This window comes from Syngnathus typhle, linkage group LG5 (genome assembly GCF_033458585.1).
Source record: "Syngnathus typhle isolate RoL2023-S1 ecotype Sweden linkage group LG5, RoL_Styp_1.0, whole genome shotgun sequence".
Lineage (NCBI taxonomy): Eukaryota > Metazoa > Chordata > Actinopteri > Syngnathiformes > Syngnathidae > Syngnathus > Syngnathus typhle.
In genome coordinates, this window is record NC_083742.1 from 16703710 (window position 1) to 16824789 (window position 121080).

Below are 121080 nucleotides of genomic sequence, written 5' to 3' on the forward strand. Positions count from 1 at the left end.
CCAATATGTTTTCCAAGTTACCCTCGTTAAGCGCACCTGCGTGAAAAGTTTTAGCTCCTTTCACGTTCTGCAGGAGCTAAAACTTTTCACGCAGGTGCACTTAACGAGGGAATCACACGGACACTCCATTAGGTACACTGCCATTTTCAAGTGTACCTAATAGCAGGCCGCTTTATTAGGGAAATATCATGGTCAAAGGTCACAGGTGTCAAGCTCTAGTCCTCGGGGCCGCATTCCAACATTTTTCCATGATTCCCTCGTTAAGCGCACCTGCGTGAAAAGTTTTTGGTCACTTTCACGTTCCGCAGGAGCTAAAACTTTTCACGCAGGTGCACTTAACGAGGGAATCACACAGACACTCCATTAGGTACACCATCGTTTTCAAGTGTACCTAATAACAGGTCACTTTATTGGGGAAATATCATGGTCAAAGGTCACAGGTGTCAAGCTCTAGTCCTCGGGGCCGCATTCCAACATTTTTCCATGATTCCCTCGTTAAGTTCACCTGCGTGAAAAGTTTTAGCTCCTGCAAAACTGAAAATGACCAAAAACTTTTCACGCAGGTGTGTTTAACGAGGGTAACTTGGAAAACGTATTGGAACGCGGCCCCTCGAGGACTGGAGGTCGACAGCCCTGGTTTAAGTGAAAAGTGCCACACCCGCCCTCACCCCCACTTTCTGATTGGCTGGTTGATCTGTGACATCACTCGGACACTCCATTAGGTACACCGCCATTTTTAGGTGTACATAATAACAGGCCAGTTCATTAGGGAAAAATCATGGCCAAAGCTTAACTGAAAGTGAAAAGTGCCACACCCGCCCTCACCCCCACCTCCTGATTGGCTGGTTGATCTGTGACGTCACACGGACACTCCATTAGGTACACCACCCTTTTCAGGTGTACCTCATAACTTTATGCATTTTTTGTACGTGTCAAGAATGTGTATTTGACTACTTGCTCTTTATTTTGGGGGACACCAACACATATTACACAACATAAAACACATACACATATAAAGCAGTTAACCAAATGTCAGATTTTTGTTTTCATGCCCAAAAAAACTAACAAAACACCAGACAAGTTTTAACAGGTTTTAATGTTAATTAAAATAATAATAATAATATAAGTACATTTCAAACCAGCAATCTAATGTGAAATTGTAGTAGATATTGCGTGACAAAAAAAAAAAAGCACAGTATACACTTTGATTTCTTTATTTTTTGTTTCTTTGTGAAAGTGCGAAAGTTTGTACAAGTCATCTTGTGTATACGTGAACAGCAAAAAGCTATCAACTCATTTACCAGTAAATACAATTAAATCAAAGTATGAAAGTGGGGATTAAATGAGGTGTAATTGAATTTATGATCAAGTATAGATGAGAATGCAGAAACTTTTACGTCCTTGCTTCTCAGAATTCGTGTTGATTTTCACAGAAGACTAATGCAAAAAAATACATTTAGTAGACATGCTCGTGAATGAAACGCGCTTCTCGCCAACAACGAGACGATGAACAAATGATATTAGAGGAATGAGGAAAAACAACAATTAAATGTTTTACTATAAAAGGAGCAATGAAAACAAATTCTCCAGTATGCATTCTCAAGTGTACGGCAAGACTTGATTTATGAAAGAACATTTTCCTTCATGTGGAGCAACTGAAGGGTTTTTCTTTTGTGTGTGATGTCATATGTACCACAAGGTATCTTTTGCAAGCGAAAGCTTTACCACAAATTAGGCAACCAAATGCTTTTTCTCTCGTGTGCGTTCTCATGTGTATGGCTCGATATATTTCACGAGAGAAAGTTTTGCCACAAGTAGAGCAACCAAATGTTTTTCCACTTGTGTGGGTTTTCATGTGTTTTACCAATTTTGACTTTTGAGGGAAGGTTTTTTCACAAACTGAGCAACAAAAAGGTTTGAAATCTGTATGATTTGTCATATGCAATGACATTTGGTCCTTTCGGGAGTATGTTTTTCCACAAATTGAGCAACGAAAAGGTTTTTCTCCCGTGTGTGATCTCATGTGGTTTATGACGTTTGCCTTCCGAGTGAAGGTTTTAGCACAAATTACGCAACAAAACGGTTTTTCTCCAGTGTGACTTCTCATGTGTACTCGGAGGCTTAATTTGCGGGCGAATGTTTTACCACAAGTTGCACACGCAAAGTTTTTTTCTTTACTATGTACAATCATGTGTTTGGCCATGTCTGCCTTTTGCGAGCACGCTTTCCCGCAAACTGAGCAACAATAAGGTTTTTCTCCTGTGTGTGTTCGCATGTGCGATACCATGTGGGACCGATGAGTGAATGTTTTACCGCAAACAGAGCAACAATGTGGTTTTACTCCCGTATGGGTTTTCATGTGTAATGACACATAATCCTTCCGGGAAAACATTTTCCCACAAACTCCGCAGGAGAAGGGCTTTTCTCCTGTGTGTGTTTGCATGTGGTTTTCCATATTTGCCTTCCGTGAGAATCTTCTACCGCAAGTTGAACAACAAAAAGGTTTTTCTTCTGCGTTTCCAGTAGGAAGTCGTTTTTCAGCAATGCTTTCAACGCAACTTTCCGTTTCGTTCGACGTTTGTGAAGTTTCTTTATTGCTGAGAATTGTCACCTCCTGAGAGCATTTTGATTTTGTGTGGTCACCTTCACAGTCTGTGCCGCTCAACAAAGATCCCTCCGGGTCATTGTTGTTTGAAAGCCAAGTTAAAAGGCCGTCTGATACCGGTCCTCCATCGTGGTCTCCATGATGAAGCGCTGACCCTTCGGGTGTTTCTTCGTCCTCATCTTCGCTTTTCACAATGACAGCAAGAAGTGGCAACATACTCATGTCAACCTCCTCCCCTTCCTCCTTAACAGGACTGGACAGTGTATCCTTGCCTTCCTCTTTCATTTGGAGGCCCTCTTGCTCCAAACTGGCGCTCACGAGTCCACAAATACACTGTTGGACGCCTGCAAGACACAAGCCAGTCAGTTATGTTCCTCCAAGACACACACCAGTCAGACATGTTCCTATAAGACTGCAATACAGTTGACAATTTGTTTTTTCTAACAAAACAAGTATCCCTTCTCTGAGTGATGCCTTCTCTACCTTTCGGATAAAATAATGCAATCCCAGTAATCATTTAAAAGTATTTAAAAGTAATCAAGTTACGTTACATCAAACGTTGGGGGTGAAACAAATCCTCAAGCCGCCACCAACATCATTACATCGGCATTCTGAAATATTTATTTTAAAAAGTTTAGGAAGAAGGAGGAAAAAAAGAGACCAGTGGCCATACCTCCGATATGATTCTGGCCAACAGCTTCCGAATGTTTTTGATGCCACTTGCACGACGCCATTTTTTCTGCAGAAGAATTTGAACATGAGTCGCAAACGCATCAACTACTTCAACGCTGGTGATGTTTTCCAGTGGATTTCACACCTGATCGCCGTCGTTCTTTTCCTCTATTTTTTTTTCTTGTATGGCCACGTTGTAGTCACACTAACTTCCGCCTTTTTCTTCTTTGATGGTGTCGTTGTGGTAGTGTAACCAATAGAAGAAGAAAAGTCGGGTTAGGGTTAGCCGTTTACTATATCCAATAATTCAAAATTTTGAATGGACTGAAGTGCAGAATCGCCTCAACACTGTAATAATCATTAATAATCATTATATTTAATAATAATTAGTAATTAGTGAAAAAGATGGCAGGCCTGCGCTCGCCTGCATGTTAACTTACCTCAAAGCTACCACCGAAGAAGAAGTCGGAGCGGCTTCAGACAACGCAAAATCGACGCGACTTTAAACCAGGTGAAATCGAGACTTTGAAAACATCAATAAAGTGGTTGCGGGAGCGACTAATGTCACATTCGGACTATTCAACAGAATAATGGCGTCGTACGAGGAGAGCGAACTAGAACGTAAACAACACGAAGCTAATGGCAAGAATCACATCGCGATGCACATCCAAGGTCAGGTTACTCGTCTTCTACTTTTTGCATTTTCAATCAACAATAAAAAAAAAAACACACACGATCCTGTGATTAGAGCAATATCAATAAATGCAAGTGGATACGCCTATTTGCAGTCCATCCATCTTTAAAAGACGATATTGTTTACATAAGCAATCTGTTCCAACAATTTGAAGAACACACATCCAAAGAGCCACAGTAATTTTAGCATATTTTTTGAAAATGAAATAAAAGCTGCTCACCTTCTATTTCTCCGTAGCAAATGGCACGAGCAGCCAACGGCCAAACTGTGTCTGTCTCTTTGCTTGGGCCAATATATCTGAAAGTTTGCTGCTCCATCCAGGCGTCCAACAATTGATCGATCATCAGGATGGGAGATCGAGTTTGGACCAAGAGGGTTCACAGGTCCCGCATGTTAAACAAGAAGAGGAGGAGACTGACGTCAGCAAGTTGCCACTGACTGTCGTTATTGTGAAGGGTGAAGACGACAAAGACGAACCGGCCGAGCGGTCACGGCTTCATCGTAGCAGTCCAAGTGGAAGACCCCCACCGGAAGACCTCTTAGCTCCACTTTCGGGCAGCGGCGACACAGAAGAACCTTTGAGGAGCTGCTCAGACTGTCAAAATGACAACAAAGAGTGCTGTGAAAAGGAAACAACTCTGGGCAACGTTTGTGTTAAACGTTCCGCTAAGAAACAACACGCCAAGACGCCCGCAGGAGAAAAACCTTTTAGTTGCCCATTTTGTGGTAAAACGTTTGCTCGAAAGGAGCATGTGCAGGCACACGTGAGAATACACACTGGAGAGAAACCCTTCAGCTGCTCGACCTGTGGTAAAGCATTCCCTCATAAGGAAACCATGATTGCACACCTGAGATCACACACGGGAGAAAATCCCTTTGGTTGTTCAATTTGCGGTAAAACGTATTCTCGTAAGACACACGTGGAATCACACATGAGAACACACACGGGAGAAAAACCCTTCCCTTGCTCAGTTTGTGGTAAAATGTTCTCGCAAAAGCCAAACATGGTTAAACACATGAGAATACACACGGGAGAAAGGCCATTTGGTTGCTTATTTTGCGATAAAGCGTTCCTTCATAAGTCGCACGTAGAGTCGCACATGAAAATACACACGGGAGAAAAACCCTTTCGTTGTTCAGTTTGTGAGCAAACATTCTCCCAGAAGCAAAATCTGGTGTCACACATGAGAACGCACACAGGAGAAAAGCCTTATAGTTGCTCAGTTTGTGGGGAAAGCTACGCTCAGAGTAAGACTTTGACTGCACACATGATGCGGAGACACAACAAAGACGGGGAAATGTGCAGGAATCCCCCGCAATAGCGCCGCACAAATGAATTTGCCCGAGTTTCCAGTATGTAAACGAATATTTGGAGCGATACTACATTGTCCTAAAGCAGTGCTTCTCAAATAGTGGGGCGCGCCCCCCTTGGGGGGCGCGATGCTATTCCTGGGGGAGCGCGTGTGACCCTGGGGAACAGGCTTTTTTTTTGGCAGTACTAGAATAAAGTGTAATTGCGCGTTTACTACAGCAGGGGACAATGGCGCTCTCATTGTTACTTCTGTGACGTTTGCGACAGTGCAACATTTTACGACTTACAAGACAAGTTAGGATAGTCACGGTGGGGAGGGGGGGCGCGAATAGTTTTCTTCTTGCTAGGGGGGGGCGTAACAGAAAATAATTGAGAAGCACTGTCCTAAAGGTTAGACACATGTTTCCTCAATTTGGAAGTTTTATATTGATTTTTAAATGTTTTTCTTAATTTGGGGGGAAAAAATCCGCGATGTAGTGAAGCCGCGACAAACGAAACGCGAAGTAGTGAGGGATCACTGTATTACGCGCCCATCCGGTCAACAAAATAGTTCAGTACTCGAAAAAACTCGAGCTGCAGCGGCAGCACTGAACACTCAGTGAAGACTCATTATTTAGCAACATGAAAAAAGGCGGGACGAGACTGGCGTCACTATTTTGGATATCTTTTTGCCCGCGGGATCTTTAAAATAAAAGTGTCCTAATACGGCAAGTAATTGGTTCATTGCAAGTATTTACAATAAAAGGCATTAAAGCGAATTGAGTCCCCCGTCAGTTATTTTCATCACAGAGTTATTCTACGTATGAGGACATTGTAACGTAAAATCCCGTACAGTAGTTCACGGTGATGCTTTAACTTTGAAAGGCATAACTTTCTCACTTCCGCGGTGCTTCCGCTGTTAGCGTCGCAAGCTTGGTGAAGCGTTGAACAACGCTGGCGGAGAAAAAGCGGATCAATTGGTACGCGGAGGTCGACTGCGATTGTAGCGCGACGCCGAACGTCGAGTCGGTAAGGAAACGGACACGTTGGCCGGCCGGCCGGCCGCGCGCTCCTTGCTGCGCGTTTGCGCCAAAATCAAAGCTCCTTTGGCACCGCAGTGTCAGCTCGCCACCTCCTCCTTTGTTCGTTACACACAATGCGCATTTTCGTCAAAAATGTTTGTGTACGCAAGTCACCCTCCATCACACATGCGCCTGACACACGTTAGCATCCTTAGCTTTCTAATATTCTCGTGGCCGCTGAGGGGAAGAACAAAAACATGTTCAGCCTCGGTTGTATGCTTACCAGTAGCACATTCCGAACCTCGGTGTGCGTGCGGGGGGGGGGGGGGGGGGGGGGGCGGTCGTGACGTAATTTGTAGTCTAAAACGTCTTGAATGGCGCAGGGAATTGACGTTGCTGCACGTTTAGTAATTGTACACTAATGCATCAAAGTATCAACGGTGGTGGATTGGCCCAAGTATTTGTATATTGGGTCTTTTAAACATGTATATATATATACACACATACACACTCTGGTTTGGGTGGGAGTGGTTTAGGTGTGCTTTTATTCAGGTTTTCCATGCAAAGCGTGTTGTGGTTCTAGACTGGGTTTGGTTAGTGTCTATGCACGAAACACTCTTGAGCTGCAGCACTCACTGAAATCAAAGTCCGGTTTAGTTTAAGCTGGCCCAAGTGTTCCTGGCTAACAATGTTTTTGAACTGGACTGAATCTGGTATTGATGCAGGCAGGATTTGGAACTCAACATGGTTTGAAACAGGGGCAGAGTACAAAGAAATAAAATAGGCGGATGCAAGTTCTTTTTTTTTTTTGTCTTCAGGTTGGACCGAAGCTGGAACTCGGTCTTTCCCTCCAGGAGTTCGGCTGCACCCCCCCCAGTGTGAATGCTTCAGGGGCGACTCTAATTCCTGGTGTTGCTCCTCCCCCTCCTTCCCCCTCCCCATCCCTCCAGTGACCCCATCCCCCACCCCCCACCCAGGTGGATGAATGAAGACCCCCTTCAAGAGCCCAGAGGCCCCGCGGCCCCGAGCGGACGGAGGTGAGTGTCCGCCATCCTGCCGCGAGTGTCTCCGAGTTCCCCACTGAGCAAACCGGCGTAACTTTGTACTGCAGGACATTCTGGTGTGTCAGTCAACATGATGAAGCGGAAGAATCTTCACAAGTAAGCCCAAAATAAAAATCACAAAGACGCCAAAGAGGTTCTGAAATGTCTCCTCTTCTCTGACAGGAAACATAAGAGCGACGTGGGGCCCAGCAGAACTTTGTCCCCAGTCAAGACAAACATTGTGGGCTGCAGGATCCAGCACATTTGGAAGGAAGGCAGTAAGTCGTCCCAGTGGAAGGGGACAGTTCTGGACCAGGTCCCCGTCAACCCGTCCCTCTACCTGATCAAGTACGACGGCTTCGACTGCATCTACGGCCTGGAACTGCACAGCGATCAGCGCGTCATCGGACTCCAGGTGCTGCCCGACCGAGTGGGTAAGGTGGTGCCGACCTGACCAACCAAGCAAAATGTCTGTGAGCTAGAAATTGCCATCAGCAGAGGTTCCGTGTCAAACGCCGTTTGACTTTTTTCGGGCAGTCACCCTGGGCCTTTGTGTACAAGGAAGGCCAAGTAACCACAACGTCCAACTATTAATATGTATAATACTATCTATTAATATAGAGCAACTCCAAACTAAAAACAAAGTGACTGAGCGATGATTTAACTTTTGTGGCGGTCACCATTTACCTTCAGCGCCGGCTCGTGTGACGGACGCGCTGCTGGCCGACGCCATGATCGGCAAGGCGGTGGAGCACATGTTCGAGACGGAGGACGGGCCCAAGGAGGAGTGGCGGGGGATGGTGCTGGCCCGCGCGCCCATCATGACGTCTTGGTTCTTCATCACCTACGAGAAGGACCCCGTGCTCTACATGTACCAGCTGCTGGATGACTACAAAGAGGGAGATCTGCGCATCATGCCCGACGCCAGTGAGTCCGACCTGAACCAGAATCTTGAATAAGATCAGCTCATAAATATATATATATATATATATTTCTTTTATGGAGGATTAGCTGGAAAGCTCCAAATTGAAAATGGAATTTATTTTCCCTTGTTGGTTCCGCAGGCGAAAGCGCGCCATCGGACCGCGAGCCGGGCGAGGTGGTGGACAGTCTGGTGGGCAAGCAGGTGGAGTACGCCAAAGAGGACGGAGGCAAGCGTTCGGGGATGGTCATCCATCAGGTGGAGGCCAAGCCCTCCGTCTACTTCATCAAGTTTGACGATGACTTCCACATCTATGTCTATGACTTGGTCAAGACCACTTAAGGCCTGCCTGGCCCTTCAAAAGACCACCGCCGACACCCCTCTTAAGACACACGGACACGCTCGTTGTTCTTTTCAGAACATGCCAGTCACTGTAAGCCCGCCCCCTTGGATGACGCAACCCAGGTTGTCAGCAAAGCTTGAGTGGACCTCTCCGGACTGTTACCATTATCAGCTATGATTCAAGTTGGAGTCAAACTTAATGGGAAATCATCATTAGCAAGCTAACCGGATGCCGTTGATGACATCACATTTAAGGCTCTCTCTGGACTTGAAGCGCCATTAGCTAGCACTGAAGTTGTTTTCCAAATTCATGGTAATTTGTTGGCGAGCTAATTGGGCACCATCTTATTTCAAATCCGTCTGCATCGGTAGCATCTTCAGCCTGTGTCGCTAGCACCCAAGTTCCAGTTGATGTTCATGGAAACGCATCGTTAGCAACATTGAATGATCTGAGGATCTCCGGACTGCTAGCTCCATTAGTATCGTTAGCTAGCACTCGTGTTGTTACCCAAATTTATGATAATTTGTCCACAAGCTAATCGGACTCCACCGAGATGGCTTTTGGGATCCGTCTTGCCCGTTAGCGTCATTAGCTTGCGGGTCGATATCACTCAGTTAAAATTAAGCGAATTGGCCGCCATTGGTGACACAGAAGTTCAACGCCTGCGCCTCACAGTTCGGAGGGTGCGGGTTCGAGTCCACCTCCGGCCCTCCCTGTGTTCTAAAGAGCTCGCCTGACCACTAGCACCGTTAGCTTTCGCAACTCATGGTGACCCATCCATGGCGAGCTAACCGTAGATGGTTGACTGAACAATTTCTTGCTCGGCTGCTTGCACCGTTAGCTCACACAGCTTGCACTCCAGGTGTGGGCGAAACTCACGGAGCTTGTTTGCACGCTAATCAGATGGTGGGCAAAACATTGAGCGACCTCGGAATGGTCGGCACAACTTTCTGCACTCGACTTGCTGACCTTGTAGCATTCCAGAACATTCCCAGCAACACAACAACGTCACCTGGCCTTGATTTGATGAGTGGCTCTTCAGTGTGGTGTTTATGAACGTCATTCTGGAAACTTCAGTTTTGTTGTTGTTGTGCTTTAATCGTTTAACTGTTGGACAAGATAAAATCTCTCCGTTTGCTGTTCTTGGATGTCATTCTAGAATGTTTTGTTTTTGTGCTTTTACAATCATTTGACGTTCTGCGATCAGACCGCAGAACAAGATACTGCCGTTGAGTTGGTGATTGGTCTTCTAGAATGTGCTCGAGCTTGATGTTCTGAGCATGCTTTGGGTGGTCATTTTTGAATGTTTGACATTCTAGACATTCCAAGCACTGAAGAACAAGGTGAAAATAGATTGTCAAATGGTCTTCTCAGACATACTTTAGTTTGATTTTGGGGAATCATTCCTGGATGTTCCTCATGATGACTGGTCTTCTCCAATGTGGGTTTGATATTCTCACCAAGTCCTTTTGGTTGTAGGACTTTCTAGAACAACATTCTCTGATGTCTGAAAAGCAAGATGTGGATCTGGTGAAGTCTTCTACAGTGAGTGATGTCATATTGCTGCTTTTTGTACAAACAAAAATCAATTCTTTTGCTGCTGGACATTCTGAAACGTCGTTAGCTCCGTCTGAAGGACAAGATGTGATCTGGTGTTGATCAGGCTTTGAGAATATGCACTTGGTTCTTGGACCTCATGTTGTTTGAGAACATTTTTGTGCTTCTTATGCTGTAACAATCCAATCCTGCTATCGCATCAGCAAACTGGGAAAACTTCATTTCATCCTTGAACATTTCTTTGATTTCTTGTTGTGCTTCAACAATCCTTTTGGACCTTCTCGAACTTGCGAGGAGCAAGCTAATGTTTTCAACTGGAGTAGATGTTTAGTCTTGTTGCAGAGAATTGACTCAATTGCGTCACCATGAAAACAACTGCAGGGGTTGCTGGAACATGCGTGTTAAGGGTGCATGTGCCATGCGTGTCACATGATTTACGTACGTTGTATAAGTTGTTGCATGTTTGTATCTTTTGTGCCTTTTTATTTTATTCAATTGTCGGGGACTAAAAGTGGTAAGTTTGTTTTGGGCGTACTGTCCCTTTAAAAGTGTGCCAACGTCGTGTTCAAGCTGACTAAGGAGATGAAAATTATTAAAACAATTCTCTTTTTCAAACCTTAAGAGTCTTCATTGCCACCAGGTGATTGCAAGCACAAGTAAACAGGAAGTGGATAACACGTTTATAAAAAATAAAAAAAAGGAAGCAAATGTAAGTAAAATGTTTTTGGTACTATCAGGGAGAACCCTGATTTTAAAAAAAATGAAAAGAGAGGGTGACAATTTGTAAAAAAGATTCATGACTAGGTCAACCAGTAAGTGGATGACAAAATGGAATTAAAAAAAATGAGGATTGACAAAGTGAAGAACAAAAATGATCTTTATTGATCCCGAGGGCAGAAAAAGTTGTGCACTTTGAAGTGTTTTGCAAAATACTGAAGTTATCTTGAAATGTTTCACACTTCCTGGTAGGAATGGAAAACGGAAGCGACACAAGCACCTGAGTCCTGGCCAAAAGTCTTTGGAATGATACAGTCCACATGTCACAGTGCAGCTTTGCCATTTCAGTACCTTCTATATCGAAAGTCGGCCGTGGGTGTAAGGCGGCGGAGTCCGGTGTCATTTCACAACTTCTCCCACAAGGAGGCAGCAGAGTTGGGAATGATTCACTCCATTCCCAAAATCATAAATCAGAATTCTGATAAGTAGATCCAAGATAGATCCAAAAAAGCTCATGCAAAAAAGAAAAAGGGGGTGGGTGATTAGGAAATGAGGAGTGCTTTCAAACAAAGGTTTTAGGTCATTAAAAAACTAGAGGGAACGAGCAACTTTGGAGAGAGGGGTGGCTAAACTGGAACAAAGTCAGATGGCTTGTCAGCGCCTCTGCTGGCTGTAGACGGGGAATGCGAGCGTGACGTTGAGCGAGTCGTTGTGCTGCACCAGCGACGTGTGCTGGTAGTGCAGCACCAGCTCCTTCAGAGACGCGTACAGGTTGTACGGTTCGGCAAAGCCGAAGCCCGTACTCGTCTTGTTGATTACGCAGTGCTTCACTTCACCCTCCACCCTGGAAGCATGCAAACACACATCACCCTTGTTAAACTGTACATCCGCATACACTCATCACATAAAGGAGAATCATGCAATCTGCGCAACAAGCACACACAAACCGCGTAGATAAACACAATATTTTGTAACGCATACATGACAGAGCAGGCGTAGCATCCTGGCTTGCTGCTGTCTCGGACCAGGAAGGTTCCGTCCTTCTTGCCCCGTAGCAGCGACTCGGCTTGACCGCGGTTGATGTTGCCCAAACGCCAGAGACGCTCATCGTGGTGAGGGAGGTCCTCCTCATCCTCCACCGTGCTGTACTCGCTAGAGGCCGCCAACCACCACCGCAGACGGTTAGCGAGCAATTCAAATCGGAGAGGCGCGGATTCCTGATGTGACTTACTCCACTGTGGTCTCGTTCTTGAGTCCCAGCCACTCGTTTAGTTTCCTCTGCCGGACCCCCTTCTGTGTCAACCACCTGCATACATGTATAAGAAAAGACACACGCGGTTTAGCTTGAGCATCCATCGCATCGCATAGCATAGCAGCAGCATCCTCGGTTTTGGTGTCGGTGACCTACATGAGGTACAGGTCTCTGGTCTTGCGCAGCTGGATGAGGTCCGGCTTGATGCTGTTCATCTTCTTGTCGATCTCGCGGTAGTCGGCGGCCTGCTTCTTGAGGTCCACCTCCAGGTGGCGCTTGCTGTCCACGATCTCACTGATGCGGGAGCGTAACTTGTCGTAGTTCTCCATGATTCTGACGGGACGGCAGCAAGAGACAATGAAGAGCAGGTGGACACCACGGAACAGTTGCAAACCTACGTGCACGTTTTGAATAAATGAGCGGACACAAAGCATCGGACGCATGCAGCCGCTAGATTCGATCTGGGTCGCTCTTCCAACGGGTACCATCCCTCAGGAGCTCCGCTGGGGGGGGGTTGACCTGGCCAACAGTTTACCTCTGGATTTCTTTGTCGTTGCCCTCGCGGCGGAACTTGTCAATGTACTCCTTGCTGAAGCGATCCTGGGTCTGACACTGCTCCTCGAAGATCTTGATGGTCTCGTTGAAAGCCTCGATGGCGGTGCGCTTCATCTGAATCTCCTGCGAACGGCACGGCAGCGTCACGACCCAGACCGCCGCCAAACAGGAAGTCCCATTGGCGCACATGTTTGCGTTGCGAGTACCTGAGAAGTTCTGGTGTACTCCTCGTACAGTCTGTCGTACTCGCGGTTCTTCTCCTGGTACTGTAGGTGGTATTCGTGGAGCTTTTTGCCCACCGCCTCAATGCTGTCCTCCTTCACAACCTGGTCCTGAAAGAAGACACAAGAAGGACGTACGTCAAGACTTGTGACCGACTTGTGCCTTTGCACAGCACGTGTGGCAAATGTACCTGCTGGTGCTTGGAGACCGGGTAGAGCAACTTGACGTCCAGCTTGGGGTTGTATTGTGCCAGGGACTCGTGCCGGTAGTGATTGATGAGCTCCACCACCGAGCTGAACGTCAGTGGGTCCGAGAAGCCGTACTTGCCCTCGCGGTGGAAGATCTTGATCAGCTTGTTGTTACCTCCCTTCCTGCGCACGCACACACACACACACGCACGCCTCCAGTCAAACTACAGCTCATCACCTCAGCGGCGATGGTGATGACGTCGCTCACCTGAGCGTGAGCGTGTAATCTCCGTGCATCTTGGTGGAGGCGTCACGCACGAGGAAGGTGCCGTCGGCTGTGTCTCGCAGCTTCTCGTTCACTTCCTCCCTGAAAAGGGAGGCGGCGGAATGACGGTGGAATGGCGGCAAGACTTTTTGGAGTGTATGTGCGCGTGGACATGCCTTACCTGGATATGTCGCCCCAGTACCACTCGGCATCATGTAGCGCCATGCTGTTGTTGAAGGTGCACGCCGTGGCGGACGCTGGGGCCGGGGTGGAGGGTTTGGCAGGTTTGGGAGGTAGAGCTGAAACAAAGAAAGGAGAAATGACGGCCAAGGTGTTTTGTGGCAGTGAGCCAAAGCAATTTATCCAAGGCAGCGTTTTGTCTTGATCACAAAACACAAATATCTGAGGAACACTGCATATCAACAATCACATATTAAGAATTTCAAACCCAAGAAAGGTGGAAATGAGTGCCCCAGAATATCCTGCTCTGATCTTTGCTCCCGGTGGACCAGGTAGCCCCCTACCTGGACCGTTCATGTTGATGTAACATAGTATCAAGTTGTGCCCCCCGCAAGCCTCCCGGTGCTCCATGCGTGTGCGCCTTCAGCAAACTTGCACCCCCACCGCCGCTGGTGCCGTTTTTGGCGGCGACCGTCCGCACGCTTTGGTCACGCGTTCCCGTCTGCCACTTCCAGTCGGCGCGACCGAGGCGGCCGAAAGGAGAGAGGCTTGGAGATGTGTGACGTCACCGCTCGGGCTTCACCAATCGCCGGGTAGCGGTCATATCGCCACGGCAACATCAGTCCCCCTTCGCTAACCTCCCATCGCTGCTGCCTCCCGTTGAAGCGATGATGTAACCGTTGTAGAAGCAGCCAATTATAAGCTTGCTATTACACGGCGCCACTCTAGCTTCCTGCTGACTGATGGGTGGATTGAGAAGTGAAATCAGACTGTTAGACTGCCAGACTGACACCTGTCAATCACATGACTGACATAACAGCGCATCTATGATCCCAAGGGCTCTGAGTGACGCTTTCAGCTGAGCAATAAGTTCATAAGTACGTACATTGGAGTGTTTGCAAGTTAGCGTGTTACCTGGAGCAGCCTGGTTCACGTTGAGCTCGCTGGTGATCAGAACTTCAAGAACCTGGATCAGAGGGTCTGAACCTGACTCACACCTGATAGGACAATAAGAAAAGACAAATGTGATTATTTTGTCAAAATAAACCCAGCAGAAAAATACCAAAACATTTATAGTCGTATGCAACAATTTTAGAAAACCTTAAAACAAACACTTGAACCCCCAAACACTGAACTGAAAGCCAGAACTCATTCAGAGCAAAAGTGTGTGTGTGTGTGTGTGTGTGTGTGTAGACTAACCCTGCAGCGGTCTGTCTGAAAAGTAGCGGACCAAAAATCTCAGCGAGGCCTCGGACGCTAAGCTGATTGCGGGCAGCGTGCACGCAGAGTCTCGCCAGGTGTCGCACCACGCTGAGCAAGGTCAGGCCGTATTGGGCGGGGCATGTGGGAGAACTGGCCACGCCCAGCAGCACCCGGGCGCACGCCTCGGGGTCTCGGACTTCTGCGGGTGGAAAACACCAGCAGGGTGAGCGTACGGGCTGACACATGACAAGAACCACATCATCAAAAAAGACAAATCTAAAGGTCCCAAAGTTACAAAAATAAATAAATAAACTAGCTATACAAGTGAAGGACCATTTACCAAAACAAAAAAGTCTACACCTTATAAACCTCATCAACGGAAAGAGTCAAAAAGGAAGTAAAGTTCAGACCTTGCACGGCGTGGATCATGTCAGCCTGCAGCAAAGACGGCACAACGGGCCCAGGAAGCTCCTGCAGGAAGCGGACCACGCCTTCACACAGGGATGACACCTCCATTTGCTCCAAGTCTGACAAGTAAAAAAGCCCCAAGGTTACCAAAGGGAAGCCCAGCGGCGTCCAAGCTCCCGACCGGCGCTCGCACGACGTTCTCACCGGCTTCGGCCAATTGCCTCGTGTCCAAACTTCCGGCGCTGACACCGCGGTATATGCCAGGATTGTCCACGCCTGCACACGAGAACACACTCTCATTTGTTTCAACATTCACTCCTCTCTTCCGGTCCAATGACTTCACATTTCACCACTTAAAAAACATTTGAGGAGGTCAGTTTACAAGCGGTTCAAATCTCATTGTATCGTATTATGTATGAATAATGTAAGAATAATTGTAGCTATTATTGTTTCAAGTGTGAATTGATTTTAATCGCAAAATAATTCATTGCGATCGCATGTTTCCCACCATCATGGAATGTTCCTTGCGTACCTTTACTCTCGATGGCTTCCATCAGTCTGCCGAGGAGGGGCGGGGCCGTATCGGGCGGTCCAAAGTGTTCCGGAAGATCAGGCAGTGTGACGCCTGCGAGCGGACACCCAAACATGAGTCAGTGCGGACGGATGGCATCGCCTCCAACGCTCGCTCACTCACGCACCCTCGGACTCTGAGTCTGTTCTCATTGACGCGGCCGACGGTGGCCTGGGTGGTCGGGGCTTGGGCGTGGGGGGTGACATCCTTTTCCTGCCCACAAATTCCACGTAGGTGCCCGGGAAATCGCCCTTTACCTGCGTTCGACATCAATGATTAATATTGATCAATTGAATTAAAACGGAACATTTGAAGTATAGGCAGTATAGGTTCTTCAACACAGCAGTAGCAACAAACCGCACTGAGCTCCACGGAGAAAGGAACAAACTCATGGCAAGAGGAGACCAAAGGGACTACTGGTGAGTTCACACCTGTGTGGTTTCGTTGAAGCCGGGCAGCCATCCGATCTCTGAGGGTCGCTCCTCAGCGCCCGCACCGCAGCCGAGCGCCAACAGCGCCCCCTTGCTGACCAGCAGCATGTCGCCCACGTGCAGGTCAATGTCCTCCTCGCGCTCTTTCTTGTAGTCGTACAGTGCACGGTACTGAAAGCCCTCCGACGCCATGTTGGCAGCGGGTGGCTATGGCTTGGCGACTGGAGAAACAATTTGGTGTGTAGTCCCTGACTGCAAATATAAAAATAGTTTTTGCCTGAGGAAGAGTTTAGCGCGGAGAACGACGTGGGAGAAAATATGGCGTCTCCCCCGTCTCCATGTCCGCTAGTGTCGCGTCATCCGTTAAGTGCCAGATGGCGAGCTACGCCTCCGTTCATGAACAGGAGTCTCAACTGAGGTGGAGGAGACATCGGGCGACAGCAGCTACACCTGTGACAAGAGAGGAAATCAGTAAATGGCAGAGGTGTAATGTGGGCTTGGACACGGCCCATGTTTTTAGGCTGATGCCAATGGTGATACTTGATGGACTAAAATTTGCATTGCCTTATATTCTTAAAGTTAAAGCATTTTGGAAGACGAACACACAATGTGTCATAATTTATAACGGTCCAGTTTGCAGCATCTTCAAAATAGATAAAAATACAATTGTACAAATGCATCATGTAATGTCACCATTTATTTTAATTTTGAATACAGGGTTGTAAATCACCAGATGACATTTTCAGGATAGTTCTCTCCCTACTGTAACACACTTGACTTGGCTGACAAACTGATCATTTGAATCAAGTGTGTTCAAGTAGGAATGCACCTAAAATAGGCTGTATAGGACCGCCTTTAGAAGCAATAAAATTTGCTGATTTCTTATACCTCAGTTATACCTGCCGTTCCGATTCTCTGTATTATATTTAATAGACTATTTCGATTGTTGGCTAAAAAGGCGTAATGTACGATCAAGAAAAAAAAACGTAAGGAGTTGAGCTACAAAAATCATTTAAATTTTTTATTTCACTACAGATTTACTTGTAATTATGCCACTTGTTATCACTATCGCTATTCTGGTCGTAGTGTGACGTCACTTGTCAGCTGACCTACTTTGACGTGCACTTCATCGAACAAATGATTTACTTTTTCTGACTGCTACACGTCAAGCACTTCAGCGAGTGTGAGTTCAATTAACATTTTGTAAGAAAACGACGCAAAAGTGCAACAAGGGACGAGAACGAACACTAAATGGGGAAACAGGAAACCACAATGCGTGCCTCTGTTAGCTTAGCCTGTTAGCTACTACCACTGTTCTCCTCACCTTTTAGTGCGCCAGCGAACGAGGAGCAGAACACAAATTCGACTTCATGACACGACGACGAACGTTGAACACATCAGAAAGTGATCCAAACGATGGAAAATAATCAGCAACTCTGTTTATTTGCACTTAAAAATTGCTCGCTCGTGGTCGTCCCCACTAAATTTGGTAGACAGCTAGTAGACTAGTCAAGTAAATGCAAGTACGAACCACATCCGGCTGGGACTATCACAATGCACCTACGATCTAACGTAAACGAAATATGTGTGAAAACGTTCCACGTTGCATGCATTCAACAAACATATTACACAGGCAACTTTCAAAATCAGTCATTATGAAATACGCCAACATCTATTATTTATCAACAATTTGTTGCGTATTCGTTCCATTTTTAACGACGAATGTGCCTTGCGTGACGTCACACCAGCTGTGGGAGGCTGGGCTCTACGTCACTTCCGCTAACCCAGATTTCTCGAGTCAAGTTTGAGGCTGCGTAGCAACAAAGGAACGCGTGGGAGATGTCACAAAGACACTACGATCATGAGACAATGCTGCAAGACTCCTTTCCTTGAACAAAATGTACTTTTGAATAAACCTTTATTTACACATACACAAGTGAAAAATATTACGATAAAATGAATTCATGTGAATACTTCTGAAAATGTCCGAATGAGCCACCGTGGCGATGAACGGCTCGCTACAAGCTAAAGATTTCTCCGAGCTTGTGCACACACAGCCTGATGCTGCCCGACAGCTGCAGATGCTTCTTCAGGAAGTGGCCCACCTGTTCCGAGTAGGCCACGTCGCAGAACACCCAGATCTCAGCCCGCTCACGCTGGATGTTGGCGTTGCACGTGGGCAAGCCGGCATGCCGGGCGGCACTACTCAGAGCCCGCCACATCTGCGGGAGGGAGTGAGATGTAAGATTTGTAGAAATCCACGTGAATACATGGAAAGCATGTTTGGTATCGGTTGAAATTAAAATAATCCCTCGTGAGGGGGGGGGGGGGGGGGGGTAGTATGACTTTGTTTTTCTAGAATCCCTCTGACACGCTGATATCACACTTGGCTGCCATGATTGTACCTGTTCGATGTCTCGTGTGGCTCCGCAGTTGTGACGACTGATGACCCACTTGGACCTCTGACGCGGGTGGAGCGCATGCACGGACACGGTGCATCGGAAGCGCTTCGAGAGCGAAGGCGACACCTGATGCACGTCTTTAGAAGTCAACACACTCCAGGACCGTTTGACTGCCGCTGCAGCGATGGACACACTCTTGTCAGCAGACGGCAAGTTTGCGGTTCCGCAGACTCCTTCGTTTAAAGCCTCTTGGCGACACTTTACACGTGCCGCATTGATGACGGGGGCACGTTTGGCCGGTCTGATGGGCAGGGGGCATTGAGCTGACGAGTGCAAGAACCACGGGGTGAAGACAGAAGGAGGACGGCAGGGGAAAGGTTCCAGGAGCTTTTCTGTGGTTGCAATCAAATCATTCAGCCCATCAGAACCTTTGAGACGATGGTGAAGAATCTCATCCTGCATCATCTCGCCTCATCTTCATCACGTTCATGCTGAAACATCAAAATGTTTAAATGTAAAGCTTGCAGGGACAGGCCGTTCTTTTGGTACATGGGACTTTAGTAAGGAGTTTATTCACCACTTAATACCACCATTATAACGTGCCAATTATAGAAACTGTCAGTACACAATGTAACAAATGATGCATCACAAATATCGTATAGAACCGCTTAGAAAAATGAGTGTAATATATTCGAATTTTAAATACAATGATGATAAGGCTATGTAGCTAAACTTAAAAGACCCAGTTAAGTGTACCTGTGGATGGTAGCCGATTAAAGTTTACAAGCTAAACGTCGAATAGACATGATCAGTACGCGAACGGCAGAAGCTGACCACCGTAGCTAACAGTTAAATACGGGCAGACATTTAACCGGATTAACCGAATGGTTTAGAAATGTAAACAATTAAAATTCAAGTACATACATACGTTCACATCGGCCATTGTGAAATTGACTGTTGCTAGCTCGCAAAGATCTCGGATCGTCTCGCGATACTTTAATTAAATCAAATGATATTTGTAGTCTTAAAAGATTGTTATTCTTGTTATCTTGCTATTTTAAGGTTTAGTTGAATGAATAAATATATATTTGGAATGAATGTCAGCTTCACGCTTGGGGAGGTGTAGGGTCCAATAGGAGCCGCATTCTGCAATACTTACACCTGATTTATATGATCAGGATCCTTTTAGATTTCTACTAAGCTTGCTGATCATTTAAATTAGGTGTTGCAGCACTGAGATAAATGTCAATTTGGTGAACAAAGACGCAGAGACTGATGGGTTAGGTCAACAGGACATTTTATTATTTGATAGCTTTGTGGTCTTGAATGACAGTAATATAGTTGCTGACTTGATGAGCAGCGCTGTATCTAAAACTCACAGCTGGACTACTTAAAGCAAATGGTACTTTTCTTTTAGGCATCCTCTTCTTGTTCCAAACAGAAAAAAAGCACAAACGTGGCAACATGTGATGAGATGTGATCAAATGGGCAGGGATTTAAAAACCAAATAAATTAAAACAAATTGCAGGGGAAAGGATCAGAATATGGCACATTTGGTCCACCTTGGAAGTTTTATTATGTCTTAAAAACATTTCAGAAACAGAAAAGAAAGAAGTAATATCTTATTTGCACGTGTAGCACAGCGTTAACGACAGCAGAGTGGAAACACATTTGTGGTGGGTTTGAGAATAGGGCGAGGGGGCGCTAACTTTAACTCGGGAACAGGATTCAGCCAATCGCTTTTTTTCTCCTCGGTACAGTAATGAGGGTGTGGAGAGGAACTGGGCGACCAACGGGGACGGCGCCGAACATTCACAGGAAGTAGTCGGGAGTGCGTCTGGTCACGTGGGGCTCGCCACGGCGAGGGGCCGGGTCAAACTGAAGGCTGGGAAGGAAGCGACAAAGATGCGTTACTGACTGATCAAAAGGGTTGGTTGATTGACTGCCAGACCAGCGGCGTCACGTGACGGACTTACAAAGAGTACTTGAGGGTGTCGTCCAGTTCCATGATGGCCGCCTGGTTCCCGCAGCGGTAGCAGTAGTTTGGCGCGCTGAAGATGGTCACCACGTTCTTGTCGTGACCCCAGTTGTAGCCCTGCACGCACAACACAAACTTAGCACGCAACATAGGCCACACTTGGTTGTCTAGCAACAGAGGCACTTGAGCGCTCACAGCGCTCCGTCGCCATGGAAACTGCACTTCAAGTGAACACGCAGGCACGAAAATAGCGGTTTCATGCGAGGTGGGAGGGTTACCTCCATGACCAGCTGATGGGCGCGTGACACCAGCGTCAGGCCGTTAGCGTGGTTGAAGGTTTCCGAGATGTCCTGGCCGAAGGTGTAGCCTGCACCTCTGGGTGAGATGCCCCAGCCGCCGCGGTCGTCGGGGTCCGACCACAGCAGGTCACACATGGGGCCCTGCGAACGAGGGCGAATCCATTACAAACACCAATTCATTTCTGACATTCACATCGATTTGGACAGCAAGCCCACCTCATGAGGGACCTCCTGCAGGCGGTCCAGAGCTCGTATGTGGTCCAGGGTGTCTATGGAGGGCGACAAGCCTCCATGGAGACAGAAGATCTAGAGAGGGGCGGGGGGGGGGGGGGAGAGAACAACCATGAAGTCCCTTGAGATGCAGGAGATGGAAGGCCAATGGCCACGCCCACCTGTCCGTCGACCAGCGCGGTGAGCGGCAGGTAGTCAAACAGGTCTGTGAAGTACTTCCACACATTGGCGTTGCCGTACTTCCTCAGGCACTCATCATAGAAGCCGTACACTTGCGTGATCTGCCGGGACTCGTGGTTCCCTCGCAGGATGGTGATCCGCTCCTGGAAACGCACCTGAGCGCACCACATACACACCCTACTTAGACTCGAGCGCACAATTACGCAAGCGGTATAAACTCTTCAAGTGAACTGTATTTAATTATTTACCTCTCTCAATTTGTACTCGTCGCACAAACATGACTTTCTTTGTGCCACCGGCAATAATCAATTTCCCCACTTTTCACAAATCACCAGGCAAAAACCAAACTCAACAATGTTAAATATTTTGCCACCTTCAACGTAACCTATAACCTTTACAACTCTTTTTTTTTTTTCCCTTTTCTTTAAAGGGAAGCAGAAAGCAATGCTTGCACAAGTGTGCGCGCACACACTCCAGAGGATGTGGGTGTGCTCAGAGTTACGCAATCACATTCAGGTGCATGTTAAATGGGACACACGGCACACATTCCATCATTAAAATTGCTTCTGTACAATTTAATCTATGAAGGCAAAGTCTGGTGACGGACCTTTAGCGTCACAAGCAGTGTGACCGTCTCCACCGAGTAGTAGCCTCTGTCCACGTAGTCGCCCATGAATAGGTAGTTGGTGTCAGGGGACTTGCCGCCGATCTTAAAGAGTTCCATCAGGTCGTGGAACTGGCCGTGCACGTCGCCGCACACAGTCACCGGGCATCGCACCTGAAGGCGGCGCACACGCCGGTCAATTAAGTCAAGTTCACATTTCGTGCCAGCATGTATACTGATTGGCTACAAAGGTAAACCTAATGCATCCCAGAAGTCTCACCTCCTGGACGTTGGACTCCTTGGTCAAGATCTCCTTGGCCTGAAGAAAAAAAAAAAAAAAGTCAAACCACGCGGCACGTTGTACGAAAAAAGAGAAGTGTGTGCTGTAAAGTACTAAATAGACGGGCCGCCATGTGAGTGGTCATGCGATCTCCAAACCGCACACAAATGCTGTGCAACTGTTCTGTTGGAACTTTTCTATGACCTTTCTTGTAATTTCACAAATTGTTATCTGTTAAATGTTATTTGCTGTGAAAAGTACCATGATTGCATCGAGAACAGTTTTTTTTCCTGGGGGGGAATGAAAGTGTACAGTAGACACACACACATATATATATATATAAATACATATATGTATGTATGTATGCGTGTGTGTGCGTGCGTGTATATGACTATATACACACACACACATATCAAAGTCAGCTTTATTGTCAATCTCTTCACATGTCAAGACACACAAAGAAACCGAAATTACACGATAGACATACAAGCAAGCGACACAATATAAAAACAAGAAGGCACAAACAATAAATAATAAGAGTGATGGATAAATAATAAATAAACAGATAACACAATAAGGCAACGTGTTAACAGGAATAACGTGAGCACCTGAAAATAAACGAATGTAACGAGGATGTATTAATTCAGCAACACTTGTCGCACCATTGCCATTATACACGACACTTCACATTTCAACGAATCTAGTCTGACGATTGTTTGTACCATCTTAACGTTCATTTTGTGAATCTATAGAAGCCGTAGTAACGTTTAAAGAGCCTTGTCAGCTTCATGCAATAAAACAGATGATCGATAAAGGCAGGGCGCGGTACGCAGCACCAAAATGTACTCACACAGACCCACGGTGTTTGTAATGGTTACATTTTAGACCAGACACACACACACATACAACAGATTTAAAACACATATAAAACATTTGCTTTGTCAGGGCGTATAAGCGTAATGCGACGAGCAGTAAACCCGGCTCCGTCTACAGAGTGGGGAGAAGGGAAATCATGCCAATTTGAGAGCCTTTGATATCCCGAGGTTACAATTAATCAGAGAACCGACAGTTAACCTTCATTTTTAAAGCAAAAAGTCTGTGAACATGTTCGACTACGATTAGGAGTCGAGAACTGATCGGAGCACTGCGAAAATTAGCCGCGAGTATCCGAGGCACTCCAGAAATTAGACAGAGCCAATTCCGCAATGTAGGCCAAACGCGAGGCTGGCGGAATGTTAAACTGAAACTGACGGAATGCTCCGGCCAATCTTACCTTCTCACAGAGTGACCTCACTTGGTTTTCCGAAAGCTGCTTGCACTCGTTTAGCTGTTCGATCCATTGGTCCAACTCCTTTGTAAAAGATTTGTCTTCCATGACAGCCGCAGTAGCTCCGCTAAACTAGCCGCGTTAGCTACCTTGAAAAAAAGAGGCCTGTTTCGACGCTAGCTGCGTTAGCGTTTAGCTCACCGTATTGTTAACCTGACCCAGTCCCGCCAAACCCGTCACAAATTCAACGATTCTACCGACAGCTAACGAGCCGTTCGGTCAAAACTGATCATGATAAACTACCGAGGATGAATTACAGAAGGACTGAGATGGATTTAATCGGCCGGGGGTTGTGAAGAGGTCAGAAAGTCCCCGTTGCGGCAGACCGGAGCGGCAGAAGACAGCGGCTAGCCGATGTGCTAAAAAGGCTAGCTACAATAACATCCGGGCTTTTCAGCAGCAGCCGCTGAAGGCGTACAAGCGACATCGCGTGGAGGGACGGTGAATTGCATGGCCTCGCGTATTTTATGACGTCAATTATGACGTCTCCCAGTGATTGAAAGCGATACAAAAAAAAGACTGAAAGCAATACTTCAGTGAAAGTGCAAATATCTTAATAGAAAATGCATTCGGTCGAATTTATAATCACCTTAATTAAAGTTATTTGCTCATATTGAATGAATTGAACTAAAGTATTAGTATTAAATTACGGTAAAGATTTCTCCAAACAAGCATTAATCAACCAGCTGATTTAACTGGGTATGTACATCCGACTGCAAAGACATAATTTTGCAAACAGCAAAATTTAAAAAGAAAAAAAATAAAGAAAAATGTGCATAAAAAGAATGACTTGGTCCCACCGGAACTGGATGGGCGGTGCTTAAAACGAAGCACACGCTCTTTACACTCGGTGAAAAGACTGTGCGTAAAGAAAGACGTTTTCCAGTGTGTCTTTCACCTTATTGATGATTTATGCATGTAGAAGATATCCAGGACTGCGAAGGGGGCAACGCGATTTCCAAACATGGCACATTTAACGGAAAACCCCGCAGACAAGGAACGGTGCGTTGTTGCTTCAGCAAGCTAAGCTAAAGCTAATTGTGTTAGACTCGACATAACTTTAACGCTTTCAAATGATTATATCAAAATTGCACGCGTGTCGCTGAATTAATTTCACTAACGTTCTTATAGAGTCAGTCAATCAGCTGTCACGCGAGATTGTAAAGGTCGAATTGAATTAGCGTTGCAATGAAATTTGTACCTACTTATTTCCCGTACACAGTCTAGCATGACGTGGTCAAGAAGCTCCCTATAAAAATTATATTATGAGCTACTCTACGAATTCAAACGCAGTGAAGTAAACTATAAATTATTTTCCATTAATTCTATCCGAGCAAGCGGGATAAAGTTATCCGTTACATAGAATGACCTCGCTGGAGATTTGGGTTGGATGTCTTGGATGTTGACAAAAATGGCTTCCCACCACTAATATTTAATCCACACTTATGTCATTTTTGTTCTATTTAGTGTTTAACGGGTTGGAATGCATTTTGTGTATTTTTCCCAGATTCATCTGCGTTTATCCCATCTACATCAATAGTAAAAAAACTCTGGCTGAAGGACGACGAATCCCTGCTGTGAAGGTGACCGACTTACCATTCATACATTGAAAATGAGCTAACATCTCAAAAGTGTCCTAGTTCATTGTATGTAGCAAAATCGACGTTTGTATGCAGGCAGTGGAGAACCCTTCGTGTACAGAGATCCGTGATGTGCTGACAGCCGCCGGCGTGAATGTCCTGGTCGAGGTGATAACTTGGCTGGACCTCCGTCTTGTGTTCTTTGAACAGGAAGTCCCATGTTGGTTGTTAATTCTTTTGTCGTTTGGTGTCCAGAACAAAATGCATCCCAGAGAGTGGAACCGCGACGTACAATTTAAAGGGCGAGTCAGAGTTCAGTTGAAGCAAGCGGACGGCAGCTTGTGTCACAATAAGTTCTCCTCACGTAAGTGGGCCATACGAGTAGTGTGTATCAACATGGATATGAGCGGCACTAATCGCAACCAAAATCAGGTTTAGAAACAGAATCCTGAAGCTAGCATGGACATTACGGCTAACAAAGACACGTGTTCGATGTTTGTGGTTGTTTCAGGTAAAGATGTAATGTTGTACGTCTCCGAGATGATCCCCAAGCTGAAGAGTCGCACGCAGAAGGGCGGCGGAGCCGAGAGCAGCTCACAGCAGAGTGATGGTGGGAAAAAGACCAAGAAGAAGAAGAAGTGAAGCCTCTTCACCTTTTTATTCTTTAGGTCTATTTTGAGTGTCGAAAGGCGTTGATGCTCTCCTTTTCTTTCTTTTTTTTTGGAAACTTTTACGTGGCCTGCAAAAGCATTCCATCCTGCCTCAGAACTTTGGTTTAGTTTAAAAGAGAAGACGTGAGACTGTCTTCAGATTTTTGATGAGAGGAAAAGATGAATGTTTATGTGGCTCAGTTTTAAAATGATGAAAATACAAAGTCTTCACAAGCTGCCTGAATGCATTGCTTGCAACATGTGTACATCACTTGCACAAAACATTGCAACTTTAAGGGCTATTCCCACTTTGGAACCATTTTGTCTGGACCATGGAAACTATTCAAAACCAGAATATCCAAACCCTCATCCAGAACCCCATTTAAAACAGAAGAGTTAAACCACGCCCAGATTCAAAACCAGAAGTCAGGGAAACAACTAAAAAAATCAATTAACTCTGAATCATGCCTCAACATACGATTGCTTAAACATCCGAATTTTTTAACATACGATGTGAAATTTGATTAAATATTTGACTCAACATCCGAAGTAATTCCCAAGATACGACGTCATCATAGTTAGCCCGCTAGACGGCGCCACGTCAGAATGACGTCAGTTAGCGTCCCACGAAGGCTAACGCAAATGGTGGTGGTGAAAAAAGGAAGATTATTTCCTTACAATTAAAAAAAAAAAAATAGAAAACATGAGCGCAAAGTGCATGTGAGTGATTTTGCGAAACATGGCCGTAAAAGCGTGTCAACAATGATGTATTTATAAGACTACCCCAGGACAGTAAAAATGCTTTCATTTCATTTAAGAAAGTGGATTGTGTCGGTCTTTGTGGAATGTTTACACTCGTTCCTACGGCAACCGTGACAACAATTCACTCGAACGCCAACAGAGTGACGTCACCGATCCAGCGCAAAAGAACCCGTTGAACGATTCCATCTCTGGATCAAATGACGGGTGTTCACATAGACCCGAACCGGGCTCCGGTCGCTTTTGGGCGGTTGGCCATCCCGGAGTTGTTCGCCATGCTGGAGGAGCCCGACGCCACCAGGAGGCTGCAGGCCCTCGCGTCCCTCTGTGACCTCACCCACGACCCGGAGCGACTTTACCAAGTAGTCAGTGAAGGTAAATCAAATGTGCCATCTCGAGCGTGCTTGCGTCCGCTAGGTTGGATGTGGAAGATGTGCGTGTAAACTTAAACCACAATGGATTTAGGCATTCGCCAAATTACACACCAATATTTAGGGTAATAATAAAGGCACAAAACGCCTTTTAATTTGGTGATTCTTTATTCCTCATATGCTTAGAACATCCTAACCAATAGCTATACCATTTAAAACAGTGTTACTGTCTGTGCAATACTAACAGGTTTTCTGGATCAGTTGGAGGTTCTATTGAAGGACGAAGATCCTGCAGTCAGGACCAGAACCTGCGAGCTGCTGCATCTTACCACCAGCCACAACATCGCGAGGTAAACATTAAGTTAAATATCTGCAAAGAAAAAAAAACATTTGGAATAGCGTTCTATTGTGCGTTGTGACAATTCCACCCATTTTCAACATCTTGGCAACAGATGACGATGTAAAAGTTTTAGTTAAGGATGCGTTTTAGATATGCCCGCTGCTCAAGTTAAAAAAAGAGAGGAATTTAAAGTTCGGCAATGCATATTCAGCCCTTCACTGAATTAGCAATGTCTAAAAGTTGCCGCAAGATGGCAGCAAAGTAGGTCTTTGTGTAAAGGAAGCGCCTCAACTCGCTTCACTTTGGTAATTAAAATAATTTCTTTACTATTTCTATTATTACGTTTCTATATATTGCAATGCTTTTTTTTTTTTCTTGACAGAAGCGCTAATGTTAGCATGCTAATAAGCTAGCTAATATGCGTTCCTCCTCAGACAAGCCCTTCTGTCCTCGCCCCTTCTGGCCCGTCTGTCTCAGCTGCTGGATGACCCGTCCCCACTCTGCAGGACACGTGCCCACCGCGTAATAAATAGCCTGGCGCTGCTGCCTGCAGGTAGGCAGGGGCACCTTGATGACATCACAGAGTCACAGACAACGTTATTTGACGCTTTTTTGGCAGGCGCTAAAGAGTTGCAGGCTCTGGTTCCCAAGTTGATGCTGAAGCTGCAGGAGGAGCAGGAGGAAAAGCAGGAGGAGGTGCAAGCCCTGCTGCTGTCCACGCTCAGCTGCTGCTCTCGGCTGGACGCCGGCCCAGCCCTGTCACACCGCGGCGTCACGCTCATCGGCAAAAAGCTGTCGCATGCCTGTTCCAACATCCGGAGGGAGGCGGCTGCAGCCATGATGGCGCTCAGGTTGGGATCCCTGCATCTCTTTCTTTGAAATGCCTCATGGGAGTTGGAGTGACAACCATGTTTCTGTATGGGTGTGCGCTGATGCAGTGTTCCAGTGGAGGGCAAACGTCAGGTGTGCGAGGCGGCAGTTCTTCCCGTCCTGGCAGACCTTCTACGGGACCAGGATGTGAATGTGCAGGCCAACGCCGCTGGTGCTATCATGAACACGGTGGTCATCACCACAGGTGATGTTATGCACAACCATGTGACCCCCTTCCAGCCAATCAACAGCCTCTTGCTTTGTCCCGTAGGTAAGCATCAATGTTTGGAACTAGATGTCCTCCCAGTCCTGCTGCAACTTCTCTCAGAGCGCAGAGGGGATGTAGAAGAGGAGCAAAGCAGGAAGGCATTGGTCCTTTACTCCCTAAGAGCTCTCACCTCATTGGCTGAGGCTCCAGAGGGGCGTCGCCGCCTGCTACTGCAGCTTCCCCTGCTGGTGGGGAGGAGCGAGCTCCCTGAGGAGGATCCCGACATTCGTCGTGCTGCTCGGACCGCGATCAACGTTGTCACTTGGACGCCCTGATCAAGTGTGGCTAACCACTTTCCAAAAGGAAACACCAATCACATTTTGATCATTGCTATTGCTAACGTAGCTTATGCCACTAAGCTGATTTTAGCGACTGCTTAAGTGTCCTTCATATTGCCATGGAAACAGTTCATCATGAGCCATGAAACAACAACGTCACATGATCATACACGCCGTTAATTGCTTATGCTAAAATGCCAAGATAGTGTTAGCTTATTTATAGTACCGTGACCTTCCTCAAGTTGCTATGGAAACAATATTTATCACGAAGATCATTTGAGGTCAACTTGTGAACTGAAACCAAGTTACTAACGCACATCCACATATTTTAGCTCAGGTGTAGCAAACCCTGGTCTTACGAGACTCATCCTCTCGCAGGACCAGGGTTCCCGACTCCATCTGCTTTAGGTGAATCACCACATATGGACAATTTTCTTTGCATCCAATAAAAGTATTTCTTTGCCATCTTTTGTTGATGATGCCATGTAGCACTTTGAGATTCCTCCGAATGTAAAGTGCGCTACAAATATAATTTATTATTATTATTATTATTGTATATAAATAAAAGGAGTCTTCTGATTGGCTGTGATGATCCAAGGACTGTCCGAGTCTGAATAGACTTTGAATGGCTGACCTGTTGACCTCAATGGACGCCCATTAAGGTCAGTGCACTTAGTCAATTATATCTGTAGTTCCTTATTTCAGTCTGGAAGACAAAAATGAGACGAGATTAAAGATTTAGCATGTAAATGTTATTGATTAAAAAATCCTCCAGAAATTATATCATTTACGCTGTTATTCATACCAATGTTTTGTAAAATAAACGTGTGTGTATTTCATCATGTTTTAAACTTAGGCACTCTTACACACCTCGACACCCCCCAGGCTGCAGCTAATGGACTGCTCCATGCACACGCACGTACGCGTACATGAAGAGGCGGGAGCGAGTGCGGAGGTTCACTCGCTCGTTCGCTCGCCCGCTGGATGCAGCTCACACGCGCAGGACGCGTGGAACGCGCACGCACAGACGCGCGCACGCAGGTAAGGAGAGTCTCATTTATTTGATGACTTCACGTTATTAGCATCAATGGAATACGATGAACGTGTGAGGGGGATATATTTACGTGTTGGATATTTGGGGCTACGTATCGCGACTTGCGCGGGTGCGTTCGGGCAGGATGTCGCGCGAAGTGAACTTGCTCATAGATGCGCGTGTACGTGTGTCGGCGCGCGGCCACCCCCAAAAAGTCGTGAGCGTCTATATCTGAAGGCCGGCTTGGGAGTGGAAGTTTGTGCCGCCGTGAACGCTCTTCATCATCGTCATCGTTGCTTGCGATGGTTGATTTCTGTATGATGAGAATACACTGACGTCAGAATATGGTGTAGGGGGAGCGGGGAAGAAGAGGAGGGATTAAGGCGGGATGATTTTATGTAACACACTCAGGCCCACTGACTCACAGGTACAGTGAAACGCCATTCGTCACGTAGGTATACGTTTCATACCCGTAATAGTAAAAAAAATAAAAAATAAAATAAGGGATATAGAGAGATATTTAAAAAAAAACCATCAAAACTGTAGATTTTGAAGTAGCTTTACTCCTCCATTTTAAAAATTTATTGACACCGCTTGTTCTCACCCTTGCCGTGAAGAATTGTGAGACATGCATCATATATCAGCACTTTGACAAAATGAAAAGTTTTATAACGAGCCCATGTATACTTGAATTGAGCCCCCCCGCCCCCCCTTCAATTAGTAAAGTGAATGTTTACTCTAAACCCCAACAACAAGAAATGAAATCTGTGATATTGCACAGGTACAAACGATAAGCCACAAAATAGCAGAAGTAGCTTAGCATCAAGGCGGCCATCAGAGTGAGTGCGATGACAAATTGCTGATTGGTTGACTCCACATCACGATGAGAGCCTGCTAGCGTCACACCGTTTGGAGCAGAGCCTTGAATGGCCTGTACATGCAGGAGCTCCATGTTAGGTAGCCATATTGTGACATAACCAACAAATAAAGTCACGATGACGACATGATACACCTGCGTTATAATGCAAAACTGAATGTGTGTTTGTGTTGTGTTGTCATTGCGTCGGCGCTGCTTATCTATGAAAGCAGCAGGGGGGCTGAGGTGGGGGTTGTGATGCAGGAATGAGGCTACGAGTACAGCCTGTGTGTGTGTGAGTGTGTGTGTGTGTGTTTAAATTGACAACAGACACAAAATGATTCAAGTGCTGAAATGTTAAATCTGACTAAACTGACAGATGGACAACACACTGTTGTTATGGCAACAGCATCACGAATAATCATGTGTTTCTCTCTCAAGTGGCATCTTTTTTTAAATTTATTTTTGGAACAAAGCTAAAAGTTGAAGGTAAAGAACATTCCAGCAAATTACGCCACTTTTCCATCCTGTCAATCACAACGCGACCCAACTAGTGACGCCTTGGCCAATGACGGCGTCCGTTACAGGCCAATCTCATGTGGGTGTGGTCGTGCGTGTGTGCGGCTGAGATAAGCTACAAGGGGCCGGCGGGACAAAATTCACGATCCCCTGAAATGCTCTTGTGAACTCGACTCAAGCGCTCTCACACGTTTCACTCAAACGCTTCCACGCACACTGATCTAATGCTCTCTCACACTCTACTGAAACACACAAATGCACCCACTTCTTCTTTTTTTTTTGCTCAAACAACACTTAATGAACACTCTGACACAACCAAATCATTATTACACACTACATTCTTCAACATGGACTACAGAAAGTCTCTCTCTCTCTCTCTCTCTCTCTCTCTCTCTCTCTCTCTCTCTCTCTCTCTCTCTCTCTCTCTCTCTCTCTCTCTCTCTCTCTCTCTCTCTCTCTCTCTCTCTCTCTCTCTCTCTCTCTCTCTCTCTCTATATATATATATATATATATATATTTGGTATATATTGGTGCAATACTACATTGTCCTAAAGGTTAGACACGTGTTTCCTCAATTTAAAAGTTTTATTTTGACTTTGTGTTTTTTTTAATTTGGAAAAAAAAATCTGCGATGTAGGGAAGCCGCGATAAACGAAACGCAAAGTAGCAAGGGATCACCGTGTACACACACACACACACAGAGTGTTGTCGTTACTTTCACGGATTCATCCGAAGCTTCCCACTTGTCCGGCAAACATCAGCAGAATGCTGGCAGATAGCAGCCGGTTGCTAGGTGACGGCCGGCACCGCTCTACCAATCGGCCGACGGCGATGTGCTGAAGGTGCTGCTGGCCTAAAATAGACCCCTCTGCGTTCTCACATGCACACACACACACACACACACATAATGACTGTGTGTAGGCATGTGAACATCAGAACATAAAACATTGTTTTTCAATTCTATTCTTCCTTTTTTACACACTGTATATAGGTTTGGGAAAACCTGACGGTTTGGAAACATCTGTTTGACTTTTCCCTTCTCTTTTTCTTGTCCCATTCTTAACTTCCTTCTTTGTTCAAATGTAAATGAGCTCATTAGTAGCGGTCACTGATTGTCTTCTTGCTCAGGTCCTGAGAGCGGGCAGACCTTCTCTGTTTTACACACGCATGCACGCACACACACGGACCAAGTGGGGAGGTCTAATTTAAAGCCAAAATTTGACCTTTGCTGACTTTTGTTTCATCATGGTGCATTCAGGGCCTGTCGGACAAAAAACAAATTTACCATAAACCTTGTGGTTGCTGAGCAATAATTTTTATAAGTAAAATATGACCAGACTGAGTAGTGAGATTATGGGATGTTGGTGGCATCACTCAGCGGTATCTGACTTAATGAAGGTGATCCTCAACTCTGAGTTATCGGTCCTTGTATTGATTGATTGTTAGTGAGCTCTCTCTTGAGACTAAAAGGAAATACCATTGTCTTCTGTGACCTTGAACTGGTCAAACGTTATCTAAACATCTTGCTGTCCTTTTGCATTTGGCATATGGTCAGTCAAAATTGCAAGCATCCTATTAAATTATTTGATATAATCCATTGGTACTCACTCTTTTTAGCGACATGATTCATCCAAATCAATACACATGCTAACGTTGCTTAGCGTGGACACTCCAGTCTCCATTTTTCTGCTGCTTTTCAGTTTGTTGCCCTTCACCTGTCATTTATCGAAATAAACATGCACGCTAATCTTAGCGTAGCATATTTCTGTACGGTAGCGCTGAAGACGTTAATATTAGTTTGCCGCATTGCTCCATTTTGTTGAATGTGTCTGTCATTGGTGGAGACACACAAATGCTATTTCAACATAGCACATTGTGATTATAATCCACAATCTCTACTTTAGTGTCTAAGGAAAAACAACACATTGTGGAGAAAGTGACCTCAGCCCCCACATGACTCATGAATATTGAATGAGCAGATCATCATGCATAATTAAAATCGCAGATCAATACATGACTCGAGAGATGATGACACAATGAGTGGGTGTCAATCAAAGCTCATGTTGTCAGTGAAGTGTGCGTGTGAGACACATGTTAGCGCTCTACCATTCATTCTGGAATGACAACGTTCTGGAATGATCTCTTTGTGTTCCAAGGGACCATCCAGAGCTGACGCCCATTGTGATGTTGTGTACTTGTGTGCCTCATACGTGTGTGTTAATCACATGTTTGTGTTAGTGCGTGCCCACACGGTCATCTTTCATAACTCGGGCCCTCGGTGTTGTTGGGCTAAGCATATTAGCACGCACATAAACGTGACCCACACACATGTTTGAAAACATCTGCACACACACTTATGTACACACAGAATGCACTCACACACTCACTTTCCTTTAGATGATTCATTTCCAAAGCGTAACTTATTTTTGTGTGTGTTCCAGGGAGTGACCAATCAGCCGCCACCATGATGATGATGCCAAAGGTAAACAAACATCCGAGTTAGCCGCCTGCATTAGCATGCCGCATCTGACGCATGGGTTGCATGCAGAGGCCTCAGACGTCCCCGGGCAGCGTGCTGTCTCTGCGAGGTGGCGGCAACATGCCGGGATCCCCCGCCGCCGCCATCGTGGTGAGCAGCCGTCTTTGTTATCAGCATCCCTGGGCCCCTTCCCCTTTAAATCCCACCCCTTGTGGCCCCGCAGGCCCGCGTGGACGACAACGTGATGGTCTACAAGGACCTAGCGGCACTCCCGCAGGACAAAGCCATCCTGGACATTGAGAGGCCAGACCTGATGACATACGAGCTGCACTACCACTATAGTCCACTAGAGGTGTTGGTGAGTCACTTGACTCGCTTTGCACAAAATGAGAAGTATAGCTCCTACACTGCGTTTGAATGTGTAATAGTTCCTAATTATAATGAGCAATTTTGATGAACTATTATTTAACTGACTTATTCATTTCTGACAAATGATTTTTTTGGAATAATTATTCATGTTTAGTTTTACGCTGAACTAAATATTCGCAGAGTTCTCTGTCTCCCGGCTCATTCTCCCCTCCGACCTCTCCCGAGGTAAGTCCAAGTTCAAAGTTCACCGTGTTTGTTTCTGCTTTCTCCTGATCTGTGTCAATCTTTCCAGGAGTGCAGAGCGTGGCCGGAGAAAGGTTCTCCTGGCGACTCGTCGCCGGCTTCCAAGCGCAACAGCGGCAACACCACACCATCGCCACACACGCAACGCACGCTTCAAACGCAACATGCACAAAACACACAACCTTCCAACATCCTACAACACTTCCACAGGCCTGGTAAACTGCCTTTGTGCTTCATTTGCATATGCTGTCTAGTCTTCTCTATTTATCATGCTTTAAACATGATGGGGCCTATTTCTCAATGTCAATTTTGCTCCTCCAGATAATGGAAGTAACATCTACAAGAAGCCTCCCATCTACAGAAGAGGTCCGTTGGTCACCTGTTAATTCCTAGCGTTTAGCATCATGAGCTAATTGGACACCATGGCATGTGTGCAGGTGCGTCGTCTTCAGGACTTGCCGCGGGGAAGCACTTGGAGGATCTCATTATCGAGTCGTCAAAGTTTCCCGCCGCCGAGCCTCCGGACCCGAACGTTCCCTCCAAGATTGAAACGGAACACTGGCCTTGCCCGCCCTCGTCCGCCGTTTTTGGTACGATTGAAACGTTTACTCTCTTCTCTTGGTCCTCTTCCGTCTTTGTTTTTTATCCTTATTAAGTCACAGATTCAAAGCATTACATTGTCATTGCATTGAAGACGCTCAGAGCATGTTGGACTTTTTTTTTTCCCCCATGTCGCAAAATTTCCACAAATTTCACATTCAAAAAAATGGGTGGGAAAATGTGGTGGGACATTTCTTGACTAATTGAAACATTTCAATTTTTTAGGGCAATTCGACTAAATTTCACTGAAACACGTACATATTTCAATCATATTTTATATGGTTTCATTTTAGTGTTTCATTTTTATATTTTATACAAATGACGTGCTCTTCCCTTAGAGAAGGAGAAGGCGTGCCGCAGGAGTGAGGGCAGGCAAGAAGAAGAAGAGGAGGACGAAGAAGACGATAAAGTTTGGGGCTTGCGAGCGCTTCACATGCAGGAACTGAACAAGGTGGGAAGGGGCGGGGCTTGGTGCCATCATGATTTCATGAGTGCCTTTGTGATCACACCACCTCGCTTTTGGCTTCAGATTCAGTCCAACCTAGGAAGGATCATCCTGAAGGAGGAGCTGGAAAAGTCGGCCGCTCCGCTGAAGAGAAAAACACGGTCGCTTCCGGACCGCAGCCAGCACGCAGGTACTGCATGGCGCCTTATGATGATGTCATCAAGCCCGCATCCATTGGTAACTTGGCTTACAAGTTCCTCAACTTTGTACACTACTTTCAATATAGATGAATGACATCATGGTCTGACAAGTTGCCCTTGGTCCGTGCGTGATGAACCTGAACGCCTCGTTGTCACATGCTATCTCCTCTGCAGGTGGCGCCACCTCCCGCATCGTTTGTTTCCCAGCAACCTCTGGGGCAGGCCTAGCCAGAGTGAGTGTGTGTGTTTGTGTGTGAGAGAGATACATTCACGTGGCCTTCAGGTGCTCACCATTGCATTGGTGATCTTGTAAATTCCAGTTGCAGTCGACAAAATCCAGCCCGTCGGAGAAGCCCGTAGCAGGTACAGGTACATAGTGCTTCCAGGCCCGCATGCTGTTGTTGTTCTAATGTGTGTGTTTGTGTGCATGTGTGTGTCTCCCGCAGGTGTTCAGGTAGAGTGTGCCTTCATCGTTGTGCCGCGGGTCGGCCATGTTGTGGTGATGTTTGTGTGTTTGTGTGTCAGAACGGCGAAGCCGCGTTGGACCGAGGCCGCTCGCTGCCCAGTGTGCTGGAGTTCAAGGTAAACATGACCCTGTCGTGACATCACACGAGTGGACGTAACTTCATTGAGGACTAGTCATCATAACCACACTCTTCTTCGCCAGATTTACCCATATGAGATGCTGGTGGTCAACCACAAAGGACGAAGGACACTTCCTTCTGGCGTCGACAGAACGCGATTGGAGGTAAATAGAAGAACTGATGAAAATGCTACATAGGGATAGCGAGATAGCATTCTAAGTAGAGAGAGCGCCAAGGCATTTTGATATGGATTTCATGTCCTTTGGTATAATTGCTAAAACACATGCTATGCCAATATTGAGCAGGCCTACTCAGGTACACGCGCGGTAGCATGAGAGCTAATAATAAGTGTGGTGTGTACGTGCAGAGACATCTGTCGCGGGAAGAGTTCGCCAACGTGTTCGCAATGACGCCGGAGGAGTTTGAACAGCTTTCCCTCTGGAAGCAGAACCACCTTAAGAAGAGAGCGTGTCTCTTCTGACTGCCACGCCCACACAGCTGGAGACACGCCCACTCCACAAAGCTAACGTTAGCATTTGACGTAATTGCTAAAATTACTGCTAAAAAGTTGAGCAGGCACAAAAACAAAACATTGCTGCTTTCCACTCTGAAGGAAGGAGCTGTCTGTATGTGATGCTAAATCATTGAGCAGTTACTGAAAAACTTTGTGGCTTTCAACTTCACCAAAGTCACAAGGGAAGCTACTGTTAGGATTAGCTTGACAACGCTAGCGGTTAGCATCCAGGTTATCGTAGCTTAGCATACTGACCAGGACAAAAGCTGAAATCGGCTGAGAGAAAGTCAATATAAAACGATGACATGATTCATACATCAGCGCAGACTGATAACATCACGTTCGCACCATGTCGGCCATTTCGCATCTTCTGTCAAGCGAGTCATCACCATTCAAAATGGAGATGACGTTTTAGATATGAGATGAGCGCTTTGTTTTGATAGTTTTGGAGTAATTCTGAGTCACTAACTTCATGTTTGTTGTTTTTATTTCAATTCTTTGGATGTTTTCGATGATTTCTAATAATGAATTTTGTGTTACACGCCTGCTGCATGTGTGATCTTAATGTGACAGGATCAAAAACTAATCAGCATTGAATGAAACATCACTGTGTGCTCGGCTCATTTACACGCATTAATAATTTAATATAAGGCAATTTCAGAAAAATAGTGCTGTTGTTTCTCACGTGGATGATGAATGTGATGTGAACGATAAACACCATAGACACAAAAACTTCATATTTGTCAAAATGTGATTCTAAGGTGAGTTTTAAATTTTAAAAAAAACTTTGATAAAAAGGGATGATTTGTGTTTTTGTAGTTTGGAAGAAGTGCAAACATGACACACACACACACACCGATCATGAAAAAAAAAAATCGCTTAATTTGTTTCAACCCATTAAAGTCTGCTATTTTGTGTGACAGAAATAATAAGTTAAAGGATGCAGTCATGATCTAAACGATATAAATTAAATATAACAATCTTGGTTGCATGAACACATCACCAGGCCAAGTTATATGGTCACGTGGGCTCTTCGTCACATGGTTGCATGGTCTCAGGCAGCAGCTTTGGTCTCCCATTCCTGTGAAAACGATCACTTGTCACCACGGCAACATATTAGTAACTTAACGATCATCATTATCAGGGAAATTTGAGACCTTTTTTTTTTCAAACCAATATCAGTATGAGCACTCAGTTGTTGAGCAGTCACCAATCCAATACAAAGTACCAATACCACTGGTACTTCGTAGACATCAAATTTCCACCAAAAACGATGACGGAGCATTTTAAAGAAAGACTCATATATCCCAATGTAACATTACCCTTCAAATTGTATAGAAATAATGTCAATTTTCTGTTCTTAGAATTTCCCATATGATATTTAATACGACAACTGAAGCAGCAAAAGCTTGAGAAGCAAAAGAAGAAGAACAAATTGGACATGTGGATGCTGACCTTCCTCCTCTGGAAAACCTTCCCGTGCTCAATGAAGAGTGTGGATGGAGCTCGTCTGAGCGAGGTCTTCACGGATGCTGTACGACGCAAGAAAGGGTTTAGCAGACTGGCCTAGACCAGGGAAAAGTAGGAGAGTACATTAGAAACTAGCAAAACCCAGTACATGTGTAGACACCAGGGAAGATTTTTATTAAAAACTAGTAAAGAGATGAGTAGAACCAGAAGGTCAAACCAGGAATGACAAGGACACACTAGTAAAAACAATCGTGACCAACATAAACCAGCAATGACCAGAAAGAACCCCCCCCCCCCCAAAAAAAAACTGAGTTCTGAAGTACAGTTCGGTTCCTGTTTAATGAGTTGAAAACTTGCTAGCCTCAAAAATTGTGATCGTCAATCACCTGCGCCCGCTCGCTGCAAACGGTGAGCGACTGTCTGAAGGATGAGCGTTTATTTTTATTGCTCGCCGACACCAGGTTAGCCTCAGAACCGGCCCTCAAGGGCACGCTTTTTCTGCCCGTCAGCTCCAACTTCTGGATGCCACGTGGCGCTACTTCAGACCACTTCCTGTCTGGAACACAGACAAGCACACCGATGCTAAGCTAATGGTTCATGCTAAACATGCTAATTCTGAAACTAATGGCAAGAATTTCAGACCAATTGGGCTGTGTTATCCATCTAACTAACTCACTGTTGCTACTGAAGGTGGCGTTGGTGTAGGTCATGGTGTCTTGAGAGCCTTGAAGCTGTCAGATGACACAAGAGAAGAGATGGGTCACAGAGGTGACACCTGTGAGGTGACATGGCGGTTCGTACCATGTGCTCCAGCATGGGAGTGTTGGAGTAGACGGGTTGTAGCGGCGGAGCGGCCGAGCTGGCGTGGAATGGTTGGTCCATGTATGTGTTCAGCGAGCGTCCGCTGAGGATGCAAACATCAAGCGTCACCACATCTTTTGATATTACCGTATTTTCCGCCCTATAAGGCGCACCTAAAAACCTAAAATTTTCTCAAAAACCAACAGTGCGCCTTATAGTCCGGTGCGCCTTATATATGGACCAAATTCCTAAATTTAAACTGGCCCAAAGCATTGTGTCATGAAATCAATCATAAGTGGCCCGCTGAAGACTATGAATCATGACTCAAAAAGACTATGGATCATTATTTTATGATTATAAAGTAATTTGTTCCGTCTGAAGTTGAAATAAAAAAGATAAAATGGAGAATGATTTGATTTGGATTAAAAATCTGACATGATGCATTAATGGTGCGCCTTATAGTCCGGTGCGCCTTATATAAGGATAAAGTTTTAAAATGGGCCATTCATTGAAGGTGCGCCTTATAGTCCGGTGCGCCTTATAGGCCGGAAAATACGGTATTTATCATTCAATATCATTCCATGTTTTTTTGTACGTTCTCATTCTGCATTTCATTATTTACACGTAATTTATCCCCAAATCGCAAATGTCTAATTTCATATTTTAAAAAGTCACTATGCGTCGCTACGGCAACACTGACTGACCTGTTGTGAGTGTGTTGCTGCGTCTTGCCATCAGAGCAACAATCCACCGCGTCCTTCAGGAGGCGCGTCCATCGCCGCTTCTCATCCGCCGAACTTACCTGCGAGAACATCACGCATGCGTCACCTTACTTCCCGTTTGCTCCACTCGCCGTCCCACCGCCATCACTCACCTCCACTACAGCCACCTGCTCACCCAGCACGCTCAGCGTGATCCTGTGTGGTCGCTGGCCATCGGGCGCCGCTTTCACCTCGCAGCCTCGCAACCGTACCGTGTACTGAGGAGAGCGAGTCTGGCTCCGACGGTTCCCATCCTCTTCTGCGTCCTCCGCGAACATATTGAGATTTCCCGCCTCCACCTGACACAAGAGACTCTGCCACTGACAGTTCATCAGCACGCTCACCACACCTGAAAAATACATACGCCATCATCACGTCGATTGTGTTTTTATTTTAAAATTATTCTTTTATATTTCAAACCAATGAATGTAATCAAAATTGCTAGCAATTTTTCTAGTTTCTTTTAAAGAAATTGTCATTTTAGTTATGACACAAAGTTCATACGCAATTTGTCATTGCGAGACACATAAAATGATGTGGCGGGCCGTATCGGGCCCCCCGGGCCTTGAGTTTGACTCTCATCAATTATGCAGCAGACTTTGTGGCCCCGTACCAGACGAGCCCCTTGACAAAAACTCACAATATTCGACATAGAGCATAATCCAAAGTAAAATAATACCTTTGCTCTTGTGTTGTTCATGTGCTGGTTCTTGCTGGTTGGTGTGTGTCAGGAGCGCACTGGACTGAGTACACAAACCAACAAACAGTATGAACATGATGCAGAATATATTATAATATCATAACATATCATGTTCCTGCAGCATCCGTGTGTGCGCGCTTTGTGCTTCTCACCCTGCGGGACCACCGAGGAGGTTCTGAGTTAGCGCGATAATCTTCCTCGCCGACACTCAGCTCCTCGATCACCTGATAAACACACACTACTGTATACTATTTGGTACTGCTACTGTGCTCTGACTTTTAGTTTGGTTTTAATTGAATCTCCTCAATTAAGTCAAAGTACAGAATGTGAACACTTCATATCAGATCTGCTGCTTCCACATATGAGCCAACCTGTCGCCACTCTTCAGCCTGCTCGAAACTGCTGTACCCCAACACCAGGGTATCGGCCCCCAGCAGCAGAAGCTTGAGTTGGTGCGGAATCTTCCGGTTGCTCTTCAGCTTGTAGACTAGTTGGCAGCCGCGTAGGCTCAGTTGCAGATGAGGAAGGAGGTCCCTCGCGCACTTGTAGCACTGAAACATAAGTAGGTAAATAAAATAAATAAAAGGTTTAAAACATGTTATTCTAAAACAATATTAAAAATACTCATTAAAAATGAATTCAAATTCAAATCAAAATCCCATTAAGCTTCATCAAACAACAGAGTGAAAATGTGTTGCAAATATAAAAGAAATTGGGGAAAAATTAAATATCTGAAAATGAATATATCATTTAATGTCATCAAATTGCAATTTTTAAATTCCATTAAAAAAATTATTTACTTTTGCAAAACTAAAAAAAATCTTAATATCACGACTAAAATTGAAAACGAAAAACGACGGAAAGAAATTAAGAGCAAAAATGAAATTGCAAATAAAAACTAAAATTGCAAATTGGCAGAAGGCAGACGCACCAGCAGAAAGTGATTTCTGATGATGAAGAGCTCCTTGGTCCATTGTCCCAACCACTTCCTCCTCCACAGGTACCCACACAGGCGAGACTCAGGAGGGGGCCTGAGACAAGGCTGAGAGGAACTCCATTGGATGTAGTGAGCTCTATCCTTCATGTGCTCTTCATCATCGTCATCCTCAGCCTCCTCGCCATATGACTCGTAGTAGCTGTTCTCTGACTCAGCTCGCTCTGCTAGGATCGCCAAGATGTTATCGCCGCTATGTGTGTGCGTGTGTGTCTGCGCACGTACCCAGGTGATTGGTGCTGTCGGCTTTGAAGGGTTGTGCCTCTTCATAGGTATCTTCATCATCGTTACAATCACCGCCTTGAGCTTCAGCGCCCCCTGGTGGCTGGTGCGGTGCTGCAGGGACCTTGAAATTGGATAAAATGAGTGATCAGGTGGGTCACGTGGCTAGCAAGATGATTGTAAAATGAATGACTAACAGATCGAATGTCCTACAGGAGTGTGCACGTTCAGTATAGGTGTGTGTGTGTCCATCACGTAGGCCAGACGCTAATCAGCCGCCATCAGTGACCACTTCCTGCCTCGGCAAAGCTTTCGGCCAATAGGAAGGCAAATACACGAGAGATGGCCTCATATATATAAACATCCTGTCGCGCACTCGCAAACACATGTACACACAAGCCGTCTCCTACCAAACCTCAGGAGGACTCTGTCATTAGTGCACCACATCACAATGTAGCCTGCTGTTCTCCTCGACGACCAGAAAAGAAAGTTCTGGTTCTGGTCCAGTTTCCATCTTTGATGTCTGTCTTTTGACAAGAACTTAGTGGGTGCGCCAGAACCTCAAACATGAACCCTATGCTGGATTCTTCTCCGTACAATCGTCTTTTGTTTACTTTTCTTGGTTTTGACTCTCTTGGCTCTCAAAATGGATCTAGCCGGTTCACAGCTAAATAGTTAGCGACTGAAAGCAAACATGGCTTTAATGCAGATGCTAGTATTTCAAATGCTTCTCTGCAGCCCCCCCAGTGTCAGGATGGACTCACTGCATTGCTAGTCCAGAGGTTGGAGTCTCTTAATGGCTGGCTGCTAGGCGACGATGATGACGGACAGCTCATGATGACATACTCTGCGTCCTCCACTAGAAGCAAACAACACAAGTGAGAACTCAGTCAGCGAAATGTGGAGATAAGCAAGGTCAGGTAGTAACCTGGAGCTTCTTGCATCTGCAACAAGGACACCAGCTCTGAGATGGACTTCTTCTGAGCCTGTGCGATGTAGCTCAGGTTCTCTGAATCCAGAACTGAAAGGAACGACTGAAGATCCCACATCAGCTTGGACAACACTGCACAAGACATGGATGAAATCATCATTGACAGAATCACAGAGTGAGTCAACAAAAGACTTCATGCTGTTTGGATGCTTTTGGGTGAAGGTGTCAAGAAAACATTTGTTCATCGGACAACGCTAAGGCTTTTGCAACCCTACTGGCAAAGACCAGTATAAACCAGTAGAGACCGAGCAGACATCAGCAACGACCAGAAGAAACAACACGTTGAGACCAGCAGAAACGATCAATAAAGCAGATAAGGACCAGGAAAGACTAGTCGAGACCAGTAAGAAGAAGACTTGCAGAAACCAGGACTCAACAGAAGAAACCAGCAGAAATCAGCAAAGACAAGAAACACACACACGCACTCACACATCATTGCAATGACGACACCCGTTATCTTACACACAAACACACTTATCTGAACATCAACATTGCTTCCTGTTTGTGGCTTTGATGCAACCGCACACAAACACACAAAATCCACGTCAAAGTCGCACAACAACTCAACTGGATGCAACTTCTGTGTGAATGTGTGTGTGCGTGTGTGTGAGTGTGTGCGCGTGTGTGTCGAGAAGATTTAAGATGCTTTACCATAAAAACCAAAGCCTCAAATTAGCACAAAGATGGGAATCCTCCACAACTCCCCACAGTTTGTGTGTGTGTGTGTGTGTGTGTGTGTTGGAGGGTGTGGAGCAGCTCTTTCTTTCATCCTGCGTTTGTTAAATATAGCGAAGAAGAAGGGAAAAAAAAAGGAGAAGGAAGAATAAGAGCATGTTGATCTTTCTGCGTCCAATCAGTGTCAAGCATTGCCCACTGGGACACACTTTGTAATATTATGATGATATTTTTGAACATGCCTCCACCGAATTGTTCCTTATCGTCATCTCCTTACAGTGAGCCTACAAGTAGCCTTGAAGACACTTTTAAGAAATTCCTCCAGGACCTTCAGAACCATGGAAATCACCACTGCACATTGGTCAAAGAAGATTGTAGAATTCTTCTAAGAAATGGTCCAAGATGACTTTAGCAGAGCCTTTGAAACATCGTGAAAGCTTTCCGACCATTCATTTTATGGGATTGCAGCTCAAGGAACCCTAACCCAGGACAGCAACTCCTGGAAAGTTCTCTATTCATCAATTAACACACTAACAAGTATTATTATTATTATTAGTAGTAGTAGTAGTAGTTTTTCTTTATAAAGTGATTAGGCTTACCTTTTTGTTTCTCCATATCTTTTTCACCAGATGATGCTCCTCACTCTCATGATGGTAATCAAGATAGTGAAGAACAAAACATAACAGATAAGAGACAACAAACAAGAAGAAAACACTGGAAGGAGACAAGAAATGAGGTTACTGTGGTGAAAGCGCAATATAAATAAAGATGTATCGTTTTCTATGGTCTCCTCGGTGATCTATCTGCTTGCCTTGCTCCTCCGCTGATTCTAAAGTAGCAGGTGGGGCGGAGTCACGTGCGTGACGTCACAACACGGGCGGATCACAGGCATAAATCCGAACCGACATGAATATGTTTGAACTTCACTCTAAAAGGTTCCACTTGGACATTTAATTCATCACATGTATGAAGGTAAATGTGATGCAAAGGTAATTTGTTTTTTTATTAGTTTTTTGGGCGACCCCGCCCCTTTTTTTTCGTGGTGGAAGGAAGTTACGCAACCAGTCACGCGTTGCTTGGAGGACGTCTCGCGATACGGGACGTGTTTTGGTGGACGCATAGGAAGTATTGCGGAAGAGGAGGCTTCTTCGTTACGGCTAACAAACGAAGCTAATTATCCGTCCGAGAAGTTGCTTCTTTATTGCCTTTTACGCCTAAAACAAACACCCGGAAAGTAAGGTAAAGAAAAATCTTGTTGAAAAGTCATTACGTTTCATTTTTTGTTTGTTTTGTCTTCGTGGATTCTGCTTTCCTGGCTGTTAGGTACAGAGCTCCAGCTGTTAGCCGGCTATCCGCTTAGCGAAGTTAGCGCTGAAAGATTATCTTGTATTTTATTCTTATTCATAAGAGGGGGGGATTTTCGATTACCTTAAAGATGTGCCTTTGTGTTTATTGTGAAATAAAACAGTAGCTTGAGAGCTAACACCAGGCTAACTGTTAGCTGCTTAGCTTGTTGGCACATAAAAATGGCCTCTTCATGCCCGACCGTAAGGTGGAAGATACTGAAAGTTTTCCGAGGTTGATTTGTTCAACTTTTATTTCTGCCACAGGGGCAAAGATGACCGCCGCGCCTTACAACTACTCCTACATCTTCAAGTACATCATCATCGGTGCGACGTCAAGACCACACCCTTTCCCAGCATCAATTTGATTCATTTGTGTTCTTCTCGTCCTTCAACCTGACTGATTTGTATATTTTTTGTCCTTCTCAAAGGTGACATGGGTGTGGGCAAGTCGTGTTTACTGCACCAGTTCACAGAGAAGAAATGTACGTTCTCCTCTAAATATTCTCTTTCCATGCAGACAAGCATCCCTTCACACTCACACCTAAGAACAATTTAAACTTGTCATTCGACCCAAATCCTGCAGCACCGATCCAGTGTTTCCTTATTGCGGTTCTGAATTGGGACATAGTTTCTTGAAATTCCACAATACAGTGAGGTCGTAAAGGAACTGGGATAAAGCCGGCGGCTCACTGCGAAAGCTTGCTTTATTAACAAATGATGATGTCTACGCAGTCATGGCCGACTGCCCTCACACCATCGGCGTGGAGTTTGGCACCAGGATCATGGAGGTCCATGGCCAGAAGGTGAAGCTTCAGATCTGGGATACGGCGGGCCAGGAGCGCTTCAGGGCTGTCACCCGGTCCTACTACAGGGGAGCCGCCGGGGCCCTAATGGTCTATGACATCACCAGGTAAGGAGGTGCCGCTCTGTGATGATATCACTAGATGATGTCGGCGTGTGTTTGCGCAGGAGGAGCACCTACAATCATCTCAGCAGCTGGTTGACGGACGCCAGGAACCTGACCAATCCAAACACGGTGAGGGACCCCAAAAGAAACCTCCACCGAGGCCAAAATCTTGTAACTTCCTAAACATATTTTAGGACGTTTCGACTTTTATTCACCCGCTCCAGCTTGCTCAGCTTTTTTTTTTTTTTTTTTTTTTTTTTTTTTACCATTTCCAGTGAGGTTGACTCCAGTCCCATGGAACTTCCACTTCCAACAGTAGTTACAGCTACACCAAGCTGCTTGGAGATGGTTTTATAGTCTTTCCTTTTAACGTGGTTGTGTGTCGTGTTGCCGTGTGTGCGCGCAGGTGATAATCCTGATTGGCAACAAAGGCGACCTGGAGGCGCAGAGAGACGTCACGTACGAGGAAGCCAAACAGTTTGCGGACGAGAACGGTGAGGAACTTTTTAAAGAGTGACTATTTAGATTGACACGTCCATTTGTGTGGAAATGGCAACGTCTGAAATGGGTGCACTCGTGATCGGGGAGTGTCCCGGGGTCGTGGCCTCACGCTGAAGATGCCATTGGCTGATGAGGCGGAAAGTTGTGTGATCTCATCATCCCCGCTGCAAATGCTTGATTGGTTTCTTTGACTTCTTCTGGTTTAGGTTTGCTCTTCCTGGAGGCCAGCGCCAAGACGTGAGTACACGCTTTCTGGCATACTCTTACTGACACTCGCACTCTCTCGCGATCGTTGTCACATACGTACACGCACGCACGCACTCGTTGAGATGTCGCTCTGGTGGCGTAGAGGCGAGAACGTAGAGGAGGCCTTCCTGGAGGCAGCCAAACGCATCTACCAGAACATCCAGGATGGCAGCTTAGACCTGAATGCTGCCGAATCAGGAGTGCAGCACAAGCCGTCCGCGCCGCAGGGAGGGCGACTCAACGCGGACAGCCAGCCACCCAAAGACGGATGCAGCTGCTAACCAATCAACGGACCAAACGACGGACAGACACAAAGACGGACGGACGCATTGCTTCTTTTTTTGCTCTCCTGGTCGGGAGTCTCTCTGAACTCACCTGAATCCCCAACGTCTCGTTCCGGAACCCTCAAGCGGGAAGTACGTTTCAACACAAGTCTGCTTCACTCGCCTCCTCACAGAATTCCCCAAAAGAGAAATAAACATTGTTCTTGCACGTGGATGTGAAAGTGTACCCGTCACATTCCAAGGGCTGCTCCTCTCTCAGACCCCAAAAACCCATCACTTTTTTGTTGTTGTTTTTTTTCTGTCCTCTACGGCTACACCCTGTTAAGTCCATCTGCTCTGTTGTCCTTCATTACGGTTTCTTCCGGACTGAAAGATTCCAAACCTTTTTGTCCGCTCTTACGCTCATTCCCTTGCCACAATGCATTTGGTAGCGCAAAGAAGCAGTTCTACTTCAGTCCAGGTCCCCCCAAAAAATCTGCAATGATAATAGACAAGATAATGGGATTGGAAAGTCAAAGAAATCTCTCTGATGGACTGGCTGGATTTAGTTTCGAGTCCAAAGTTCACCCCTATTTTCATTTCCAGACCAAACCTGTTGACAAAGTAAGGTCCTAAACCAGTTGTCTATCAGTCCAGGTCAGAAAGAACTGGAACAATCACATACGGAGTCAAATGACGAGAAAATTCACTTGAAATGTTAGTTCTCGACTCAGGTCCCCTTTCTGGAATGGAATGGATCTAGAATGATTGCCAACTTGGAACTCCAAACAGTCCACAAGTAGCGTTTCTTTTGGACTGGAACCTGTTGCATGTTTCATGTCCAAAGACTCTCATTCTCAGACCATAATGGTGGACTAACTAGGTTCTGAACCAGGTCTTCTACAATCTGGTAGGAAAGAGCCAGATGACTTGCAGACTGGAACATACGTTCAGACCGTCCACCAAGACCAATTTTTCTGGACTTGAAGTTCAGAGTCCACCAAGAGTCTCATTTCTAAATTAGACACGTGGACCAAGAAAGCCCTAAAGCTCGTCCCTCTTTGTGTGCCTCACAAAGATTCGAAATCCAAACACCAGTCCAGAATCTCAAGGTTCAATGATCCTGGCTCGTTCAACTAGTGTTTCATCCCAGTTTTTTTTTTTCTCCAATGACAAACGTCTTGAACGTAAAAGTGTGGTTCAAGGAAGGTCCAAAGGTTTTTGAAGGAACGTAAAAACAGACTTTTTAAAGTTCTTTTTTTTTTTTTTTTTTAAATGAGACCATTCTTTTGGGTTATTATTTAAAGTCCTTCAATTGAATGTTTTTCTGTTTAATGTTTTCTAGCAAGCCCAAAATGCTAGCTCACAGTACACTCATTCCTGATGTAGCATTCCGGATGCGTTTTAGCTCGCTCGCTTCCTTTACGGGCCTCCTAGCTAAACGAGCGCAGGGGCAGCCTCTGTAGTCCCGTTGAGTTAACGCTAAAATATTTTTGGGGGACGATAGGGGTTGTTTAAGTGTGCACTTTTTTGCTGCTTTGTGATTGGTTGACAGCAGCCCCACCTTCGGTCAGCATCTTTGCTTGTCTGTCTCAATGTATGTTTAGCAATTGTTCAATATTTTAAAAAAATAAACTTTTCTTCTTGGAGACACTAATGCATTTAAATGTATAGTAATTCAGTCTAAATTTATTTTAATCCAGACAAAATCCACTTCTAGAATTCTACTTTAATACAGTTGAAAATGAGGATAGTCCAGTTTGAATTCACTTTAATAGCCCATCAATTTATTTGGTCTACTCAATGCTAGCTCCACTTTAATCCAGTCTACATCCAACTCAATCCAGTCTAAAACAAATCGTTTAATCCTACTAAAATCTATGATTAAGATCAAATTTCAACCAATCAAAAACATTTTTTAAAAATATATTTTGTTCACTTTGAAATGGCTCTACAGCCTCTAGGGGGCGCCTTCACGTAAACGTGTTCGAATTTTACTTTACTGTATTGTACACGAGTACGCATTTTCTTCCATGTGCAACCAATACAGGGGTTCACATTTTTGTAAATAATTCAAGACTCCATGTTTGGTGGTCATATTATAGGATGACATCATTAAGATTTAATGAGAAATAAAAAGTAACTTTCATGAACCCTATTGTGTTTCTCTGGGACATGGATCAATTTGACCCACTGCATGTTTAGTTATGAGGATTATTTTTTAGTATATAATGAATTCACATATTATCATTTACATTTAGAACCACAGAGTTAATTTCTACACAAAAGGGCAACAGTGCTGTCTTTTTAGATTAATTTTTTTTAAATGGGTCACTTAATGTATATCCTAATTTATATTTCCCCCCACAGTTATGTAGTAATAATATTGTCACAAAAATAATATATAGGCTTAAAAAGAAAATGGACCAATAAGACATTTCTCTATTTAATTGGAGACAATGGAACTTAATTAAACATTATGCAAAACTTTTCCATTTGTATGATTACAATGACCTTCAATGTAGCATTTTATGTCAACATAATTGTTGATATATAAGGAAGTAGATTTACAAAAAAAAAATGCTGCACGTAAACAAACATCTTGGGGACTTTGTGTAGCCGCGGGACTTGCAGTTGTGATTGACAGCGATGGCGGCTTTGCGCTAACATCACAGTTCAGTTTGATGGCGACGGCTCCTACGTGGCGAAGCTCTTGGTGGCCGGCTGCTCCGTTTCCCGCTCGTACTCGATCTCCACGTATGCTCGCTTCTTTCGAGCCACAGAACCCTTGGCGGGAGATTTGCCTTTGCCGCGCGCCTTCTGACTTGTTCTCGCTTCCGTGCCCTCATCATCAGTGGACATTTCTTTGTCACTTTGCTCCTCCTCGTCGCTGCTCGTCTTCAAGTTGTTCATGTCCTGAAACAAATTGAAACCATGTTGGACACGGATCACCGCGGTGTGTTACATTTGAGGACTAATTATGTAATTCTGGGAAGAAACTACAACAATACGAGTTGAGGACTCTTAGGATGAAGTCATACATGTTTGACATTTTGTTGTCACGAAACGGAATTACTTTGACGAGGTTTCCCTGTACACCAATGGCGGCACGGGGAAAAGGGCAAAGGTGGGACTTTCTAGGAGCATGAACAGGGCAACATTTAGTACCTCAAAGTCACTGAGGTCACTCTCTTCCACCTCATCGTCGGCGACAAACTCCCGCCTCCCGACATCCTGCACAGGAAGCCACACCATCAACTCAAAGCCCGCTTGACTTCTTCTCACGCATCAACCTGATCTCCGCGCTCACCTCGTCATCCTGCTCTACCTCCTCCTCCTCACTTTCCTCCTCTGCCTCTGACTCCTCATCCTGCTGCTCCAGCGCTTTGTCGAAAGCCACGATGGGGAAGTTGTAGATGTCGCCGTACTGCAAAGGAAACAAGACGGGGGTTAAAAGCTCAGCATCGGGACGTTTGGGCGGAGTCGATTATGTACCGTCCCCTGCTTGAGCCTCTCCAGCAGCTCCTTCTCGATGGCGTTGTCCAGCTGTGCAGCAATCAGAGCTTTTTCCTCCTTGCGCTTCTCCCGACGCTCAACCTTACGGCTCAAAGGAACCAGTTTCTTCCTAGAGAATCACAAATGCCAATTTGAAACGTTTGATTTGAGATTTGTCTTTTAAGAGATGAACACTGCTGGTTACACTCCTAACTCTAGTGACTAACTCTCGATCAATTTTTTGTGGGGACCTTAGAAGACGTTGCGCATCCGGCGTACTTACTTCCTCTTGAGAACCAGCTTGCGCATACGGATCAAGTACTGCGTGATCTTGGTGAAGCGTTGTTTGCATTTGTGTCGGATGAAGCGAGGCCAGTAGATGAGGTTCTCGTCGATCTGCTCCAAAGCTTTCTCGTAGTTGTTGCTCAGCTTCACCTGCGTCGAGATGAACACTCGTCATTCTTCGTTGTTATTCTTGATCCAGAGCCTCACAATAATGTGCTTCTAAACTTTTTGCACTTTACATCATTCAAAGGCTTCAGAATATTAAAAGATATGCTGGGATGTAGATCTAAACACATTTACAGAAGAAAAAAAACGACATAAATGTTCTCCTGTCTATTTAAAGATGGCTGGCTTTACCTTCTCCCATAATTTGGCAGGAAACGCCGCTCGCTCAATCACCTTCATGTAGAGGAAACACTGACCTGTGCCGCCAGCATTTACAACTAAGTTAATACAAATCTTATCATGGCAGTGTTGAAGCTGGCTTCTTTGCGGCGCTTGTGTACCTTTCTCCTCCCGGATGGTGGCGTACTGACTGTTGGCCAGTGGACACGACGAACGGTTGCACACGCCAGTGATGTTGAACTCATTGCGACAGAAACTTTGACTTTTGGTCCTAAGGAAAGAAAAAAAAAAGCTGTTCTAGTTGGCTTTTCCTGACATCTTACTTTCTGGTAGGAGCCTGAGGCTTTCGTGCTCACGCTGTTACACATTACATCAATTTAATGAAGACTTCATTCAAACTTACTTGACTTTGTAAGAACAGAACTGCCTGTTGCCTATAAGGTCCCAAATTACCTGCGCGAACAGAAAATAAAGTTAGTTGAACGACGACATCACACGAAAAGTTGTAATAAGTGTTTGCTTAAGTTATAACGCGATGAGGTCCAGGCTAACGTTAGCCTGATGCTAACTATTCATTCACTTACGTCGTCGTGTTGCATGTTGTCGTTATGCTCACCGCGGAGCTTAAAGCTTCACTCTTCTTTTCAGAAATAAGGTGGAAAGAAAGACAAATGATTCAAATTGACTTCAAGTAGATCCGTTTCGACTCACAAGAAGCACATGGACCTGTCGGTAAGCCACCATGTTTGTTTGGTAGTGACGAATCACGACGAGTTACCGCGAGGTTTCAGACGTTGCATTGTCAAACATCGCGAGATCAGACGACGTGGTGAACCTTCCCTCCACAACCATCTTAAAAGTGTTCGAAATTTCAAAATGCCCACAATAGATCCTATGACTCTTGGGGATGTTTGGATATTTAGTCGCTGAATTATTTAGAAGAAATGTCATTGATGCCTTATGACATATGTCGACGTTACTTTTGCGACGTTTCAGGTAATCAACCAGGGCTCGAGTCCGAACGACCACAGCAGGGCAATTTTGATGGACGTTAGCTATCACCTCGACGTTTCGTTACATTGTAACATTTGCCTATTCGTTTATTTATTTAACGTAGTTTTTATTTTCTAAGTGAGTTCATGGTCAGACGGCTTAAGACATGTTGCGTAACAAGAGTGGGCATGCCTTCTCACGGAGTTCCCGTGATTACACCAGTCATCATTTGCATGAACCGAAGGATCAGTGTGAGTCACGGGCGTGAACGATTTCTATACCACGTACCCGACTGTTACGCTAGCGGTGCACATATCAGTACCTCTAATGTAATATTATTGTGACGTCACATCATCCTTTCATAAAGCCAAACACGCTCACGCAAGGAGTATGTTCCACGAGAAGACGACAAAAGAGAAGTAAACTTTCAGCAGCCGGCGCGGTGCATTGTGGGTCAGTGAAGTACTACATCATATGTTGACCTCATCGCGGCTGGCGTCACTTTCGGTTTTTTTCGCCCCTTGAAACTTTGTGACGTCATAGTGAGATTAAAAAGGCATTAAAGTAAAGGGAAAAAAATGACATTCAAAATCAAATAACTGAAAAACTATAAAGCATCTGAAACGACAATGAAATCCATCCATACATGTAAATATGTTAAAAGAGACCAAAGTACATATATGTCAAGAAAATAATATTTGATCAATTAAAACACTATAAATACATCAGGATAAAGTCAACTACACTATATATTATTTTTAACCAATGGGAACATAAAACCAACAATTAGCATCAGGACACGGTCGCGTTCATCCCATAAAATGCTGAAACAGCTGGATGCTAGAGAAAAATGTCAATTTACGAAGTTGCGGTGCAGTTTTCGACATGTTCGCCACATCTGTTCGAGGAGGCCCATGTTGCGGGCTATCCCGCGGCGATGGCGGCGGCTAGCCTGCGTGCTTGGGACGTGCGCATGCTTGTCCACGAGGGATGTTTAAATAGCCGCCATGTTAACGGTGGCGCCTTTACTGGGATGCCTGCGTGAAAGACGCTGCCATCATGTTCAGGATGCTCGCCGTGGCCTGTGAGTAAAACCAGAATGCTGATTTTACATCAGTGACATTGTCGCTATTTTGCAATGCATTGACATTAACAACAATTTATTGTTGTTTTGAACGTATACTGTGTTTTTTATCTTTTATCCATCAAGTCTGGTTGGATTTTACAACCCTTCCAATTGTTTGCGGATATCTTTGGAAAATAAGATGACATGAAATATGTATGTCTGGCAGGATATATACACACTAACATCACGTGAGAATGTAAAATGAAGAAGATGACATGACTTATGTTTTATTTCCCCAGTGGTTTCTGCGCTTTATTTTCTCTCTCGCACATCCGGTAGGTTTTGTCGTAACACCCAAATGATAGGGATGATGATCACAATATTAATGATGATTAATCATGTTGATGTCTTACAGAGGGTGTGGTGGTGTATGCGTGTCACAATGACACTGCTGTGATGGCATGTGGTAAGAAAATACACATCTTCTTGTCTTGATGCTCTCGCGGGGACATCGTGTGTGTGTTTCTGCACGTCTGTTTTCTGCATTAGTCTGCTTTTTGTGTGGTTTTTGTCTTCATTTGTTTTGTTTTTTTTGTTGCGTTTGTATCTGTGCCTGCTTTTTGTTTGTCTTTTTGTGACCATGTCACAATTAGTGTTTTCGTGCGTGCAGATCGAGGACAAGTGTGCATTTTGTGTGTAAATGTTTTCGGTATATATGTGCCTTTGCAGAGTCAGGTTTTAAGATTCGTTTGGACCACATTCTGTACAAAGTGGGCGTGGGTACCCGCTGCGGGGAGGGCAAGCGTCACCCTGACGACGGCGAGGGTGTCTTTTGCGCCTTTCCGTGGGCTGAGATGGTGGCGGAGGACCTGTGAGATGACGCACACACACACACCTGAGCCGAAACAAGAAGTGTCATTATCTGACGTGCATGCGTGTTTGCGTGTGTGCACGCGTTAGCTGTGGTAACCGGCGTTCTTGCGAGGTTCCCGTCACCGAGGCGGTGTTTGGAGAGTACCCCTGCAAGGAAAACACACGATACCTGCAGGCGGCCTACACCTGCATTGCACAGGCGGCGCCGCTGCCCGTGCCTGCCAAAGCTGACAGTAGGCACACACACACGTGCAAAAATTTGTGCACACACACACTTTGACCCATTATCTTGTTTTGTAGGTGATGACAACACTGGCTGATCAGGTTGATGATCATGATGTTTATTGAAGATGGAATAAAGCATCATTTCACAATTTGACTTTTTTCTTTATGTGGTCGCACACTGAATAAATACACTCCTCGATTTCAAATGACGAAGGTGTCACGGCTCTGTTCCCAGGTGGCTCCGATGGCCCCGCCGATAAACGTTTTGCCACGCCGCCTCACTTGCTAGTCCCGTACGCGTTTGTTGTCACCTGCAATCATGTTATTCAGTCTCCACCTCCCTTTTTCCCTTAAATAAACCCTTTTGTCCACTCGGCATTTGGTCACCCAGCCTTGATGGTGACAGAAGGAGCTCTGCAAGGACGTCGAAGCTTCAGCCATCAAGTGCAACGTAACATGCAGAAAGCACAGACGGCAACCATCAAACTAGCAACGATAAATGAAATGTGATGACTCAAGTCGGCAGCCAATTGCGAACTGCACATAGCTCCGTGGCATAAACGAGACAGTACTCTAATAACTAATACCCTAATGACCTCTCGTGACCTCTACACACATTGTCAAGACTCCTCGCAAGCGCACACACATACCGTATTTTCCGGCCTATAAGGCGCACCGGACTATAAGGCGCACCTTCAATGAATGGCCAATTTTAAAACTTTATCCTTATATAAGGCGCACCGGACTATAAGGCGCACCATCAATGCATCATGTCAGATTTTTAATCCAAATCAAATCATTCTCCATTTTATCTTTTTTATTTCAACTTCAGATGGAACAAATTACTTTATAATCATAAAATAATGATCCATAGTCTTTTTGAGTCATGATTCATAGTCTTCAGCAGGCCACTTATGATTGATTTCATGACACAATACTTCGGGCCAGTTTGAATTTAGGAATTTGGTCCATATATAAGGCGCACCGGACTATAAGGCGCACTGTTGGTTTTTGAGAAAATTTTAGGTTTTTAGGTGCGCCTTATAGGGCGGAAAATACGGTACTTTCTTTGTGGTCATGTGGGTCTACCCAAATTTGGTACACTGATTTGTTACTCCTATGCCTCTAGATGCTTGTGGATGTCCATTTTTCTGTTAGGGTCCTTGAGATCCGTGCATGAGATTCCTCCAAAAGCAGCGCCCCAAGCAGTTTGCAGCTGCTCCCTCTCCAACCTGATGTTGCAAAGCCCGAGGGGTGCAGACAAGGCGGACCAAGCGGCGCCTGGCATGTCGAAAATAGCAGACGTTTGTACACTAAACACCTGACAGTGGTAAAATGTCAAATCAACAAACTAAAATATGCTTACATGCAGAGGCAAGTACACACACAAGCGCAGACACACATGGGGACACACACGCCCTCACTCGCATCCGCTAAATGCTCGACTGGAGCACGGCCCAGACACCATCGAAGCCGCCGCAGATCCAACGCACACGCAAACGCTCGCACAAAGATGAAACTAACAAGATAAACTAGTCCAACTCCAAACCTCGCCCCCCCCCAAAAGCCTTAATACACAATTGGCTGGGATACCAAGTGAAGCAGGTTGAGCGGCACACCTGGTGCAAGTTTGGAGCACACGGACGATTAGAGACAGCTTAGCTATACGAGCAGTAGTATTTCGGAAATAATCCGTCAAAGAGACGCACCTCGACTAACCAGAGACGCACTAGGCATACCTCAACAGGTCAGACGAGTACAGTTGTCATCTGTATGAGTGTGTGTGTGTGTTTGTCCACAGCATTTACATTTATATAGTATTTGGGTGTCAATATTTATACACAAAAATATATGTGTGTGCATATATAGTACATATATGTTCTGAAAGTGTATACATGTTAGTGTGTATGGAACTGTGAGTGTGTGTACATGTATGCTTGTGCATATATGTGTGTGGATGATGTTTGTTGGGAGTGTGTTTGTGCGTGTCTGTGCATGCATGTGTGGGTGTGTGTGCATTAAGGAGTTGTGTAGAAACACCCGAAGCCGAACTCTGGCAGGGCTTTTATTTTGAAAAGGTTTATACCCAACTTCAAAATAAAACAAAAACAATCATGACCTTTTGGTGTCCAATGTTGGGAGCAGAATGCTTGAAACGATTTGAAATGCGACACGACAGAAATGGACGACAAGCTCGCTCTGGTGTTCGACAATGGTTCCGGCATGAGCAAGGTCGGTTTCGCTGGAGACTACGCCCCTCGATTTGTCTTCCCAACTGTCGTGGGTTACCCCAAAGACTCGGTAGGAGGACGATAGCGCGGTAGCTAGGCGAGCCTATGGAATAAGGTATGAACAAACGGCGGCGCGGCGCTATGCTACAGGCTACGGCGACGGGCTCTGCTCCTGTCGTGGGCTCTGAGGCCCAGACCAAGAGGGAAATCCTGAATCTGAAGTACCCCATCCAACGTGGGATTATCACGAACTGCGACGACATGGAGAAGGTGAGTCTTTGAGAAATTTGGAGCCAGGTTGAAAGCTAAAATTTGGTGGATGGAGCTGACTGCTTCAAATGTGCTTCAGATCTGGCATCACTCCTACAACGAGCTTCGCGCGGCCCCTGAGGATTGCCGTGTCCTGCTGACCGAGCCGCCGCTCAACCCCAAGGTCAACAGGGAGAAGATGACGCAGGTTAGCGGCAGTCCAACACACACTTTACACTCCTGTGACGTCGCTAACCTCGGCAATGCTGCAGATCATGTTCGAGACTTTTAACACATCTGCCATGTATGTGGCCGTCCAACCTGTCCTGTCGCTGTTCCTGTCGGGTCGTACCACAGGTAAGCGATCGTGACGCACTTTTCTCGTGGGGGTTTCATACGACGCCTTCGCGCAGGTATCGTCGTAGACTCTGGTGACGACGTCACCCGCGTGGTGCCCGTCTACCAGAGCCAGGTGATCCCAGACGCCATCCTCTGCCTGGATCTGGCCGGCAGAGAGCTGACCGACTACCTGGTGAAGCTCATGACCGAGCGAGGCTACAGCTTCCCCACCACCGGTATCAGCAACTTCCTTTTAGCTTCAGCATTTGCGCTTCAACGAAAATCGTTTTTTTTTCCCCACAGGTCAGCGTGAGATTGTGCAAGACATCAAGGAGACGCTCACCTACGTGGCGCTTGACTTCAAGCAGGAGATGGACAAAGCCACTTCTTCATCTGAGCTGCACAAGAGTTACAAGCTTCCCGATGGCCAAGTTGTCAATGTCGGCAATGAGAGGTTCCGATGCCCCGAGCTGCTCTTCCGGCCCGACCTCCATGGTAAGTACCAACCTGACTCCGGTTCATTGACTGCTTCAAATCAAGTCAGAAATGTTGCTCAGGTTCTAGTTTCTGTTCCTTCCTCTTGCCATTGTTGCATTCAGGTAAGGAGTGTCCACCAAACAGTCTACAACAGCGTCCTGCTGTGCAGGGAGAATATCCAGAATGATCTATTTTACAACATCTTGCTGTCGGGCGGCAGCACCATGTTCCCCGGCATTGCCAAGAGAATGCAGAAGGAGATGAACACCCTGGCCCCACCCAATACTAATATCAAGGTATAACTTGAATGGTTTTTGGGTTAGTCCGCAGAGCTCATACGGACTGGTTGGTGTCCTCCTGAAGGCCCAAATTCATACCTTCCATTGCCTCGGCCAACTGTGATGTGGAACTCCCCCCCCGCTAGCTAAACCAAACTAGCTTGGTGTCCTGCAACTGGAGTCATTTATCTGGAAGTGAGTGGAGGTGACTCATCTAAGGTGGCCTTGGTGTCATTGCAGGTAATTGCTACCGCAGAGAGGAAGTACTCGGTTTGGATCGGCGGCTCCTTGCTGGTCACGTTCCCCACCTTCCAGGAGCGCTGGGTGACCAAGGACGACTACAATGAGTTTGGAGCCTCCGTTGTGCACCGCAAGTGCAAGTAGAACCATAAAAACAGTCCAAAATTATTACCGATTTTTTTTTTTTTTTTAACCGTCTACTGTCAAACGAATCAAATTTTGACTTCTCGCAATAATCCCATTTCATTGTAAAAACAATAACAGAGTTTTTCCCGCTATGAAGGAAAAAGGCTTGAGGCGATTTTGCTGGGATACAAAATTTTGTTGATTAAAAACACAATCTGGAGTAGATTGACGACATTTGGGTTCTTATTGACTGATCATGATTTAGTCATCTCCTTTGTGACTATAAATGACTTCTTGTGATTGAGGGCTATACAAATAAACGTGACTTGACTTGACTTGACTTTTTATAACAGAAATTTGTACGCCACCTCAATGAATTTGAAATGAAGAATTAGTAACAATCCTACATTGTTTTGCTTATGAATTCAAATGTCATTCAAGTCATCACACTACATGATCATGATTTTTTAAATATTTTTTATGTTTATGATCAGTGGAAAAAAAAAAGGAAAAGAGTCTTCTTGCAATCAGCTTGACTTGCCTCAGCTGCTTGCTGGCCTTATTTTTGCACCTTTAAACAGGAAGAGGTCACCGACGTCCATTTGCAATGGCTCCACATCAAGCACCTTCACTTTTGTGAACGGACGCGGTCCTCTTCAAGTGGGAGATTCGCCTTGGTTCCACCAAACAAAGCGTCACCATCTTTGAAAAGGTACATTTTCAAATTATCCCAGTTTTTTTTTTTTTTTTTTTTTGCCAGGACATATACTGAGTCCAAATTGCCTAGCTTATTGAGGGAATTGCCTCGCTTTGCTTTTTATTTCTATTTTGCAGCAATAACTGTTAAAGCTGGTCAAACATATTTTGGGCAAAGTTGCATCACTTGCCAGTGTTTCATGATCATTCTTAATATTGTTTGAGTGTTAATTGTAATATACAGTTTGAAAGTTAACGCTGCTTAAAGGGGAAAAAATATTTCAATGCTTATGAAACTTTTGCACATAGTGGTCAACAGTAGTTACGTGGAAATTTACAAATATTTGAAAAGAAGATTCAAATTCATTGTACGCTAAAGTTAAATATAACTGAACAGTATGAAATATTTTTTTATTAAGGAGCAATTCATCCCAATGATTCTTTTGCGTACGACTGTTGTGCAACTCCAGAGTAGGTTGAGGTTATTTAATTCTGGGGGGGGGTCGTGCAATGGCATCGTTGGCAAAAGCCGTGCACATCAAAGTTCGCCGATGCTTCGGACCCAACAAAAAGACGTTTGTCATCAGAGCAAAGGCTTGTTAGGTCAGCTTGTCAAATATCTTTTTGTGATGTCAGAGATAAAACAGGGCGCTGACTTGCCATGTTTTAGGCGGGTATTGCTTTTACGGCAATCCAAATCTAGATAAAAGATCAAAAAAAGCAAGAGGTGGAGTCTTTCAACACTTGCCAAACATTTGAAAAAGCGGTAACAGATTGTTTTTCAATTTGCCGAGCTTGAATTTAATTATTTCTCGTCATCTAAAGTAGACTGATTTGTTTAAATCTGCCAGCGTTTCAATTTGAGGAAATGCTAATTACTTTTAATAAATGAAATGTTTTTTGCTTATTTGTGGAGCGAGGGGGGGGGGGGTGGTCAATTGGCATTTTAAAAAATGTATCTTTATTTATCTCCAATCCGCGGTATTGCCTACTTTTCACAAATTTGCTCTTGTTTCCAGGGGTCAAAGGTGAAGCACCACTCTTCTGTGTCAAAGTGACCAGCATGAATCCTTGCGTGAACTCAACTGATCCGGAATTAACACCAAACCCGCCGCCGTACCCGACCCCGGCGGTCCCGGCAGTCGACGCCCGTTCGCCCACCTCTCCTCAGCTCCGCTCTGTTTCCGACCTCGGCCCGCCGACCTCGCCGGCTTTGCTTCCCCCCCCGTCATGCCAGGTGTGCGTGGCTGTCCCGTCGCCTGGCCTGCGCCCTTCCCCGCCGCCTTCGTCGGCGCCCCCCGAGGACCAAGCCCCGGATTTGGAGTGTTGGGTGTGCTACAGCAACTTCAACAACGTCTTCCGCTGCCCCAAGATGCTGCAGTGCAAGCACACCTTCTGCCTGGAGTGCTTGGCCCGCATCAACGTCAAGTCGGCGCAGCCCGCCGCCATCCGCTGCCCGCTTTGCCGGCGCGTGACGCCGCTGCCCGCCCTCGGCCCGCCCCAGCTGGCCACCGACGCCGACGTGCTAGCGTCCCTGCCGCCCGCCATGCAGCGCGTCTACAGCGTTCGCTTCCAGCGCAGCAAGGGCAAGCTGCAGATCAAGAGGTGAGGTGAGGGGGGCGGGGGTCCTTCTCGTCAGTGCTAAACCAGCTTGAAAAATCTCGTAATTGTGTTTGCTGTTAATACTATATATAATGGCGACATTTTAAGGTCCTTTCGCTCAGTGTATTGAGAATTTAAAACCACAAACCGTACAACAGCAAAGGCAATAAACAATCAATTCTAAAAAGTAGAAAATGACAAAACAAAATCCAATTTACAAGACTCCACCTGCTGTCTTTTCACAAGGTTATCGGAAGGTCAGGGGCGCTCCACCATAAGGTCGTTGGATGTGGGTCTACCTAGCCCTCCCTTCCAAAATGGCAGATCAGGCGGCGTGGGCGAGGCCTTGTTCAGACTGACGGGTCGCCCCCAATGTCGGGCTTTGCTCCTAACGCTGGTGCTCACCATGACCATCGTGCTCACCGTCATCGTCGTCTTCCTGCTCACGTACAACACCGACCAGCTCTAGAGGCTCGCCAGCTGTCTCCATAGCGACCGGATTCTTGTACTGTTTTTGTGGCGACAGAGATCGCTGTATTAACGACAACGGAGGTGCTTGGCAACTTGTCTCCATGACACCCGGGGTGCCGTCCGAGATGCTCAACTGTCTCTGTGGGAACCTGCAGGACGCTAAGCACACAATTGCTTTTTCCATGGTGACCAAGATGCTGTAGTCTCCATGGTTACTAGGATGCTGAGTGACTTCTTTCCAAGGTGACCAAGGATGCCGTCACTACAATCTCTGCTGAGACCTTCATGGTGATACAGCTGCTCAGTAACTGACTCCATGATGACAAAGACGTCTTCATGTTGGTAGGATACTGTGCATTTTTTTTTCCATGGCAACCGTGATGCTCGTACACAATTTCCATGATTCTCTAGATGCTGAGTCACTAACCAAAGTGTCCAGTATGCTTCATTGGGGTCTTTATGGCAACCAGGATGCTGCTCAAGAACCCCCTGGAAAGGCTAGTGGTGATGACGTCATTATCGGCATCCCGCAAGATGACGGGGAGCCCGCGTGGATGTTTAGATTGCCAATGTGTCTGAAAAGATTGCTTTTCTGTGTAATGTCATGTTTTAGACTTTTACGGTTCAAAATAATCTTAAATATTTAACATTTTTAATAATGTACCTTTCTCTTTGTTTAAATGTGAATAAATGTCTTTTTTGAATCATTCTTTGCGTTTTTGTTTTGTTTGCCCAGCTTGACATGTGATTACATAAGTGAACAGCAGGTGGTGGTATTGTAGCACAAACAGTTTTTTTCTAGTTTAATATTTCCCTGGGCAATCAATACGGAGATGGGACGGGGGGGTGGACATATAATGGGCGTGTAAAATTAACCCCGTCATACCTCACCTTGATGTAGTTCACAGGAGGATAACAGGTGAGTGATGAAAGGTTGCCATGGAGATAGTGTGTTTTGTGCAGGCACATGCACACCCATAGCAAACTGATACCATTGAGAACTTGAGTATGATTTTTATTTTTTTCCCAACGTTTACCTTTTGCTCTGGACAGTTCTGATCAGCAGGCTTCTGGCCAAGAACCCTCATCCTGCTGGTCACTTCTGAGCCACACATGGCTAATGAGGTTTTTGAAACCCCTGACATTGTCTGGGTGTAAAATGAACCACAAAATTTGCAGCTATAAAAATTTGTAGCTAGTCTGGGGGTGATGGGTTTACTCCATTACTGAAAATACCTTTTCTTTTAGCACGTATGAATGAACTTGAATGGTTATGCGTGAGTCCATGTGCGTGGGCACGTGCTTGCGTGTGTGTCAGAGCAGCTCTTGAGTGCAAGTGTGTGCGCATGCGCGTGTCACTTTGAAGTGTCCTGACCGCTAATCTACGCCCATCACAAAAATGGGGCCTCAGGCTGGCTCTGTGTCTGTGTGTGTCTGTGTGTGTCTGTGTGTGTGAGAACAGGCTGTTTGCATTTCCACAGTGTACAATGAATGAAATGGTTCAAGCATTTGCACGAAATGTGTCTGAGGTATGTAAAACACAGTGTGCGTCGTCTGGGAAATCCTTGTGGTTGGAATGCCAGGGCGGTGAAGTTCTCAACGCCTTGGAATGGAACAAACATGAAACCAGGGTTGAAGCAAAGGAAACAAGGTGGCAAGGAAAAGAGGTCAAGGAAAGCAATCAATGGCATAAGGGAAACTCTGTCGATAAAGGATGGAAAGAAATGAGAAGAGACCACAAGGAGCAACATCATTGAGGAACACGTTGCAGAGGAAGGGAGGAAAAGAGTTGAGGAATTGAAGAGAAAAAAAAAAATCCAGCATAGGAAACGATGAGATAAAATGAAGTTAAGAGGAGGAAACAAGGAAGGAAAAGGAGATAAAAGGAGTCAAGGAAAGAAAGTCTGGCTGAGGAATTGAGTCAAGGAAATAGGAATCGAGGAAAAGGAAAGACCAGGAGATGACGGAAAGAGTCAAAGGAAGGAAGTCAAGGAAAGGAAACAAGACCAAGAGGAGATGAGGGAAGGAGGCAAGTAATTAAGGTGTTGCAGAGCTTGCGTGCGTCTTAAAATAACTCCAAAACCAAAAATGGAGCCAGTGGCCTACAGCAAGCAGACCACACCCACACGGCGCATATTTAAGCAGCGGGTGTGAAGGTGACAAGGAAGAAGCAGAAGATCAACATGACTTCCTGTTCCTCCTGCACGGTACTACCCGTGCTTGCTGGACTTCGGCCACCGCGCCGCCGATGCCGAGTCTTGTACCCGCCGTCTCGCTGCAGGCGGTGGACCCCGAGGGAGGACCCAGACCAGGCCCTACGCTGGCTCCGCCTCCTCGCAGCGCTGCTATTCATGCAGATTTTCAGTGAGGACTCGAGTCCAGGTGAGACAAGCTTCGAGTCTTGTTCCAAGGGAAGGTTCTGGTCTTGACAAAAGGTTGTAGTCCAAATGCCAGGTCATCTTTCTGAGAGAAGGTTCAACTCTTGAGAGAAAGTTTCTAGATTTTAGTCCCAAGTTTTGGTTTTGGTCCTGAGTCAATGTTCTAGTCCCAAAGTAAGTACAGTGAGGATTCCTGACGTTAGCAAAGGTTCTGGCCAAGGGAAAGGTTCTCATCCCTAGAAAATGCTCTACTCCCATAAATAGGTTTAGCAATGCTAACTGTTAGCTTTAGCCTTCGGGGTCTGACGCCATCTTTGTTGATTCACTGAAGATGCGATGAGCTCTGAAAGCCGTGAGGGAGACCAGCCCACAACGCTCGAGCACGATTTGACCCCAGAGCGGCCACGGGGGGTCCGAGGAGTGGCCGGCGCTTCGGAGCCACCTGTGGACTGTCTGGTCAGCTGACCCCGTCGAAGGAAACACAAGCTCCGACATTTCACTTGTTCCAAAACATTTCTGTCATGTAACATATGTAAATATATCATGATCCCGTTTGTACACGTCTTTGCAATAAATTATAGTTTTCGGCTATGTTTCAACAAAAATGGCAGACTTCCTGTGTTGTTGTTGTTGTTTTTTTTAACAATGTGACATTTTTGGGTGGGTTTTTCAAAATTTCTGGAGGTTAGATTTCCCTCACTTCTCTCGTTTCCCTTCCAAATGCGTGCTACAAATTCAAAATGGCTTTAGGGGCTGAATTTTCAAAACAATCCAGAAGGAGCCAGGGTTGCATTTTTGGTCCAACTATAAGAGCAAGTTCCTTTTATTTCGAGCCGGTGGTGGTGTTAATTCAGGTCACCAGAGTATTTTTGAACTTGCATTAATCATGAACTTGAATGTAATGATGTGACAAAGTCCAGCCGGATTGAAAAAGAAGCATATATGTGTGCAAAAGACATGAAATAATCTCTGCTACGGGAACACACACACACACACACACACACACACCAGCATGCACGTAAGGCCGTCTGTCATCGCTGTGAGGCAAAAGTGACCTCCTCGTATCACCCAATGACGTAACCGCAGTACCGAAGTTGCATGGAGTCCTTGAGTGCCTGAACCTGTTTTGTATGTCTGTGGAAGGTACCAACATTTATTAAGAATGAAGCAAGACTTATGACATAAGATCATATGGTTGCATAATTGTGCACACCCTCTTATAACTGCAATGTTGCTATTTAAAGACTGAGCAAATTCCATTTCAACTCATGTTGAATGGAAATTCGTACAGTCATGCCTCTATTTGAAGAGCCTCTGAATAGCACCAAAGAAGGTCGCTGAACTAGCTGCTCTAATAGGCTTTTCTTCACAAACATGCAAATACAGACTGACTGGAGCTCCTGACATCACTTGCTAGGCTAATATTCGGCGCACGAATTGTACAGTAAATATAGTAACATAACTCTCGGAAAATCATATTACTTTACATTGTCTTTTCTGTTTTAAATTTTACAATACAGTCGTTTTTTTTATGTCGTATGACATAAATTTAATGCACAATTTGTCTTCACGGACCACCGAAATTGATGTGGTGGGCCATATCTGACCCCCCGGGCCTTGGGTTTGACACCAGTGCTCTAAATATTATAATTGCTCAGTGTGGTGGAACGTAGGCTATTCATAGTCAACTCATCGTCTGTCAAGTCTCACGCCCACATCATTATTGTCATGTTATTTTTATTCCGGTTCCAGTGCCAATTGGTGCAACTACCTTGGGATGTCAATCAATGCTCGCAAACGGGGTTTCCTTAACTTCGACGTGGACCTTTCATTCATTTGCTTCCAACTTTCCGAGTGACACTCTTCAGCACCATTCCAAAACAAGCAGAATTTCACACTGAAAGGATCCGCAATTCCAGATTCAAATTTAGAACTTTTGATGCTTGGTTCAAAATCAAATCTAGAACATTGGACTGCCTGCCAGACAAAATAAGCACCCTCCCCCCCTACACACACTTACATAACGGTATTTTCCACAGCTCTAGGGATTTTTGAAACACCTTGCATGCCAAGAAATAATTCCTGGCGATTTACGGTCTGCTGCGTAGGTTCCCTGCACTGGAAACGACGGTGATGATTGGCCGTGGTGACAGCCAGTCAGATGCCGCGCGGACTTTCCGCAGGTCGGAGTGAGTCCAGCTGAGTTTCCAGGAAAGGAAGTGACCTCACACATGACTGGTGCTTTGTGAGTTATTGTCTGGGAGCGAAAGTGTAGCATCAGTTCTTCCCACGGCCGGCTTGGAAATGGGGACGGACTCGAGAGGGGGCGCGAGACTCTGACTGGCCTCTCTCCCACTGGACCAATTAGAATAAGGCAAAAAAGAAACAAAAAAACCACTGAAGCATGAATGAGCCTGCATTTAACTCTTTCATTGACTCCAACACGCCACACTGAGCATGTTGGGATTCTTGGCAACAATTACAAAGCTTTTGATATCAGTATATCAACGTAGACACGTGGATGGGAATGTTTAGCTAGCTAATGATCAGTAAATGAAACTGTGATGCAATGAGTCACGAAAGCTTTGCTTTTGGCCGCTGACACTGACCGAGTTTGCAATCTTGATTGTTGGGCTGGAAATAAAAAGTCTGTTGGCCAGTGCATGACGTATAATAAATTAATTTCAACAAAAAAGTAAAAGCTTTCCATATGCTGGACGCATGCTCTACTGTTTCGGTACATACACTCCAGCGTGTTTTCCAAAAAGGGAATAGGATTGCTAAAACGCTTAACACAAAATATGGAGTTGATAACGCGCACTCTCTACCATCCATCCATTTGCTCACAAACAGGAAGTAGTTCAAGTTTTAGCCCCGCCTCCACGGCAAATCACATGACCATCCCGTGACCTGCGCCCGAGAGACACGTGACCCGGCCTGGCGTGTTTTCACCTGGATGCCGCCCGTTTCGGCACGTAGGCCGTTCCCATGGCAACCGGCCAAGCCTCTGCCGATCAAAAGAGCCTTTGAACGGGTTACCGCACAGCTACTGACCCAAATGAACGCCGCGACCGGGCAACCATGCGGTGAGACAAAAACTCACAGTCAGCTTTTTTATTTTTTTAATGACTCAGTCAATTTGCAGCCTTGGAGGAGGTCAAGAGGGTTACATAATGAGTGGAACAAGCCGGGTTGTGTGTCATGCGAGGGACGCAGATGCGGTAAAGGACTAAAACAACAGCTTTTTCCCGACCTGCGACAGCCGCTCGCTTCCAGTCAGAGTGGAAAAAAACCCACCGCACAGATGTACTGTGGACAACACGACTCCCTCTGAACGCAAAACATGCCTGTCATCTTGGTTGTTTTTCTTGTAAACACACAATTTCAACCTCAGCTAGCACAAAGCTATCATTTGATTGGACTATTGCAGCCTTTAAAGCACACAATGCCGGTTTTTTTTCGTGTCTAATATCGTTTTTTTCCAAGGAGCAGTTTTGAGGCAAAACGTTTTCTCATATTGTGTTCAACAGGCACGTTATTTATCATTTGAATGTTAAGACTACTTTCTGTGGCTAAACGGAAACTTTCTGTTAGGGCTGAATGATTTCTAAATTAATCTAATTGCATTCCCCCCCCCCCCCTTGGGATTGCGATTTATTACGCAACTCATTTTAACTTAAAAGTATCTTACTCAAAAACACACACGTGACACCTTTGAACTTTTTTTTTTCCCCGTATATACACGCACCGACCGGCCTTGCGGTGTCATGACACACAGGAAACTCAGCTCCTGGTGGAGAGCTCGGCCCACTTCCCGTTGCGGCACCAAAGCATGACCATCGTAGCTTTCACATTGAACTGTGTGACTTTATCTGTATTACACACCCACTTATGTCATCATCATCAAAGTTCCTCTGGTGAAATGTTGCTCGGGTCAAAAGGAAAGATATGTTGCTCAGGTCGGAAAATCACCAGCGTCAAAAATCCCAGCTTGTGTTGTGACCCTCAACAAGTTAGAAGTTCAACTTGCTGTTAACACCGACGTCAAGAAATTTCTGGTACATGGTTAGGATTGTTTCATTTTCAATGGGCTTGTTGCTATGTTACACAAAATTAAATGGGCTCGTCGACATGCCTACACGGCCCTGTTACAATGATTCACAATGAGCTAACGTTGTACAACTAATTGTAGTCTGGATGTGTGCGGTGTGATGAAAAAAATGTCACACGGCGATACCGGAGGTAAAATTTACTAATGATTTCGGCATGAGGAGATGTCGCTGCATTCCTGGCATGTCTGGTCATGATCGTCAGGTATCCTTTAGCAACTTTGGCGGAACCATTGTGGGGGAAAAAGAAACTTCCTAGCCAACGGTTTTGAAAATTCAATTGGAAATCTATAGCGAGCGCCCGCGACTCATTCTTATCGAACTTAAAAAAAAAAAAAAAAGAAAACACCTTCTAATTTCTAGCAAACAGCATTGTCGGTAGATGGCGAAGAAATCAGGGGAAATCACGTTCACGCCAAAAGATTGCGACTGTCGTAACGGGCTGGCAAGACCACTGCAGGAGAAAATCTTGAAGATTTCACTTTTCGAGCCAAACCGGTTTGATCTGGCTACCACCCCCAGTCCCTAAAATAGGGGTTTTGACTCAGTCTTATGAAGCACTGTAAAATGATGGGAAAAATCATGAATCCAACATATTTATAGATAAATATTTCAATCAAATATTCCATCCTGAAAACCCTAACTCTCAATTTCGTTGTATACCTGTTGTACAATGACAATAAAGGCATTCTGTTCTATTCTAAAAAAAATAATAAATGCTCAAATAATCAACATCAATATGGAGAAAAACTTTATCAACTAAATAAATGAAACAATAAACATTTAAAACATGACTAAATTCACTAGTATTTACTAAATATCTTACATGTATTTAATATAAAAAGTGAACAATACACACAATGTATTTTAAGGTGATTTAAAAACATTTTTAACCAACATTTGAGCAAAATAAATGAGAAGATACTGTAGTCTGTCTGTATGTATACAGACAACAGAATAACCACTAACCTGAACTTGAATTTTTCCAAAAATGATGAAACGTGTCATTTTTACTTGCGATCAGTTGAGTAAGAATGTGCAGGCCAGGGGGCGTGGTTTAATGACGTCACTCTGGTTCTCCAGTATAAAGACCACTTTAGTACTTCTCGTTCTCAAACACAACCGCCCAAGAGAGCGAAAATAACCAGAAATCAAAAGCGGAAAAATGTACTCGACGAGCTCCACGATGCTTCTCTACAGACGCGAAAGTTTGGCCCGGCGCAACACACAGCCGGAGGTGTTCACGTTCGAGCACATCCCGACGGCCGCGATCTCTCCGATGCCCGCCCGGCCCAAGAAGCGCTGCACTCGGGTCATGTACCCTGCCAAGGTCCGGATGCACCTGCCGCCTCCGGAGAAGAGCGCGGCCAAACGCTGGCTGATTCTCCTTGTCCTGGTGGTCCTGTGGCAGATCTACACCGAGGAGCCCTGCGCTGACACGCCGACCGGCGGCGCCCGCAGCCCGGACGACTACCAAACCTTCCCCGCCGGTACCGACGCTGTTCCAGCCGCCGCTCCTTCCAGCGTCAGCGAGGCGCAAGCCCCGGCTGATGACTGCACCGCCACCGGGCCAGCGGGCAACAGCTACATGGTGGCCCTGCTCGTCTACCACCGCCTGGGCGGTGAGAACTAAACCGATCCGAGTCTCGTGATGGTTCGACGCGAAAGCAAGCCCAGCGTGAAGGGACCGAGCGGAGGGGAAGCGACAAGCCCGCTCAGCTGCGCCCCGGAAGCTGCTCCGTGAGCCGGCCCGGTGACTGACTGCCGGTGTGAGGCCTGAAGGAGCCTTCAAGTCCAAGAAAGAACAAAAACTGACAAAAACTGTGAACTTTTAACAAAAACTTGAAATGGTCATTGACTGCACTTCATAACTGACTGTTATTCTGTCTTGTTTAACTATTTATTTATTATTAATGTTATTTGCTATTTATTGACAACACTTGGAATAAAAAAAAAAAAGTTGAAATATAACGTGTAAGGCTTTTTCACTGTTTACAACCATCCTGAAAACACTATCTGAATAAGCTTTAAATTGATTTGATGGGTTCTAGACTTTTTGTGAGAAAAAAATAATTGTCTAGTTCGAAAGAAATATTCATTTTAATGCAGCAGCCCTTAATGGTAAAATTTCACATTTTGTGATCTACTCCAGCAAATGAGCGGCAAAAACAGCCTGCCATGGAATATTGGTCTGTATAAAAAAAAAAAAAAAAAATCTATTCTTATGTTGCCTTTTGTGAGCAACGTGTTAAAACATGCGCATGAATCATTTCAATATTTGAACACAAGATTTAATATAGCAACACTCATTTGAATTGACATTCAGCTGACTCACCAATGTAAATACATTCAAACAGACTTTTGAAGTTCAAAATACACACTGCACATAATATAGTGTAGTACTTCAAATACAATATGTGAGATGTAACGTCCTGCCTTAAAAGGAGTGTCTGGCCCATTTGAATGGGGGAGAGAAATTGAATATCATCCAACATTTGTTGCAATATGCGCCTTCCAAATATGTTTTGTTTGCTAGCCGCTTGTTTTGAGGTTCTTGCCACCAGTATGAACGTCAGGCATGAACAATCAGTGACAAAAGAAGGCGTGCATGTTTATATTTGGCTTGTGCCGGTTCCTGGGAAGAGCGTGTGACCTTTGCTTGTTCCGGAGTGTGCATCAGCGCTTTGTGTTCCGTGATTGTGAACCGACGGATGGACGCTTTGACGTCACATCGCGTCACAGAAAAGTGTTTGCGCTTTAAACCGAACAACGTGATTGTTTTTGGTAAAGATTTATTTTGGCTTTGATACATGCGTGTTATGTTACATTATCTTTGGAGAGTTGAGGATACTTTCCCATTCTTACTTGACAATCTGGGCTCTCCGTTGTTTGCTCTTGATACATTTTACAATGCATCTCTCGACTGGAAAAATATGTCATTGCCGTATTGGCCCGAATAAAAGCCGAGTTTCTTTTCATTGAAATAAAACTGAAAAAGGGGGCGTCGTCTTATAATAGGGGTTGTCTTATATTCGGGCCAATACGGTATTTTGGGACGATTAATTTCAGGACAGAACTGAGACTTGGGGCACATTGCAACCTTTTCGCGATGGGTTATTGTCATTTGTTGCAGAAATATTTCATATTTGCGGCCAAATGCATTAACCTTTGCCCAAATACGTTTGTCTGCGTTGTGGGCTGTTTTTTAAACCACACCAAAGCAGCAAACATAAACATATGACATCACGGCAACAACATTGCGTGTGTTTGTGTGGTTGTTATCAACACTCGTGATAGTGCTCGCACACGCACGATGTGAGTGTTTGGGTGGTTGTTTAGGAGAGCGACATTAAACAAAAGATGGGTTCATCACACAGCGGCCGATTTCAGGATGGCCTGGGGGGGAGGTGATGTGATGAGTCATGCGCTCCTGATGGAGTGGGTGGGAAAGAAGGAACCCCCCCAAAACAAAAAATCTAATTGCCTTTTGTAGTTTTGTTGTGCTTTGGTGTTCAAATATTTTGACTTTTTTATGTGAGCAAAGAGTAGAAAATGTTGAGTGTGGCCTAATGCAACATTTTCCTGAACAATTTGCATTTCCGAGGTAATTGACGTCTTTCTAACCTTTTGTTGACTTTTAATGAGCAAATAAAGTATTGGATTGATGCTCTATCACATTTACATGTGTTAGTTTAAGGAAAATCTGATTTTGTGATGTAAAAGCTCTTCATTAGGTTGTAAACATACTTTATAAGGGCCAAGTTATATGGGTGTTTGAAATACACGCCGAGTAATTTGTTGCGTTGTTTGCTTTGACGGTAAACTTGAACCTGGACGGGCAGTAAACAGCTAGAGGTGTCTTTTTTTTTTTTTAAAAATAACTTTTTACTTTCTGGCAAACTGTTGCTTGTTGTGTTCACTGCCACCGCACATGGCTGGTATTTCAAGTTTTTTGTTAAAAAAAAAAAATCATCCGAACGATGGCTTATAAAAAAAAAACCTCACTCAAGGCACGGCCGTAATAATTTCTGTTATGTGTATTCTTTTTGTGATTTAATGGAAAATATCACTTAACATAAGTTTAATAAAAACACTGTCATTTGAAAAGCAAAATATATATTTTTGTGGCTTACCCGCAATTTAACAATATATTTAATGCAAAACTTTTTTGTCGTCAACTGTAGACGATTAATCGAAAAATATTGCATTTACATGAGAAACTAGCAGGTTTATGTGAAAATGTCTTCAGTTAAAATTGCTTCCTTGCCAAGTCTTACTTCCTCCTCATCATCATTCCAGGGGCGTGAGTCACTCCTATCGTGAGGGTGAGGAAAGGTCGAGGGTGAAAGAGGAGACCTGGAAAGCGTAGGAGCCGATGATTCCCTGACTAAGTCACAAGTTGCTGGACGCCTCACCGTGATATTTTTACAAATTTACCAGGTACCACCACCAACACATCAAATACATCAAACACCTGAAACCAGGAAAAAAAAAATCAAAAACTAGTTTGGTGGGTGAACCAAAAGAAAAGACAATTCAAATGGAAGATAAAGATTCCAAATTGGTCATGGAAACTAAAATTGGCAAGATCACAGATTACTGTTACCTGACCTGTTTGAAAATGTTTTACCTAATTGTGTTCGTGTAAATGTCACAGCTGGAGGAAGTAGGTTAGTGGATGCTGACGTGCAAAACAAAATGACATAACATCGTGTATGGGGCAAAAAAGGGCGCCAACGCATTACAGCTTCAATTAACACAATTATTGTTTGTGTAATTGCTTTCGCGTTAAATGTCACAGCAGGACGACGACATACAAGAGTGCTTGTGCAAACATGCTAACATGTTAACAAATGCTATCACACAAGAAAACATCACCCAAAATCCTTCGTAGCCATCTTTTTTTGTGTAACTCCTTCCATGCTAGAAAACACAAAAAAGCACCCATCTTTATCATTATTAGCATGATTTAACAAATTATGTTTGCTGAAGTGTTACAGGACGAGACATTGTCGTGGACTCTAACATGCTAGCACATTAGCATATGTGAACCCACAATACATCGTTTAGTAAACAGGACACAAACACACATTACAACTTCAATGAATCAATCTTGCAATCATTACGATAACCAGCTAACACAAGATACTTTCTAAATGAGCTAAGTATCGGTAGTGTCGCGCCTTGTACGTATTATTTCAACACGCATATTTGTCATTCCGAAGCTTTGAAGAGCACGTAAGGAATGTGGAGAATGTCAGGAAGTCTCGTGGGAATGTCTCGCTGTCTCTTTAGTCACAGGGAGTTGACAGACACCACAACGGTCCGACACATATTGTTGTCTTGCTTCCCACATGAACAGAAATGCTGATGATGTCAGTGAGGTGCTCCACACATTACAAAGACGATTGCGACACAAGAAGAGACAGACTCCATCCTCCTCCATCATGAGGTTTGCCGACATAGTTTCTCACAGGTATTCATAAAATGTTTGGTTGGGTTGTTTTGTCTTTTGAGTAATTGAGCAAAACATAATAGCTAGCCTGAGCATCGTACTATGTTATCAACTCTGCATCCATTTTTGGTCTGGTCATCCGTGAAGGGGGATCCGTCCATCTGTGGTCCGTTCTTGAGGCTTCTTCCCTTCTTTTCAGATTTTTTTTTCTTTGTAATTAATGGTGGTACAAAAAAATTTGATTTGAATAGATGATGATGATGGTAGGTACTGAAGATGTAGATGAAGATAAAGAATGATGATGATGATGATGCTAATGCTCATGTTGATGATTACGAGATGATGAAAATGACGATAGGTGATAAAGAAAGTGATGAAAACGAAGCTTATGAATCTAAAGTTCTGTGCATGTGTATGCGCGTGTGTGTTGTTGCTCAACATTTAGTCACGCTGTGTTTAAGGTGCACAAATGAAACACACCCTGGACGCACCCTGGCGAGCAAGCACACAGGAATCCTCGGTTTTTTTTCTTTTCTTCTCATTCTTTTGATGATAAGATCGATGTTGAAAGAAAGTAAGTTCCTCTTGCCACCTGGCAGGAAACAGGACACGGCAAAAGGGTGTTTGCGTGATGCCATACAAGGAGCGCTTAGTGGGCTCAAATTTTGCTAGCGACATGACTTAACTCTGTGTGTGTGTGCTTGGTGCGTGGGTATGTTTTTGTGTGTGCGCTTGGGCACTATCACACCATCCTCTTCCTCATCTTCCTCACTAACAACATTCATGCGGTTAAAAACATGTGCTAGCATGACAAAATGAATGCACTTTGCCCCTTTGGTCTGACACAGGATGAGGCCCAAAAGACAAAAATAAAGTCACATGACTTGCAGTTTCAGAGCTCCACCCGACAGATCACGATCCTCTTCATCGTATGTTTATTATGTAATTTATATATATATATTTCCCCATATTCTTATTAACCTTTCCCGTGCTCATTTAAACACTTTCTATTGCCGTTATTATTTTTGTCCACTTGGGGTCGTCCTCGCATTTTGTGACGTTGAATGTGTGGGACTTTAAAAGGTCAGGTTTGACCTGTTGAGTAATGTGGCAGTGAGCCAATGAGAGTGTAAAGTTGGCTGTCATCAGAACAAGATAGCAGCTTTAAAAAATAAAATTTATCAAAATATATATAAACAATGAAATATATATAAACTATGAAATAAATAAACAGTCACTAGTTTGTGAATTTTCGTCAGTCGCGAGGAACCTAAGAAAAAACTAAAAAAAGAATGGAACGTATCTAGCATAACAGATTTATACTACAAGAAAAAAAAAGGGCTTTAAAAATGAAAAGATGGCACAAGATAAATACAACTTTCAACAAGCTAAGTAAGCCTGCTCCACATAAACTTAAGTCATCTTTCATGTTGGTCTTGCATGGTCGTTTTTTTTTTTTTTTTTTGCAAGTCTGAAACTTTTTACTCTGTAGTCACATCTCCATATGAAACAATAACTACACAGTGCGTACGTGTAAAACGTTCAGAAGACAAGACGCAAACACTTTGAGTGCCTGAATGTTACACTCTGCTACCATCTTGTGTCAAAACGCTAATTTCCTTGAGTGCTTGAATGTTACACTCTGCTACCATCTTGTGTCAAAACGCTAATTTTAGATTAAAAGTTTTTCTTTCCGGAAAAAAACCCATAGAACTTAAATATTGACTAACCACCAAATAAATCGTTATTTGAGTTTAAAAATTAAAAAGTATATTGAAATTTATCGAAATTGTTGCGATTTGGTCTTCCCACCCCCTCGGCCACCGGCACCTTCTTCCGCCTCATCCTCGGAAAACGGAAGTGAGGTAATTGTTTTTTTCTTCTCTCCTCGAGCAGTCTGTCTTCCATGACACTCAGAAAGTGAACTTCAGCGAACAATCCTGAAACTTGAACGCAAGAACTTTTCTTAAAGTCTGTCAAACTTTGTTCAAGAAGCCGCCACGTACGCCAACGTCGACGCGCACGCAAGCGACCGTGGTGGGCACGCGCACATCGAGCAGCGCGAGGCGAGCGTGGACAGGTAAGGAAAAAAAAAAAAAAAACCTCACAACAACAAAGATAATGACGTCAAATACAAAGGTGGGCCTGCATGATGCCCCCTACGAGTACGCTCGTTGGCGTCCATTAATGACAATTATCGAAAGTTGTGAACGTACACGCCCGGGCGCGCGCCGCGCGTGTGTGATTGAAGGGTTACGTGGATGAGCACGCACAAACTTCTAGTTACCAGCTAACTTAGAATCCACACGATTTCGGTTTTTCTAAGATAACATGACGTCATCAACATGAAGTCAAGAGTTATGTAGTACTATAATAACTGTTTGTTTTGCTCTGGGTCTCCACATCTATCTATCTATCTATCTATCTATCTATCTATCTATCTATCTATCTATCTATCTATCTATCTATCTATCTATCTGTCTTCATTTTGCTGTCATTGCATTGCATAATTCATTGTCGTGCGGATGGTTCTCAATGTCAAAGTACACGACAAAAAAAAAAAAAAAGAACAATTTCAAAATAAGGTTTTCTTCTATTTCTTGTAATCTTTTGTCTCATCATGGTTAATGCTCCCCGGTTCACAGTCCTTTGTATCGCTGCTGACTGTTTTTCTGCCAACATATCCATCTCTCAGGCAAGATCTCAAGCTTGCTTGCCTTTATCTCTTCATTTAAATCTTCCAGTCTTCTTGTCATCAGTGGAGGTTGAATGAAGTACTTACAAAGATAGTACAGATAATGATCTGTTTTCAGATGCTAAAATACTTAAATAAAATGTTTCTTAGTGTGGCGGGAACTCTGCTTTGAAGACAATTGACACTTAATGAGTTCATTTAAATACACATACCTGATAAATCTACTGGAGTAAAGTATTTGTACATTGTTCCTTGTGTGCGTGTGTGCGCCAACATGTCAAATCTCGTGCCAACAAAACAAAACGCAACGCAACACGCTCGTCTGTACATGTCATGAAAAGTTTCCTCAAGTATGAAATGCAACATGTTCACTGACGGCGTATTGGTCGCCCGGGGCGACACTCTCGGTATTGTTGAGGAACGCCAACAACTTCACCTCCTGCCAATCACAGTCTTTTGCTCCCACAAACACATGTCACATTCCCCTGAGGAGAGGAAGAGTAAAAGCGAGTGGGGGCACCGGAGAAGGGAAAATGGAGAAGCAGAAAATGTAACAACCCGAGCAAACAATTCAATTGTCCACCAGGAGGCGCAGCAGACAGCTAGCTTGCTAACCTCCATGTTTACGTGTGCAGGTGGGAGGAATATTTATAGAATATGTTAAGAGGGAATTTTGTAAATATTAACGTTAACTCTCTTCCCGGAACTATTGGTGCGTTTCCACCTGAAGTTCCATTAAGTCCTTGATACTTATGAAGTTTTTTTTTTTTCCTGTGTTCCATCCTGCACCTAATGAGCTTACTTGTATGTGCATGTTTCTAGAGATGTAGTGTGTGTGGCCCATCATGCACTTCTTCCTGCTGCTCATCCTTCACGCCGCAGCCGCCGTCGCACAAGTCGACCCAGGTAGGTACACACAGAAAGAAAAGGAAGAGTGGAAGGATAAAGCGGGGGGCGGGGGGGAAGAAAGAGCAAAAATAGAGTGGGATTGTGTGTGTGTGTGTGTGTGTGTGTGCACGCAGCACACTGTCGCTATGCCTTGGGCATGGAGGATGGGCGGATCAAGGACGATGACATCACAGCTTCGAGCCAATGGCACGAGACCACAGGACCGCAGTACGGCAGGTCAGTATTATTGTCTGAAGGATTGCAAATATGATGACTAAATATCTTTTTTAAAGTTGATTGTTTATTTCAGGTTGAACCGCGAGGACGGCGACGGTGCCTGGTGTCCTGAAGGCCAACTGGAAGCTTCCGATTCTCAGTTCCTGCAGGTTGGACTCCTGTTTTCTTTCTCATTGCGTTTAAGAGTGCCGGGAAACAAGAATGACAATGCGGAGATCCCTAATCTTTACGTCTTCCACGTTTTCAGGTGGACTTGCGTCGTTTGATTTTTCTGACGGTGGTGGCTACTCAGGGACGATACGCCCGCAACGGCATCGAGTTTGCGCGAGCGTACAGCCTAAACTACAGCAGAGACGGAGTCGTTTGGAAGTCATGGAAAAACCGCCTGGGAAGCACGGTGGGTGAGCATGCGTGTGGGCATGCGTGTGTACATGCGCGCGTGTTTGTTTGTATTTGTGTGGGTACGCGTGCGTGTGGGTTTACGTCCAAAATCCTAACAGGACGTGTGTGCCGGTGTGATAAATGTGAGGAAGGAAAAAGAAACAATCTCACCGCCTGTGCTCAAGGCCCATGATCACCACAGGAAGTGAGATTAGCACTTCCTATCAGCCCTAGTTGAGGGCGGAGCCTGATACAGCGAGTGTTTGTGTGCGTACAGGTAATGGAAGGCAACAAGAACGCATACGAGCCCGTCATCAACGACCTTCACCCTCCGGTGGTGACGCGCTGGGTGCGCTTGATTCCTCTCACTGAGCTATCCACCGTCTGCATGCGGGCGGAGCTGTACGGCTGCCCCTGGGATGGTAGGCCACGCCCACGTGGAGCGTCTTTGCACATGATGGCGGTTGACCTTTTGCGTTTGTGGTCCTCAGACGGTCTGATTTCGTACAGCGCTCCCGAAGGGCAGCTGATGACGCAGCCAGGCCTTCCCACCGCCGTCCTCAACGACTCCACCTACGACGGCACCCACCAGAAGAGGTGGGTTGACTCGCTCCTAATGCGTAGGCCTGCTTCATGTGCTTGCATGATAATGGAATATGCTTCATTCTTTCTTTTTAACCGCTTGACCAAAATGGCTGCAAAAATCACGAAAGGGCCTTTCATTAAAAAACTTTGTTTCACTTCCAAAACTGCCTAAAGTTTGATTCATTTCAAACGATGGTATTTCTGGACGAAATGCCGCAACTGATTATAAGATGCATCAGAAAAAAATAAAAAATGTTGGGCTTTCCGTGAGCAATTAATTGCCTTTTTTTTTTTTTTTTAGCTGGGCGTCCATTACTTTCATTCTAAAATGCTACATGTCAATATGATGTCATGTTACCGTACTAACATGCTTGATTTAAAAATGCTAAAATTCGTCTCGCTAAAATTGAAACTATATCCTAACACGCTAATAAAATGATTGCTGATTATGCTTCCTTTTGACCAATTAAAGTTTGGCGGTCATGTCACATGCCTGCATCTCTGTGACCAAGCGCTCTCATGCCATCAGGAAGTTGTCCGGCGGTCTGGGCCAGCTGACGGACGGCGTGATTGGGCTGGACGACTTTCTGTTGACTCGTCAGTACCACGTGCGGCCAGGGTACGACTATCTGGGCTGGAGGAACTACTCCATGGGAGCAGACCAGAGCGTGGAGATGGATTTTGTTTTTGATCGGCAGAGGAACTTCACCTCAATGAAGGTATGCTCTTATTTTGAAATACTTAATTCACTTGCTTGATTTATTTTATCTTGACTTATTTGCAATGATTATCTTTTTCCCGATGTGCCTTAATGTCACCCGATGTACTGAAAACGTTTCTTACGATTGTTTTGTGTAGGTTCACAATAAAAAAAAATCTTCTTACTCGGTGAAAACTATTTTTCCTGATTGTTTTCTTCCGTTGTATACTACCACTCTTATTCTGAAAAATCTCCTTAACCATGTATGCGCTGTCTCACTTGAAGACATTGAAAACCTACGCAAATTTGTCTACTTTGTGTGCTATACGATTTTTATTTTGAAACCTTTTCCTACTTTCTTTGTTTTATTTAGAAAAACATTCACAATATTCACTCTTATTTTGAAAAAAAAGGATCCTTTCGTTTCTTGTGTACGTCTTGCTCACTCTCTTTTCTTTGCTTCCTGCCAGGTCCACAGTAACAACATGTTTTCCCGCGGTGTGAAGATCTTCTCATCAGTGTCGTGCTGGTTCAAGCCCCGGCCCTTGTCCATGTGGGAGGCCGAGCCTGTGGTATTCCACACGGTTCTGGACGACCGGAACCCAAGCGCTCGATACGTGACCGTGCCGCTGGAGCGCCGCGCTGCCACCGCGCTGCGTTGTCGCTTTTCCTTTGCAGACACCTGGATGATGTTCAGCGAAGTTTCCTTCCAGTCGGGTAACACAGACACACACTCGCACATATTACGAAGCTCACATACAAACACACGCATTGAGGTATTTCTCCGTTCGTCATCAGAAGATGCATCAATGGCGGTGACTCCGCCGTCCGTCAGCGATTCCAGCACGGTCCCGTCCATATCGGGTATGACCTTCCAACGCTTTCCTACTTCAAATTCCTGCCGTCATCCCCTTTATCCTCTTGTTTGTCGTGTCCCGGCTAGCCGCCGACCCGTCTGCCAGCGTAGCGCCCGGCAACAGTAACGCGCCCATCCTGATTGGCTGCCTGGTGAGCATCATCCTGCTCCTGGTCATCATCATCTTCCTCATCCTGTGGTGTCAGTACGTGTGTAAAGTTCTGGAAAAGGTGAGTAGGATTAAAAATCTGTTTTCGAAACAGATTAAACATTCAATATTTACATGTTAATATTTATCATAATTTATTGTTAGCTGTCTTTGTGCATTTTATGTGTTGTTGTATGATAAAATTCAGTTCATTGACTTGACACATTCAATATGGTGGGCACGCTTATCCTATACTATCAACCGGCTCAAGGCGTGATCGATTCATGTATGGAGGTTTCCTCCCTGCAGGGTCCTCGCAGGATCCTGGGGGAGGAGATGACGGTACGGCTGTCATCCTGCAGCGACACCATCATCCTGCAAACCCCACCTGTGCCCCCCCGCGCTGGTAAGCCACTGGGTGGACGGGATCAACTGTATGTTGTGTAAACCCCGCCCATTGTCCAGCCCCCCAAGATGTGATTTAGTATATGGAATATGATGTTTTATTTACAATAATGACCTCTAGGCCTGGTCCAGTCGGACCCCCACTATGAGCGAGTCTTCTTATTGGATCCTCAGTACCAGAACCCTGAGGCACTCCGGAACAAACTGCCTGAACTCTCGCAGAGCGCAGAAGCCTCAGGTCAGCCACATGCTGCTTCACTTGACTTCTTCGCCTGTGTTGGGAATCACTCCGCGTCCACTAGATTGCGTGTAGGCCATTTTGTAGTACGCTTGATGTAAGGGCTGTGGAAAAAGAACAATGGTCGGTACAAAAAGCTAAAAGTTTTTCTTCAGTTGAGTGCCATAGGTGGTAGTTTGCAATAAAATGTCATTTATCTCTGTTTCACGTTTTTATATCTCAAAAGCCTGGTGCGTCAGTAGGGGGTGTGTAGACTTTTGAAATCATTGAGAAGGCAAAGCATGGTCAGTTGAAGGTTATAATTAGACCAAAATATGAACCAAAAGACGAATGAAATCATATACTTGAACGTCAATATGTTCAATGAAGCCATCATTTTCAAGTGCCTTAATATCTTAACGCTAACATGATGCGAAAAACCAGTAATGGATTCATGAAGATGAGCATAAATGTTACAGTGATCATAAACTTCAGTGGGATGTAAATGGGGGAGCGCTGTATAGCAATTCGTGAGTGATTCCAAACACAGCCGCCTTCTTCTTCCTCTTCTTTTCCCGCCTTTTCTTCTCCAGTCTCCTAACGCTGACTTCCTGTCACATGACCTCAGCCTGCTGCACCCAAAGGTGACACAGTTGAGAAAGAAGCACCGCTTTTAGCATTTCATTCCAACGATAACGCCATCATTCGTGTTTTCCGGCGGCAGCGTGCGGCGGCGGCTACGCCGAGCCCGACGTGACACAGTGCACGCCGCACCAGTGTTTCCATAGCAACGCGCCGCACTACGCCGAGACGGACATCGTGCGTCTGCAGGGTGTGACGGGCAGCAACATGTACGCCGTGCCTGCCCTCACCGTCGACTCCCTGACACGCAAGGACATCTCCGCCTCCGAGTTCCCGCGGCAACAGCTGATCTTCCGCGAAAAGCTTGGCGAGGGACAGTTTGGTGAAGTGCACCTGTGTGAGGCCCAGGGACTGGCCGGCTTTCTTGGCGAGGAGGAGGATGAAGGGGGTGCGGCTGGGCGGGACCAAAATAGGCGCGCCACATTGGTGGCAGTTAAGCAACTTAGGGCAGACGCCACAAGCCAGGCCAGGTACGATCACACTTGGCAATCAAAGTACAGTTGGGTTTCAAATTTACTGTCAATTATTGTATCGGTAAATGATGACGAGCTTTCGGCCCAATGCCCGCAGGAACGACTTTCTGAAGGAGATCAAGATCATGTCGCGGCTGAACGACGCCAACATCATCCGACTGCTGTGCGTGTGCGTGACGTCCGACCCGCTGTGCATGGTGACGGAGTACATGGAGAACGGAGACCTTAATATGTTCCTGTCGCAGCGTGAGATGGAGAGCACGCTCACGCACGCCAACAACATACCCTCCGTCAGGTGAGCCTTTTCAAGTCAATGTGATTTAATTATAATTCAATGTGGTCCTCCAGCACAAAAAGTTGACCCAGCCTCGTGTCACCTTTCGCTCCACGTGGTCCCCGGCAGCCTGGCGGACCTGCTGCACATGTCCGTGCAGATCTCTTCAGGCATGAGATACTTGGCCTCGCTGAACTTCGTGCACCGCGACCTGGCCACCAGAAACTGCCTGCTGGACCGCCGCCTCACTATCAAGATCGCCGACTTCGGGATGAGCCGGAACCTCTACAGCAGCGACTACTACCGCATCCAAGGGCGGGCCGTGCTGCCCATTCGCTGGATGGCCTGGGAGAGCATCCTGCTGGTGAGCGCCTCACCCGTCCTTTCTCAACCCATCACTTCATTTCGTATGAATGGGCAGTTTAGGTGAAAATCTGCTCAGCAGTTCTCTTATTCACCCAAAAGCAACAGACCACAAAATAATAGGCCGACCGATGGTGAGTCTTCGCCCTCTGACCTCTGTGACCCTCTCTGTGACCTCTACCCAGGGCAAGTTCACGACTTCCAGCGACGTGTGGGCGTTCGGGGTAACCTTGTGGGAGATCTTCACGCTGTGCAAAGAGCAACCTTACAGCCTGCTGACGGACCAACAGGTCATAGCCAACACTGGAGAGTTCTTCAGGAACCAGGGCAGACAGGTCAGAGCAATCGCAGCCCGCAGCGTGGGTCCACAATGCTAAAGCCCCTCCCAGAGCGGCTTCTTATCATAGACGCCATTGGCGACGTAAATCACCTCTAAGACGGGCAAGAGCAATCCACGGCATGCTGACCAGCAAACACGCACATTTGTGTACCTTGACTAAACCGACCCCTGACCTGAACCCCCTTCTCAATAGGTGTTCCTGTACGCTCCTCCGCTCTGCCCCCCCTCCCTCTTTGAGCTGATGATGCGTTGCTGGAGGCGAGACATCCCGGACAGACCCTCCTTTGAGGGTCTCTACCAGGCCCTGAGGCCCCACGTCAACCAGTGACCCCGGGGACTACGACTCAGAGGACCTCCCCACAAGGCAAGAGGAGATGAATGGAAACAAAAAGTCTGGGGAGAAACATTTCAAACTTTTTCCAACTTCTTTTCAACCAAACTTTTCAAATCATTTTATATTTTATTTTGTACCTTTTTTTTTTGGTGTGGCTTTTTGGCCCTCAAAAACCATCCTCTCATCCCTGTGGTCCTTCTCATCAAGAAAGCACTGTGTGTGTGTGTGTGCGTGTGTCCATTTGCGCGTGCGTGCTGTCCGTTATTATTACTTTCTGTTTGTGTTCTAAGCACACTGGAGCTCAGAGGAGGGTCAAAGTTTTAAGTTTCATTTCGTCACTGTTGTTGTCGTCTTTGTGTAACACACGTGTTGTAGCAACACTTTCCACTTTATATGTTCTTGCCATCTCAAATGTAAAACACGTGACCACATTTACTTGTGTCAAATCGGATCATTTATTAGCTAAGAACACTAAAATGTTGTTTGTTTAGTGCAGCAAACATTACACTCACTCATTCAATAGCTGACAAATGCAACATGATGCTAACCTTTTGTTTATTTTTAGTTCCATTTCCTAGGCTTATTCGCAACAGCAAATCAAGTGTAATACTAACCACTAATCCATTTCTTAGTGCAGACTAGTGGTTAGCTTCACAGCTAGCTTGTTAACAGCGATAATTTGGCTAGCATTATTGCTAGCATGTTAGCAGCGACTTGTTCAACATTTCACTAACCCATTCGTCTTCTTTGGCTTACTTTCCTTGCTCACACACTTGCTCAGGCTTCACCGCTAGCTGGTTAGCAACAACAAGTTTAACAAAATGCTATTCCTACCACACTCGCTATCTCAGCCTATTGGCTAGTTCCTTCACCGCTACATATTCAATGTGAGTCCATCAGGTTCTTGTGACCATTAGCTCAAGCTAGTGAGTAGCATCACAGCTCACTTGTTAGTAATGACAAATTCAAAACGTCAAAGTTTGACTTTTTGTTAAAACAAATTGTCGGCTTTAAAGAACTAGCTAGTTAGCATGTTATAACACGCATGTCCACAGTTTTCAAAAAACAAAAAGTTATTTGATAGTGAACATCCACTTTAAGCTCAGAGTCGACTACTGGAGTTTGTTGCAAAAAAATAAAATGTTCCGAGTAGTATCAGCTGCTAGCTCGCTTGCTAAGTGGATAGCTTTCCTCCATTGTGTAGTAAAAATGTTCAAACATTTATTTAACATAAAACGTCACCATCATCTTGACGTGAAAAGAAAAATATTAGCATTTTTTGATGATTTGTTTTGTTACACTTTTATCCTATTGTTACTTGTTTGTGGGTTTTTCTGTTTACCAATTTGGGGATTCACGAGACCTAGGCTACATTCTAAGCTTCATGCTAAATGTCAATAAGTCCATTTCCCAGAATGCTTTGCTTCGGTTTGTCCCCGAGAGAATGCAACGAGAAGTGATGCAAAACTGAGTGACTGGCTAACAATCAGTTGTTTTCCTTATTTAGATTATTTCCAGCTTCATGTTATGTGGGCCACCATTTTTTTTGTACATAGACACTTTTAATAGATCACCACAAACTTTGTAACCTGCCCTCTTTGTTTACTTCTTGAATAAATAAGTGGCCCGCTCAGTGGCAGTTTCCCCTCATTCCCTACATGGCTGTATTTGTGTTGACATGAAATCGTCGATGCCGAGTCAGGGTAACCCGTTCTGTCATTGGCTCACTGCCGTTCCCTGGTCCCACCCTGGTCTTAAACGTGTTTTTATCGGCCGTGATGGCTCATAAGAAGTTTTTCCTACACGTAGCAAATTGCCGCAGCTATTGTCTGATGTTAGCATGCCTTTACGTGCCTGGCACACAGGGGGGGGTAGGCCCTCTCACCCACCGGGCCCCCTCATTACGGCCCTGCACACCTGCTTCCTATTGGACAAGCTACCGAGCCTTTCATGTTCACCAGATGCTTATTAAACTTTACAACTTTAAGAGCGTGCGCTGCTAGCGGCTAACGCTAACTCACAAATGCACCCCGTGAACTGTCGACTGTTAAATGCCATCAGGAATTTTTTTCACAATCACAACTGTCTTTTACTGGATTGTTTTATGGATACGGCAAAATGGCGTTTAGCAGGGGACAAACGTTCCACAACCATTTGCCAATCTGTGTTAAAAAGAAATGATTTTTTTTTTTAGTTTGAGGCCCTCACATAATTCACACCCACACATAACGCACTAAAATGTAATGCAATACTCCTTTATCAATATTCCTAGATTCTCACTCAGTATCAAAAAAACTGGAGATTACACACATGTTAATGCATGTGTACATTATGTATGTGTGTGCGTGCATGCACGTGTGTGTTTTACAGCATGCCAGTGGGTGGGTGGAGGAAAGTGCTTCAATTTCATCTTTACTTTTAAAGCATCCTGCATTTCCAGCAGGGGGCATGGGTGGGAGTGGGGGGGGGGGGGCGTTCATAGAAGTGAAGGGCCTCCCCAATAAAAAAAAGAAGCCCAAGAAAAGAAAATAACTTGCCGATTTACCTGAGGATCAACATTCACCAGGCAGCTTCAACAATTTCAATTTTTCTTCTTCTGGCCGGCCTGTCAATCATCTCTCCTTGCAGATTGATGCAAACCCAATGACAACAAAATGTCTTCATCATCATGGAGTCACTCCTCCCACATGAGGAGGACCAGATGCACACTAGGTGGGAAGTTGGAAAACAAACCTGATCCACTCCTTTCTTTTCTCCCCTCGATCTGCCGTTGCTCTTCATTCGGTTCCTTCCAGCTTCGGCTAGAATTAGTGGCGCTACGTGGCATGTTGCGCAAGATGTGGGGCCGCATTAGATTGGTCTTATTCAGGGCCCAAGCAGCGACCGTTACGACGTCCATGTTTTTACTCTAGAAATGATATTGTCCCTGAAGTGCACCTTCAACTCCTGTGGTGTTGGGAAAGTTGCAAATAAATGTCCCTAGTTCTGTTTTATCGTTTATGATGGTTACTTGTATTTTCTGGAAGTCAAAAAATAGTTGTGTGTAATGATTACTCCTTTATTGTGCATTTCTACTGCTAAACTGCAGCAAGCATTTAGCTAATTAGCTAACAATGGCCGTACCCAGGAAATGCATCTTCTCAGGATGTCGCGGGTGACAGAACATCTTGCTGTCAATACTTCAAATTCCAAGCAAGGTGGTGAAGTCATGGACGACTGCGTCGCCAGTCAGAAGCAGCCCCAGTAGCTTGTTCGCGTATGAGCTAGCTGAAAATATCTCAGCTAACCTGTGATATATTTTTGGGACTCACTGTTAGGTTGTTTTGGCTTAATAAAGTTGCTAGATGAAATAGCATGCATGTTTTTGGTATTAGCATTTGTATTTGACCGTTGACAGTGGTTTCACTTTACAGACAAGGCAATTTTGTTTTAACTGTTGAAATTTGGCGGGGCTTGTCTTCTCTGTAGTGCATAATTTGAAAATGTTCACTCAGAGGGACTTCAAAAACTTGACAATTATGACTTGCCGACTTCAGTTTTGTATTCTATTTATAAAAGGTTATTGTCAATTTTCTTTGTTTCATGGAAGCTGAGGTAACTCCTCCCCTACAACACACACTCGCACACACATGCTCCTCAGACTTCATGCGAGCTGCATACTCCAGCACAAGAACAAGAAGAAGCAGAGGATGAAGTACGTTCCTGTGGCCGTCTTTGTGTTCTTCTGCTGTTCTCCACCGACAGGAAGTGGAAGCGGCGCTCAGCAGAAGCAGCATGCGGCACAGGCGGCGACAGGAGGGTTGACGCGGGGGTTGACTTGGCGCCACAACGGGCAAGTCTTCAGCATCTTGAGTCGGGGGTCCCGCTACCAGCCTCCTACACGGAGCAGGAGCTCTTCCGGTAGCGGTGTGGTGCTACTTGGCAGAGGTAACGAGACCTCTGCCGCAATCCCAGCTGTCCCACGGATGCCAGCGACTCATGGGGCAGCGCAGTTACGAGCTACAGCGCGTCGGCGATCGCCACTAAAATCAGACTTAAGTGCAACCCCAAGACCAGAGTCTGCAGAGGACAGGATGGTCGGAGATGATCCGTACAACCCGTACAAGATGTCCAACTACTATCCATACCACAACTACTACAACTCCTACTACAGACCCAGGGCATGGACCCGACACTGGCAGGGGTATGGAACCAGGTACCACCAGAATGGTGAGAAATGTCTTTTGGATATCAAATGTATCATTATGGCTTGAAAGGTCAGACAAGATGATTCCCCTTGCTAAGAAGAGGCTTCCAGTCCACTAGGGGGCAGAGTGCTAGTTGTATACACACAAAGCGGCACATGGTGATTGTATGATGGGCTGATTTGAAGAAAGTGAAGTGTACCAAATTAAACAAAACCAAACAGACCTGACCTGACCACAGTATAACAAAACAACGTGAAGCCAACTGATTCACCAATACAGATCTTGTTTGGAAATGATTACAGTGCATAATTATTTCTTGTTTACGTATCACTTCACACAGGTCTTCCCGATCTGGTTCCTGATGCATACCACATCCAAGTTGGCTCCTACATACACAGAATTCCCATGTACAACCTACGCTGCGCAGCTGAGGAGAACTGCCTGGCCTCGTGAGACACACTACCCTACGACACAAAACAATTTCATCCTGTGGAAAATGGCTTCTGTCCGCTTTGAACTCAAAAATCGACTTGAATTCAATTTGATCCAGTCTGAATCAGTGAATCGCCTCAATTAATTTGTCTATTTCGTCAAATCCAGTTTACATAAATCCAATCCCCAGTAAAGACGTGCCCTCGACGTGCTACCAGTGAGCGAGTCTCTTGGGTGTTGAATGCCAAGCTAACTGCTAGCTTGTCTTGTTGTTGTGGCGGAGTTCTGCGAGGTCTGCCGGAGATTACGACACCAGAGTTCTGCTGAGGTTCCCTCAGCGTGTGAAGAACCAGGGAACCGCTGACTTTCTGCCCAACAAAGCTCCGTACTCCTGGGAGTGGCACAGCTGTCACAAGTACGAACAACTAAAGCCACTAGGGGGCGCAGGTCATTTTGTAGTGTTGTTGGAATGTGTAGTGAGTAGAGAAGACTGGAGGATATGCCCAATGTTGTGACCCCACAATGCTTCTCGGGAAGCAGACTGGTAAAGACCGGTGGGATCTAGTATAGTCCAGTTTAATCACCAAATTCTGTCCACTTAGAACTACTTTGTGAACTGTAAATTAGATTCAAATCGCACTTTGTCACCTGTCATCCAGTTGAACCAAATCTCCTTCAGTCCATTCATACCCAATGTAGTAATCCGGTCCAGTCTGCTCGAATGTATTCTAGTTAAATCAAGTCTAGTTTAAGATATACAGTATTACTAGTTTTGTCCAAAATATTCTATCTGGTCTAATCTGATCTGCGGGCTGCGTCAGTCACTTTCACAGCATGGATGATTTTAGTCTGTACGAGCTGGTGGACGCCGACACCAACAAGGCGATGGCGGAAGGACATAAGGCCAGCTTCTGCCTGGAGGACACTTCCTGCGAGGCGGGATACTACCGGAGATACGCTTGCACCTCGCACACGCAGGTGATTGTATCGTTTCACCTGGTCGCGTCTTCTTCAGACACAGAGTCTGACATGCCATTCCTCTGCGTGCGTGTTCAGGGTTTGAGTCCGGGCTGTTACGACACATACAACGCTGACATTGACTGCCAGTGGATCGACATCACCGACGTGGCTCCAGGAAGATACAAACTCAGGGTCTGAGTTGTGTAATTTATTCTGAACCAGTATATACTAGTCTAGTTCAATTTGATCTAGAGCACTTCAACCAAAGCTAGATCATTTCGATCTTGTCTAGGTCTGCTTAAAATAAAATAAAAGTTTGTGAATTTAGTCATGACCAGTATAAACTTGTGTAGTCCAGTTTGATCCAGTGTAATCCGTACTTGACCAGTTCAATCTAATTTCATCCAATTTGTCCCATTCTAGATATCAACTTGTGTATTTAATCGACCTCAACTCCGTTTTTTTTTTTTTACTTTAAAGACAGTAGTCAGACATCAGAACAATCAAACCATGAAGTCAAGCGAGTCAAACGTGAAAACAATAGTTAACTTGTGCTTTTGACATTAGCCACATGGTACGATGGTTGAGTGCGTTGATGTTTGTCTTGTTTTGTTTTGATTGTCAGGTGACCGTAAATCCCAAGCAAAGAGTTCAGGAATCAAACTTTGCCAACAACGTGGTCCACTGTGATGTCCACTACACGGGAAACGCCGCCCACATGTCGGCATGCAAGACCACAACATAAGGAAGGAAACATCATGATGTAATTTATTCCATTTAAAATAGTCCAGTCCAGTTTAAACTAGTGTACCAATCTATTGTATTGTAGTGCATTCTTGTCCTGTCCAAATTAATCTTGTGTAGTCTAGTTCTATAAAGTCGAACCCAGTTTAATCATTTCATGTCCCATCTATTTTGATCCATTTTAATCCACTTTAATCTAGTGTGGACTAGTTTAATCTAACCTAGCGCAGTTTATTGCAGTCAAATCTAGATTAGACTGAATTAAACTACTCTAGTTCACAGGAGTTTAATTAACTGTAATCTAGTCTAGATCATAGTAATCTAATGGAGTATGATCTAGTTAATTCCAGTTCAAGATGGTGTAGATTAGTTAAATATGAGTTAAATGAGTTTAACCTAGTCCTTTATGGTCGTTTTTCTAGTTTCATCTTGTCCAGTGCAGTTTAATCCAGTCTACACAAATCAGATCTAGTTTAGTCTGAAACATCAAGTGTCATAGCTAAAAGTGTAAAAAGAAGTAAAACTTTTTTTTTTTTTTTTGCTGATCTTTCAGGAGCTGAGATTCATCTTGGTGTTAAAAACATTCAGATCATTTTCAAACCTCGACAAACACCAACATGTACTGTATTGTATTTAATTTGAATTTTAAATGACCATCAATTAAATTTAAAGCTGCTATTCTTGAGTCCTTCTTGCCATGACGTCACTAAAGATGGCCGCTCATCGTTGCGTTGTTGTTGTTTTCCACATTGGCCACTAAAGGGCGGTACTGCTGCGCATTTCTGTGAAAGTCTCTTCGACAGACAGGCTGTCATTATGTAGTGTAATTATAGTTTCATAAACTGCCATAATTATACTTTCATGAAGCTAAATTGTAATTATAATCTCTTAAATTTACAGCAAGAAAGGAGGCAAACTGGAATGTCGCACCAAACATGTTAAATTCCGCATCATTCACGTTCAACTATTGTATTTATTAAACGCCACAACCCTACGCACTTAAATGAAAGAGTCGTATTTTTCCTCATTTTAATTGTAGGCTAATTGTTTAAATTGTCAAGGGAATAAACACGTCTAACGGAATCCCTCCTCAAAGATCGTCTATTTCGATGAAGCTCACATCATTGGCCCAATCTGCGAACACTATGTAGCTTTAACGCTAGTGTGAGAAAAAAAGAATCTTATCTTCAATTTAAAGTGCTTTATTATATTATTTTATGATTGATTTTACCTTTAATCGATAGAAAACATTATTTTTATCATACTTTTTATATGGACCGACCAAAACAACACCACGTTCAGTTACGTTCTCGTGCAAAGTGGCATAAAATTCGACTTTTGACGCCTTCTAAATATCTTTTGCGGTGAAAAGTAACGAATTTCATCATCTTGAACACTTGAACCGGCGCTTAGCAAGTGGACGTGGGCTGCATGGGGGGGTTGAAATGAGAGTGATCGCTCTCTCTCCTCAGCGCCACTCTATGAGGACATATGTCAAAGTCTTTGTGCTGCAAGCATCGACCAGCAAAAAAAGGGGAAAAAAACCCAAACATTTGGATTTCAAGCTTCCTATCCGTCAGTCGCTCTGCCCCAGGCCGTCCATCTGACCAGGTAATGTATACACTTGATCATCTATGCACCTTTTAAAAGTCCTCCTTTTTTCTAGCTTCACTTTCTCTTGTCGCCTCCTTTTCCAGCTGTCCGGCTCGCTAACGAGCTAGAGGGGGGCTACTCCGTTAGCGTCGCTGGATGCTAAATAATTAGCCTGCTAGCTTTGCAAATTCTTCACGATTGAGCCGATTACAGTAGCGCAAGAAACTCGTATTTTAATCACGATAGATACGCCTGAAAAAAAAAAAAAAAAGCAAATTTGTATTATAAAAAATTGCATTATAATCTAAATTCAATCCACTAAGCAAAATTGTCTTTCAATATCTCCTAAACCTTAATTATGACAATTTTTGTACATGTCGGATAATAACATGTTTTTGGTTCAACTGGAGATTTCTCTCTGATCTATATGATGTCTGATGCATCACGTCAAACCCAGTGTTGCCTTCACGTTCAGACTGAAAGTACAACTTTCCAGTGAAAACAACTAAAAACTTTAAAAAGTTAAAACTTTCACATTGATTTTAGTCTTGTCATTGATGTGTGTGATGTAGGGTAATGGTGTCGTTTGAACGCTACAATGCCAAATTAGATTTTTTATATTACTATTTTTATATTACTAGTATGTATTTTAGTACTAGTGTATTTTAATCTGTGTTTTAATTTACAGCTTCCATTGTCCTCCACTATTTTCTGTTATGTAAAGCAGGTTTTTACAGCTGCAGCTGTTGTGAAATGCGCTATATGAATAAAATGATATCGTATTATTGCTTGCAGGGTGGAGGTGATGAGGTGTGAAGATGGAGGTTCCTGAGTATTTGGACTTGGACGAGATCGACTTCTCGGACGACGCTGTGGTCAGTTACACACAGACACGTACGCACACACCGTACGGTTTTTGTGATGTTGTCATTAGGGCCTGACCAATATGCAAAAATTGGCAAGACAGCAGAAAAATGGAGTGATTTTTTTGCTGATTTGAAAAGGCATAATATCAATTAAATCGGCTGGGTTCTAGTTTTTATTAGCCTTGTTGTGTTTTTTTCAGTATTCGGTCTCGTCTCTGAAGAACATTCCAGAATTGTCCAGGCGAAACGATGCCCAGGCGGAGGAGAGAGCCGGTAAAGTTGCTTAGTGTATTAGCTAGTGCTAATATGTGTGAACTGCATTTCAACTCGGCTTTCTTCTCATCTAGTCATATTCCTTCTCACTTCACTCTTCATTCCCTCCTCCATTTTTGCACTTCATCTCCACCCTTCCTTTTATTCTTTCTCTCCTCTGTAGCGTCATCCATCAATTGGAGTCGTGGCGTGGCGTCCCACGTGGGTATGGTGGGAATCAAACCCGCAGCTGGGACTGAAGCGCACAGTAAATTCCGTCCCGTGAAGCGGGTTTCTCCTCTCAAGCATCACCCTGAGACCAGAGAGGAGCCTGTCGGCTGGGACGCCAAGGTCCGAGAGCAAGACCAGGAGCGAGGAGCAGGCGACGCTGGGCCGCCCGCTAAGGACCACAATCTGCCTTCTGATCCGATGGGAGGGAAGATGGTCGATGGCGCCGGCGTGGGTCCGGGTAAATGCAACGAGAATTTAACTTTTAAACTCCAATCAAGTTTAACCCAATTTGGCTAGCTTAATGCTAACACGTACTGCCATAAATGAGAAAATTAGCATGGATAGTGATAACTTCTCAAACGGGCAAAGAACAGCAACGCATAGCAATGGAGCATGCAGAAATACTCAGACATATTGCTAGCTTAATGCTAATTAATGCTCGGAAATTAGCGTCAGTATTTTTGTAAACACACATGAAGCAGCAACACATATAGCGCATATCAGGTCAATTTCACAATCATTCGGGTGGTGTTAAGAGTGTCAAGGATCCATTGTAAATTTTCTTCAAAAACATCTTTCAGAAATGCTTTGCATTTTTTTTTTCTCCAGCAGCCACGATCCAAGGGGGCAACCTGGTTGTCCTGGGGGAGCTGGAGCACTACGACCTGGACATGGACGAGATCCTGGACGTGCCTTTCATCAAGCCGTCCGGCCAGCAGACGTCGACGCTGCCGAGGGCCCTCGACAAGCGGCTGGTGAGCTCAGGCAGCGTGGGCGGAGCTACGCTGGAGCGACAGCGCCGGCAAAACAACAACAAGGACGAGGACAACGGCAGCAACGTGGCAGCCCAGGTACACGCACGCGTGCACGGACAGTCGTGCATTTCGTCAGCAAAATTATCTCCTCTTCCTTGTACAGATGTGCATCCTGTCTCCCCTGAAGTGGTCCGACCTGAGAAAGTCCAAGTCCCTGGATCCGGACCTGCAACAGCTTCCTCGTTCTCAGTCCTCAGGAAGCTTCCAGCAGCAGCAGCAGCATCATCATCTTCATCACCATCATCATCAGGAGGTGCCACTGTCCTCTTCCTCCTCGTTGCTCAGCGGCTCCTCGTCACTCTCCTCCTTCCCTGAGGGAGGTAAGGACCCCATGATGGGTGGTCGGGACACACCTGCTCATTAACATAGCTTCACCTTTTCGAACAAAAATTGTAACAGAGCTTCGATATATAGAGCTACAATAGATGCAGCAGAGATACAATAAATAGATGGAGAGAATCTGCAAAAACATCGAGAATAGATAGCTCGAGAGTCCAGAATCTGTCATGAGCTACTCACAGATGTTTTCAGGTCAGACATCCCGACGTGCTAAATATCAACGTGTGCTTGATTGACCCAGACAAGCTGCTGTCGGCCAGGGAAGGACAAAACCACAACCAGAGGCCTGGCCTGGAGCCTCCAGCAGGGAGCGCCGGCGTCCTGTTTCCCCTGCAGGCCAAGCAGGACGCTGCCAAACTGTGGAGCCCCGCAGCAGCAGGAGGAGGGGGAAGAGGAAGGGGGGGTGGAGCGGAAGTGGACGAGGAAAGCAAGAAGCACAACATCATCAACATCGTCAGGGAAGGTCAAATCTCATTGCTGGTGAGACACTCGCACGCCGCTGTGCCGGACCTCGAGGTTGCTCCAGCAAATTATTCCAATGTGACGTCGTCACGTCAACGTCTTCCCGTCAGCCTCACCTGGCTGCCGATAACCTTTCGCTGATCCGCGACGAGGTGGGCAACAATCTCCTGCACGTGGCGGCGGCTCAGGGCCACGCCGAGTGTCTGCAGCATCTCACGTCTCTGATGGGCGAGGACGGACTGAACGAACGCAACCAGCAGCAGCTCACACCCGCCGGGCTCGCCGTCAAGGTCCGTCGGGAGCGGCCGCCTCCCTTTGCCATCGGGTTGTGCTTGAGCGTTTGCCTTTGGTGTGCGCAGAACGGTCACCTGGAGTGCGTGCGTTGGATGGTGAGCGAGACGGAGGCCATCGCCGAGTTGAGCTGCAGCCGAGAACATCCCAGCTTGATACACTACGCCGCTCGCTACGGACAGGTCGCCCGCCGTCCTGCCGCTCTCTTCCTGTCGCCATCCGAGTCCAATTTGTGTGTTTGTGTGCGTAGGAGAAGGTTCTGTTGTGGCTGCTTCAGTTCATGCAAGAGCAGGCCATTTCCCTGGATGAGGTGGACCAAAACGGCAACACAGGAGTACACGTGGCCGCGCAGTACGGACACCTCACCTGTATACAGGTACAATCATCTTTCTGACTCGGATGATATCAAACTGCCCCAGTATAGCGCCAACTACTGCAGGGGAGGACTTAAAGTCAGAATTTATCCCTTCCGTATTGGTGGCCGGTACCAGCAGCCTACTCGATAGCTCGATACTAATACCTGGTATCGGTACCTGGTATCGGTTCTTGCTCATCCCACGGATATTACTCGAGTACAGATCCATATACACAAAGAGTAGACATAGCAAACCAGTTTAAGGGCGCATCACTGCCACCTACTGGTAGTCTACCTTCATTGCAAGGAAACCAGTGTGAATTGATGGTGGTTCGATGTTTGCTGCTGTGATCTAGTGGAGGGAGTGCTGAAGTACACTCAGTCTCCACTTCATACTGTATGTTATGACATATGTTTTTACAAATTCCAACCATACATGCTAATCCGAAAGTGTGATGGTGTGCGTGTACGCGCGTGTGGATAGACGCTGGTGGAGTACGGCTCCAACGTGACTGTGCCAAACCAGCAGGGCGAGCGACCTTCCCAGCTGGCAGAACGTCAAGGTCACAGCCCGTGCGCCCGCTACCTGGTTGTCGTGGAAACCTGCATGTCGCTAGCATCGCAGGTTGTCAAGCTGACCAAGCAGCTCACAGAGTGAGTCAGTGCGAGAAAAACACGCCGACAAATATTCAACTCCCGGCTCGTGAAGCCTCGTGACCAAACGTGCGGGCATGTGTGTGTTGCAGACAAGCAGCTGAGAAGGCAATACTACAGAAACAACTCAACAAATTTGACACCAGGTATCTCACACACACACACACACATACATATGCTGTCTCGCACGCAGCATTTCCACACAGTGGAGTTGTGTGTCATTCTCAGCTGTCAACCGTCTGGCACGGAGGTGTGCCCTGAGATGGTGCTGAGCGTGGAGGGGACGTCTGCGGACAGCGATTGGCTGGTGCGTCAGGAGGCGGGGCTACGGAAAGACACCTGCGATGCCTCTAGGGTCGGGGCGGCGGCTGGGGGTCCGAGCCGGGAGGGCCCGCGCCGGAGCGGACCTGTAGCATCGGCAGAGAAGCGCGAGCAGAAGCTGGCGCGCCTGAAGCAGATGATGCAACGTTCACTTAGCGAATCGGATTCCGACGCTGCTACCAGACCCGATAGGCCCACACATCTGCCAGTCAACGATGAAGAGCCCGCCTCCAAGCACCTCCACCTGGCAATGAGGAAGCACCTCCCCCCGGCTGACAGGAAGCCGATCCCCAAGCCGGTCAATGGCGTGGCCTTCAGTCCCTCCGAGGCAACGGACGCCACGGACGCCGCCGCCAGCCCCCCCAAGGCGGCGGCCACAAGTCCCAAGAGCGCTCTCAAGTCGCCGTCGTCGCGCAGGAAAACGGCACACAGCCTCAAGCTCAGAGTCACCTTTAATGAGCACCTGCACCAGGAGGCGGAGCCTAGCAAGGCAGCACCCACCACCACCAAGGAGTCCATGCCCACAGGAAACTCGGAGGCAAAAAGGCCCTTCGGGGCGCTCAGGTCTATTATGGAGACGCTCAGCGGAAACGCAAACAACAACAACAACAACACGCACAACACGTCACACAACCAGCACAAGAACAAGAACAGAAGCACTAATGTGTGAACACTTTTTTTTGCCATGGCAACAACTTTTATAATCACACACTTATTCATGATGTCACGTTTTTTTTAAACAAATGTATTTAAAGCAGGTTGTCACATGACATGTCACTATGGCAACACTCTTCAGGACAACATGTATTAGTAGCTATTCAAACCAGGCTGTCGCTAAAGCTAAAATCAAGCCGCTTCAATGTTTATTTTCAAAACTGGCAACACTCCATGACATTAGCATTTTCACCATGTCTTGTCAATAAGGCAACAAACAAAACTTAATTTAACCCAAGTTGTTCTGAACTGGTTGCCATAGCAACATCACTGTTCACTATATATTTTTTCAAAATCACTTTTTTTGGTCCCACTCATTGTCATATGCGGGAATCAAGTGTACCACTACACCAACACTTGCTTTACAGCTGCCAATCCGCTAGGGGGCAGCAGTGAACCCAAATGAGCTGCGATGACATCCTTGCAATTTGATTTGACGCTTGGACAGGTGCGCTAAATATTGTCTTCGAGGCTAATAGCTCAGTGGTGTTATGACAAAATGAAGAGAGGGCACATGTTATTTTTATTCCTAAGAAGCAAATGAGGTGAAATGTCACAAAAATTGTTAGCACTTTTCATACCAAAAACACATTAAAAGTTTACTTGTATTTCTCATGACCTTTGCTCTTTTATTGCAGATTTTGATGCTATCATGCGCCCAGGTAGCCATATTAGCATGTTGTTCGTGTCACACTGGTAAGTAACTTGTTTGCAGTTAGCTTGTGTGACTCCTTCTCAGCTCACAGATTCTCCCAGTTTTTTGATAAGCATTTAACCTGCCAGTGTTTAATTTACATTAATATACAGCAGTTTGTTAATGATATGGACTGTTTAGCATTTAGCTTGTGCAACTAATTCAATGTTAGAGTAACCTTTAAGTGACTGTTTATCTTTTAATGTTAGCATGTGGCATTTAGCCAGGGGTCAGCGTCCCTAATATGGTTATCAGAACATTTATACCAGCAATTTGCCCATCTGACTCTAAGCTTGTTTTAGCAAAAAGTATTTCCCCGGCTTCTTTTACAGATTACCTGATTAGCATGCGACCTGTAAACCAGACTAACCAGTAACTGCGTTTTTCTATTATGTTTAGCTTGTTAGCATTTAACTTGCATGACCAATATTTCTTTGTTAGCATATTAGCATAGCATTTCATCTGTGTGGTTGCCAGCGTTGAGGTTATCATTCAGCCAGTTTTTAGCTCCTGTTGGTTTGTAGCCTTTAACTGAATACATGCTCTCTAAGTGTTGTCCAATCGATCGATAACGTTGAATTTATCACTTGGACATGTGCAGCGCCGCATCCCCCTCTTGAGCCCCCACAGGTGTCAATGTCGAAAACTAGCATGTTGTTTTTATTCCTTCCTGCTAAAGCTCGTTTGGCTAATTGTCACGTTTCATATTTGCACGTGATGGAGGGCGCCATTACGCCAGCACCCATTAGGGCCCCCGTGGGAGTGTGGGGGCCAGTCAGGAGGCGGCATCAAAGACCAATTTGCCAGGCAGAGATCATCAATTGAGCCTGTTAAGTGGACCTTTTTGACGCCTTTTAAAACGAGTCCAGAGCTCAATCCGCTCAGGGCATCAATCTTGCTAGCTTACGCCTTTTAGCGGCTTAGCAAACGTCTCGGTGGACTTTTCAAAGATTTGTGACGGTCAAAACATTTGTCACTTTGAACACAAAAAGATTCGAGGGCAGTTTTCACTTTATGATCCAGCAGCAGAGACTAGCTTAATCGTTGGCCAGCTGCTAAAGGCGAATCATCACAGCACAACCGCAATGTCGATAAAGCTTCCCCCAGTATGCTAATTGTAGCAAAACGACTCATGTCAATAACTGCTATGTATACAGCATATGTTAATACATTTGACAGCTTCACAGAGAATTCATCTTATCTTTTTTTATCACAAGATAAATTTTATCTCAATTTCCTTCGTCTTTTTTTCTTCCCCTATTTTTGAAAAAAACTTGGACATCCCTGTACTAAGCACTGCTAGCCTCACATGCTAAACGCTAACTTCAGGTGCAGCTTTTTTTCTGGACGGTTTCGATTTTGAGGTCGAAGGCTCGAATGCTGCTAATTGGTTGCGTGTTCAGTAAAGGGGCGGGATTTTGTTTGACAGGCGGATGGGGCAGAGGGGGAGATGGAGGGTGTGTGGGGGGGGGGGGGAGATGGGGGTACATATAGATTTTTCCGTCTGTTGTTTTTTTTTGTATTTATGTGCTGCTGTTAGCCAGTCAATCACATTTAATTGACAGCTCTGCGCTGGGGGGCTGAGCTGGGATGACATGACTTTAATGCCAGGGGGGGGGCAGCAAACTGACCGGGACGGGGTGGTGCGCCCCCCCCCCCTTCCGCCGTCAACAGCATTAATTGATGTAACCACGGCAATGATGGATGCTAATCAAAACAACCTTACAGAAAAAGTCGTTAACAAATGCAAAATGGCCACCGGATTCCAGCAGGAGGCAGCATCCAAACGTTTTGGGGTTTTTTTGCTGGGCGGCAGCCTTTAGAGATGGGGTCTGTGGGGTGTCGCGTCATGCGGTCGATTGCGGTTGACGGCGAGCATGAGAACACCTTGTTAGTGTGTTTGTACGCCGCTCCCGCAGGACACCACAAAGCTACGCTAAGATACACCCAATCTCGCCACATCGACCGCTGCAACTCGGCGATAAGCTAGTGGGAAAATGTCAGTAGAAGGCCTACGTTTTTTTGGGGGGGGGTTTAAATATATACATTTCTATGTCCACAGTTGAGTTTGGTGATCGCTAATGCATGACATCTAACATTGGCTACACTCTGGGAATTTAGTCTGTGGCTAAATAAGACATCCTAACATTAGATTAATATTGGTTGACGTAAACCAAACACTGAAATAAAAATGGATTGAAAATGTTTTCCAAAAACACAGAGCCGCAGCAGAATGAAGAAAAGCCACCTTGCTAGCTAAAGCCTAACATAAGCTTGACATTTGGGGCACCACACAAATTAAACGCTAACAAAAGCTAAACTTTGGAAACCCCATAATACCATACGCTAACGCTAGCTTTGCTACGAAACCAACACAAAGACATGATCTTCAAATGATTTTAATGGGAAAAAAACATCAAAATTGATGACTGTTGAACATTAAGGAAAAAAAAAACGGTCTTCCAAGAAATATTGAGATGCTAAGATAACAACCGTTAACACACTCACCTAGTGGGACAGAAGGGGCACAAGTTGTTCCCGCTGGTCTGAATCCAGTCGCGGATGCAGTCCTTGTGAATGGTGTGAGCGCAAGGAAACAGGTGGCGGCTTTTGGAATCCACGGCCTTCTGGCACATCATGCACAATTTGCGGGACCCGGCGCCTTGGGCTGTCTGTGGCAGCGCCAGGCCCACGAGATCGCCCAATTGCTCTACTGACATGCCTGCCAGGGTCCCGCGGGCGCTTTTCACTTGCTGCAGCAGAGACGTCAGCTCCGCCCTGCTGCATTGTGGGAAACGCGTCCCCAGCTTGTCAAGGACCTCGGCCAAGCGGCTGGAAGAAGTTGACGGGTTGGCGGGCGGCGTCGGGTAGGGGCTGAGGGGCGGGGTCGATCTGGCGTGGGACGGTGGGGGGCGCTGCGGGTGGAGTGGGTAGTGGCGCAGGTGAGGCTGAGGGGGCGGTGGCATGCGGTACTGAGGCATTCGCTGGGGTGGTGGCGGCATAGGATTTAGTGATGTCATCATCTGTCTGAACGTCAGGTCAGCCTATGGGGGGGGGGGGGGACAAATTGTGTTAATGAAATGTATCAAGATTGGTTGCGGTTGGTGAAATGTGCGTGACGGTACTTTTGGTATGTGAGGCAGTGCCGGCACGTTGATGCGTGGGAGAGACTCCAACTCGCGTCCTTCCTGCAACTGTGCCAGGACCTCCTCAAATCGCGTTTCCAGCTCTGCCTGGTTCCTTCGCACTGCTGCTTCCTTGGTTGCCCAGCTAGCCTTTTCCTGTTGTCGGAGTGACAACACGTACTCGGACACCTGAAACATGTTCAAGCATGTTCATATCCGGTCGCTAACTCGTGCTGTTAAGTATGTAGCATTCATTCATCGACCTCAATTGCTAACTGTGTTTGCATGTAGCATTTGGCCGATGACTCGTGACTTGCCAGTGTTTCATGAATGCTAGCATGTGACATAGCCAATGACTGACTGCCTATATCCTTCCCACGTTAGCATCTAGCTCATGACGGTTTCCCGCTACGTGGTACCTCTGCAAGCCAGGCCTGTATACGCTCCATGGCGACGTCTCTCTGTGTCTCCACAGCGTTGACCTGGTCTTGCAAGGCGTGGCTCTCAGCGTCTTTGGCCTCCTGCCTTATTCTGTCCATCTCCTCCTTCAGTTCGTCCAGCTCTCCCTGACAGCGTCGCTGCTCCTCATCTAGCTCCTGCGTTTGAGCAGCTAGCTTAGCAGCACTCTCCTGCAGATCCTTGGACAGCCTGCAGGCAGCAAACCTTGTTTGTCACCATAGCATACATCTTGTTTATTTAGCAATTTAGCCAGCGTCTTGTCAATATTTAGCCAGTGATTCCCGACATTTAGCTTATGTTAGCATTTAGCACTTATTGTGACTTCCTGTTTTTAGCAGGGGTTACTATTTAGCGTTTGTTAGTGTTCAGGGGTTGGCAGCTCATAATCTTAACACGTGCCTGTCCCTATCGTCCTTTGCACGGCTTTTCTCAGCACAGGCTTCCTGCTTCTTGGACAAGAAGTTCTTGCGCGTGCTTTTGGAGTTGTTGAGCTGCAGCTTCACCCGCAGTGTGTCAAGCCTCTCTAGCAGAACCTGCACCAACAAAGAGTTTAGCTTGTGTTAGCCTTTAACTACTGACTGGAGTGTTGAGCTGAATTTAGCATGTTCTATTTAGCCTGTGACTCCTAGTGTTCACCCCGAGTTACCACTTACCATGTGTTTAGTAACTGTTAGCATGTAGCACTTTGCCAGTGTCTGGCATATAGCCTTTATTTTCTTTCGCTTTATAACTTATATCCATTCGTAGCATTTAATTGAGACTGTTTATCTATTATCTGGTGACTGCCAGTGTGACTTAGCATGTAGCATTTAGCCACCAACCTGATGCTGCTGGGTGGTCTCAACCTTCTTCTTTTGCAGCTGCGCTGTGTACTTTGGTCGCTCAGCATCCTCACGCTGCCACTGCTTGACCAAGATGCTGTGCTCTTCCTCGAGCGCGTCACCGCACTCTAACATGGTCGCCAGCTGCTCCTCCCAGTCGTCCGCTACGTTGACGCCGGCGTCAGCCAATGTGATGATGTCCGATGCGACGCCATCGGTCTGTACCGATTTCTCATGCCCAATGGTGTCTGTTGAGAGAGAACGTCTTAGCATTTAGCTTGACCCACCCAGACTTTAATTACTGTTAGCATGTAGCATTAATTGACTTTGGTAATTAGTTTGTGTTTGTCACATGGGTTCTTGCAGGTTAGATTCTGGAAGGACCCCCCCCCCCCCCCCCCTTGTTTGTGCATCAGGTGCACAAACTGAAAGTTGTATTTAAAAAAAGCTAAACTAATATAACAGAAGTCTATTGCTGCCACGTCAGAAAAAAAAATCAATATAACATTAAAACGACTAATTTCACCGTTTAATGTGACGTGATTAACATGTTAAAACTTTTAAAGTTGAACACTAATTAAATATGAATTCCAGTTCAAACTGGCGGGTTTCTGCCGAAATAAAATGAAGTTATACAAAATTACTAACCCCCAAAGTAAACCCACGTGTTTAAAAAAAGATTTTAAAAGACACAAAAACACGGCCAGGATTTCCGAGTGTTCTGCCAGTGACCTGAACTGGAAGGAGTTGCCTCGTTTTGTTTCGGCAAATGCAGAAGGCTAATTTACGTGGTAACTTACACGTTATAAAGTGAAACTTCTTACGAGACTACCAAACCTTGAACTTTTTCCCCGCCTCGCGTGGCAGCAACACGCTTTTATTGATGATGACAAATTACGATTGTCAGGTTTTTTGTTTTGTTTTGTTAGAAACGTAGTGACATGAAAACGTTACCTTCCATGGTTTCATTTTCAAACAGCACTAGATCCTTGACGGTTCCCATGTATCTATACTGACAGCGCAAAACCAAAAATCGTCTGCTTTCCTGGACCGGACAGAAGTATTAACTCACGCGACTAGTTACGACGAGTTGAACTGATCAGTAAATAACATTAGATCGCCTGTTTTTGAATAATTCCTTTAGCACATTCCTGCTGGCGAAGTTACTTCCGGTCACATGACCACGCTGGGCACACCACCTGACTTCTCTGCCCCGCCCCTCCCGTTGTCAGTCACCCGCCGCGGAGGTTAGCTCCTGGCTGTAGCAGTTAGCCGTCATTGGGCGTGCTACGTTTGTTGCCTCCGCGCAAATCACCCCGTAACCACAAGTGCAGTCTATGGCGGCCACAGCCAGGGACCCTCCGCTGAACCACAGCGACTTCCAGGAGCTGGAGGACACCGAGGACCTGTTCCTGGAGCTGGCGGGCGGCCCTCGCGAGGTGAGTACTGATGGAAGAGGGCTGGGCTGGGCTTTTCAAGCTAGCAGCGGACGGAGGAAGAGAGCCGTTAATCATTACTCTACTGGCTTTGATAGACTACGCTGATGTGTCCATCCTTTTAATCAAAGGCAATTTATGTTTTGCCACTCCTTGTATCTTGGAGTTAAATGTAACTACGGAAGCTGCCGAGGGTCTTCTGTTCGTATGCGGATCCTGAGGTGCGCGTGCACGCGTCAGGTGACAGGCACGCAGGTGAGGATGGAGCGTTCACGAACACTGGGGCAAAATAAAAACAGGTTTTCTACTATATTATCTGTAAACATCTCAAGATTGTCTTGTGTCGACTTGTAATAAACCACAAAACACTTATTCGTGGTGACTTAAATGTCATTCAGTTTGTTTGAACCTTGCCAGTGACATTGAAAGTCAGAACCATATAATAATGCCCATCCACTGGGTGACAGAAAGCACACAATTAACCTCTTCTTCCACACTTTGTGACATTATTGTTTGGTCAAATTAGGTTGTGTAACACTGGTTTGGATTGACAGTTCACTCCTTTGTTTAACTTTTTTTGTCTGGTCAGCACTTGAAATTCTTTCCCGCTGATGAGTCTTCCTGTTTAGCAGATTTGTGTTGCGTCAGACCGATGGAAGCTCGTTGTCATTTCTTCCTCTTCATTTAAACAAAATATGCCGCCATTGTGGGGAATATCCCAGACTTTTATACCATTGTTATTTGAATGCGTTGGTAGAGTATTCAGACAATTCTGAATAAAGCATTGCATGCTTTGACCCTCGAGCGTAGTACCTCGTTTAACCACAACAGGCTAAGCAGCACTGAGCTCCATTAGAAGACACGCGGTATTATTAGGAGCAAGACCAAGAGGCAGAGAAGGTCCCGAACTAATAATGGTTGTTGTTCCCACTGAGCAGAGGATGTGAAGTACGACTTATTGGAAAGTTAGCTTGATAGTTAGAATAGGAAGCGCAAGCTTAAGATGTTGCAGGTTAGTGTTTACTCAAGTAACGTTTTGGATAAATTGCATATGTCGCATTGGTTTTAATTTGACATAGTCTATACTCGAGTAACTAATCCTGTTAAAAAGAAGGCTCCATTTTTCTTGACACATTCTTCTTTTGGGGCCTCTCTATTTCTGCTTTCTTCTTATTTTTGCACCTGCTTTGCCTGTCAAAGTGACAGCAAAAGACGCATTTGAGTGTGACGAGTTACTGCGGCTCCTTACTTGTGTCAATATTGAAAGACGCTAACCGCCGTGTGACGCTTGCATGTGCCCTTAGACACGCTTCAGGTGCTTTGAACGAGCATCGACTCCGATTTGACTTGTTGTCCCTGTGTCGCTTGTTGTCTGTCCGTCCGTCCCGCCTCAGGAAGTGTACCCCAGCAGTGGGAAGTCCAACGGGCCCAAGCTTGACTTTGACGATGACGCAGACGATCTGTTTGGCGGTAGGTGCTCACTGGATGATGTCATAGAGAGGTGCCGGGACTTTTCTTTTATTTGCTCTGTGACCAACTCTATTTATTTGGCTGTCAAATCAATATTTAGCATATAAATGACTTGAAAGACAATTTGTTCCAGAATCCCCCAAAAGAACTGTCCTTTGTTACATGTCTTTAATATATAATAGTAGCGCTCTTTTTGTTTGTATTCATTTGGCTGTCGTGTGAGGTCAGTTAGGGAAAAAAAATAATAAAATGCACAGCGTATAAAGGAAAAGTTCTAAAAGATTACACGCAAATGTATTTTAATGTTAAACCCAACCAAACTATACTTAACAATTGTACAATATTGGAATAAGTAATCAAATCTAAGGCACAATTACTACATTCAACCAGCGCAACCAAATGTTCGGCTTTCAAATATAAACACATCGGCCGCCATTTTGTCTCGTGTGCGCGCTTGGTAGAGGCCACAGAGGAAGTGTCACTGGACAGCCCGGAGAGAGACGTCTTGCTGTCGGACGGCCCGTCGCCCGCCATCACCCCCATCACGCCGCCCACCTCCGTCCTCACACCGCGCTTAGGACACGGCCACAACGATATGCTTACACACTCTTCCTTCGATGAGGTAAACATCCACAAACAGACACATACCTTTGGACACACACACTAGTGTTCACATGTACACAAAAATGTGTGTGTTACTGTTTCTTCAGCTCGAAGAAGAGTCCAGCGACACGTTGGACATTTCCATCTCTGTGTCGGACCCCGAGAAAGTCGGTGAGTCGGTCCTCGCCATCCTCTACTGAAACGTCCTCACCTCAGTCGGCTCGCAAGACTCGCTCGGTTTTGCTGTTCCCAGGCGACGGCATGAATGCGTACATGGCCTACAAGGTGTCCACCAAGGCATCATCGTCATTGTTTAGGCTCCCCGAGTTCTCGGTCAAGCGTCGCTTCAGCGACTTCCTGGGCCTTCACGGGAAGCTGGCGTCCAAGTACATGCACGTGGGCTACATCGTGCCTCCCGCTCCGGAGAAGAGCATTGTGGGTATGTTGCTATGGCAACACAAACGTGTTGACCGCAGTCATGTATGATGCATGTCATGTAGGAATGACCAAGGTGAAGGTCGGGAAGGAGGACCAATCGTCAAACGAATTTGTGGAGAAGAGAAGGTTGGCTTTGGAGAGGTATGATGATGTCACATGTCCAATTTGTTGTTGCTGCTGCTGCTGAGTCTTGCGTGTGAACGAAATGAGCTAGTTTTGGCTCACCTGGACTTACCATAGAGTTTTGTCACATTGTGGTGCAGGTACCTGATGCGCACGGTGCAGCATCCCGTCCTGCTCAAGGATCCCGACCTCGTGCAGTTTCTGGAGAGTTCCGAGGTAAATCGACAAACCAAACAAACAACACCAACACACCCCACACCGAGATGCCTTTTGGGACCAGGCTGGTGTGCTTAGGGGCGCGGCCTACCAAATAAATGGCGGTCTGTCAGCGACTTAACAGATGAATTGTGGGACGCTTGAGCGAGCGCGGCGTCCCGTCCGGCCCACTTAATGAAACGCAACCAGGAGGGGGTTATAAATGAAAAGCACCCCGTGGTCCCCAACCCATAGCCCCCCGCTCCCCTCCACCCCCGTTCATTTAGCCTCCATCAACGAGGACCCCTGAGACCCTGCCTCCGCTTAAATGGTTTTGAGGGGGGTTGGGGCAGGACCACCAAATGCGAAAGTAAACTTTTCCGAAATGAAGAAAAATGAGCTCTCTCGCTGACGCTCGGATTTAATCTGGAATGCGGACGACGTTCCAATCGCTTTGAGGGTGGGGTGCAGAATGACGGGAATTAAAGAGGGTGTTGTGTCGGCTTGGGGGGGGGCAACAAAGTGATTGTGTCGAAAGCGAGACAGCGGCGGCTAATTAAATGGGGCGAAACAAACGTCACGAGTCGTTTTGTGTCATCAAAGACCGACACGTCGCCGGCTTTCTCCATCAGGGGGCGCCGTCATGCCGTTGCGTTAGCTCGCAAGTCTCAACACACACGCACACACACAGATGTCCCACAAATCGGTTCATTAACACAAACAAGATAAAAATTGATTTTGAAAGAAACTCTAAGGTTACATTTTTTTGTTTGTTGCTAAATTCAATTTTATCCAATTAACCAATGGAGTCATCACAAGAAAATTGATTTTTAAAAAATATTTGATAGCTGCAAACCTCGTATGGTGTGGCCTCTGTCCTGTCCACTGTCTTGCCTCTTGTCAAGTTCTGGTTCGACCTTCGGCCCCTTTCATGCCCTGTAAAATAGTTGTCGTGGATTTCAACGTCATCATTGCATCCGCTTCCTGTTCCTCCACTACGATGCCCTTCAACTCCCCTGCACCGAACAGCAAGACACGGAAAAAGGCGTCTTTGCTGATTGTCTGTTTTGCGCCTGTACGCACGCGTTCCAGTTGCCGCGGGCCGTCAACACGCAGGCTCTGAGTGGCGCCGGCCTCCTCAGGATGGTCAACAAGGCGGCTGACGCCGTCAACAAGATGACCATCAAGATGAACGAGTCGGACACTGTGAGTTGCTCCGGGGGAAGCGGGGTGCCGATTGACGGCTTTGTAACCTTGTGACTGCGGCGCGCGCGTTTGTGTCAGTGGTTCGAGGAGAAGCAGCAACATTTTGAGAATCTCGACGCACAATTGAGGAAACTTCACGTCAGTGTGGAGTCACTTGTGTGTCACAGGAAAGGTAAACGATGCAAGCGTGCGTTGGAAAATATACCTACACACGTACAGTACGTGAATACGTGTTTGTAAATGTGTGTGTGCTTGTCGATGACCTCACGAATGATTGTGCGCACGTGCAGAGTTGTCCCAGAGCACGGCACAGTTCGCCAAGTCAGCGGCCATGCTGGGCAACAGCGAGGACCACACGGCGCTATCCCGAGCTTTGTCTCAGCTGGCTGAGGTGGAGGAGAAGATAGAGCAGCAGTACCAGCAGCAGGCCACCGCTGACTTCTACTTCCTGGCCGAGCTGCTCGGAGACTACGTGCGCCTCCTCACAGCTGTTAAGGTGCGTCACTAAAAAAACCTTGAGACTTGATTTCTTTATTGCGATACAATGGGGCGGGAATGAGAAGGCGCGCTATATCAGGCGGTTCACCGTACGACGTGTACGACGCGTGATGACGTGATGGTCTGCGTGTGCAGGCCGTGTTTGAGCAGCGCGTGAAGGCCTGGCAGAGGTGGCAGGACACTCAACTGCTCCTGCAGAAGAAACGAGAGGCCGAAGTCAAACTGCAGTTTTCAAACAAATCCGACAAGTTGCAGCAGGCCAAAGACGACATCAGAGAGGTAAGAAGACAACAGGTGACGTCAAAAAGGAAACTAACACACCATTGTTGCTCACATAGTACACGTGTCGATATTATATCGTAAAATAACTCAGACATGATATGCAAAGCTCATTACATTGCAACAGAGGCAAGGCAAGCTTATCCTTTGCGCCTCCCCTCCCAGAGTCGTCTGCCTGCCACGTCCAGCGCGATGAAATGAAAATGCACCTTTGCTACTCACTCAAGTGAAAAGTTTTTGTTTTTGCGGCTGAGGAATTTTACCAAACGAAGAAGAAGAAAAAATACTTTTATTAGCCCGTCAGCCTACAAATTCAGCCTGCGAGGCGTCTGTCAGAAAGCACACGCACTGTCGGGGGTCTGCAGTTAGCAGAGGAGCCGGGGTGGGGGGGGTTGATGTTGTTGCTGTCAGAAGTCAATGTTTGGCAGTAGAGTTGCAACAAGCTTTTATTTACTACGCATGGACACACCAGCGACTACACACAACGTGCACACACACGAGAATGCCCACACTGATATGTTTTTTTTGCCCTTCATTAAGAAAAAAGTCTTGAGTTGTGATGTGCTAACATGGTCACCTTGTTAACGTGTAGCAATTGTAATATTGCTCAGTTTTAGTTAGCATAGTGTCTGCAGCCACAATGCCCCCTGTGGGGCCGTGCATGAAATTGACCGACTTGTTCTTGCTTTAGAAACCACCAAACAAAGCAAATTTCAGTTTTCATTTCAAAATCAATTTCATTGAGAGCCAATGAATGAAAACATTCATTATATTATTTTCAGCAGTTTTGGAGGCACTAATAATGATTTTTATTTTTTGAAATTTGCTTGAATCTTTTCCCCCCCCATCATGCCTCGCTGCTCCAGGAAATCGAAGAGGTAGGACTCTAAGCTCCGCCCTATATGATGTTCTCGTTGTTTTTTAGCATCCTTTTCTCTTATTCATCCTACATTTATTTTAATTTTAGGGGGGGGTCCCAGCTATAATTATACTTTTAGATCACATTTTAATCTGGTTATTATTATTATATGATCACATTCCTTCATATTTATTATAAAACTTTTGTAATTTTTAGTATGTTGTCAGTTTTCTATTATTTGTAAATTTTGCGTCAAGTAACATGAGTGAAGATTTTTCTTTTTTTGTCACGTGACACATGACAACTGACACATGCATGCGCTTCATCACACCATTTCCGAAGTACTAAGTGGTTACATGCCATCCATTGACGCTTTATTTATTTATATATTTGCGTAATTAGGTCAGGTTTGGCCCTCTGCTGGACTGATAAACGGGTTATTTCTTTTCTGTATTTCCACCGAAATGAGCCAAAATAGCAGTTTGGAGTGGGCTTCTATTGCGGACAGCCAAAGGCACTCCTGTGTCTAATCAGTATTTTCATATAGCAAACCTGTGAGGTCAAGGAGAAACACTCACTAGCATAGATTTCGATTCTACTAAGAAGTTAAATACAACAGAAGTGTTCTTTAGCAGCGATTCTTTCTTACACCATTGGAGGGAGTTGGCGCACCACTACTTGTGTTAAAACACACTCCTCAAGGGTTTCTAAATCTTTTTGTGGCTAATGACGCTAACGTCGCTAACGTTCCTGTGTTGCAGTTGGAGGGCAAAGTCCAGCACTGTGAGCGAGAATTTGAGCAAATTTCCAGAATCATCCGCCGCGAAGTGAGTCGCTTTGAGGTAAGCCTGCAACAAACAACCCGGCTGGCTGTGCCACGCCCACTTCTGCATTTGTAAACAACCACGTTGTCGTTTTGGTCATTGCAGAAGGAGCGCGTCAATGACTTCAAGAACATTATCATCAAATATTTGGAAGCCCTCGCGCTCACGCAACAACAGGTAACAAATGTAAAACCGTATTTAAAGACATTTTAGTGCACTATTTTTCCGGTCTGAAATTAAACATACTAGGTTTTCTTTTTTTAGACTTTGTCTAGAAATATTTCATAGCAAATCTTATTACTTATTTCTGTTGAAATACATTGATACATTTTTCATTACCCTTTCATACCCCTAAAAGTATATTCAAACAGGTTTTAGTACATATATGTCTATAATATATTAAAACTCGCTCCTTGCATCTATAGATAAAATTACATATAGCACTTTTGTCTACAAAATGTTTTAAAGCACTTCACATTTTTTTTGTACAAAAATGTATTACTTTGCGTTTATATGTTTATCTAAAAAATATGTGTCGTTTTTAGATAACTGTATTATGATGATAATTATATTCATATTTGCGTGGTTGTGAACAGCTGATAAAGTACTGGGAAGCGTTCTTACCAGAGGCCAAAGCCATCTCATAGACCGCCCACAATGCACCTGGCCTCCTCCTTTCCTAAACGGGGACTGTCGGAACTCTTCCTCCTCCCTCCTCTTTTTCTTCTTCATCACCTGACCGGGGCACAGCTTCTTTTTCCCCCCACGACACTTGAACGATCTCTACTTTGTTTTTCATGAATCTGTGTCAGCTTTTGGCCTTTCACCAAACCTTCGTGTCTTGTTAAGTGGCAAAAAAAAATCACGTCAAAGGCTCACTCTTGAATTGCTCAAATTATCACACTAATTTCGAAAACTCTTTCAATGTTTACAAACATTTGTTTTTGAAGTTTCACTTACCGGCTAACCTTATGCTAACACTATCAACAACAACAAAACGCTGAATTATACATGTAGCTTGTACTTTTCTCCGATATTTTTGTCTTTTGGGAGCAGCTAAGCTAATCAACAAAATACTAATTTATTTCCGCCAAAATGTGAAATCAGAAGAATGTTCATAAAAACGTGAAAAAGCCTCGCCTGCTTAGTTTTTTCACTTTGCTTAACCACTCAAATGGTATGGTAACGAGCCGCTAGCTAGTGTGAAGAGCATTTCAATATCTTAAATTGCTGATTTTTCTTTGTAATGTGATTTGATTTGAAAATACGTTTTTCACATTTTCCTGTCAACTTGCAAGCTGGTAAGCTAAGCATTAACAATCTCAACGTACGAAAAAAGTCAAGTGCGAGACACTTGTGACGTGCTAGGTCCATTTCTGCTACAGCCACATCAATTTCACAGTATCAATGTAAATTTGACTACTGGCTAATCTCTTTGATTAAGCTTCAGAGCAGCTAAGCGTACCATGCTAGTTAATTGTTACCACTCACCAAAATATGAAGTGAGGAAAGTGGCCATTAGTTGCCAAAGCATCACTACTGTAGAATGTTTTACTTTTTCAATGTAAACCGCTTAAATGCAATGCTAGCTAGCAACTAGCGAGAAGGGTCACTCTTAAATAGATTTGTACCATTTGTTTTAATTTATTATTTTTTACCCCCTTAATTGGACTTGATTTCAGCATTTGCCTTTCTTTTTGCCAACTTTTTCATATTTTGCAACTTTACTGTTAAGACATTTGGATGTGATGAAAATAAAGAAATTATCCTCATCACTTGACTTGAACTCATTTGAACGGTAAAACTCTTTTTGGTACTTCACATTCACGTTCGAGAGCACATTACAGCTAGCATGCTAACTGCTAAAGTGACCAAACTGATGGAGAGAAATAAATAAATAACAGACGATGATGAAACTCTGATCCTGTAACGTATTATCTTGGCCTGCGTTTGCCACATTTTCATGTTCTCACTTTGTGTTGCGTAAGCCGGCGGCGGCAGATAATGGCCATGATGATGATTAGGAGGAAGATGATGATGATGTCGGTGTTATGTCCTTGTTCATTTTGTTATCACTTTGTTATCATATTAGCTGATGCAGCACAAACCCCCATACAGAACCCCCCCCCCCCCCCCCCCCCCCCCAAATGATCAAGAGCCCCCAGCAGCTGATAAGAAACAACACAGAAAACTTTAATTATTTCGGCTCTGTCACTGAGGGACCCCCTTAACCACCTCGAGTGCACCCACCCCCTTCACACACACACTGTAGTACCCCCCCCCCCCCCCACCCCCACCTCGTCTGCCCCTCCCCCACTCGCTATCCACATCTGACACGGGCTAAAACAGAAAAGGGGGGGGAGACAAATCTCAGAAGACCACCACGTTGAAATTGGACCAGTTTGTCATGCACGACACTGACAGTCACGCGTACACACGGACGCGTGTGCGCTAAGTAGCAACATGAAGACTTTTTAATACTTTTGGTTTGAACTTTTCCGGTCTGTAAGAATATTTCAATTTCTAAGTTGGTGGTCTGGACCGGTCTTATGTCACGTATGTGTTCTCGTTCGGGTCAAAGATCCAATGTACTTGTGTTTAGGCATTGTTCAGCTTCTTCATTGGGAGTCTTCAGGTTTACTTTGATTTCGATGTCCTTCAGACTTTCAGGTCCTTTGGGACTTTGAAATATTTCCGTTACTGCCTTTAGGTGTGCATCACGGTCCAAAGTTCTTGTTTCCAAGGTTCGAAGGTATTTTAGTGGCCTTCAGGTTGTGTACTTGGCATGCAGTGCTGTAAGTCTACTTGAGGTTCTTTAAGTATGCCGTCAAGTAAACCAAGAACAAGTGCTCGGTGGCAACGGGAAACATGAGACCAAAACACAACAAGTCATCGTTGTCGTCTTGAGCAAATTTCTATGAAAAGTGGGAGGCGGGGAGATAAGAGCCGGCCGGCCAATAACAGTCATCCGTTTCCTGACTTATCTCCCCGACGTGAAACACGCACACGCTTTCCTCCGCACACGATGTATTATTTTTACCCTGAATATATTTTGATCTCGTGTCATTCGCCTTTGCTGCGTAATAACTTTGTGCCTCGTTAATGAGCGACTGACCAATCATGTGTTAGATGTTACCCTTCAAGATAAAACGTCAAAGATGAATAAAAAGATCGCTTAGAAATAAAAGCTGTATTCATAAAATGCTAAAAATGGCGTAAAACATCTCGCTCAACAAAAAAAAAACAAAGAAATGTACATGTTAAGGGCGATTCTGTTTAAATGGCTGTCATTGTCGCGGTGCGGATGTTGTTCAACCTCTTTGTTTTTTTTGGTGTAATCTCTTAAAACAACATTGATTGTTTCCGCAACGACTTCCTGTCGCCGCGCTAACGATTATGCAAAGTGGCCGCAACCTTTACGTTTGACGGGCGGCTCCCTCCCCAGGGGGCGGAGGCCGGTGACATGGCGACGGGCGCTCACCGACGTCTCCACGACAGGCTCCGGTATGCCGAGACACCGACCCCCCCATTCGCACCAACAGCTAAAAACGGTCCTGCTTCGTCGGCCTTTTTTGTGACGTTGACTATAACGGTGCATTAACAAAAATTGCAAAGTTGGCAAAACTGTCATTAGGTAATCTTAATTGTGTAATTATGACCGCTTCTAAATGTCATCATTCCCGACAACAGATCAAATCAAAATTACTAAGATCATAAATGATTTTTGTTGTCCGATCAAAAGGTCGTAATGGCAAAAATCACACTTTTATTCAAGCAACTTTCAAGTTTTATTGGTAATTATTGCCACCGTTAAGGCCTCACGTTGAATACAGGGATCCACAAAAACCTTTGAGCAACTTTTGCAGTTGCCTAATAATTGGTCTGAGGAGCGTCCTGCTTGTCTCTCCTCCAATCAGAGGCCAATCTGCAGCCTCCGCTGTGCTGACTGGCCATCTGCTTGACAGGCCTTTGCAGTGTATTCCTCGCATCATTTTTCCGCTCATATCCACTTTTTTTCTCCCGACCGCGGACGAGAAGCATGTAGGCCTCGATCTTCGTCTTCTCCTCGACCGTCCTCTTCGTCTTCTTCTCGCTCTCGTTGGCCTTGGCGAGGGCTCATAGATCTGCGCCGTTGTCAGACGGCATCGAGCGTAGACATTTGCATACATAAATCCATGGCGGCGCGCTGACACGTGCCAATACGCGGGCGGCGCTGCTGAGTCGGTTGGTCGGCGTCACGGCTGATGGAGCTTTCATGAAGTCTGACAGCGTGAAAGAAAAAAACAAAAACAACAATGAAAAAACAATTAAAAATACTTTCACCTTCTGCGCTGCACCGTGCCTGGAAAAGCTAACAAACTGATACGGCGTCTCCTTGGCTAAGCCTTAGACTTTGGTGGATCTTACCACTCTTTGCCAAACTTGAAATAAATAAATGATGTCATCTGGCAGACAATGAAATTGAAAAAAATGGAAAGGGTTAACTTTAGAAAGAAATGTGTTTTAACTAGATGAGTTAGGTTTTTTTGGATGCTCAACCGTTTGTTAGTTTGTCTTGTGTTAGTAATTATTAACTTAAGTTAGTGAGTGAGTTAGCTAGTTGGTAGGTTGGTACAAATATTTGCTTCTTGAGTAGAGAAAACCCAAAGGCAATGAGTCCTTTTTTTTGTTTTTTTTTACAATTAGTCTTTCGTTTTGCATCGTTAAGTAGCGCTGGTGAACATGCCAACAAGCATAATGCTAATGACTCTGGTTAACATGTTAATTGTGTGCATGTCGGTGGTATCGGTAGCTGAATAGCTACGAGCTAACTGCTGATTGTTGACGAGTTGTTTTTAGCATTTGTTTTGCTTCATCAGCTCCCCCCCATTTTCATTTAGTGGCAACTTTAAAGTCATTAACGCCGCGCGGGCCGTTAGCACGAGAGGTGAACTCTGGGTAATTCCCGTCAGCGGCGGTGGCGGCGGCAATCGATGAGGCCGGACGCATTTACATTTTGATTCAAGTCATCAAGAGAAAAGGTTAAGCTGCGCCTCTTCCTGTGGAGATGTCACCCAACATCAGGCACACTTTGCGCCGGACGCCGCTCCACTGCTAGCTGACACGCCGCTAGCTGACGGCTCGTCAATAAATGGATCGCCGCCTCCACCTTGCCACGACCAAAATGTACTTTTACGCCGGCCTGCCGTGTGGCGTAATTATGGACGGCAGATTCCCGCCAAGACACATCTGGAGAACGCAGAAGGAGAAGACTCGTGATTGGATGCCAACGGTGTGGGCCTTGCATCTCGTGCTTGGAAAAAGGCGATATAACAGCTCGCAGTTGTGCCATGTAAATAATGTGGAGTAGTTCACAATCAATATTAAGCTAATAATGTGTCAAAAACTAAAAAAAGAGTCAACTAAAACCCAAAAAATCATACCAGATATTCTAAATGTAGTAATGTGTGCAGATTGCCACAGTTTTTCGCAGACCAACCAATCCGAAGACAGAAAAGTGCTGTTGTCATCAAAAGGTCAGTGGTCTATTCTGAAAATATATAAAACTAATTGAAACTTGCAACCAAAGGAAATGGACTAGAACATTACAATGCCAGATTTGGTGTTTAAAAAAAAAAAAAAAAGAAGATTCGGTTTCAAACTTGAAAACAGACCATCCAAAACGTACACGTCGGTTGTCAGTTCATCAATCATGGCTTTGCCGTTCCTCCGTCTTCATGGGACTGCTTAGCTTATCTTAACGTAGCATGATAGGCCTTATGTGTTGTATGCGCGGCGTATCGTAACAACACTTTTGTTCTGGAATTGATGACCTCACATTTATCTCGACAGTGATGTATGCTGGGATGGGAGTGAGGTACGTGGGGGTCCGGTCGGGAAACATCGAATGGGATGGGGTTAAGCGGGGCATGGACTATTTTTAAAATTAACCAAGAAAGGTAAAACCATAGACTTGAAGATAGAATTCACCAGAGGTAATAATAATTATAATATTGCCAGCAAGCAGCATGTTACGCTAATATGCCAACAGGAAAATAGCGCTAGTGATTGTATAGTCATTCATCTCTGTCTGAAGTGGTGATCTCTCACCTTTGAACTCTCAGCCATACACACCAAGGGTCATCATTAGCACCTTCAGGGGGGCTTTGGGGGCCCCAGACACCCTTCCAGGTCCACCCATGTATTGAACTTATATTACAGGTGTTATGTTATGTGCTTCATGCTTCATTATAAGTCAGTACTTTTGATGAAAAATACAACAGACTACCTCATTTTTAGGAGGCTTTTATTATTTTTGATCTTTTAAGAATAAATACAATTTTCTATTTCAAAACTCCAAATTTGCTAATTAATTTTGTCTATTTTTGAAAAAGAAAGTAATGTTTTGTAGACAACAATCTTAATAAATCAAAGAAAAATAAGATGGAAAATCGCAATGGAAAATTCTGCTTTGGAATTTGCTTATTGTTATTGCTACTAGATGGTACTATGAATGAAAACGCAAGTATTATCATGATGACAATGATGTTTGATATTCTTTCCTCTGGACTGTCAGTCAAAGTCAGGAAGTGGGAGAAATTCCCTCTCAGCTTTTCCATCTGTCACTTTTATTATTGATCACAGCCCAGGGGTCACGAATCTACGCACACACACATTTACGCGCACACATGCAGTGTGAAGTGACAGCTGTTTTCCCAGCAAAGCTGCTTGTCACCTGCGCCGAAGACCTGGACCTCCGTGTCGGCCAGGACCTCCTGCTGCGTGACATCATCAAGATGGGACACAGGTGGGCGGACCTACTGGGAGTTCATTGTGCAGGAAAGATTGTAAGGGTGTTTAAAAAAACAATCTGTTAAATCAACTCAATTATCCCCAATAAGAACAACTCCTTCCGCAAAATGGCGCTCGCACATCTAGTGGTGATCAAAAGTTACCATGCTATCATGTTTTTAAGCTAACGATCCAACCTGAGTGGAGAAAGCGCTACAGCAGATTGTTAGTATGAGGATTTCCGTAAGTAGTAAGTTAGCAAAAAAAAACAAAAGCACAGATATAGAATATGAGTTGATCCATTTATCTCTTCTGCCCGCAGGTGGTGCCACTGGAGTACATGAGTTCATGCTAATATGCTAACAACAGACTGGAGGTAAGACCTCATAATAACGTCAAAGCCACAGGTTGTTACAAGAGTATGGCTAGAAATGATTGCTATGTTAACACTCTTGCCAAACCCTGCCCCTGCCACCACCAAGTTATATCAACAACCTAGCAAGGCCCAGTTGCTTCCACCGCTGATGCTAAACTGAGTTATGAAACCATGCGATGCTTTGCTAAATGACATTAACAACTTGGGAGGCCCAAGGGATGCTAAGTTAAGTTGTGATAAGGATGTAGCAAGGCTCTAGTCCCATCACTGATGCTAAGCTGAGCTACGTCACCTATTTTTGGCGGCCCCAATGCTCAGCTAAGCGCCATTAACGACACAGCGCAACCCTGGTGGTGCCTTGATGCTAAGATAATCTATGTTAACAATCTTGCGAGGTCCTGCCGCTGCTAAACTAAACGAAGCTACGTTAACGGCCTAGCATGGCCGCCATGCTTGTTCGCCGGCTCATACTCTCGCTCATGCGCTGATGCTATCACTACCTTTAATAAGTTGATTAGCGGCGGCAAGCTATCTGTTAACTGCATCTTGATGATGACGCTGATTGGCCGCCGCTTTGCGCCATCCATCTTTTTGATTGGCTAATAACTGGAATCCATCACTGCCCCGTGTGTGCATGTGCGTATGAGTGCACGTGTGTGTGTGTGTGTGTCTGTGCGCAGCGCTTTATCTGCTTCACTTCATTTGATTTCTCTTGTGTTCTGTGTCCTATCTACAACGTGTGTGTTTGTGTGTGTGTGTGTGTGTGCGTGTGTGTGTGTGTGTGTGTGCGTGTATCCATAGTGTATATCCATAGTGTATATATGAATCATTCCTGTCCTTGATCTTTAACAATTCTCCCACAATTATTTTCATAATTTTTACATTAAAAAAGTCATATTTTTTCCTTCTATTCTTTATTAGTTCTTTTTTCCCCGAAAAAGGTCATAATTATTTGTTCTTTTCCTATTCCTATATTATTTCCTTGTTCAAATCCAAAAACCAAATTGTGCGAATAACTCACTGTTACACGGGAAAAAGCCAATTCATTCATTCATTCATTCATTCATTCATTCATTCATTCATTCATTTCACACGCACACACAGACTCACACACAAACACGTCGTCTTTGCTGATTCGAAGAACCACGTTCAAGATGAACGCACATTGCTCTTCATTTAGAACAACACAACAGTAATAGACACTGTGTGTGTGTGCCTGCGTGTGCGCGCGCGCGTGTGTGTGTGTGTGTAAGTGTGTGTGCACGTGAAAAGCATTGGCCTAATTAGACAGGTCAGACAATTGACCTTGATTGCTAACGTTAGCCAGGCAGCTAGCAGTGATGGATGTGCTTGTTACGCAACAGACAACAACACAAAGAAAAAAAGGACAATAAAGACCCAAGGATTAAATCTTTAATTTCTTGGGAGAAAAAAGTTGTTAATTAATCAAATTTGATCTTAATCTTATGAGAAATGAGAAAATTGTTTTTTTTACAAGTATACTCGAATTTTTGAAGCAACAAAGGGAGAAAACACAGAGGGGGTTCTGCATTACTTTTTATGTCACTGTTAGATTTTCAATAAAACATTTTTTTTTTTTTAATAAAGTTCTTCGTGAAATGTACTCCGAATTCTAAAACGTAGAGAAAGTGATTTCAGTTGGGTGGCTTCTTTGACTACTATTGAATGTGCCACATGGCTAACAAATAACTAACAAATGTCCCCTTCATGCCAAGTGCACTCGAGTGCTCCCCTCCTGACCGCCCCCACAAGATGGATGTGTGTGCGTGTGGCCTATGACACACTCATGCTAGTTGGCTTTATTAGCGCAAACTAGTTATTTCTCATCTTGTGCGTGTGTGTGTGTGTGCGTGTATGTGTGTTCGCGCGCGCGATAGATTCAACAGATTGGGTTCATTTGTCAAAGAGTTCATCACTTCCTGTTCTATTTGTCATCTCTGTATCTTTTTTCCTCCCTCCCCGCCAAATTAAAAGCCCCGACGACCACGACATATCCTTTCGCCGCACCTGCTGCACGTACACACGCACGCACGCACACCCATTGCTTGTGTTGTAATTTGTCATGGACATTTAGTGTGAACTAAAATAAGACACACACAATCATGGAAGTGTCATGGTAAAAAATGAGTAAAGTAAAAGTAACTTTTTGTGATTTTGCTTTTTCGAGGTAGGAAGAAAATGAGTTTACTAGTAATATTGACGACAGAGCATGTAAAGACTTACAATTAAAACAATGACCATTGTGGCGTAATGTGCTTTTCTTAAATGATAACTTTTTGACTCTTTTGCCGTTATTAGTTTATTGGAGTTTTTATATGTGTCTATTGCACTCATTTTCTCATATATTTCCCATTTCTTTCGATTTCTTTGTCCGTGTTAACAGTAAAAATACGAGCAAATCATGTTTTAAATTCTGTTTAAATTTGTCATTGAATTGTAATCCCTCAAATAATACGTTTAGTGTATTCACGATTGAATCAGAGGATGAAAGGAAGGAAAAGAAGCTCAATGGAAGGAGAGAAAAAGAAAAGACGAGGCGGAGTCGTGTCTTTCTCTCTCTCTCGGCGTGCGCGTGTTCATTAGTTTGGTGTCTGACTCGTCCCGTCATGTGTGAACGTATCGATTTGCCAGCATTTTAAACATCAAACACAAGCAAACCCCCAAAAGTCACTCACGCATGCCGACATAACCGAAAGGGAGCTGGGGGGCGCCTAACAGAGCATTAGGGGGAGAGAGAGAGATGACAAAAAAAGGAGAAGAAAAGAGCTGAATGTGTGCTTGACCTTCATCAGCGGCTGATTGACAGCAACCAACACGCAAATGCACGCGCAAGGCCAATGAGAAGCAATGACCATCAATTATAACCTAAATTGGAATATTTGTTTTATGGATTTGTATTCATTCCCCCCCCCCCCCAATGGTATTCTGTTCATTTGTTTCTTTTTTTTTTTTGTCCAATTAGAGATTTTTGTTGTCTTGTCATTCTAATCTGCTCAGGACCTCCCCAAATTCTGTCCCATGTAACTATATATTAACCAATGGGAACTCTTTAACTCTTCACCCACATTATAAATTCATTTGTACAGAGCAAGATGGCTGGAGATTAGATTGGTTGGTCAGTGAAAAGCTGTTTGACTATGTTGCGCAAATATTAGCATTCACGTACTCATTGTCGAGTAAAACATGTAAACCAAAGAATGCTGTAATATAAAAAGTGATAGCCGTAATATTAGCAGAAAATCTTCAAACCTTTAAAAGTTGAAATATTTTTTTTATCCAAAACATGATTTATTGTAAATCTATAGAAAATTAGGCCGAAAGGTTGAAGATCAAGAGAAAGGTCCCCAAGATAGAGCCCTGCGGAATACTTGTAGTTGCTGGCGATTGCTGGCGATTTTTTACAGTGGTGATGTCTATTGAGTTGTTGGTTATGCTGTCGGCTTATGTCGACGGTTGTGTCGTCGGATTCATCGTCGCTTATGATGTGGTTTTGCGGTCATGTGACAGTGAGGTTCTTCTCTTTGAGTGTTTGCTTGGAATCCGGATGACACCGTGATAGCATTGATGTAGCAGCCATATCAAGCTAGCCTCCCAAAAATAATAGATGTGACAGGAAGCAGGAAGTTTTTTTTCTTTTTTTTTTTTCTTTTTTTGTCGGGAGCGAGGTTGACCCGGCCTAAAAACGTCTAACGCCGGTCTTCTTCTCTTCTTGCCTTTAATTAGTTTCTGAGGGACGAAGAAGACAAGCAGCAGGCGCGAGAACAAGAGGAGAAAGAGGAGGTGGAAAGCTGGAATGAAGACGCAATGAGCACAGGTTAGCACCAAGTCTTTAGCAAATAAATAATATTACTGATATTCATGATTAAAAACAATAAACAAGTAGTTCAAATGATCTTTCTTGTTGACATTCAAACACCTTTGTGATAACAGATAGCCAATTAGCTAGCGTGCCAAAGTTAGCGGCTTGCAGGAAAGAAGCAACAAGTGTCGACAAACATATCAAGTTGATTTATATTCAACATTTCACTTACATCAAATTAGGAATTTTCAATAGTACTTTTTTTTTATATCAGTAAGAGCATTCCTGCGGTTGGCTAGCAACCAGTTACAGGTGACACCCCCCCCCCCCCCCCCGACACTCAAGTAAGAAAAGTAAGTAAGAAAAATATTTCATTTCAATTTCTAGTTCCAGTTTTTGGCTAAATCCTTTTATTTAGGGAATTTCAAGTTAACCGGGAGGCTAATTTTTAAAATAAAATAAAACTAAATTCTAACTTTATTAAAAACAGTCTTTCAAAATTCAAAATGTCACCAAACCAAAAAACACCAAGAAAACAATTTGGCACCATAACAAACAAGTATAATACACATTTTATGGGATAAAAGCTACATAATGTTTGGATGAAATATAAAATACATTTCAATTTCAACCTGCATTTGTGAACTATGGCGGCAAAGTGTGTGTGAAAAGTAATGGGTGAAGTGGAAGCTGCCAGACAGACGGACATTTTGGTCTCCGCCGGGATCAACGGGATGAAAAAGTGCAAACAATTCGGCGCTGAACGAGACAGGAAGTGCTGTCGTCTTGGTGAGGACTCTAATTGGACGATGAGAAGCGTCCGAGAGGCCCTTTGAGAACGTATGTGTGTGTGAGTGTGTGTCAGCCTTTCGATTTTCTCTTGCATCTTGCTCGCTGTTGTTGTGAGGAGGCGGAGGAGACGTCACCGCGGTTACGGTTGCCGACGGTGACAGGACAGCATCTGCTCTCTCTTTCTCACTCGTGACTCCCGGTGTCTCTCGCCCTCTTGAAGCAAACTCCTGGGAAATCATCAGCATGTTTACTCCCCCGGACCCCCCCCCCTTCGCGCCACCCACTGTCTCTGTCCTGTTGTGCCCCCAATCCCCCCACACTGCCAGTGACACCCTCCTTTTCAGCCCCTCCCCTCCTCAATATTTGTGTTTTGTGCTCCATGATGCTGGTTGTTAACCTGATGGACAGCTACGACGCTCACGCTTGTAAATGTGCGAAGGAGGAGGTGTGTGTGTGTGTGCCGCCTCTGCAATTGGCGCTGAAGTGTTTGGGGGTAGGGGCTGAGGTGTGTGTGCGTGTGCATGTGTGTGTGTAAAGGGCAGGCAATTGTCGGTGAGGGATGGGGGGGGGAAGAGGCCTTGAGAGGCCGATCAATGCAATGTTCACCTGCCGTCCACCTCCCCAATTTAAAGAGAAGGAGCGCTAACGATTTCCCTGGCGCACCACTGCCTCCAGCACCCCCATTCCGGCCCCCCCACCTGCTCTCGTACCCCTTACCTCGCTGCCTAGCAGACCCCGACTGATGACACAAAATGTAGAAAAATTAGTCTTCGGTGAAGCAAAAGTGCAGAGAATTAGCAGGCTAATGGCACGTCATTAAGACAGCGTTAAACACGCAGCGGCGTGAGGGATGCGTGCGCAAACACGAGCTGACGTCCCCGCAATTAGTGACACATTAGCTGCTAAACTAGCCGCTAAGGAAAAGAGGGAGGCTACAAACGTGGAGCTTGGTCCAGTGTGGATGCTAACACTAACATCAGTAATTGTTGGCAACTCGCATCATTTTGCATTTTTTATTTTGCAAGCTGCTGATCATTACGCTTACTGCTAGCATCACAAGAACATTTATTGTAACATAACCAAGTGCCAGCCACAGAGAGAGCAGCTAAAGATATCTTTCTCAGAATCAACGCAAATGTTTCAGACGGTTTGTAACGGAAGGGTAGCAGTAGCAACTGACGGTTTTACTTGCCATTACCGTTAGCGCTACTCACAAAAGGCATCAAGAGTCCTACTAGCACAGCAAGCAGGCAGAGAATTAACTGGCTAATGACACATTATTAAAATGGCGTTAGAACGCTTGCTGGCAACGCTCTGCCCTGTGAAG

General features: G+C 45.1%; 20 protein-coding genes and 1 long non-coding RNA gene across 34 annotated transcripts; 14 read left to right on the top strand and 7 right to left on the bottom strand.

Annotated features, from left to right (window-relative positions):
• Positions 1–941: 941 nt before the first annotated feature.
• LOC133154439 (gastrula zinc finger protein XlCGF57.1-like) lies at positions 942–4581 on the bottom strand. The gene is made up of 4 exons (XM_061279185.1): positions 4449–4581; positions 4192–4279; positions 3279–3344; positions 942–2949 (listed from the first exon to the last, which is right to left on the bottom strand). The coding sequence occupies exons 3-4, from the start codon at positions 3337–3339 to the stop codon at positions 1643–1645; spliced, it is 1368 nt and encodes a 455-aa protein (XP_061135169.1). The 5' UTR covers positions 3340–3344; positions 4192–4279; positions 4449–4581; the 3' UTR covers positions 942–1642.
• Positions 3533–7448, top strand: LOC133154464 (gastrula zinc finger protein XlCGF8.2DB-like). 2 transcript variants are annotated; one of them, XM_061279225.1, is made up of 5 exons: positions 3533–3788; positions 3864–3949; positions 4293–6291; positions 7103–7321; positions 7396–7448. In XM_061279225.1, exons 2-3 carry the CDS (start codon positions 3868–3870, stop codon positions 5291–5293), a joined length of 1083 nt encoding a protein of 360 aa, XP_061135209.1. In that variant the 5' UTR covers positions 3533–3788; positions 3864–3867; the 3' UTR covers positions 5294–6291; positions 7103–7321; positions 7396–7448. The 2 variants fall into 2 exon arrangements, with proteins under 2 accessions (XP_061135209.1, XP_061135208.1); XM_061279224.1 differs by having other exon boundaries at positions 3534–3949.
• On the top strand, positions 7224–10764 carry spinb (spindlin b). Its single transcript, XM_061279265.1, has 5 exons — positions 7224–7321; positions 7396–7444; positions 7511–7761; positions 8021–8254; positions 8392–10764. Exons 1-5 carry the CDS (start codon positions 7270–7272, stop codon positions 8589–8591), a joined length of 786 nt encoding a protein of 261 aa, XP_061135249.1. The 5' UTR covers positions 7224–7269; the 3' UTR covers positions 8592–10764.
• A 244-nt stretch (positions 10765–11008) lies between these two features.
• LOC133154404 (phosphatidylinositol 3-kinase regulatory subunit alpha-like) lies at positions 11009–17676 on the bottom strand. Its single transcript, XM_061279103.1, has 17 exons — positions 17466–17676; positions 16142–16591; positions 15838–15967; positions 15672–15764; positions 15344–15415; positions 15142–15258; positions 14729–14930; positions 14444–14526; positions 13530–13647; positions 13352–13450; positions 13086–13266; positions 12880–13005; positions 12654–12796; positions 12275–12451; positions 12098–12172; positions 11848–12018; positions 11009–11710 (listed from the first exon to the last, which is right to left on the bottom strand). Exons 2-17 carry the CDS (start codon positions 16331–16333, stop codon positions 11521–11523), a joined length of 2169 nt encoding a protein of 722 aa, XP_061135087.1. The 5' UTR covers positions 16334–16591; positions 17466–17676; the 3' UTR covers positions 11009–11520.
• LOC133154516 (uncharacterized) lies at positions 17209–18715 on the top strand. The gene is made up of 3 exons (XR_009714478.1): positions 17209–17324; positions 18199–18382; positions 18575–18715. It is a non-coding gene; the product is annotated as an uncharacterized LOC133154516 (long non-coding RNA).
• Positions 18043–19008, bottom strand: zgc:101664 (uncharacterized protein LOC450064 homolog). The gene is made up of 2 exons (XM_061279275.1): positions 18547–19008; positions 18043–18363 (listed from the first exon to the last, which is right to left on the bottom strand). The coding sequence occupies exons 1-2, from the start codon at positions 19006–19008 to the stop codon at positions 18160–18162; spliced, it is 666 nt and encodes a 221-aa protein (XP_061135259.1). The 3' UTR covers positions 18043–18159.
• An 815-nt stretch (positions 19009–19823) lies between these two features.
• On the bottom strand, positions 19824–23824 carry LOC133154481 (serine/threonine-protein phosphatase 2A catalytic subunit beta isoform). The gene is made up of 8 exons (XM_061279250.1): positions 23389–23824; positions 22116–22154; positions 21839–22009; positions 21213–21386; positions 21037–21126; positions 20800–20961; positions 20520–20638; positions 19824–20428 (listed from the first exon to the last, which is right to left on the bottom strand). The coding sequence occupies exons 1-8, from the start codon at positions 23488–23490 to the stop codon at positions 20356–20358; spliced, it is 930 nt and encodes a 309-aa protein (XP_061135234.1). The 5' UTR covers positions 23491–23824; the 3' UTR covers positions 19824–20355.
• Positions 23825–24235: 411 nt separating this feature from the next.
• srp19 (signal recognition particle 19) lies at positions 24236–25906 on the top strand. The gene is made up of 5 exons (XM_061279288.1): positions 24236–24444; positions 24950–25025; positions 25119–25190; positions 25278–25386; positions 25534–25906. Exons 1-5 carry the CDS (start codon positions 24407–24409, stop codon positions 25662–25664), a joined length of 426 nt encoding a protein of 141 aa, XP_061135272.1. The 5' UTR covers positions 24236–24406; the 3' UTR covers positions 25665–25906.
• Positions 25907–26586: 680 nt separating this feature from the next.
• On the top strand, positions 26587–29155 carry rsph14 (radial spoke head 14 homolog). 2 transcript variants are annotated; one of them, XM_061279220.1, is made up of 6 exons: positions 26587–26806; positions 27050–27152; positions 27577–27695; positions 27762–27993; positions 28081–28217; positions 28284–29155. In XM_061279220.1, the coding sequence occupies exons 1-6, from the start codon at positions 26632–26634 to the stop codon at positions 28553–28555; spliced, it is 1038 nt and encodes a 345-aa protein (XP_061135204.1). In that variant the 5' UTR covers positions 26587–26631; the 3' UTR covers positions 28556–29155. The 2 variants fall into 2 exon arrangements, with proteins under 2 accessions (XP_061135204.1, XP_061135203.1); XM_061279219.1 differs by having other exon boundaries at positions 27577–27993.
• Positions 29156–29489: 334 nt separating this feature from the next.
• LOC133154450 (dematin-like) lies at positions 29490–37198 on the top strand. Of its 3 annotated transcripts, XM_061279204.1 has the most exons (16): positions 29490–29599; positions 33408–33448; positions 33515–33595; positions 33669–33803; positions 33995–34039; positions 34107–34272; positions 34379–34423; positions 34495–34647; positions 34996–35108; positions 35187–35292; positions 35477–35535; positions 35623–35665; positions 35749–35756; positions 35828–35884; positions 35970–36050; positions 36254–37198. In XM_061279204.1, the coding sequence occupies exons 2-16, from the start codon at positions 33431–33433 to the stop codon at positions 36365–36367; spliced, it is 1224 nt and encodes a 407-aa protein (XP_061135188.1). In that variant the 5' UTR covers positions 29490–29599; positions 33408–33430; the 3' UTR covers positions 36368–37198. The 3 variants fall into 3 exon arrangements, 2 of the variants coding, with proteins under 2 accessions (XP_061135188.1, XP_061135187.1); XR_009714471.1 differs by lacking the exon at positions 35749–35756 and having other exon boundaries at positions 35623–35671; XM_061279203.1 differs by having other exon boundaries at positions 35623–35671; positions 35749–35884.
• si:dkey-220o5.5 (actin filament-associated protein 1-like 2) lies at positions 37024–43861 on the bottom strand. 3 transcript variants are annotated; one of them, XR_009714468.1, is made up of 15 exons: positions 43614–43861; positions 42277–42411; positions 42113–42207; positions 41352–41472; positions 41064–41293; positions 40504–40683; positions 40285–40356; positions 40112–40175; positions 39546–39781; positions 39376–39473; positions 38672–38774; positions 38547–38601; positions 38257–38426; positions 37856–37932; positions 37024–37481 (listed from the first exon to the last, which is right to left on the bottom strand). XR_009714468.1 is itself a non-coding variant. In XM_061279131.1 (15 exons), the coding sequence occupies exons 1-15, from the start codon at positions 43627–43629 to the stop codon at positions 37455–37457; spliced, it is 1710 nt and encodes a 569-aa protein (XP_061135115.1). In that variant the 5' UTR covers positions 43630–43861; the 3' UTR covers positions 37024–37454. The 3 variants fall into 3 exon arrangements, 2 of the variants coding, with proteins under 2 accessions (XP_061135115.1, XP_061135114.1); XM_061279131.1 differs by having other exon boundaries at positions 37856–37966; positions 41064–41290; XM_061279130.1 differs by having other exon boundaries at positions 37856–37966.
• A 231-nt stretch (positions 43862–44092) lies between these two features.
• Positions 44093–47934, top strand: LOC133154499 (ras-related protein Rab-14-like). The gene is made up of 8 exons (XM_061279276.1): positions 44093–44253; positions 44625–44684; positions 44789–44842; positions 45093–45270; positions 45330–45396; positions 45674–45761; positions 45975–46005; positions 46118–47934. Exons 2-8 carry the CDS (start codon positions 44633–44635, stop codon positions 46293–46295), a joined length of 648 nt encoding a protein of 215 aa, XP_061135260.1. The 5' UTR covers positions 44093–44253; positions 44625–44632; the 3' UTR covers positions 46296–47934.
• A 776-nt stretch (positions 47935–48710) lies between these two features.
• mak16 (MAK16 homolog (S. cerevisiae)) lies at positions 48711–51174 on the bottom strand. The gene is made up of 9 exons (XM_061279252.1): positions 50987–51174; positions 50806–50855; positions 50564–50673; positions 50415–50479; positions 50056–50207; positions 49773–49902; positions 49588–49704; positions 49446–49511; positions 48711–49193 (listed from the first exon to the last, which is right to left on the bottom strand). The coding sequence occupies exons 1-9, from the start codon at positions 50999–51001 to the stop codon at positions 48975–48977; spliced, it is 924 nt and encodes a 307-aa protein (XP_061135236.1). The 5' UTR covers positions 51002–51174; the 3' UTR covers positions 48711–48974.
• Positions 51175–55021: 3847 nt separating this feature from the next.
• LOC133154452 (actin-like) lies at positions 55022–57834 on the top strand. 2 transcript variants are annotated; one of them, XR_009714472.1, is made up of 9 exons: positions 55028–55306; positions 55739–55860; positions 55941–56060; positions 56140–56247; positions 56312–56396; positions 56453–56614; positions 56682–56873; positions 56978–57151; positions 57374–57513. XR_009714472.1 is itself a non-coding variant. In XM_061279207.1 (8 exons), the coding sequence occupies exons 2-8, from the start codon at positions 55741–55743 to the stop codon at positions 57515–57517; spliced, it is 1209 nt and encodes a 402-aa protein (XP_061135191.1). In that variant the 5' UTR covers positions 55022–55306; positions 55739–55740; the 3' UTR covers positions 57518–57834. The 2 variants fall into 2 exon arrangements, 1 of the variants encoding a protein (XP_061135191.1); XM_061279207.1 differs by having other exon boundaries at positions 55022–55306; positions 56682–57151; positions 57374–57834.
• A 250-nt stretch (positions 57835–58084) lies between these two features.
• On the top strand, positions 58085–60977 carry LOC133154493 (RING finger protein 223). 2 transcript variants are annotated; one of them, XR_009714473.1, is made up of 4 exons: positions 58085–58211; positions 59215–59800; positions 60044–60610; positions 60680–60977. XR_009714473.1 is itself a non-coding variant. In XM_061279266.1 (3 exons), the coding sequence occupies exons 2-3, from the start codon at positions 59259–59261 to the stop codon at positions 60264–60266; spliced, it is 765 nt and encodes a 254-aa protein (XP_061135250.1). In that variant the 5' UTR covers positions 58085–58211; positions 59215–59258; the 3' UTR covers positions 60267–60977. The 2 variants fall into 2 exon arrangements, 1 of the variants encoding a protein (XP_061135250.1); XM_061279266.1 differs by having other exon boundaries at positions 60044–60977.
• A 6872-nt stretch (positions 60978–67849) lies between these two features.
• On the top strand, positions 67850–68609 carry ier3 (immediate early response 3). Its single transcript, XM_061279286.1, has one exon. The coding sequence runs from the start codon at positions 67921–67923 to the stop codon at positions 68386–68388; it is 468 nt and encodes a 155-aa protein (XP_061135270.1). The 5' UTR covers positions 67850–67920; the 3' UTR covers positions 68389–68609.
• Positions 68610–74070: 5461 nt separating this feature from the next.
• Positions 74071–83398, top strand: ddr2l (discoidin domain receptor family, member 2, like). 2 transcript variants are annotated; one of them, XM_061279074.1, is made up of 18 exons: positions 74071–74290; positions 75728–75811; positions 75928–76030; positions 76104–76179; positions 76278–76427; positions 76689–76833; positions 76903–77008; positions 77526–77715; positions 78167–78413; positions 78495–78560; positions 78640–78782; positions 79010–79106; positions 79227–79343; positions 80047–80434; positions 80535–80732; positions 80841–81075; positions 81260–81409; positions 81608–83398. In XM_061279074.1, exons 2-18 carry the CDS (start codon positions 75751–75753, stop codon positions 81740–81742), a joined length of 2607 nt encoding a protein of 868 aa, XP_061135058.1. In that variant the 5' UTR covers positions 74071–74290; positions 75728–75750; the 3' UTR covers positions 81743–83398. The 2 variants fall into 2 exon arrangements, with proteins under 2 accessions (XP_061135058.1, XP_061135059.1); XM_061279075.1 differs by lacking the exon at positions 74071–74290 and adding an exon at positions 74787–75540.
• Positions 83399–84237: 839 nt separating this feature from the next.
• Positions 84238–88748, top strand: LOC133154454 (protein-lysine 6-oxidase-like). The gene is made up of 7 exons (XM_061279209.1): positions 84238–85957; positions 86276–86384; positions 86651–86782; positions 87189–87345; positions 87424–87519; positions 87953–88090; positions 88625–88748. The coding sequence occupies exons 1-6, from the start codon at positions 85378–85380 to the stop codon at positions 88070–88072; spliced, it is 1194 nt and encodes a 397-aa protein (XP_061135193.1). The 5' UTR covers positions 84238–85377; the 3' UTR covers positions 88073–88090; positions 88625–88748.
• A 780-nt stretch (positions 88749–89528) lies between these two features.
• On the top strand, positions 89529–96026 carry sncaip (synuclein, alpha interacting protein). Of its 5 annotated transcripts, XR_009714466.1 has the most exons (14): positions 89529–89682; positions 90460–90539; positions 90731–90803; positions 90967–91251; positions 91623–91864; positions 91932–92148; positions 92409–92647; positions 92740–92919; positions 92989–93102; positions 93171–93296; positions 93760–93929; positions 94022–94075; positions 94158–95509; positions 95603–96026. XR_009714466.1 is itself a non-coding variant. In XM_061279078.1 (13 exons), exons 2-13 carry the CDS (start codon positions 90483–90485, stop codon positions 94918–94920), a joined length of 2520 nt encoding a protein of 839 aa, XP_061135062.1. In that variant the 5' UTR covers positions 89529–89682; positions 90460–90482; the 3' UTR covers positions 94921–95582. The 5 variants fall into 5 exon arrangements, 4 of the variants coding, with proteins under 4 accessions (XP_061135062.1, XP_061135064.1, XP_061135063.1 ...); XM_061279078.1 differs by lacking the exon at positions 95603–96026 and having other exon boundaries at positions 94158–95582; XM_061279080.1 differs by lacking the exon at positions 95603–96026 and having other exon boundaries at positions 91956–92148; positions 94158–95582.
• A 2015-nt stretch (positions 96027–98041) lies between these two features.
• rnf214 (ring finger protein 214) lies at positions 98042–101255 on the bottom strand. Its single transcript, XM_061279183.1, has 6 exons — positions 101018–101255; positions 100064–100311; positions 99642–99775; positions 99203–99431; positions 98784–98972; positions 98042–98702 (listed from the first exon to the last, which is right to left on the bottom strand). The coding sequence occupies exons 1-6, from the start codon at positions 101064–101066 to the stop codon at positions 98163–98165; spliced, it is 1389 nt and encodes a 462-aa protein (XP_061135167.1). The 5' UTR covers positions 101067–101255; the 3' UTR covers positions 98042–98162.
• A 4-nt stretch (positions 101256–101259) lies between these two features.
• On the top strand, positions 101260–109769 carry snx2 (sorting nexin 2). The gene is made up of 14 exons (XM_061279166.1): positions 101260–101502; positions 102894–102969; positions 103431–103591; positions 103680–103743; positions 103826–104011; positions 104073–104151; positions 104274–104349; positions 105421–105534; positions 105613–105706; positions 105825–106030; positions 106168–106311; positions 107932–108012; positions 108100–108171; positions 108591–109769. Exons 1-14 carry the CDS (start codon positions 101401–101403, stop codon positions 108639–108641), a joined length of 1506 nt encoding a protein of 501 aa, XP_061135150.1. The 5' UTR covers positions 101260–101400; the 3' UTR covers positions 108642–109769.
• Positions 109770–121080: the final 11311 nt, after the last annotated feature.

Bases quoted from the DNA above. Each gene is read 5' to 3' on its own strand.
- snx2 (XM_061279166.1), top strand. From the start codon at position 101,401: ATGGCGGCCACAGCCAGGGACCCTCCGCTGAACCACAGCGACTTCCAG. The intron at 103,592-103,679 runs GTAAACATCCAC...CTGTTTCTTCAG, and splicing joins CACACTCTTCCTTCGATGAG to CTCGAAGAAGAGTCCAGCGA. The intron at 105,707-105,824 runs GTAAACGATGCA...GCGCACGTGCAG, and splicing joins ACTTGTGTGTCACAGGAAAG to AGTTGTCCCAGAGCACGGCA.
- si:dkey-220o5.5 (XM_061279130.1), bottom strand. The intron at 38,775-39,375 runs GTCAGTCAGTGT...TTGCATCCTCAG, and splicing joins CAGCAACACACTCACAACAG to CGGACGCTCGCTGAACACAT. The intron at 38,427-38,546 runs GTGAGTTAGTTA...TCTGTGTTCCAG, and splicing joins CGCCACCTTCAGTAGCAACA to ACAGGAAGTGGTCTGAAGTA.
- mak16 (XM_061279252.1), bottom strand. The intron at 49,512-49,587 runs GTGAGCGCGGAG...CTTCCTGTGCAG, and splicing joins AGGTAGAGCAGGATGACGAG to GATGTCGGGAGGCGGGAGTT. The intron at 49,194-49,445 runs GTACTAAATGTT...AATTTGTTTCAG, and splicing joins GTGACCTCAGTGACTTTGAG to GACATGAACAACTTGAAGAC.
- rsph14 (XM_061279219.1), top strand. From the start codon at position 26,632: ATGACGGGTGTTCACATAGACCCGAACCGGGCTCCGGTCGCTTTTGGG. The intron at 26,807-27,049 runs GTAAATCAAATG...CAATACTAACAG, and splicing joins TTACCAAGTAGTCAGTGAAG to GTTTTCTGGATCAGTTGGAG. The intron at 28,218-28,283 runs GTGATGTTATGC...TTTGTCCCGTAG, and splicing joins CACGGTGGTCATCACCACAG to GTAAGCATCAATGTTTGGAA.
- LOC133154450 (XM_061279203.1), top strand. The intron at 34,273-34,378 runs GTAAACTGCCTT...TTGCTCCTCCAG, and splicing joins ACAACACTTCCACAGGCCTG to ATAATGGAAGTAACATCTAC. The intron at 34,424-34,494 runs GTCCGTTGGTCA...GCATGTGTGCAG, and splicing joins GCCTCCCATCTACAGAAGAG to GTGCGTCGTCTTCAGGACTT.
- ddr2l (XM_061279074.1), top strand. From the start codon at position 75,751: ATGCACTTCTTCCTGCTGCTCATCCTTCACGCCGCAGCCGCCGTCGCA. The intron at 80,435-80,534 runs GTACGATCACAC...CAATGCCCGCAG, and splicing joins GACGCCACAAGCCAGGCCAG to GAACGACTTTCTGAAGGAGA. The intron at 81,410-81,607 runs GTCAGAGCAATC...CCTTCTCAATAG, and splicing joins TCAGGAACCAGGGCAGACAG to GTGTTCCTGTACGCTCCTCC.
- LOC133154481 (XM_061279250.1), bottom strand. From the start codon at position 23,490: ATGGAAGACAAATCTTTTACAAAGGAGTTGGACCAATGGATCGAACAG. The intron at 22,010-22,115 runs GTGAGACTTCTG...CGCCGCCTTCAG, and splicing joins AGGAGTCCAACGTCCAGGAG to GTGCGATGCCCGGTGACTGT. The intron at 21,127-21,212 runs GTGGGCGTGGCC...GCCCCTCTCTAG, and splicing joins CCGCGCTGGTCGACGGACAG to ATCTTCTGTCTCCATGGAGG.
- LOC133154464 (XM_061279225.1), top strand. From the start codon at position 3,868: ATGGCGTCGTACGAGGAGAGCGAACTAGAACGTAAACAACACGAAGCT. The intron at 3,950-4,292 runs GTCAGGTTACTC...TGCTCCATCCAG, and splicing joins CATCGCGATGCACATCCAAG to GCGTCCAACAATTGATCGAT.
- LOC133154404 (XM_061279103.1), bottom strand. From the start codon at position 16,333: ATGGCGTCGGAGGGCTTTCAGTACCGTGCACTGTACGACTACAAGAAA. The intron at 15,765-15,837 runs GTGCGTGAGTGA...GTCCGCTCGCAG, and splicing joins AACAGACTCAGAGTCCGAGG to GCGTCACACTGCCTGATCTT. The intron at 12,797-12,879 runs GTACTCGCAACG...TGCCGTTCGCAG, and splicing joins AGTACACCAGAACTTCTCAG to GAGATTCAGATGAAGCGCAC.
- spinb (XM_061279265.1), top strand. From the start codon at position 7,270: ATGAAGACCCCCTTCAAGAGCCCAGAGGCCCCGCGGCCCCGAGCGGAC. The intron at 7,762-8,020 runs GTAAGGTGGTGC...ATTTACCTTCAG, and splicing joins GGTGCTGCCCGACCGAGTGG to CGCCGGCTCGTGTGACGGAC. The intron at 8,255-8,391 runs GTGAGTCCGACC...TTGGTTCCGCAG, and splicing joins GCGCATCATGCCCGACGCCA to GCGAAAGCGCGCCATCGGAC.
- rnf214 (XM_061279183.1), bottom strand. From the start codon at position 101,066: ATGGGAACCGTCAAGGATCTAGTGCTGTTTGAAAATGAAACCATGGAA. The intron at 100,312-101,017 runs GTAACGTTTTCA...CTCTCTCAACAG, and splicing joins TGAAAATGAAACCATGGAAG to ACACCATTGGGCATGAGAAA. The intron at 98,703-98,783 runs GTACCGTCACGC...CCCCCCCCATAG, and splicing joins CACTGCCTCACATACCAAAA to GCTGACCTGACGTTCAGACA.
- LOC133154439 (XM_061279185.1), bottom strand. From the start codon at position 3,339: ATGGCGTCGTGCAAGTGGCATCAAAAACATTCGGAAGCTGTTGGCCAG. The intron at 2,950-3,278 runs GTATGGCCACTG...TGTGTCTTGCAG, and splicing joins TGGCCAGAATCATATCGGAG to GCGTCCAACAGTGTATTTGT.
- srp19 (XM_061279288.1), top strand. From the start codon at position 24,407: ATGGCACATTTAACGGAAAACCCCGCAGACAAGGAACG. The intron at 24,445-24,949 runs GTGCGTTGTTGC...TATTTTTCCCAG, and splicing joins AACCCCGCAGACAAGGAACG to ATTCATCTGCGTTTATCCCA. The intron at 25,026-25,118 runs GTGACCGACTTA...GTTTGTATGCAG, and splicing joins GACGAATCCCTGCTGTGAAG to GCAGTGGAGAACCCTTCGTG.
- zgc:101664 (XM_061279275.1), bottom strand. From the start codon at position 19,008: ATGATGCAGGATGAGATTCTTCACCATCGTCTCAAAGGTTCTGATGGG. The intron at 18,364-18,546 runs GTACAATCATGG...TCCCTCCCGCAG, and splicing joins CCACACGAGACATCGAACAG to ATGTGGCGGGCTCTGAGTAG.
- LOC133154454 (XM_061279209.1), top strand. From the start codon at position 85,378: ATGCTCCTCAGACTTCATGCGAGCTGCATACTCCAGCACAAGAACAAG. The intron at 86,783-87,188 runs GTACGAACAACT...GGGCTGCGTCAG, and splicing joins GAGTGGCACAGCTGTCACAA to TCACTTTCACAGCATGGATG. The intron at 87,346-87,423 runs GTGATTGTATCG...GTGCGTGTTCAG, and splicing joins CTTGCACCTCGCACACGCAG to GGTTTGAGTCCGGGCTGTTA.
- LOC133154452 (XM_061279207.1), top strand. From the start codon at position 55,741: ATGGACGACAAGCTCGCTCTGGTGTTCGACAATGGTTCCGGCATGAGC. The intron at 56,248-56,311 runs GTTAGCGGCAGT...GCAATGCTGCAG, and splicing joins ACAGGGAGAAGATGACGCAG to ATCATGTTCGAGACTTTTAA. The intron at 56,397-56,452 runs GTAAGCGATCGT...GCCTTCGCGCAG, and splicing joins CCTGTCGGGTCGTACCACAG to GTATCGTCGTAGACTCTGGT.
- sncaip (XM_061279078.1), top strand. From the start codon at position 90,483: ATGGAGGTTCCTGAGTATTTGGACTTGGACGAGATCGACTTCTCGGAC. The intron at 90,804-90,966 runs GTAAAGTTGCTT...TCTCCTCTGTAG, and splicing joins CCAGGCGGAGGAGAGAGCCG to CGTCATCCATCAATTGGAGT. The intron at 91,865-91,931 runs GTACACGCACGC...TTCCTTGTACAG, and splicing joins GCAGCAACGTGGCAGCCCAG to ATGTGCATCCTGTCTCCCCT.
- ier3 (XM_061279286.1), top strand. From the start codon at position 67,921: ATGTACTCGACGAGCTCCACGATGCTTCTCTACAGACGCGAAAGTTTG.
- LOC133154493 (XM_061279266.1), top strand. From the start codon at position 59,259: ATGAATCCTTGCGTGAACTCAACTGATCCGGAATTAACACCAAACCCG. The intron at 59,801-60,043 runs GTGAGGTGAGGG...TCTTTTCACAAG, and splicing joins GGCAAGCTGCAGATCAAGAG to GTTATCGGAAGGTCAGGGGC.
- LOC133154499 (XM_061279276.1), top strand. From the start codon at position 44,633: ATGACCGCCGCGCCTTACAACTACTCCTACATCTTCAAGTACATCATC. The intron at 44,685-44,788 runs GTGCGACGTCAA...TCCTTCTCAAAG, and splicing joins CTTCAAGTACATCATCATCG to GTGACATGGGTGTGGGCAAG. The intron at 46,006-46,117 runs GTGAGTACACGC...CTGGTGGCGTAG, and splicing joins CTGGAGGCCAGCGCCAAGAC to AGGCGAGAACGTAGAGGAGG.